Source organism: Epinephelus fuscoguttatus, linkage group LG15 (genome assembly GCF_011397635.1).
Source record: "Epinephelus fuscoguttatus linkage group LG15, E.fuscoguttatus.final_Chr_v1".
NCBI lineage: Eukaryota > Metazoa > Chordata > Actinopteri > Perciformes > Serranidae > Epinephelus > Epinephelus fuscoguttatus.
The window spans coordinates 38,704,538-38,828,603 of record NC_064766.1 but is presented as its reverse complement, the minus strand read 5'-3'; the positions used below and the strand labels follow the sequence as shown (position 1 = coordinate 38,828,603).

At 41.5% G+C, this 124,066-nt stretch overlaps 2 protein-coding genes across 3 annotated transcripts; one reads left to right on the top strand and one right to left on the bottom strand.

Annotated features, from left to right (window-relative positions):
- Positions 1 to 21,145: 21,145 nt before the first annotated feature.
- On the bottom strand, positions 21,146 to 45,411 carry mmp16b (matrix metallopeptidase 16b (membrane-inserted)). 2 transcript variants are annotated; one of them, XM_049598503.1, is made up of 11 exons: positions 44,908 to 45,411; positions 42,884 to 43,032; positions 42,606 to 42,620; positions 42,164 to 42,280; positions 40,779 to 41,083; positions 35,178 to 35,339; positions 34,560 to 34,777; positions 34,323 to 34,461; positions 31,981 to 32,131; positions 27,213 to 27,328; positions 21,146 to 25,809 (listed from the first exon to the last, which is right to left on the bottom strand). In XM_049598503.1, exons 1-11 carry the CDS (start codon positions 45,034 to 45,036, stop codon positions 25,442 to 25,444), a joined length of 1,869 nt encoding a protein of 622 aa, XP_049454460.1. In that variant the 5' UTR covers positions 45,037 to 45,411; the 3' UTR covers positions 21,146 to 25,441. The 2 variants fall into 2 exon arrangements, with proteins under 2 accessions (XP_049454460.1, XP_049454461.1); XM_049598504.1 differs by lacking the exon at positions 42,606 to 42,620 and having other exon boundaries at positions 44,908 to 45,408.
- Positions 45,412 to 59,555: 14,144 nt separating this feature from the next.
- On the top strand, positions 59,556 to 121,752 carry egfra (epidermal growth factor receptor a (erythroblastic leukemia viral (v-erb-b) oncogene homolog, avian)). The gene is made up of 28 exons (XM_049598473.1): positions 59,556 to 59,829; positions 88,115 to 88,266; positions 91,269 to 91,455; positions 91,573 to 91,704; positions 91,844 to 91,912; positions 93,679 to 93,797; positions 94,179 to 94,320; positions 94,874 to 94,990; positions 96,575 to 96,701; positions 97,406 to 97,479; positions 97,567 to 97,654; positions 97,808 to 98,007; positions 98,161 to 98,293; positions 98,732 to 98,822; positions 99,492 to 99,649; positions 101,675 to 101,713; positions 101,870 to 102,014; positions 102,212 to 102,334; positions 104,493 to 104,591; positions 105,815 to 106,000; positions 108,367 to 108,522; positions 110,417 to 110,492; positions 111,780 to 111,926; positions 114,119 to 114,216; positions 114,318 to 114,485; positions 117,609 to 117,656; positions 117,751 to 117,844; positions 119,700 to 121,752. The coding sequence occupies exons 1-28, from the start codon at positions 59,751 to 59,753 to the stop codon at positions 120,041 to 120,043; spliced, it is 3,591 nt and encodes a 1,196-aa protein (XP_049454430.1). The 5' UTR covers positions 59,556 to 59,750; the 3' UTR covers positions 120,044 to 121,752.
- The last annotated feature ends 2,314 nt before the right edge of the window (positions 121,753 to 124,066 follow it).

Here is a 124,066-nt window from a genome sequence, read left to right as displayed (position 1 = left end):
TTGCTCAAGCTAACTGTCAGACGTAGTGACTGGAGAATGCAGGGATTTTGTGATTTTTAAGTGCATTTAAGAGCGTTTTGATGCCAGAAAACCCTCCTGTGGACAAGCGTTGCAAATAAGCATTTCACCCCAAACACTAAACACAGCACATCTGGTTCTTGTGACTAAACGTATAATTCTAATGCTACTGTGATGTTGTTGTGATGTTGAATTATTTTGCTTCCTGTAGCTACTCTTGCTTTTCTTTCCAGTACAGCTCCACACGATGTCACACATCAAGGCTGGGAAATGTAATGCATACGAAATTATACAATACATGCCACAATCATAGAAGTGTGTTGATGTTTTTGCTCGTCATTTTTTTTGTTAACAACTTTTTTATTAGTTTTATGTCAACATAAAAAAGGGCAGACAAACAGACAGACAGTAGATGTGCCTGCACATTGATACATTTGGGTATAGTGGCATATTGTCCCGTATCCATTTATAAAAAACAAAAAAGGGTGCATCATGTCCTACAAAATACAAAAACAACAACACTTTCCCATTTTGCAAGTAAGGACACGCACATATTTATGCCTGTATGTCGATTCCTAAATATTTAAATTGATTTGCAATTGGAATATTAAATTGAGTCAGATCCTCTCTGTTATTTCTTAGCAGTAAGAGTGCAGATTTTTGCCAATTTATTTTGAATCCTGAGATATTGCTAAAGTCTATGAATAACCTAAAAATATAAAGAAGCGACTGTGATAATTCACTAATAAAGAGGAGCACATCGTCTGCATAGAGTGATATATATATGATGAATAGTGGACTTTATTGTAATGGGGACGATATTAGTGGATTGACATACTTTCTGTGCTAGAGGCTCGAGAGATAGAACAAATAATAAAGGAGACAGAGGGCACCCTTACGATATTTTGCTCGTCATTTTAATGTTCTTTCATGCAAACATGTTCATTTACTTAATTTACTTTGCTACTACTGGAGTTCACAGAGACAAACCCTGTTAAGTCTACTGATTTATTTGATTAGACAACACATTTTCACTCCAGCCTCATCACATACTGACGTTTGGTCATGGACTTTCCATGTCGACATATGACGTCCAAGCTTTACAATCTAGCAGGAAGTGGAGACTGGCTTCATGGGTGAAAGTCAGTGGTTGTCGGACCCATCCACCCCCCAACCTATTGAGACTTCAACCACCTTAACTTACGATATTGTCCTGCTGCGTTTCCCCGTGAAACCGCTGGGTGCCGTTAGAAATATATGGGTGATTCTTCAATTCAGGGCACTTTTGACTCTTGGAATTTTGAAAAATAATATTCTTTAAATTCTGGGGGTTTTTTCTATTTCAAAGGGCTTATTAATTAGTCCAGAACAACGATCTTAACATAGCTTTGATCATACAAAAACACACACACAAAAACAAAACACTGATTTTAATACAAAATTATATGACAAGCAAAGTTTTCACAATCATTCCAGTAAATACAACACATGCTCTTTAAGAAGCATGTTTTAAATATTTGTAAGTATATTTAAAATACATTTTAACAACATGTTCTCTCTAACTTTTTAATATATTGCCTTGTCTCAACAATGAAATATTGTGTACTAATCAAAATATTTGAATTGCAATGTATATCTTTTTAGAAAATGGAAATTCAGACTTATTAGCATTACCACAATGATTGAAGTAAGACCCAAGATAACAAAAAACAACATTTTCTATCAAAAAATGTATTGTGATGGTAATGACAGTGTGCTAACACTGGTGTTTTTCTTTTTTTTATGACAAACAAAAAATAAAGAAAATACTACCTTTTAAAACCAGCACCCTTTAACACTTAACCGTCTTTTTTCAAATAAATCACTTGGTAAACTACCACAACATTTCTTATGTAACTATCGTCTTGGTCATGCTCAATTCAAATGCCCTAAGAGTATGATGGGTGTCAATCCAAAAATGACAAAAATAGAAAATAAAGTCGGTAGCACTCACAAATAAGTGTGTAGCACTTTTATTAATGCACAGCAACAGATGCATTTCAGCTCCAGGCTTTTCTCAGCATTTCTGAGACATATGTGGTGATTTTTGGATCTCCTCTTTTTCTCTTTCAAGATATTGCTGATATTTCTCAGGATCTTCCTTGATTTTGTCTGTGTATTTTTTGACCGTTGAGCTGGTTTAGCTGGGGCCATGTTGACAACTTCAAACAAAAAACAATGTAAATTACAGTTGGTCACTGTTTAATTGTGTATCAGCCATGTTCAGTGGTAAGTTATGCTGATATATTCTAGTTGTAAGATAATAAACAGATAAGTTGTCATTACCATCACAACCACTTGTGTGATGGTAATGAAAATTTTCACTTTTTGGAGCCGATAGTTGGCTAGGTTTTAGACTTGCTAAGCTAAATGGTTAGCTAGCATACACTGCACACTGAATATATTTATATAAAGTGAATTTCCCTATCACTGAATTAAAATACTCAAATAGTAACTTGTTTGGTAATGACGCCTAATAAACAAACTCTCAGACCAGGATGTATAAAACTTCAAATTACTTACATTTTATGCAGATGACACACAGATTTACATACCATTGAAAAAGAACCACTGTGGCTCCCTGACACCCCTGCTCGAGTGTCTGAATGACATCAAGGCTGGGTTGGCCCAAAATGTTTTAAATTTAAATGAAAGCAAAACTGAGGTAATTGTGTTTGGATACAGAGGAGCTTCTGTTGACCCTTTCTTAGCTCTGGGCCACCTCAGTCACTGTCTTAGAACAACAGTCACCAACCTTGGCGTCAAAATGGATACAGATTTTAAACTCGACAAATAAATAAACGCCGTCGTCAAATCCAGTTCAAGTCCAAGTTAAATCTGTTTTATCGTTTAATGACTTTGAGCGTGTGATGCATGTCTTTATCACGTCACGTTTAGACTGTTCTTTATGCAGGAATGAATCAAAATGCCCTGTTACGCTTACAGTTAGTCCAGAACTCTGCAGCTCGTCTTTTAACAGGAAGCAAGAAACACGAGCACATAACCCCCATTCTGGCCTCGCTGCACTGCCTTCCTGTTTGTTTTAGGATTATTTTAAAATTTTATTGCTTGTTTTTAAATCTTTGAATGGACTGGCCACTACGTACATTTCGGACCTCATTCAAATCTACACACCCCCGAGTTCACTGAGGTCCACTGGTCAGCTCCAGTTCGTGGTCCCTAAGACCAGATTTAAAACCGGGGCGACCGAGCTTTCTCTGTGGTCGCCCCTAAACTGTGGAACTCCCTACCCCCTCAGATTAAAATAGACCCCACAGTTGAAACTTTTAAGTCTCGTCTTAAGACTAAGGTTTATTCTCTGGCTTTTAATGTAGCATAAGAATGATTTTATTTGTTTTTATTTATTGTTTTTAATTTATTGCTCTTATTTGATTATATTACTGTTTTTAGTATTTTATATAGTATTGGTTTATAGTATTTTATTTCTGTTTCTGTGCAGCACTTTGGAAACTTCTGTTTGTAAAATGTGCTATATAAATAAAGTGGATTGGATTGGAATTGTGGGCATGAAAAAAATCAGGCTTCTGCCTCATGTCTGGGAATGTCCGTCTAATACATCTGATTTGCATGTAACAAGGTAAGTAACTGATTGTAAAAACTTTGTTGCTCTTTAAAATGTTGGGTGTGATGGTATTGACAGATATACGAGGGACAGCAATATTTAACTGTTAAAAAATTGAAAATTGAACATATACAAACTAAATGAATTTGAAAAATGTCTTTCTTGTTATGAGGAAATGCAAATTAAAGTTTGAATGAATTTAACACTTTTTACTGCTTTATTTTAGAGGGGATGTCAAAAAGTCTGGGTTGGGGACAAGCCCAAAACAGTGAAACTCTGGCACATTTGAATTTTCAACACACTGAAAAAGTATTAAAATGTCATCATTGAGACACAATTATTATTTTCATAGCTACTACAACCTAACCCTAACAAATACAATAATTGTTTTTTCTAAGAAATATTTTTTTCATGAAAATCTACCATGGGGACAGAAAGAACTCCCTTAATTGAAGAAGAATCACAGCATCAGTGACCAGCTGTATATCATGCCGACATGAAGGGACAGCTTCTTCGTCTGATGCCAGCTGTCACTGACCAAGAGCTGGTTCACTAAGAAAGACCACACCAATAAGATAAAGATTTGAATGATTTATTGCATATGATGGATTCTGAGGAAAGCGTGAAGGGGTGAGGATTGAGGGATTAGAAAATGAAAGGATGTGGATGGGGGATGAAGGGATGAGGGTCAAGGGTCGAATGGATAAAGGATGAAGGGATGAAGGGTTGAGGGATGAAGTTTGAGAGTCGAGGGTCAAATGGATGAGGGATGAGGGATGAGGGTCAAGGGTCGAATGGATGAAGGATGAAGGGATGAAGGGTTGAGGGATGAGGGATGAGGGTCAAGGGTCGAATGGATGAAGGATGAAGGGATGAAGGGTTGAGGGATGAAGTATGAGAGTTGAGGGTTGAATGGATGAGGGGTGAAGGGTTGAGGGATGAGGAATGAAGGGTTGAGGGTCAAATGGATGAGGGATGAAGGGTTGAGGGATGAAGGGATGAGGGTCAAGGGTCGAATGGATGAAGGATGAAGGGATGAAGGGTTGAGGGATGAAGTATGAGAGTTGAGGGTTGAATGGATGAGGGGTGAAGGGTTAAGGGATGAGGAATGAAGGTTTGAGGGTCAAATGGATGAGGGATGAAGGGTTGAGGGATGAAGTTTGAGAGTCGAGGGTCGAATGGATGAGGGATGAAGGGTTGAGGGATGAGGATTAAGTGATGAGAGATGAAGGGTTGAGGGTTGAATGGATGAGGGATGAAGGGTTGAAGGTTGAATGGATGAGGGATGAAGGGTTGAGGGATGAAGGATTAAGGGATGAGAGATGAAGGGTTGAGGGTTGAATGGATGAGGGCTGAAGGGTTGAGGGATGAAGGGTTGAGGGTTGAATGGATGAGGGATGAAGGGTTGAGGGTTGAATGGATGAGGGATGAAGGGTTGAGGGATGAAGGGTTGAGGGTTGAGTGGATGAGGTATGAAGGGATGAGGGTTGAGGGTCAAGGGTTGAATGGATGGAGGATGAAGGGATGAAGGGTCGAGGGATGAAGTTTGAGAGTCGAGGGTCGAATGGATGAGGGATGAAGGGTTGAGGGATGAGGATTAAGTGATGAGAGATGAAGGGTTGAGGGTTGAATGGATGAGGGATGAAGGGTTGAGGGTTGAATGGATGAGGGATGAAGGGTTGAGGGATGAAGGATTAAGGGATGAGAGATGAAGGGTTGAGGGTTGAATGGATGAGGGCTGAAGGGTTGAGGGATGAAGGGCTGAGGGTTGAATGGATGAGGGATGAAGGGTTGAGGGTTGAGTGGATGAGGTATGAAGGGATGAGGGTTGAGGGTCAAGGGTTGAATGGATGGAGGATGAAGGGATGAAGGGTCGAGGGATGAAGGTTGAGAGTCGAGGGTCGAATGGATGAGGGATGAAGGGCTGAGGGTTGAATGGATGAGGGATGAAGGGTTGAGGGATGAAGGGTTGAGGGTTGAGTGGATGAGGTATGAAGGGATGAGGGTTGAGGGTCAAGGGTCGAATGGATGAAGGATGAAGGGTTGAGGGATGAAGGGTAGCAGGGATAAGGGTCAAGGGCCAGATGGTATGAAAGGTTAGGGATGACAGGGTAAGGATCAAGGGATGTAGAGTGAGGAATGAAGGGATGAGGGTTGAGGGATGAAGGCTGGGTTTCCAGGTAGCTGGCGAGCACGGTGATGAACATGTTGAGTCAAAGGCAGGAACAGAAGGGATCCCGGGAGTGAGACTGAGTACGTGAGAAATGTGTCGAAGGGAAAGAGAATGCATCAGGTGTGCTTAAATACTACTGGGCAGAAATGGGATGTGTTTGAGGTGGGGTCATTTTTCCCGAACCTAGTTATAAAACTATATTTTTCGTTGACCTCAGAGTGAGACTGGGTTGGGGTACAAATTAGGCTTGGGCAGTTTTTATCTTTTCACACCCTCCTGACATTTAATTGGGTTATACAGTATATGATGGTTTGTGTGCTCAGAGCTCTTTGCCACTGCTGGTCGGCTGTTCACAGTCCTGTAAAGTTATCCCCACCACTTGCAGTTGCCATGTCTGTCAGTATACAGTGATACCATTTCCTATGTTCCTTATGCTCACATTATACTCCTCTGACTGCTGGTCATGTGTTTGTGTGTTGGAGGGAGAAAGGGAGTAATGTGCCAGTAACTAGCAGCTAGTTAAAACTCATCACAGTCCCAGCAATTCTTTTACATTTTTATTTTTTTGTGGACCTTCTGTTTTACCATTTTTCCAGTTTACCTATTGTTGTTTTTGTCATCTCCACACTGGGTGTGTTTAAAATATCAATGCATTTTTTTAGCCATTGTGTTCAGCTGCACAGGCCTCATGCTCGTTGGCGATTCCCTGGTCACGTTTTCTTTTGCTGTGGCGCATTTCTTTTTATCCAGTACACAGAATGTCAACATCCACTGCTGTACTGTTCTACTTACTGCCAAGCCTCGTCATTCTGCGATGTTCCACTTTGAGTGTGTCCAGCCGACTAACAGAAGTCATCTGACTAGTGAGCGACCATCATGCAGAATATGAAAGCGTGTGGAAAATTTCAGTGAATGTATTATCTGATGAGCAGATGATGGTGACATTGATGTCCACAGAGAGAGCTTGAGACAGAAACATCTCATGTCAGCAGACCTTAAACATCATACATGCACACAGTCCTGTTACATACTTTTTATTTCATTTTTATGCACTTTGAATAACATTTTGTCATGAACTATGATTCATATAACAAAGTCTGAATGTGACATTTAATTACTTCTAACTTTTGTACTTTTCCATTTCACATGTATCAAGGACAAAACCATGACTCAGATGTACCGAGCAGAGTCACAGGCAGAATAATGACCCTCCTCTGCACTGACTGAAACATTTGCATACATTTTCAAAACACAACACGACAAAGCCAAGCCATACTTGTGTAACTGCACGCTTGTTAGGTTCTACAGGTGGCAAATCCATAGCCGAGGCAAGCCCATTCATTGGTCATCTCCAGAAAGCCCGGTGCTAAGTCGAGGCCACTTGCTAAAATGAAAGGTTCATTTGTACATACAGAAAGATGGAAATCATTCCACATATATGTAAAGTATTTTTTCACCACAGCAACAACATAATTAATGTCTATTAGAAAAAGACTCACCTGTCAGCAGGTCGTAGAGGTTGCAGTAGTTGAGGCCACCATCAAGAGGGTTGCTGAATGTGAGAGAAGCAGACTGAGCCTGTTGCAAACAAGCAAATCATATAGGTTTATATGTGTTATGCTCATGATGTCGGGAAGTCATTCATGTGAAGGACTGAATTACGGTGAGACTTACAGACACGCGGCAGCTGCCCGTCAGAATGGTGGTGTGCAGGGTGAACTCTATGCTCTCAACGTGCACGCTGTCTGAGGAAGTGTGGTGAGCCTCGATTTCCTCGTCGGTGGCTGAAACAAGCTGGAACAGAGGACAACTCACTAAAACTAACTATAGTACCTATAAATCCTTTATTTAACTAGAAAATCACATTGAAATCAAAACTGCTTTTGCAAGTGAGACCGAGACAAAATAGGGTCAACTAGCAGCATCCAACACAAACAGGATGACAGCATCAAACAACAACATCAAATCACGTCAGCAACAACAGGTATGACAAAAACACATTACAAAATACTCAATCCTCAATGCCTATGTGCAGTTTCACACAGATTGACCACGTCAGTGAGTAGAAAAACGTGGGACAGACAGAATGACTGACTGACAGAATGACACACTGACAGTTTCCGTGATTATGTACAGCATACCATACCATGACTTAGTCATACCAAAAATTACATTGGTCCACAGGGGGAGCCACAGCGATCGGTCGCATTTTAGCCATTTTGAAGCATTTTTCTGTTGTTATAGCGCCACCCAGTTGCCAATTAGAGTTAAATTTCTCCAGTCACCTTGAGGCGTCCTGTTCTACATATCTACCAAGTTTAGTAAAAATCCATATGGCGGTTAGGCCTAGATAAGAAATGAGCTCTCTAGCGCCCCCATTTTGTTTGATGGGCTCAATAATGGAGGGGTCCCCTCAGATTATGTGTGGTCATATGCCTACAAAGTTGCGTGGTGATGGGTGAAACCCTTGATATGTTATACACCTTTATGTGATGAGCCACGCCCTCCGCAATATTCATTGCCTTATAGAAGCTCAGTTTTAGGAAGTTTTCCAACTTTTGCCAAGAGGGAACTTTAGATATTGCTCCCTAGATTATGTTCACCCAGTTTCATGCAGATGGCTCAAACTTCCTAGGAAGAGATCCATTTGAAGTGTTTTTCAAAAAATTCAAAATGGTGGAAAATCTATATAAGCGGAAGTTATGGGTTCTTGAGGCAAATGTGTTCCTCATGAGGAGAGGCATCTCTGTGCAAAGTTTCATGTCTCTACGACATACGGGGCATGAGATATGCCCATTCAAAGTTTGACATTTCAGTTGGTTGCTATAGCGCCCCCCTTTGGCCAATTGATGTAATATTGCTTCATTGGCATCCTCCCATGACCCTCTACCACTGTGCCAAATTTCACATGGATTGACCAAGTCAGTGAGGAGAAAAACGTGGAACACACACACAGACACACACACAGTCATTATATAGTAAAATATGGCAAGATAGTAAGATAAAGGTTTCAAGTTTGAGCTTTGCCCGCAGATTGTTCCAGGTTCACGGACTGTAGTAGATCAGGTTTGTTTTGCCAGCCTCTGTACTGATAAAAGTACACAGCTTCAAACAGCTTCAAACTTTGTGCAACCTATATCATGTCTACTTTGCAAAAATAAAAACTTCTGGCTTAGGTAAGTACGACATTTTCCTGAGATGATCTGAGAGACTAAAACATACCAGTGTAACCTACGCAAAGTGAACCAGAAATATGCATTGCATCTCAATCCATAGGAATTTTCATGCTGCTATTATCGCCTCTGCTCCTTAGTCACTCTGCAAGATTTTTGAACCTGGCTGCAGAGATTTGCTCTTATTCACGCATAAGACCATATGTAAGGCAGGAGTGTCCACATACTTTTGGCCATATAATGTACTGCATGTTATCACTGGATACATTAAAGGGTAAATCCTAGATGACACATTCTTTAGCAAAATCACAGCAAACAAAAATTCATAGACGTGCTTTTAAAATACGTTTGATATTAGAAACTTAAACAGCATTCATAACAAAGGCAGAAACTTGTCTTGAAGTGATTGATAACAATTATAATATTCCCTTTTTTTGTATCCAGATTGAGGGTCAAAGGAAACAGGGTGTCATATGTTGTATAAACCCCTCTGAGGCAAATTTGTCCTCCGTGAAACAGGGCTCTGCGACTGAAACTGACTTCACTTAATGCTTTCTGATTGTTAAAGGTTTGTGTCATTCAATACAGTTTGCAAACAGAGGCTCATATTTTGAAAAATGATCAGTAGAGAAATAAAAGAAAATATTTCAGCATCTTCATATGTCATGTGTTAAGTGTATAAAATGTATTTCAATGTGTGTTCAAACACCAGAAAAGCAATGAAACAACAAAACTTACCATATAGTGACATTTTTCGCAGCCTTTCATTGGACTGAAGGCTTGAATCTGACGCACCAATTTGGTGTGGACGGTAGCACAAGGCATCCCAAAGAGCCTGGAGGAAGAGAGCAATTATCACAGTATGAACACATTATTCATAAAATGACAGAAAGCAGCTACAGTTTGCTTCCAGCTGACGCTTTTATGCTATCTAATGTTTGGCACTGCTAGGTGACAGAATTTCTTTCTGAGCTCGAACACAAAGACACAAAGAAACCAGTCATAAACAACAATCTGTGAGTCTTACCACAGCGTTCTGCAGAAAGCATGGTAGGGGGGGACAGGTTGGCTGGCCGCTGGAGAGCCAAACAGTCCTGCAGCGAGAGCAGAGGCCAGCAGCAGCTGCAGAGGCCTCATGGTTGCAATGAAGCGGGTTTCTTCTATGTGGTAAGTGAGTGAGAGTGCTGGTTTGTTGCTCTGTAGAGTGTGAAGTATCACTGCAAAATGTGAGCTTATAACTGCGTGAGTAGATACACGTCCGAGGAAAAGTCTGATCTAAAAGGCTCGTCACGAGGGCCAGACATTTAGCAGATCAAAGATGCGAGCTCATGTCTTAAGTCACAGCTATTAGAGTTAATGACGAGTTATGTGCTTGTGTTTGTGCTTATTTATTTCATACAGGCAATACTAATGCCCTGTGTCTGAGGTAGAACACTGATAAAAACCTGGTATTATAGTATACCATGATTAAGCACTTACATTTTTTAAATCTAAAATACTAAACATATTTAGACTAGTCCATACCCACTGAGCACAGCATACCATACCATGACTTCGTCATACCAAAAATTAAAAAAAAGCAAAACAACATTGGTCCACAGGGGGAGCCACAGCGATCGGTCACATTTTAGCCACTTTGAAGCATTTTTCTGTTGTTATAGCGCCACCCAGTTGCCAATTAGAGTTAAATTTCTCCAGTCACCTTGAGGCGTCCTGTTCTACATATCTACCAAGTTTAGTAAAAATCCATATCCATAGTTTTCGTCATTATACAGTAAGATGATGTGAAAGGGTAAATTTGTCAACTTTAATGTGGATGTCCAATCTGTGTTGATTGTAAATAAAGTCAGTTGAAGCAATTCATTCCTCAGTATGTGCTGCATTGACTGAGAAAGCTGAGTTCACAGCTGCAAAATCTGTCCATCACTTATTGTGACAGTGATGTAGTTGGAGGCAAAGAATTACAGGCAACTGTGAGAGAAGTGACAGACTCTGTGTGGTGAATCAATCTTTAATACATGCAGTATAGAGAGAAGACCCAAGTGTTCTCTGCCAACCTTAGAATGTACATATTTTTATACCATACTGAGGCTCTGACCCCAATTTACAACCAACAGCTGCACTTGTAAAGAAGATTGCCCCCCATAAAACACATTCACTACAACAGGAAATTCCCCTCATCAGATAAACATGACATGCCCCCAAGATCTAAGAAATTAACCTCCAATATAGTCTTGAATAATTCCAGCGCAATGCTCTCTCACGCCTGAACAACAGATTAGGTTGATTTCCACTGACTCACATGAAAATATACAAATGTTCTAACAATCGCAGTTTTAAACACGTCATTAATGTAATACAATGCTCACAGTCACTAAAAGATAAACCTTGACTTTGGGACGTGAATGGCAGTCTCCTGGGTGAAAGTCCTGTGTTTGCTTGTTTTTATCTTGAGTAACTAGGACGTGATTTCTGGAGAGACATTGCTGTAAGCTGAGTGCCATCTAGTTTTGTTATACTGACAGAAGGCAGACGCCTCTATGGCTGATATCTCCAACACTCTGCAACGCACAGTCTAGACTGATCTACAGGTAAGAGGACACGTATGTATTGTTTAACTATGGGGTAAGCTGTCCCTTTAATGTCACGTCACCACTGAGTAAATCTACATGTACGTACTTGTGAAACATGACTTTAATGTTAGCCTGAATGAATGAATGAATGGATGGATGGAAATTATCACCTGCCCCCAGTGAAACCAGTCCCATATGTATAGGCATTATGAGGCATAAAAACCCAGCGATACGACCATGTAAAAGTTGTCAGGAAGAGGGCGCTACAGCTGCAACAGTACTGGTGGTCTGTCCAAAAACTTTCTGGTAAAAATAAAATGCACACATGCAGAGCCACAATCAAATTCCACTTTTTATTGGTATTTTTCTCAAGGATGGGGGAAAAACTATGTTTCTAATTTAAATATAATGAAATCATGACATGATCTGATGAAGTAATTTCAATAAAGCTCGTCAGGCTTTGCAGGTGCTGAGTCCGTAGCCCAGGCAAGCCCATTCATTGGTCATCTCAGTGAAGCCCGGCTCTGAGGTGACGCCGCTCGCTAAGATCAAAACATTGATGGAAATAAAATCATTACATTTTCATGCTTGAAACTGATTTTTAAAAACAAAGAAAGAAGTTTATATCTTAATTAAGCAAGGAGGCACACTAATACACAGCATAAAAACTGATCATCCAAAAAGAGATAATCCATGTTGAGATGTGATCCTGAACTCACCTGACAGCAGGTTGTAGAGGTTGCAGTAGTTGAGTCCACCATCAAGAAGGCTGGTGAATCCAAGAGAGTTGGACAGGCCCTGGAAAGGAAGCAAGTAAATAAGCTTACACACAGATCTTTACTTGAGCTGATGCAGTGTCACAGATGACTTTATTAGTGGTTTCCAACACACAAATATAGAAATATGAAATGACCCTTTGTTGCCAGATTGTGAGCACATACTGACTTAAAGGATTGGTTTTACTGTAAATCCTCTGTCAGCCTACAGCATTTCTTTGTCTTTTTCAGCATCAATGAAAATAAACTTGGGGCTGTTCAGACGTGAACCCACAAAGTGGAATCCCACATTTTATAATGAACCAAACCATCAGGCCTAAAGTCACATCAAACATTAAAAGGGAACTAATGTTTTTTCCAACCTCTGCCCTATTTTCCGATCTACTTTTGTCTAAATGAGTGATAGGATGTTCAATATTTGACATTTCTCCAGTATGAAGCTAGGGCTGACCTGCCTGCAGCCCGTGAGCGTACGCTATATTAAATAATAGGGCACTCAGACAGCGTCAAGCAACGTCAAAATATGCTTGGATTGTTAGTATAATTATCCGACAACATAACAGAAAGGAGAAATGAACGTCACGGACACAGAGCTCATTGAAACTGAAGAGCGGACGAGGAGAGAGAGGGAGCAGCAACAGGTAGAGGAACATGTCTGAATCCAGCTAAAGGTAAACACAGACGATCATTTCTCCTTTCCGTTATGTTGTCAGATAATTATACTAACAATCCGAGCCTATCTGTGTGAAAAAAATGCACTTTTAGTGGACGTATTTTGACGTTGTTTGACGCTGTCTGAGTGCCCTATTATTCAATATAGCGTACGCTCACGGGCTGCAGGCAGGTCAGCCCTAGCTTCATACTGGAGAATGTCAAATATTGAACATCCTATCACTCATTTAGACAAAAGTAGATCGGAAGATAGGGCCCAGGTTGGAAAAAAACATTAGTTCCCCTTGAAACTAGAATTACAGTTGTACACAGTTGTAGTCAAGATGCTGCAGCATTCAGTCCAGACTCAGTATTGAGTGGACTTTTTTGACAAAATGGAAGTTATCACTGTATTGACATGTATGATTCCAGGGAGAAACATTCCTTCTTCACTTCAGATATGGGTGCTGCTGCAAAGGAGCTACAAATTCCAAAACATGGTTGCTTCACATACACAGAAGATCTGTACAATCAGCATAGCTTCAAGGTGGACCCCAAAGATTAGTGTCACCAATTCAGTATCTGAGCCTTGTGTTCCTGTGTGATGATGTTGCATAAAAACATTACAATGTCATAGTGAAGCTGACCTTTAACCTTTTGGATATAGAATGTCTTCACATCATCACATTATTTTATTCTATTAGACATTTGTTTGAATTTTGTCACAATTAGCGAATGAATTCTTGAGTAATGGCCAAAAGTGTGGTTTGTAAGGTTAGTGTGACCTCTAACCTGCAAAATCTAATCAGTTCATCCTGGAGTCTGAGAGGAACTTTGTGCCAAAACTGAAGAAAAATGCACGTGTGCAAGAGCTCTCTTGTTTTGAAGTATTTGATGAACTGATTGAAAAAGAGATGAGAAGGAAATGAGATGACTTACTTGTTAGCAGCCTCCATCATCAGCTCAAAATAAAGTGATGTTTATTTCAGAATTTTGTCAAGTGTTTCTCACGTTATTGACTACTTCTCCTCAGGGAACAATACCATGTATAAATCTAATACATGACAAAATATGTAAACTACACGCAGTGTTTATGTCTTGCTTACGCATGACACAAGTCCCCATATATACTTGTATCATATACCTCATCAAACTGTATCCAGAAGACATTAAAACGTGGTTTAAACAAGTCTTAATCATTAACATTCTGAAATCAAGTTTTCTCTTGATAAAAATTGTGTTTTTATTTCTCTAGAAGTGTTACTGTGTTTATTAAAAACTCACTGCTTTTAGAGATGGATTCATCAACAATCAATACACTGGAAGTCACTGTTAAAAAATGAGCATCACTGATACTCACAGTCATACGGCAGCCACCAGTCAGTATGGTGGGGCTGAACGTGAAGGTGATGTTCTCTCCTTCTGGGTTGTCCAGGGAAGTGTGGTTGGCTTTGATGGACAGAGGCGTGGCTGACACAAGCTGGAATACAAAACATTTCATTATATTAAAATGTTTTAATTCCTGCCATAATGACATTACTGTACATGTGATTTCTGTTCTTTTGTGTTGACTAAATTTCACATTTAACAGAAGAACGGTTCTTACCATGTACTCAGGGTTGAAAGCTAAAATCTGTTGCACTACTTTGGTGCTGATTTCAGCACAAGTTGTCGCAAAGAGCCTTTACAAAGAGAAGTGACACAGTTTGGACACATTCACAGCATCAACAATTTACATTAACATGCTCAAAGTTTTGTTTAAAATCATACTAAATTGAACTTTCCTCACTAAATAATGTTATCTGAACACAAGAGACACAAAATGACCAGAACCAGATTAGCGATCCTAACTCACCACATTGTTCTGCAGAAGGCATGGTAAGGAAATGGGACAGGAACAGGGGCAGTAACAGGGGCAGGGACGGCAGCCAGATAGCCAAAAAGTCCTACAAAGAGAGTAGAGGCCAGCAGCAGAGTCTTCATGGTTGAAATGGATCAGGTTTCTTCCTCCTGTAGAGCAGAGCTGGAGTGTGAACGAGTGCTGAGAGGATGCTTCCCCTTGTAGGCTATTTTATACAAAATCTTATGAGGCCCAGTAAAGATCCTTGAAATCAGTTTGGTTCAGGATGTGACATGCGTGTCTTGTGGTGACTGTCTGACTTGGCAATAAAATGCTTGTCATTCTGAATTGTACAAATACTGGAGCACATGTTTATTGATTTATAATGCCTTTGAAATGGCAGCTTGATAAAAATAAAATTAGGATGTCAGTGGAGTTCAAGAGAAATAATGTTTAGATGTTAGCTTCATAATGGAGCACTTGAACACTTCAACCCCCAAATGATCATTTGTTTGTCAGTTACTCACCCTGAGTTACACTGAATTTGTGAAGAAAACTGTTTTTTGCACATGCCTCCACGGTGAACGAAGAATCCAAAAACAGAGACAGTTTAAGAGAAAACAGCAAAATTAACATTTAATTCACCTCTGCATGTGTGTTTAAGTGTTTAAAATACTATGGTTTTAGTGAAAATGCAACAGCCAACACAGTTGTCTCCCCCTATCCCCTGACAAAACTTAATTTACTGGGGCGCCCATAGGCTCCCTGTGTGCAAAGGTTATGTCCTTGCCGCAGTGGCGAAGGGCTAGATTCCAACTCCGACCCCTTGCTGCATGTCATCCCCCCATCTCTCCCCATTTAACGCTAAACTTTCCTATCGAATAAAAAACCTTAAAAAAAGAAAGAAAAACAAACTTAATTCAGTGTCCTGTATCTGCATTCGTATCCAGTTCTTGTCTTCCTCGCCTTTTTTTGTTGGTGTTTTGTATTTTTGTCTTGCAATAAAAAGAAAAAAAAATACATTTTAAAAAAGAATTTCATCTGTTTTTGGATTATTCGTTCACCATGGAGGCATGTGTGAAAAACAAAGTTTTCTTCACAAATTCAGCCTGACACAGGTCAGTATTTGATACACAAATGATCAATTTGTTGGTTAAATATTCCTTAAGGTGTGGAACACTCGGCAGCAACACCTTTGTCCATAAATTGTCTCCAACAACTAATAAATGATATAAAAATGATACTGGGGTGGACATGTAAATCACTGAAAACCATATCTCAAAACTTGGATGGAAAAAATCTGTCTGCGTGGCTTGATGTCACAGATATGTTTTTTATTTTTTATTTTCATTCTGATTCACTCATTCAAAGCTAAATAAACAAAGCTAATTAGTAAACTATTTTGTCAATGACTAGCCACTCGACATTGTCAACGAATAATTAAATAATGTCATGCACATCATTTGTTACTCATGTGGTCACTGTGACCAAAAACGTATAAAGTCCTCTGACCTGTGAATGACTATAATGATTATTGGTGCATATTACTGTATAAATGAAGAATCTTGTGATTTCATAGAGGACCATTTTAATCAGCCATGGTCACTGAAACAACAAGCACACACACACACACAGACATGCACACACACACACAGCTCATCTTTATTTATAGAAGCTGTGACTTGAGTGCAGTTAACCCCATTTGGAAAAAAAAACAAACACAAAATACAGTGATTACCGTTTACTGCAATTTAAAACATTTTAGCATCTGGACATAAAAGGGACTCTAATCATCAGATCTGCTATACCAGTGACAGACCACAAATTGACAAAACGTCTAATTCAAGCAACTTCATTAATCCTGCTTCAAGCAATTAGTTGTGAGCAGCTTCTACACAGAGACACACAGTAACATACAAACAAACAAACAAACAAACAAACACACTATATGGAATATGGAATAAAATCTAACTTCACCTCCTGAGACCCTGTGTCTTCATACGGGGACATTACATTTGGGGATTCCTTGACTTTATGCTTCATTCTGCCTAACTTAAACCTGTTGTCCTCCTTCGTGGACACTTTTTTACATCCATCCATCCATCTATCCATTTTCATCCCCTTATCCGGGGCCAGGTCGTGGGGACAGCAGGCCAAGCAAAGCACCCCAGACATCCCTCTCCCCAGCAACACTTTCCAGCTCCTCCTGGGGGACCCCAAGGCGCTCCCAGGCCAGACGTGTTCTGGGTCTGCCCCGCGGCCTTCTACCAGTGGGATGTGCCCGGAACACCTCCAGCGGGAGGCGCCTAGGAGGATCCCGATCAGATGCCCGAGCCACCTCAACTGACCCCTTTCGACGCGAAGGAGCAGCAGCTCTACTCAGAGCTCCCTCCGGATGTCTGAGCTCCTCACCCTATCTCTAAGGCTGAGTCCAGACACCCCACGGGAGAAACTCATTTCCACCGCTTGTATCTGCGATCTCATTCTTTTGGTCACTACCCAGAGTTCATGACCATAGATCCTATGGTCACAATACACCAATGTAAATGTAAAAACAAGATGGCAGCCATCTCTGCCAAGTCAGTCTGCAGCCAACTCTGACATAAATGTTGACAAGGTACACAACCTGAATACATCCGATGGGTAAAACTTGTGATTAATAACATTTGTAGTTTAATATGACAACGGATTTCGTCAATAGAAAGTATTCGTTTAAAGACAAGGAGTTTCTCATCAGCTCGTTAAAGGACATTGGGACTTTATTATCACTGACAATGTTTAGTTTTTATACTTATCAGATCCTTCTAATACCAAATAGCTAGGAGAAATCAAAAATGTGAACCACACAAAAGTTTGGGTCTCCGGAGGTTAAGGAGCATTTCAAAGGTGGCTTGCAGAGTGGATAAATAATTTTGATGCCCTGATGGCAGCAGAGAAAATTCACTTGCCAGAGCCTGAAGAAGCCAATTTGTTCGCTGCTTTCAGGTCTCTTTGTTTCACTCCACAGACCTTTTGTTATAGACTCAATGTGCACCTGTGTCATTAAGAGTTGGCATGTTTCCGTAGACCTCCGAAAACCTTGTTGTCATTGTTTTTGTGGCCCTTGGAGCTGTTGTTGTTGAGGACACTCAGTCCCCAAACACAAGAGGGGAGCCTTTGTGAGACTGCGTGCCAAACTGAGGAAACTCTGTGTACCAAGTAGTTGCTCAGAGTAGAGGACCCTCTCCAAGTCTTTAGGTGGAGTCCTGGAGATGTTGCCGCTTGGGGACTCATTAGTTCTGCTTGCAAGGGGACCTTAATGACAAACCTGGATGGAAGTGAATGGGAGGTCTGAACCTGATTGGAACTCTGTGCTACTCACGGACTGACTGGTCTCAGGAGACCATGTGTCTTCATGGCTGTTTAAAATGTGATCTGCCTGTCAGAGCGTGACCCAAAGAAAAGAAAAGAAAAAACTTTCACATGACCTGAATCTGGTGTTTGGTTAGTCAGTTTTGTTGCTTATGTACGTGTGTGATTGTTTTTTTGTTTAGGGAAGGTTGTTAAAGATCCCATGATGGACGCAGCTATATGGTCCTTCTCTTACATCAGCCATCCCATCGTGCTCCTCACGATCAACTCGTCGCTTCTTGCTTTGATTTGGTCTTAAAGGGTTAATTCAGACTGACCAAAATCACACAGTAACACAAACTAACTTACTGATTGAGACAAGGTGGACCAGCAGCTCCTTGTGTTCAGCGTTTAATGAGAGCATTGATTAAGTTTTACATTTCGTTCAGTTCCCTGTTGAAAGGGCCGTCTGTTTGGACAGCATATGACTGGATAAATGGATGTTTTGATATAGTTTTGCTGTTAATTCATCAAGAATTTTCTCCTTTTCTGGATTCTTTGTTCCCTGCGGAGGCATGCGAGGAAAACAAAGTGTTCTTCCGGAATTCAACGTAACACAGAATGAGTAATAAATAAGCAAATGATCATCTAGGGAATGAAGTATTCCTTTAAGGGTGACCTCCAAATATCATGGGGCCTTTAAAGGTTGCATAACATTCTATCATTACTTCATTTGTGAGGTATTTTAGGGAACATTAGAGAGCACACAGGAAATGAGAGGAGGGAGATGACGAATAACACACAGCAAAGGTCCACAGCTGCACTCCAACAGGGAAGCTGTGATTACATGATCATCATGGTCCAGCAGGGTTCCTCCGGGCCGCATCTGATAGTTACGAAAAGAAAGGCAGCTTTTATTGGTTTCACATCTTAGTTACACCCACTGGTGACGCATGAGGAATCCACCGGAGATGCGCTGTTGTTGGTTTTTTTGTTGTTCATCTCATAGGAACTTTAAAAGGCTTCACAGCGAGGGGCAGAACGCTCCGGAAGACACCACCTCCAGCTACAACCACGCTCCTGCTGCTAGCTGCTGCCTCAGCTGTAGACCAGTCCACATACTCATATGAGACTGATATATACCAATATAGATATGTACAGCAGGAACTATATATTGACAAATAAATATTGTGCCGTCAGAGGGAGAAAAAATAGAAAATAATAAGTGTACTAAATTCACAAAACCCCTGAAAGATACAGTAAATATATAGACAGACAAGATATTACACAGCTTGACTAATAATATATCAGTCCATCCAGTCTTTGCCTCCATGATACCGAATAGCAGCCTGAAAACGGTTAGACGCTTTTCTACTCAACAAAATGTGAAGCGTTTTTTCTCCTACTGCCACAAATGAAATAAAAGATGTCTTTTCAGATTGTTGAGCCAACAAAATCCTCTGATCTGTCCATGACTATTTTGTTTTCTACCATATAATTAAAGAATTTGTTTATTTCACAAAGGACAGACAGACAGACATACTTTATAAATTCAGATATGTTTGTTGAAGTATGACTTTTGTAGATCTGAAACCAAACCTGAATCAGGTGACGCCCCTCTCTCTGTCAAATGACTGACATGTGAGGGTCGTCAGCTTAATTAAGCTCACCTTGGCCCTTAGGCGATAAAAGCTGGCCTGTGTGTTCACTTTGTCCTGTCCTTCCCTACAGCTTCCAGACTGCATTACTGTCTTTTGGTCGACACCTTCAGCACCGCCATAGCACATTAACCACACATTCATGCTGACATGGCTGACCTACACACTCCACCGTTCATCTGTATTAACCTTAGCGTTAATTGTTTCAAGTATAACCTTGCAAGTACTCCCTCCTTGTCACATTCTCTGAGCCAGTTTGTGACAGACTTCCTCAAGCTGAGGTTTTCCTGGAGAACGATGGGGAAGCTACTGTGCAACTTTGGCCCAATCCCAATACCCCCCCTTGTCCACTACCCCTTAGCCCTTGGCCCTACCTCTTGGCCCTCGAAGTGAAGCAGCGAGGGGTAGGGGTTGAAATCTTTCCCTAGGAACTGGGACACCACTCACTACGTCACTGTGTCAGTTACGTTCACGCATTCTTAACTATTTTAAACGGGAAGCCGTGAGCCATCTACATTTCCAACTTGCATCTACAACGTTACGGTAACGTTAGCTACTATTATGCTTGCTACTAACGTACCATTAGAATAATAGGATATGTACGACAAGGGACTTCTGCTAGCTAGCTAGCTAACCAGCTAACATTACAAGGCAGCATAGTTATACTAGCTGGCGTGTTATCGTAATGTGAAAAATCCGACAATTTTGCAGGACGGATGACAGATGCCAGATAATGCGAGCTAGCTAGCTAGCAAACAAGCAACCTGACGACGGTAACGTTAGCTATGTATGCACTTTTTCCCCATCGCTCGGTGGTAGCCATGGCGACGTCTACCCCTCGCTGGCCATTCAGCATCTGAAATCCCTCGCTCCGAAGGGCCAGTTTCATACCCACTACCCCTCGTTATGCCCCCTACCCCTACACGCAAAAAGCAATTGGGACACCACTACCCCTCGTGGGAACGCACAAATGTAGGGGTAGGGCCAAGGGGTAGGGCTAAGGGACGGGCATATACCATGATCTGGGTGTCTAAGAATTTTTGCCCTCGTTTGCTCCAATATCTTGGGAATATTCTCAATTTTTGGATTTGTTCACTGAGCAGGCAGACAAGAAAAATCAACTTATCTTCCCAAAGTCAACCTAACGGGGGGTGAGATGTCCAAATCATCATTTTGTGGATGAAGTCTTCCTTTAATGTTGCATCTAACTGGTTTATTGTGCACCTCCATGGTGTCACTTTGTTGGAGAAGCATACTTGAGGTGATGTACTATGAAACTTGTGTTTGTGTGTGAGAGCACAATACCAGGACACACTCGTTATGCACTTGTTTTATTTACAACACACAGCATTTTCTTTATCCATGGAATGAATGGCTTAAAAACAAAATTCTCCCAGGCATACAATATACACTCTGTCTTTATGTACATATTATGCAATATGTTTACTTCTCATACACTATGCCTCGAAGTATATACTGCATGTATCTGTGTATGAGATCTTGACTGCACTGATTGCAAATTGCTCCCCGTCTCCTCCGCACCCTTGCCTCTCTGGCGTATCGACCGCTGTCTAATCGGCCCCATCTACTTCCTTTTAACGACACTCCAAATTAGCCCTAATGCTTAGCAGCGTGTGTGAAGGCAGACAAAAAAAAAAAAAAAAAAGCTCTGGAGTCTGGAGATAAACAGGGTCAGGTCGGAGCATTGAGACTTCCTGCTTATGCTTTAAAATGTCACACATTTCAAGTGATTTAAGAGTCAAAAAAGAGCATGTTTAATATGTGACCTTTTCAAGATTGTGATTTACTTCTGAAAGATGGAAAAGCATTCACACCAGATGTTTGTTGTTAAGAGAGTAACAAAAGGAGGAGGATAACTTGACTCTGACTAGGAAAAAAAAAATAGCATTTCAGACCCACTTTATTGACAGCTTCTTGCCCTCAGTACAATGCAATGCAAGATTTGAGGTGCTGAGCACAGAGGAATAAATACAGCAATAAATACAGTACCAACTCGCCTCACTGGCCGTCTTTAACTCACTCTCACTGGAGCTGTCAGACCCTCACCACAAACACACACTGATAAGACATCACACACAACACTGAGCCAAAGGCTTTTGCTTCCACCTTAAATTACAGTGGTTGTGGATCAACATGGACGGATGTGCACTGCTGCAATTCAACACTGCTTTGAAGATGTTCCTGCCTTTTAAAATGTGAACATTTTCTTTCACCAGTTTGACAATCGCCTGAAGATTGTAACAGGGAAGGACCGAGGCTGGAAGCTAGTCATTTCACATGGTTTATAAAAGATGACATCCAACAGGAACCTACAACGCTCATCAGTCAATCACTTCAATTTAACAGGAGAGGCTGAAGAGTACAAGGGTGTCTCAATGATGTGTGAAAGAATGACATCTTAGTTTTAACAACGGCATGCATTGCCCTTATGTAGGTTTTTAAGTTTATATCCCTTCCAAATGATGACAAGATAAAACCACATCTCATCAGTCACTGTTCCAACTCACTTACCCTTCATAGATAGTATCTGTGATATGGCATGAAACAGCACTGTCTTGATATCAACGGAAGATTATGTCAGATATCCTGTACAGTTGATGGTGACGATCATTTCAAGTAAAAGAGTAACAAAATCAAGGAGCACAAATACATTAAATAAAAAAAAAACAAAAAAACACATGATGAATGCTCACAGACAGGTCGTATGGCAAACTGAGAAACACCACACAACCACACTGTTACCTGTATGGCAGCGACCGAAGGCAGACTGTGTGACGACATGTTTAATTAGGATCCAGGCTGTGTATTGCATTTATTGTACAACATATGGGAGAAGCAGCAAAACGCTCCTCCTCAGATTAGCTCCGCCACAGCTCAGAGAGAGTCTGCCTTTGTACCTATAGGTGTGGATTTCAGGGGAGGACGCAGGGGACACGTCCCTGTCAATATTTAGAACATGTGCATGCAAATTGTGCAGAAAAATCCACCAGATTGCATAAAATAAAATAAACAACTGCTAATTGATGCTCCAAATTTCCTGAGGGAGGAGCCCTAACCCCCTGTTACATATATGCCCCCCACAATGTTGTAATGAACCCTATGCCCTTGTTTGTTTCCCTTAATTGTGTCTCATAGTCAGCTGATTAAGATCTTTGAAACATATTATGGTTTATGTATGATGTCATCGATATATACAACATCATAGATCAAAATATATATGTGAAATGTCTGCCGCCAGACTTACTTTTGCTAGTTTTTGGTTTTTCCGATATGTTAATTCCAATGTTAGAGTCGTCCTATAAACATTTATTAGTAAATTGTTAATGTAACATTAGTATAGTTTCTGAATAATGAATGACTACAATTACAGTGCATAAAAACAACCTGGCTCCATTACTGAACACACAGGCTGAACCAGTTTACTTTTTCCCTTAACATTACAACAGTAAGTGACTTTATTTTTTGTGGATTAATTCCTGTTGTTGTTTAGATATGTGATTTTTTTCTTTATAACAATTGTTCTGCTTTGCATTTCCTCAAAATCTATTTGCAATGACTTAATGAGAGGATGTAAATGCAATCAGCACTGGCCACTAATGAGAGGCTGATGTGCCTGTAATGAGTTGAGATGTAGAGATGACTTTTATTTAAAATGAGAAATACCGTATGTGTCTCAGGCCCTGTCTAGATGTGTACAGATATACAGATACAGACCTTCATTTTCAAAAATGTCTCCGTCCAAACTAGAATGCAAAAACAATCCTAAATGCTAGCTGCTATTAGCTGTCATGATGTAACCTTTTTCAAAACACCTATCACAGATCTCATCACCACTGATTTCAGTTTGATACGGGATGAAGAAGCTCACTCAGGCATATGCGTGATGCTCTCGACATGCCTAAGTCTTTCTGACAACAATCCCACTCTCAAACGTGTCCCACTATCTACTGGTTTGATCCAAAGCGGTGGACGCTGAGGTGGAGCAAAAGTTTTTAGATCAAGCAGTGCTAAAAAACATTAGCAAACTAGTAGTCCGCCATTGTTGTCGCCTCTAGCGTATGCTCATTACACAAAGCACAATTATGTCATTACCAAATGCTCCATTTTACACGTCTACACGTAGTACCAGTGTTAAAAAATCTGCACCTTAGAAGGCGTTTTAAAAATCTCCATTTTAGTGACCTGAAAATCTGTTTGCATGGACGAGAGGCCAAAACATAGAGTAAAATATCTGTTTTCAAAAATATCTGTATACATATAGACAGGGTCTCATTTCCCTCCTTTCTCTTTCCTCCCCAACACACTCTCTGTGTCCTCTGCTGTGTGAAATAGTATGTAAACTTACAGACCTTGTACAAAAGTTGAAAAGAAAACAATGAGAAATGGATTAGTGAAGCTGTTTAAAACACATGGACTGACACTGTTTGGAGTATTAGTGTCCAAACTTGGCAGGAAAAAACAGGGATGTTAGCTGTTCAATAACTGACACTACAGTGCAGTACAGTACATATATAGTGTGGGTAATTACTGTCACTTTCGCACACACGCACACACACGCACACACACACACGCACAACTAACCTTCCCTTTCTCTCTTATCCCCTCCGGTGAGGCAGTAAATGAAAGCTGATAGCCTGCTTGCCGTCAGCTATTTAGCACTGCTTAGCACATTTTCAAGAGCAATGAACCCACCGTGGATCAAACTGTCCTTAACTAGTGGTTTTGAAGTTGCATTATGGGCAGTAATGAATGCCTTTTTACACTGTTTGTACTCCTACTGTGTCACTCAGTATCCACACCAGAGAAACGGAGAGAGAGAGAGAGAAGGGAATTTAAGCAATCTGTGATTAAGGCAGTCTCATAAATATTGCAGAGAGGTTTTTGGCCCCCGTTTTGGAGAAACACTGCCACAACAGTCTTGAGTTCCCAGCTCTTACTAACGGCTGCTTCCTCTCCCCACAGATTACAGAGCAGATGGGTGGACGTGAATACCAACGGCAAAAGAAAATCTCGAGTATGATGCCACAATGTTCGATCCATGGAGGGAAAATATCCCATCAAAAACAACATCGAGTAGTAATCCTCTTTGGAAGAAAAGGTCATATTTGGTTTGTGTATCAGTCCTCCACACAATGAATAATCTTTTACAGGGACCCTAGATGAAAAAAAAAAAGCACAGCTCAGAGCGATTTAATTAAGAAATGAAAGTAAAGTAGAAGCCTATATCTAATTTGTCCACTGAAGTTAGTGCTAGGGGCTTTTTAAGCGGCGTGCAGAGACGAGGATAGACAAAGGTCCAACTTACAGTAGCTTAACTCTGTCTCCCTTAATTGAGTTCATTCCAAGATACAGAAAAAAGTCAAAGCAGATACATACATATTAGTTGGACACAGGAGATGTGGCTCTCTCACTGTCGAGTTCTGCTGATCGTTTCGCTTCCTTTCAGCTTGTTACAAGTTCAAGCCGTTTTAAAATCTGCCAACATGGCAATCCTTATGTACTGTACCCTTTACAGTGCTTCCAATTACTGTACTTAGGGCTTCAAGTAATAACTAGACCTCTATCAGAGCTTCACACCCCTCTCTATACAGTGCCGTAACAGTCCCTCAGACCCACTCCTGCATGGAGCGCTTGCAGTACAGTATGTGGCGCTGTGTGCTCTTCCTCCTGAACTGGAAAACAGTGTAGAGGAGGACCATCATGCACAGAGCCAGGACACAGGGAATAGCGATGGCAACTGCTTTCTCCGTGCCCCCTGCGCTGTCCAGTTTGATGACAACGTCCACGTCGCCGGTGTCGTAGTTGTTGTGTTCCTCTGCCACTGGCGGGTTCCAGCCCCAGTCAGGGTCTGGGGCAGGTAGACCGTCGCAGCCCATGAAGTCCCTCAGGATGGACCTCGGGTAGCTGGGCTCCACACGAAGCATCTGGTTGTTGAACTTCCAGTACTCCTTTCCCTTGTAGAAGTAGGTAAAGCCTGGAGGGAGGTGATGTGGGACACAACAAAGTCACTTATATGCATCAACTTTGCAAAGAGCAAGTACTGTGCAGTTGCATTAACGTCTGTATTGTGCAGTAGCCGAATTAGTGACTATGTGTTAGTTATGTCTCTCAACAAAAAAAGTCCACTCCCTGCTGTGTGCTTTTGATTTCATTGTTTATGAATGAGGCTGATCTTTTAGCATAGGGACAAAGTTTTACAGAAAAATATCAATATTGTTTCAAAAGTGGCAGATCGTTCGTAGTACGCACAACTCAGAAAGTTAATGTTGAGAGAACAATAAGAAGAAAACACAAATTAAATTCTGATGATGTCTCAGAGTCCCGTAAAGTAAAAGGATAATTAATTTCAAATCAGTCTTGAAGAAATATTGTGCTGTGCTCATCTGAAGAGTAGTGTAGGGCTGCAACTAGCAATTATTTTTGTGCGATCATTTTGATTGTTTAGTTCAGGGCTGTGCAACATGCGGCTCTTAAGCCCCTCTTCAATGGCTTTTTTTGTCCGGTGGATTTTGTTTTTTCCAGTGGATTTTTTTTAACATTTTTAATTTCATTTTTATTGTTGTTGGCCTAAAGTGATTCTTACATTCTCAAGATGTAAAAATGTTTAGCCTGTAGAGCAGATAAAAAAGACGTTTTAAGATTTCATCAGCTAAAATGTGCATCGTACATCAAAGGCATGATGCAATCTCCCCTAAATTTTGCTGAACTTCAGTTGGCATTGGCTCGTCTTGAGTCTTCCTACCTCGGCTAGCTATGGATTCCAAATCCAAAAAAGGAAACGTCTCAAAGGAAAATAGAGAATTTAATAGCGCTAGGACAGATTTGGTTTCACCACCAACGCTGCAAAGTCAAAGTACCAGATAGGCTGACCATACACAGTCCACTGCAGAGTAGCCACCACGTGGTTAAACACATTAATGAATGCTCATTTAGACCTATTTGAATGTTGATAAATAAATATTACCTTATGCTAAGGCTCATATGTTTTGCAGCTCCAGAAAGATTTTTAAAATTGTAATTTAATCAAATATTTGACATTTCTGCTTGAAAAATGACTAAAACAAGTAATGAATTATCAAAATAGCTAACAATGCACTGACTTCCTCTTTTCCTCAGAAAATCAGATAATGAAACCATAAAACTGCTGAAGTGATGGCAGATGCTGCTCAGACAACTTCCTGTTCTTTTGTTGTGTTGTTGCATTCACAACTAAAGTGATAGCAACACATACCAGACAAACTCGATGTCTCTGCAGAATTTGAAGGTGCTGCTCTTGATCTTTTTTTAAATGTCTCACAAACAACAATGCTGCCAGTGTGCGAAACGACTTAGCTCCAATCTCACTGAGTAGTTACATGGTCCATAAAGCTGCCGTACCGTTGGCCTTATCCACAAAAGCCCCCTGTGGAGAGTCAGGGATGCCCTTCCAGATGCTGATGGGTTTGGGATAGCCTGGATCCATGGTCCTCATGTCCTCGTTATACCTCCAGTACCTACAACAGCCCACACAGAAACACTGCTGTCAGTACAGAGGTTAGTGAACATAGTCAGTTGGTGAGATGCAGCAGCTGTCAGACACATGAGCCTACAGTAACGGTGTTCTCATCTGGGTCAATCCAACGTAGAAGGAAAGTATACGTTCTTGTGAGTATGTACAAACCCGCACAAACCAATCGGCACTGAGTAATGAGAGTGTAAGTAATCCAACAGCTAAACTTGGTTATTAAATTCATCCATGCTAAAGCACAAGATCTATTTGTCAACATTTCTAGAGCACACAAAGGCAACTGGCTTCCTTAGTCTTTGAGCCAGAGCAAGTATCCTGAGATAATTCCTCTAAACACGACCTCAAACTCAAGCTGAGGGCCGAAATCAAACATGGTCATGTCAAGCCAATGAGAAAAGGGAATTTCTATGGCCTCTATCTGTACGGCTGGCATCTCCAGCACTTGGCAGCTCTCACCAAAATAATCCAGAATGATAAATAGCACAACAGGTAAGAGGAAAAATATGGATTTCTGATTTTGGGGTGAACTGTCCCTTTAAGTTAGTAGCCCGTTCTAGCATAATGATACGAACATTAAAGTCTCCACCTGGTTACTATATCCACCTTCCTCCAATCAGTCCTCAAAAATGTGTGCAAGCACGGTCCCCGAAACATAATCACATTGTCATTATCTGAATGTTGGGCAACACTATTTGATATTTCAGATTGATTTTGTGTGATAACCTATTTAAGACTTTCAGGTTACGTGTTCTGTTACGCTGGCCCCATGACTGAAACACCTTCTACACACTGAATAAAGTTCAGTATAACCACGCAGAAGGAAGTGTGCATCTACTCATGGGTGAGAGGCTTCAGCTCGTGACAGAGCGAGGTGTAAACATTCATGGTGTCCTCTTTGGCTGAGCCGCAGTGTTAGCTAGCTCAGTGGCGCTAAGTGAGCTAGCAGTAGATGCACACTTCCCTCTGCGCAGTGAAAGAAAACAGTTCCTACATGAAGCTGCTCACAACAAGGTCTGTGGATTATCTTGAGTAACCAGGCCATGATTTCTGGAAAGAGACATTAGCTTTGTTTCCATCCAAAAGTGATTCAAATCATTGGGAAAGGCGCATTAAAAGAAATACGAATCCTGTGTGTTTCCATTAAATGTACAGACTTTGGTGAAAATGACGAACTCGTGCAAGTTTTCCGCAGAACCGGAAACAAAACAAGTCTCGCATTCTTCTTCTTCTACGTTTTCTGGCGGTTGGCAACCAGCTTGTAAATGCATTACCGCCTTCCCGACCCGGAGTCTGGATATCACCATAGAGAGAGGTGCGCTACGTCAGACTTAATTCGAACATAACTGTTTCCATCCCCCGATTTGCGAATCAACATTTTTTCGAATCAACCAAAACCCGGCTAAAGTGAGCGTATTTTAGTTTGTGCGAATCAGGGGATTTTAATTCGAATTTTGGCGTTTCCATCATAATTTTCCGATGCAATACTTCTAGATGCGCATCTAAACAGGCTGATGGAAACATGGCTATTGCTACTGAGTTTTTCACTTTGAGCACTACAAGCTGAGTGCCATCTAATTCTATTATATTCGAGAGAAGGCAGATATCTCTACGGTCAATATCACCAACACTTGGCAACTCACGCCAAAGCAATCTAGGCTGATAAATAGCAGCACAGGTAAGACAAAAAACATGACGTTGACATTGGGGTAAACTCTCCCTTTAAAACATACATCATAACTACCAATAACATATTGATTAAAAAACATTACAGATTTCAGCTTTAACACAGCATTGAGACTTTGTTTATTTTTTCCATGATAAAATGAAATGACAGCTCACAGGTCTGGCAGTTTTCAGGACCAGGTGCCCAGCACGAACCACTGAAGCAGCTTGAGTCACTTTTTTTTTTTTTTTGGCGCGTTGAGGACTACAAGCCGAGTGCCATATTGTTACATCATATTGAAGAGAAGGCAGACATCTCTACGGCCGATATCTCCAACGCGCTGCAACTCACCAAAACAATCTCGACTGATGAACACCACTACAGGTAAGACTGAAAATATGTACTTTTGATTTGGGGTTGAACTGTCCCTTTAAGAAGATGATATTTCCTAAATATTATACAGCATTTAAGAGCAGGTTATATCATAGCACAGAAGCACTGGACTGCTACACACTGTGTTTACAGTGACAGTCTGCTGTCTGTACTGTAACTTGCAGCCAGACTTAAAACAAACAAACAAACAAACAAACAAACCTCAGTCTGACCATTCAAAGATCTGCAACTGTCTTCATTCACATGACCAGAGAAAGCAGTCAATCAATCATTCATACTGTGTTTATCTGCCTGGCAAATTTGTTTCAGGGGGTTGTTGTGACTGATCTGCTTCTCATACACTGGCGCCCACACACATAAATCTTGCTACCCAGTGTCATTCCTCTGAATTAGAACAAACACCGCCCTGTCACTGAGAGAGAAAGAGATGAAATCATGTTGGAGACGATGGACAGAACGTCCTGTTTTTCATGATGTGCAGCAGCAGGTTGAGGGATGACAGTATCATGACAAAGCATTTTGTCAGCTTTTACCACAGGGTCCTCTGACCTCTTAGGATATGATTTATTATGACAGCTGAACAAACATGTGAGTCACACTGGCGCACTATCAGACTTTAAAACCCTTGCGACGCACATAGATAAACAACACATTGTCTGATTTGGTTGATTAATTCACTTCCAACTGCGGGTAACTAACTACAACCACAAATAAATCGGTGGGTGTTTGCAAGTAGACCAAATGCTATGAATAAATTACAGAAAAAGACTTAAAGGTCCAGTGTGTAGGATTTACGGGGACATATTGGCAGAGAGAGAATATAACAGGTATGTTTTCTTTCTCCTGAAAATAAGAATTCCTGTGTTTTCATTACATTAGAATGAGCCATTTATATCTACATAGGGAGCAGGTCCTCATCCACAGAGTCCGCCATGTTGTTCTATGCTATCCCAGCATGTAAAAACCAGACAGTGGCTCTAAATAGGGCCCTTCATGTTGTCACATTGGCCACCATAGTTAGCAGCCCCTCTGCGACGACATTGGAAAAACACTTATTTTTAACTTGAAACTGTTTTATTCAGTGTTTTGACTTGTTTAACTCGTGTGTTTGTTTGTTTTGAAGAGGAAGAGACCATCCATCCATCCATCCATCCATCCATCCATTTTCATGCGCTTATCTAGGGCCAGGTCGTGGGGACAGCAGGCTAAGCAAAGCACCCCAGACGTCCCTGTCCCAAGCAACGCTTTCGGGCCCTTCCTGGGGCACCCCAAGGCGTACCCAGGCCAGATGAGATATGTAATCCCTCCAGTGTGTTCTGGGTCTGCCCCGGGGCCTCCTACCAGTGGGACGTGCTCGGAACACCTCCAATGAGTGGTTCCCAAGAGGATTCTTATCCAATACCCGAACTACCTCAACGGACCCCTTTCAACGCGAAAGAGCAGCGGCTCTACTCCGAGCTCCCTCCGGATGTCCGAGCTCCTTATCCTATCTCTAAGGCTGAGCCCAGACACCCCACGGAGGAAACTTATTTTGACTGCTTGTATCTGTGATCTCATTCTTTCCGTCACTACCCAGAGTTCATGACCCTAGGTGAGGGTTAGGACATAGATGAACCAGAAAATCTTCACCACGACGGTCCTGTGCAGTGCCTGCATCACTGCAGAAGCTGCACCAAACTGCCAATCCATCTCAGGCTCTCTTGTGAACAAGACCTCGAGATGCTTGAACTCCCTCGCTTGAAGAAGTAACTCTCTTCCACGGAAGAGACCTTTGCTGATAATTTGGCTTCTGGCAAAAAAACTCCTGAACATCTCAATCTTCAGTTATCAGAGAAAATAGGAGAGCACACGTTAGCAGGTGCTGGGCTAGCGGCCTCTCTGCAATGAGCCAAACAGCGTCAGTGAAACACTGATTAGTGTGTTTTTGCCAGTTTATATCACCAGGTCTGTTGGTTTTAGGACGAAGAGACCTCTGTGTATAATTCAGCTACCGGCAAAAACCTCCTGAACAGTGAACACTGAAGGAATTCTAACCGAGAGTTTTAGCTGGTTGCAATCTGCAATCTTCACCGGCAGATGCTACTAAATCCCACTTTATCTTACACACTGCTCCTTTAAACTCTGAAGTAATGCAATCCCATCACAAATGTTGCTCTATCATCAGGTCAGAACTGGTTGAATGCTAATAAGCAGCATTTGTCAGTTATTGAACAGGCAATCAGTATTTTCAAAGCAAAATGTGACACTTTATAAATCTTAAAGTACATCAGCTAATCTGTCCCAAAACTGAAGATGCACTGATCAACAAACCTACAGAATTATTATATATGTCAAGGGAAACGGTCCTAAAAATCAGCCAAAGTACAATGATAAAAAGGAACAGAAGGAAAGGAGTTGATGCTTTATTTTTATATTCTCAACAGCTACTGTATTATAATTACAAACCATTTGGTAACACAGAGTCAACTTATTTGCAAAAACAAAATATTTTATAAAAACTCAGCACGTTTTTGCTCAGAGAAATTCCAGTTTCACCCAACTACTTAACTCCATAACAGTGCTAGTGATCGCTCCACACAGACCTGTCTCCTTTGAAGAAGTAGGTTTTGGCGACATCCTCCCACCAGACAGCTGTCTCAATACTCTGAGTGGGCATGCCGCTCCCGAACAGCGAGATGTCCTGAGGGTATGAAGGCTGGAGAGTTGTGTCCTTGAAGACCCAGAAACGGTTTCCTAAAATACACACACCAAGTCAGGAGGCTCTGGGACAGAGACATTATCATAAAGATGACCTCAAAAATTGCACACGATAAAACACTGCCGGCTCTCAGCTCATTCAAGCCTTCTGTGTGTGTGTGGGGGGGGGTGTTTTCCCAGTGAGTCTGTTCATTTCTATTCGCATGATTTCAAAGGTCAGATGTATCACCTCGTTTACAAAATATCTGCACAGCAGAAAATCTATGCAGTGTTATCTATAATACAATAAACAGCCAGATGATGCTCTGAAGGCAACTCCACTGAGACTTGTTGTTTTCAGTTTTATTGAAGCTATTGTTGCATTTAATTCAGTTTGATCATAAGTGCCTCAGGCAGAGTGAGGAGAGCTGCTGTGGTGGTGTGCTTGCAGTAAGTAGCTAGACACTCGCATACACACACATGCAGTTAAGTCCCCCTGAGTAAATAAATAAAGCATGAGGCACTCTGATCCCACTGGGTGACAGATGTCATGTTAATCTGCCTGATGGACGGATGGTTGTACTGGACCTGCACCCGTTCTGTTTCCATACAGAGTGCAAAACAACCTCAAAGTCACCCGCTCAGATGCTATACGACAAAAGATTACTGTATATTCACGCTCTTTAAAAGCGTGATACGTTTGTAACTACGGAAAAGGGTTAAAGGGTAATTTGCGTAATTTACTGTAGACTTTTTATTTTTTGTGCATTAACTTGATTTATTTCATGATAGTAAACTGAATCTGGAACAAAATAATAAAGGTGCCATGTGGAACTTTTGTGTAAACAAATTAAAGTTGTGTTTACATTCAGTGTTTTCACCAAAATGCCTTACGTGCATTCCCTTCTGAATAAAACATCTTCAAAGCTGACTTGGATGACGTGCATGTGCATCATAGCGTATTTGCAGAATATTAACAAAACAACAGAGCTGTAGTCAGGATCAACTTAATCAAGCCCAAGTCAAGCATAAGACCAGGTCCAGTTGAGTCAGTAGCCCCTTTTACACTGACAGATTTTCGGTAAATGTTGGGCCGTTTTGCCGGCAAGCTGCGAGCGTTTAGACACACAGAGCCAGATTGGCGAGTTGATCCGAGGTGCCCAATTTTCCGCCTCGTAGGGTAGACATATTGGCAGAACCCTTTTAGTTTAAACAGACCGAGGCGGCCGTCCGCAACAGGAGGGGCTGTTGAAGACTTGTGGGAGGAGCTGTTGATGATGCCGCACGTGCGAGCCACTGGCGGTGGATAAACAGGAAACAGCTGATAGCAGGAATTAGCGAGCAGCTAGTAGCAAGAGGGAAACACAAACCTGACAGACACTGTAAAGATGAGCAACTGGGGAGACAAGGAATTGAGCGCCCTCCTTGTTCTCGCAAACGAAGAGGCCATTAACCGTGAAGAATGGGCCGACTGACTGAAGGACTGACCAGCCGCGGCTTCCCTCCCACGTCACTGTTTACGTCACACGCTGAGCTACACATTTTGTTACTTGCTCACGCCCCCCATTGCCCCGAAAAAGGCACATTCTGTATAAACAAAAGTAAGTAGGCGGCATTTTGCTGCACTCCTTGATTTTGTTTTTATACTGCCAATGCTGAAAAAAGACTGATTGGGCTTTCCTGCAAATTTGCACAATTCCTGAAAAAGGGCTAAAGTCAAGAGCAAATCCAGAGTAAACTGAGTCCTGCTCAAGACCATAATAGGCAAGAGTGTCTTTCCAATGCAAATATCATGATTAAGGTGTTAGGATGGAGAGATGTAATCTATCTATAAATAAGATTTGATTGATTCTTATACTAATCAATGCATAGAATTTAGCTGTGATGACCATTACATGTTTCTTCAGGTACGAGAGCTGCGGCAGAGGGGGTGTTTTTTTCTTTTTCCATGCAACATGTTGGTAAAATCAAGCAACTTTCTGTTCAACTGATCCCAAATAGGCAGCCAGGAACAACTTGACCAGTTCTCAGTATCCGAGCCCAATACCAAGACAGTGCAAGACACCTGAGTGGTCCAGAGACCAGACTTAAGGGCTACAACCCTGCAAAACGGGGGCCCATTCATACAAAATTTTGCTCTATAGCACTACTAGTGGTCAAAAACCTCACTGGTGACCTTTAATATGTAGAAAAAAAATAGAAAAAAACCTATAATATAGAAATGGAAAAACTCTCTTGTATTTATTACCTTTGAAAAAGACAAACTTCCCCTCGCTGTTTTCATACACGGCATCAATTTTGGGAGGCAAGCCTTTCCAGAAGTAGTTGATCTGCATGGGGTAGCCAGGGACAACTGAGTTGTCCCGTACCCTCCAAAACCACTGGTCCTATAGAAATGGATAAAGTACAGTCATCATTACTCTCATCATCATTCCAAACTGCTTTACTAGCATCCATGTTCACTCAGACTGTTCATCTACTCTACCTTGAACACAAAAAGCTCCTGCCGGAGGATGGCCAGAGTGTTGAAGCCCCCATCACAGATGTTGGGTTTGGAGTTGGGGTTGGAGGGCTTGGCCCCCTGCGGAGGGCGATGGGGTCTGGCATGGCGGTCATGCTTACGGGGGTCTGAGGGAGGGTGGAAGCGGGGAGGCGGGACAGTAGGTGGAGGCCTGGTAGGCTGCGGTGCTCTATCTGGTGGACCTGAAAAGAACAAGAAGTATTTCATCTTCCTTCCAGTTCTTGGACAAATGCACCTTCAATGTTGGCACAGATCGTTTGGCCTCTTTTGAGCTCTGTTAGTTGACTCATGTTGGCTGTCCTCTTTAGCAGCTGACAAATGCTGCTTACTGGCAATCAACCCAATATGACTGAATGTTGCAGCAGCATTTGCAATAGTGACTAAGTCATTGCAGGGCCTCAGAATTAATAATATTTTGTTAAAGAAATGTTGGAACAATATAATGCATATGTAACATTGCTCTAAATGGCTCAAGCAAACAAATTTTTAACTGCTAGAATTTACAGAAAAAAAAGTGTTGTCTATCTTTGTTCGACTTCTACATCATAAAGCATGAGACTAAAACATAAAGCAAAGAGTTACCATAGATTTTCTGGATGCCCTGTAGGTCATCGTGAGGTAGTTTGAAGTTCTCTGTGTCCATGTACTGGTAGAAAGGAGCCATGATAGCGGTGGGGTCGTTAGAGTGTTCCAGACCAAGGGCGTGGCCCAGCTCATGCACCGCAACCAAAAACAAGTCGTTACCTGGAGAGGACAAGAGGACACTGTCAGTGCACTCCATCATATATAGCAGGTCTATTCAGCTGGGCATAGGAGCAACCTCTGAGTGGCCCAGCATACATAAATCTGATGGGCTACACCATTATGATATGGAATCATTAATTTACTTGAACAATTGTTTCCGGAACAGGTTGACATGTTATACTCAGGAGATTAGGAGTGTAATGTTTCGCATGCTTAGAGAAAAACGTTGACATGTGGTATAAACCAAATCTGCAAACTTATTGTCTCATAAAGAACAGCCACAGTGTTGAACCTTACGTGACGTATAATCTAAACAAAAGACAAATATCCCTGTGTGCACATTTGCGCTCAGGAACATTACCATTAGCCTTAGTGACTGGGCGGTTTAATGCCACCCCAGAGGAGGACAGAATCTCTTTGTTGTGTAATTTGGGTGAAGTTGAGAGTGAGGTATATTTCTTGTTTCACTGTCCTGTATATGAAGACAGAAGGAATGTACTTTTCTGTAAGATAACCTCCATCTGTGTTGATTTATTTTGGCTGGATGATCATGAAAATTCGATTTTTGTTTTAGAAAGGGAACCTTTTTTGTCGCTGAACTGGACTGAGTACTTAAATAACATGTACTTTTGATTGGTACTGAAACGTCATTGTAATGGTGTCTTGTAAACCAATGAGGGCCGGGCACATGTCAGTGTGCATGACACACCCATGCACAGACAAACTCATTAACACAAGAGGCAGACACTGACGCACAGACACACATCAAAGCATAGACTAAGAAATAAGAGACATGTGAGAGCATGCATAATAAAATCAAACTTTCCTCAGGTCTTACAGTGACTACTTAATCAGTCAGGCATCGGAAAATAAATCAACAATCATTCTGATCACCATTCATACATTAATTCATTTTCCATAATTACTTCACGGGGGGGCTGGAGCCTATCCCAGCTGTCGCAGGGCGAGAGGCGGGTTCACCCTGGACAGGCTGCCAGACTATCACAGGACTGACGCAATTCACGCTCACATTCACACCAACAGGCAATTTTGAGTCACCAGTTAATCTAACCTGCGTGTCTTTGGACTGTGGGAGGAAGCTGAAGAAACCACACACTGACCCCACACTGAGAACATGCAAACTCCACACAGAAGGGCCCCGGTCTTCTGGTGGGTTTGAACCCAGAACCATCTTGCTGTGAGGCAACAGTGCTAACCACTGCACCGTGCCACCCATTTTGATCATTTAAGACATTTATCAAGGAGAAAATATCAAATACTTGCTTGTTCCAGGGTCTTATATTTGAGAAGTTGCTTCTTTTCTCAGATTTATGTGACTGCAAATTGACAACCCTTGGGTTTTGGACACAGCTGAGCTCTTATTTGACATTTCATATACAAACCATTAAACACATAATTGACAATAACCAGCTGATTAATCAACAATAAGAATAATCAGAACTTGCAGCTCTCTGGTCCAGATGTAACTTCCATTGAGCTAATGTGGTGCAATGTAGTGAAAGTAAAGATTATTGAAGGTAAATTAAAAGGGCCACTTCTCCTTTTTTTTTTGGGCTCCATAAGAGAAGATACGCCCCATGTGAGCCACAGCTCGCAGAAAGCAGAGGGACACACACTCACGTTGCGGCCCAGGGCACAAGTGAAAATACAAACATTCACCCAGTGCACCTGAACACATACAAATGTCGACATAGCACGGGTCTCGTTGGCATCACGTTCAAACACACACGCAGACGAATGAAAGAAGATACACGCCACGGTCAGTGTCTGTGCTCGGCACTCAGCTCATGGTGTCAACCTGATTTAGAGAGAAGTACACCCTTTACATACAGCTTGTGACTGAAGCTGTCCCCAGGAGATTGTTGCCCTTTAAAACATGATATCCACTCCAGCCAGCAGCGCTGCACGGACCGACCACTGACCCTCAGCCAGCAGCTAAAAGGTTACACCTCCCCCTCCCCCATTTATCTCACACAACCACCTTCTTCCTCCAAACCAAAAATGTCCCATAAAGACTCCCAGGAGACAGGTCGGAGCTACCATTAGCGCACATGTCAACATGCAACATTTACAATTACACCGCTGTGAAAGCCCATTAAAGGTTGCACAGCGTCCCAGACGCATACGCAGAGACAGGAGGTTTTCAGAATCAGCCTCAGCACTCCACATGGATAACCACGGGACACTGCGCAAGGGTGAACATGAATTTGACTTGGGAGTCTGAGACAATTACCATTGGAGTGCGAGAACAACAGAGAGAGAGAGAGAGAGAGAGAGGGAGGGGAGCTGATGGGTGGTAAGCAGTTTCCCAGAACAAACACAATGTGAGCTGTTACCCTCCTCTTCCACTAATGGGAGGATAGAATGTAAAGCGCATGGCACATGGGTATTAGCAAAGCAGCCTGGTAGTGCTCTGACAAGCCTGGCGCCCTGTAGGTAGGGTAATTAAAGTGTGTGGATGCACAGCTAAGAACGGCATCTTATCTCCGTCTCTGAGCTGCTGCGCCCTGCCAGGATCCACTTTGGCAGGGTGGCCGTGTTACATGATATGTGGGCCACTGTTAACAAGGCCGCTCGATCATGGCAAAAATCATAATCACGATTATCTTAGTTAGTATTGAGATCAGGATGATTTAACATGATTACTCATCGACTTTGTAAACACCATGCATTCATTGACCTTTAAAAAACACGTCTTGTTTACGGTGGGCTTTCTGAACTTTGATTATAATCTAACAGAGAAACAAATACAATGTAAACGTGAAAAGATCTATAGAAAGAAATAAAATAAATAATAGATGACATATAAATATAAAAATGGCGCAGGAGGTGAGGGAGAGACTCCTGGCTGTTGGCCGAAGACTCGTGGACTGCGACGACTATGAGCAACATGCATGTGGAAGAATTACAATATAATATATTTGGATATGTTTCTCGCTTTTTCCCTGATGGTTTGAATAAGCTGCTAAATTTGATACTTGTTGCTTTTTAGAAATAAAGCCGCTAATAGTGATGATCACCACTGCAAAGGACTGGTTGCCAGTCAAGTATAGGTCTGAGTTTAAGGTCAGATTGTTTGTCTGTAAAGCCTTACAGCCTTTTGGCCTGGCACCCGAGTACATTTCTGAGCTCCACTCCCCCTTTCCAACCCTAGATCTCTCAGATCCTCAGACCAGTTGCTCCTGGCAGTCCCGCAATCAAGACTAAGGGGGAAGGACGATCATGCATTTGCAGTAGTCGCCCAAAAGTTTGGGAAGAGCCTCTATAGACACGTTTAAATATAAGCTGAAGACCCACATGTTTTCTAAGGCCTTCGATTGTCCTTAAGGTTTCTGTTTTCTGTTTCATATTTTATCTTCAGATCTCACTATTCTGTGCTTGACTTACTTTTTTACTCGTTTATCTGTGCATGTTTTTGGGTTTGTTTTGTTATTTCTCTTACGTTTTGCTGTTACCATGTTATGTTATTTTACGTTTTCTATTTTACTGCACAACACTTTGGTCAACTCTGGTTATTTTTAAATGTGCTCTTTCAATAAATCTGATTTAGGTTTATCACACAAGACAAAACGAGAGCATCACTGCAAAACTGAATGTGGCACGATTATCTTATTTTCCTAATAATTGGAAGCAAAAATCGTTACTGAAAACAAAATTAGATTAATCGCCCAGCTCTAATTGTTACAGTATAATTTACAAACTTGATCTATCGTCACGTTATCCAGAATAACTTGATATAACCTAATATAACATCATATCACCTAAGATCACGCAGCATGACACAACATAACTCATAATAACCTATGTAATGTAAATTAATATACCCATAATAAAAAAACAAATTATAGTACAACATAACATAACCTAGCTTAATTTAAAGGTCCAGTGTGTCACATTTAGGGGCATCTATTGGCAGAGATGGTATGTAATATTCATAACTATGTTTTAATTAGTTTATAATCAACTGAAAATAAGAATCGTGTTTTAGTTACCTTAGAAGGAACTGTCCTCTTCCAGTGAGTTCGCCATGTTGTTTCTACAACACCCCATGTTGAAGCCTATTTTACCTAGTGGCCAGACGTGGAATTACAACTTCTGGGTCCGTCACATGGTGCCAATGGGCCCATTTTCCCATAGGTTTATATTGTGAAAGAGATGTCTATGAATCGGCGGATAAATTTTTTTGAGCGTCGCACCCCCCCTTGAAATGTTTCATTTCACTATTGGGATTTGATCCATTTGGTCCGATAACATTTCAAAAGTCTAGAAGAGCCGCACAATGAAATCGCTTCAGCCCCATTCACTGAACTAGAAGTTAGCCGCTCAGCCAGTGAAGTCTCTAGTGGGCTTGCTCTATGGGCCCCACGATGCGTAAGATCTGGTCATTTCATACCGCGGAAATCAAGTGTTTTTGGCTTCATCCACCACCAAGCAACTCTCAACAGAGCCCACCTCCAATGCTGTGCCCAGTGCCCTTTGTACATCCATGCCCAGTACAGACAAATCAAACACTGACTGGTTATACATAGGGCCATTCATGCGTTTGTATTTTCGCGTCGGCCACCAAAGTTCTACACGCTTGGCACAGAGGAGAAGTTTCAGATCTGCAGCCTCACTACACACTACACACTCGACATTTAACCAATCACAAACTTTACACATACGATAACACACCATAACGTAAGAATATAACCCATATTTACTAATCTAACATAGCCTAATATATCCATGACAGCAAAACATAACATAACGCAGCACAAAACAATATAACCAATAATAAACTAACTTTACAAACCCATAATAGCATCACATCATATCACATTATTTACACATTTTGTAATGGTGTGTTGTTGTGTTCTGTGCCCTCTCTCGTAGCACTGAGCTACATCAAATTCACTAAAAACTGAATAGCCATAATCATGTGCCAGCAACCAATGTCTTAAAATAGCCGAGCTTTCTATCCTGTCATCTGAAGAGCTTATTATGCAGAAAAAAACAACATCAGAATCCTGACAGATGGGGTGATGCGTCTTTACAGAGCACAGCCCGATCAAAGACATCCCTGCGTTCTTTGTTTTTGGTTAAGCATCCCTCGTACCCTGCACTGTGATACCATCTCTGTCATATTGCCCTCCTGCCCAGCCATCTGTATTTCCAGTTTTTGCTTTCCATTAGTCCTTATCTGTGTCTCCTGATGGCTGCTCTGTTTTTTCTCGTGCCTCTTTCCTTCTACACCCCTTTACTTGTTTACTTACCTGCCAAGATTCTGCATTTAACAAGCTTTATTTCGCTACTTTCTTCCCTAATCTTAATCTCTTTCTTTCTTCCTGATTTCCTTTCCACTTTCCTTCCTCTCGCTCTCCTCATGCCACCATTTTCTCACCCTTCACATTTAAGTGCAAACCGTCTTTCACTTACCATCATGGTTGGGGTTCCCCAGGGTCCAGGGCTCATCTGAGTCAAAGTGTGTGTCCCCTCCTATGCCTGGTCCCGGGAAATAGGCGTGGGCAAGGAATCCCCCCTCCCCGTCGAAGGGTGAGCTGTCACCGTGAAAACCCGAAGCGAAGATGATGGTGATGTCCACGTCACGCCTGCCAGTCTCCAGTGCACTGTATGGAACGGCCTCAAAGCGTAGGGGAGTCACACCCTGCCACACGTCAAACGCCCGCCGGATGGCATCGTGAGTCTCCCGGGGGCCCACCTTTGGTGTGACATTTTTTATGCTGCGGGAAGAAACAAAGCAAAGAGGTAGATGGTATGGGGAGAAAACGTTGTGCAGGTTGTGGTTTACATTCTGTCCTCATGGTAGTGAAAGACATGGATGTACACAGTGCAGCAATCATTTTAAAGTCAGGGAACAAAACGTTCAGCACAAGTGGAAATAAAATATATTCTGCCTCTCATTAACTTCAAGTGAACATTTTTTCACTTTTCAAAATGAGGAGACAGTAAAAAAAAAAAAAAAGTTGCACTTGACACAACTATTTCAAGCCCGGCAGCTTTTACTGAACTTTTAACACAGCAGTCGTTATCAGTCCCTGGCAGGCAGAGAGAAATGGGAAATCTTCTCCCTCTCTCTCCACTCATTTTCCTGAATAAAGTGCAGTCAGCAGCAGCACTGGCTCAGCACTGATTGACATTCCATTAGAAGAGGTGGCTCATCAATTCAAATTCATGGAGGAAGGGAGGATTTGAATAAATTGACAGTGTTATCATCTATTACTGCTGTAACCTGTCAATTTGCAGTTGTGCCAGAGACCCGTTTATCAGTTCTCCTCAGAACCTATTAAAAGCTGGAGCTTAATCAGGCGAGATAAGATGAGAGTTTGAATATTTCTGCTGAGATTACGGACAATTTACACTCAGGATTCTCAAACAATTTTATATGAGGGAGGGGAAAGCCTTCAATCTTCATGCTACTCAGCTAAAACTGTTTGTTTTGTTTTATGAAAAGAATGAATGGAGGCGGATTTAAACAAAAAAAAAAAAAAAACCTGCCTGATCTCATTTTTCATTTTGCCAGCAAGCTATTTATAAACCGCAGAGCAAACATACTCACAGGCCCATTTATGTGTGAATCTGAATGTGTGATGTTGGCGATATTTTCGTGTGCGTGTGTGCCACCACATATGTGACGTTTTTGTCTCTATGACAACACAGAGCATGTGATCCCAGGTGGTTAAATAGGAGGGGATGCAAGACAGAGGAGAGCTGAGAAAATTAACACTGGCACATCTGAAACCCCACAATAAGCGCTGGCGAACTCAATGGTCGCTATGACAACTGCCTCCACTATCTCTCACCTGTAGGTGATGTGAGTACGCTGCCACTTCTGTCCTGTCAGCGCGTATCTCCGCTTCCGTGACCTCGCGGCACTTTTAAATTTGTCTGGAACTCCACAGCGAGGCTTTTGCATCCAACTTAGAAGAGAAGAGAAGAGAAGAGAAGAGAAGAGAAGAGAAGAGAAGGTGACTCAAGTTTGCAAAGTAAGAGTAGGGAGGCAAACACCATCACGAGACAACACAAAGCACTGAAGTGAACTCAGTAGTTCTCTTCCTGCCATAATCACAGCAGCAAAATAAGGAAGTGTTGTGCAACATACCACTAAAACTACTCCAAACTACAGCCACTAATACAAGTGTAAGAACACAGTCTCAGTGAGGCCTGAGAGGAAGTGTTTTCTCATTCATACCACCATCAGATTATCACAAATACAGAACACATAGGCAAAACATTAATTCTCACCTCAGCGTGATATCACTGCATCATCATGCAAAATGAGAAGAAGGAACAGTGTTAAAAACCTTCACCTGAGGTTGTTTCAGACGAGCTGATGGGAGGGTGAAATGAACATCTCTATTTCTGTCCTGCACTAATTCATTCATATATTGATAGCCACTGCATTTTATTTTTTTTTTGTCAAATGAATGGGCGCAGCATCTGCATTAATGTGACATCAGTGGCCTAATGGGAGCACATGTGCACCTCGGCTTGAGTAAGTGTAAGCATGTGTGTATACTCACTCCTTGGTTTTCTCATCCAGTGTCCCTGTGACATTGAGACCGTAGACGCGCTGCATGGCAGCAATGGCTGAGCGCATGGTGTGGGCCGAGCGCAGGACAGACATTCCCGGTTCTGTGCGGGGAAGGTAGCCATACCTCTGTAGCCATCCCTGCCAGGAGGAAAGAGAGGAAAGATTTGGGCCTTCGTGTTGTGGCTATTTTAAGACTTCTTTTAGACTCTTTGCCTTTATTAGAAAACTCAGAGGAGAGATAAAACGGGAGGATGGAGCAGGAGATGACATGCAAAAAAGGGTCCTGGGCTGAAATCACCTCCAGGACGCTGCACATTTGCATTTTGCAAGTTTGTTCGGATAATAAATGAGTTAATCATCTGCTACAACGTGCATGCATCAACCCAGCTGTCAAAAGTGAAAGGCTATAAAAGAGAGTCTTCCCATTTGCAGCAGCTATGAACTTGAATCTCCTTCATTTTCTGTTTGATTAGATTTGGTCCCACAAGTAACTGTTTCAATATATTCTCTTTGTCAGCGCTCATATCTCACTTAAGGCTGGGAGGCTGTCTAGTTCAAAGACATTCCTCCACTGCAGTGGTTCGGGTACCTTGCTCAAGGGCACAGGAGCTGTTTAATGAGGGCAAAGTATTATTTGTTTAGCCACCCAACCCAGTTATTTCCCAGTAAGCAGCCAATCCCATAATAAACACCAGGAAGAACATGGCTGCAGGTCATTCATTCTGTTTGTCACAAGAAGCTGTGAGGTGACTGACCATTGCTACAATACTTTTTATCATCCTAAGAGAGGAAACTGCACTGAAGCTGCTGTTGTTACATCTGAGGCTTGTTTGTCTATCCAGCAGTGGTTTAGGTTCGTCTGTGTGTATTTGCTCAGAGGCTCCCTGGACACCAGTGAAACTGTTTGCATTTAAATCCCTCCTAGTGACCTTAGTCAGTGGTTGTGTCTTGCGGCTGCCGGTCAGCGTACATGTGCAGGACTGTGGCCCTGCCTCCTCTTGCCCTACAAAGCCAGAGTGCGGCTTGACACAGAGGAGAGAGGTGAGGCCGAGCATCATCCAGGGGTCACTGGCAGACTCAATCCTGAAGCCGAGAGGCCACGAGGTGCCCACGCTATCCACAGCTGTCCGCACGCCAACCAGCTGCCTCCCCATCACTACACAGCCTATGAGATATGCTCCAGCTAGCTAATCTGACTAGCTGTCTCCTCTGTCCACCCCCCCCCCCCCCCCCCCCCTTCTGCCTCTATCCCTCTTTCTGCTGAGCTAAACGCCTTGTTTATCCTTTTCCCCCTCTCCTCTCTCCTGTGGGCGTGTTTCCTGTGTGTGTTTGTTCAAAGGCACAGATCTCACAGAGATATCGGGCAGATTTCAGTGAGCCATAAAATTGAATAATGATGTGTTTGTGTGACTGTCAGCCTCAGCATTTATTTTCCTCAGAGTGGAGGGAGGGGGGAGCCTGAGGTGAGGACGAAAATGACATCAATTAATAAGATACAAAATAGAAATGCAGCTTGTGTGTGTAAATGTTTAATCTCCTCCAACACCATGATGCTGCCAGAGCATGTCTGACTTTATGCTGGCCTGTCACACAAGTGTATATATAGCAATGAAAGCATGGTGCTGCAGGACATCTCTGTTTAAATAGACCACTCTTTAAGTGCAATCATATCTGGGCTGCACATTTAGGATCAGCGGGCTGGATCAGCTCAGCTCATGGACCGCAGTGTAATAAAATGAGCATCCTTCTGTTTCATTGCACTCTACAAATGAGGAATGCGCGATATTTTCGCCGTTCAGAGCGTGAGCTTTTCTGATAGGCTTACAATGTATCCATGTTATGCGTTATGGTAATTGTGCCCACGGATAGCGTGGGGAGTCGATACATGATACAGCCTATATATATATATATATATATATAGGTATATGTATGTTTTTCATGCTGAAGCGGGTGATGTGGAGGAGAGAGCACGGTCATTGATGATATCCAGGGAGAGAAGGCCATTTATCTTACCTCAACGCTGAACTGATGATCCTCCTCTCCGGACACAGCACACGAAATCCAAAGCAAAAAATGCAAGCAGAATGCTGCCGCGTAAAAACAATCCGATGGTTTTCTTTTACTGGAGGATACTAAGGTCATAATGACCTGTTTTTCCCGAGTGTTTATTAGAAGAAGCCGCCCGTCTGCTTTGGCTCTTGTGTCAAATGAAAATCATCAGGCGAGCTGTCAAGGCAGATTCAGATGAAAACGAGAAAAGGCCCCCGCGTTGATATAAAAAAAAATCCCGACGGTGGCATAAAAATGTTCCGATGTCAAGCAGAGATAACGCGGCATGTTAGACCCGCTGCCCTCGCCATTCTTATTTACATCAGGGGCTACATCTATCCAGCAGCATCAATGGCCATGTACAGTACCCAGTCTGCGCAAGATAGGCTCCCTCCCGACTCGACGCCTGCGCTTTGATTTCTCACACAGCGCAGCGCTGCTTGGCAGCATCCTGAGAGCTGCCCTACAGAGTGCATGAGAGATGAAATGCCATTCTTCAGAACTGCCTGTACGTTTGACTTTTGCATTGCAAGAACAATGTCTCTGTGCAGTTTGAAGCACACATGTGCAGTCAGATGGTTTGCTCTTAAATCCCTGGTGGTAAACAAAGGCCTGGATGCAGATTATGGACTGATGGAGTTCACATTCCTCCGCTGATGCTTTTTTAAACCATAAAGGCAAATCATCTCTATGTGCACTGATAAAACTGCATAGTGACCCTTTAATAATCTGAATATAACCTGCACCTTGCCTGTATTTTAGAAATTAACCACCTGATCTTATCATCAGGACAAAAGCTGCCCATTAGTGTCATTATCCGAACATCTGTCCCACAGTTGAGCCATGTGTTGATCTCTGGCCTGAAGACCCAGAACAGACGACCTGACAGCCTCTCAAGACATTTATAGCTCCAACAGCTCTTTATAGCCCAGATATGCTACAACAACCTGCCCCAAGCAAACGAGCCACAAGATGGCGGTGTTTCATTGAGGAATATGGCCGTCAGCTGTTTGCTTGCAGACCTCTGAGGGCACAGGACACACCGGAACCTGAATCCACCCCACATGAACTAATGAGCCGAGAAATTGATCCGACATTGATTTGATGCGACAGGCAGAAAAGGCGTATGTGAAGGAGTGACGAAGAAGCTCATGATGGAATCCTTATAACACAAAGTTCTTTTGTTAAGCAAAACAGGAGCCATCTCCTTTGTCTCTTCAAGGAGTCCTGCACTCATGACTCAGAATCTGACGCTGCCCTGGAAAGAGTGTGGCTACCTGCAGAGAAATCTACATTTCAGCTGATTGCATCCATGATCTCATTCTATCAATCACTTGTCGCAAGTGAGAGTTGGAAAGAGTATCATCTGCCAAGCTGACACATTTGTGGCTTGGCAGGTTTTTTTTGTAACTGCGGTCCAATGCAAAAATCTGGCCTGCTGCAGCCAGTCTGCTAACGGTCAATCTTTTGATCCCTTTTATTCACACTTGTGAATGACTCAGAGATTCCTGCAGTTAGGGACACTTTCTCACCACTGATTTCAATGGATTTAACGGACTGGGCCACGCTTTTACCGGAAAATCATGGCACCAGCTGTGGGAACGCAGACCCTCGCCCCAACTGTGCCACAGTCGGCACCAAATCAGTGCACTCTGGTAATCAAAGCTCCATCAACCATAAAGGCTGCGTCAAAGATCAGAGTTGCCGCCTTAATGAGATTAAACTCTCCTGACATTGATGGTCCAGGAACAACATAAGAGTCTGTTACACACATTTTCTTTAGATGACCAGGGAACGAATAGGCTGGCCTCACCTACAGGACACAGTGAACTTTGACAAGTCATCTTGTGTCTTTATCATGCAGTTATGGGCTGTGTTTAAGCACTGTGTCACTTTATGATGCGTGAAATGTCTTGAGATAGATCCTTATGATTGAAACGTCAACTCTTTTTAAATAAATCCACACAAAGGTGAAATGTTTGACTTTTCTCTTCAGAATTGGATCTTTGGGGGAACTGAGTCTGTGCACCACAGAGGAGACAAAGCAAGTGGTGTGTGTGTTGCCCTCTATGCATACAGAGCCCTTTTGTCTGTCAAAAAGATTTTGGCTCTACTACAAAGTGTTATAATAAACAGTTTTGATAACTTTTTTTTTTACAGTAGTACAGCCTTAGGGGGTCTGCCACATTACATTAACTAGGGGAGAACAGGGTTCATTGTCACACGTTTTACTTTCATTTGAATCCCTTAAAAAGTTTACTGATGAAGTGAATGGGGTATTTTTCTGGGTTGTCATTTATTTGTACATTTTAACTTGCACTGTGTACTACGGAAGAGTATTGCATTCACTTGACAAATTTAAAAAAGCCCTGTTTTTCTGAGTAATATTTTTTTTGTTTTTCGTGGTAATTTTTTTCTGTTTTTTTTTTGTGGTATTTTTTACTTTTTTGTGGTATTTTTTTCTGTTTTTTTTGTGGTATTTTTTTCTGTTTTTCAAGGTATTTTTGTGTTTTTTTGCAATAATTTTTTCTGTTTTTTGTGGTAATTTTTTCTCTTTCTTGTGGTAATTTTTTTTCTGTTTTTCAGGGTATTTTTTCTGTTTTTTTGTGGTAATTTTTTTCTGTTTTTCAGGGTATTTTTTCTGTTTTTTGTGGTAATTTTTTTCTGTTTTTTGTGTGTGTGTGTGTGGGGGGGGGGGGTTCTGTTTTTTTTTTGTGGTAATTTTTTTCTGTTATTCGTGGTCATTTTTTTTCCTGAACGAGGGGATGAGATACTTCAAAATCTGGCAAGAAGTTCCCACCTGGCACCTGCAAGTGTGGACTCACCAACCTCCATCAACTCCATGATTCTGGCAACTTTAAATCATTTGCACAGTTATCGGGGAATTTAAGCTACCAAATACGGATTTTTTTCAGGTATCTACAGTTAAGGGATTTCCTATTAAAACATGAAGAATGGGTCAAAGTTGTTTAGCCTACACTAATTGCAGAACTATTGATAAGCTATTGTTATCAAATATTTCTAGATATGAATTTGAATAATACAATAAAAGTTAAAGATAGATGGGAAGTTGAGACTAATTCAACTATATCAGTGGATATGTGGGAAAAAATATGTACTGAAGCACATCTGGTAACTAATGCAAATGTGTGGAGGGAATTTAAAAGGAAGGTAATCATGAGGTTCTTCTGGACACCTGAAATTGTGGCCAAATTTGGTACAACACACTCAAATAAATGCTGGAGAAATTGTGGCCCACACATTGGCAACCAAACCCACATATTTTGGTTATGCCCAAAATTAAAAACATTCTGGGAAGAAGTGTTTGGAACACTTAAAGAAGTATTTGGAAATAACATTACAATGGACGCTACAGTGGCTCTGCTGGGTCTACTACCGAAAGCCATCGAAGGAGGAGCCAAAAAATATCTTCTACAAATACTACTGACAACAGCAATTAAATGCATCACAGTTTGGTGGCTAAAGCCTAACCCTCCAACACACAATATGTGGATTGAGAGAATAAAGGAAATACATCAGATGGAAAAAATAACTTACTCCCTAAGACTTCAAGAAGACATATTTACTAAAAGGTGGAGCGCTGTCATGGGCATACTATGACAATGAGGAATGCCTGTATACATTCCAAATTGAATCTATGTTATTAATCTGATACTTTTTATTTATTTATTCAATTTTATTTATTATTATCTTTTCCCCCATTTTATTTATTTTTATTTATTCAATTATCTTTTCTACTATTACAGTCGTGGGTGCTTTTGTTGTGTCCCAATTGTCATTATGTTTGTACTACTGTATATTGAAAGTTTGTTTTGAGAAAACAGCAGCTATGATGAATATGACTCTGTATGTATGATTATATGTGAAACTGAATTAAAAATTAAGTTAAAAAAAAAAAAGGTGACCCTGTCGGTGACCTTGGAGCCTGATTCTGAAAATTTCAGTATCACCATTCTTGAATAGCGCCCTCTGAGGTCTAAAGAATGTGACAACCAACCCCATTCATGGTCTTTCACTGGTAGGTATCGACCCAGATAACCCAGTAGTGTTGAAACTTCTCCGGTCAGACAATACCTACATTCAATTCTGCTTGTACTTAGATCTAAAGAAAATATTGTTTGTATGGTTTTACTCACATCTTATCACCACGCGTTTTTTTGGAGGCCGACATGGAAGTTAGCGTCGCCCTGGTTCCCCTGACAAAAAGCCTTTTGGATTCTTCCATTGGATTTTGGATTATTGCAGACAATAAGCTCTGGGACGAACAAATGTTTACGAGACTCAGACGCTTTGTTCTGCAAGATGCTCTTCACAAATTAACCCCACTTTTAAATTTTTTTAAAATGTAAATGTTATCACCAGAAGTAAAAGGCTATAAAGGAACCACACTACGGCTGCACGCCACCACGCTATGTAACACTATGTTTAGCCTGACGACGCTCTGTAGTGTCAATTGTTAGCAACTGCCTTTTTAAAGACATCTAAAGGCTTCAAAATTCACAAGTGGGGCATTTACTGATGTATTGTGTATCATAAAGCAAAATGTGAAAGTCTCTTAAGACCTTATTTCAGGCATCGAACCAAAAACCCATTCAGAAGATTCACTGGCTCCAAGACGAGGGAAGCAGGAGTGCAAAAATGTTACACGTCTGTGGCATCTGGTGGCATTTATGCAACTGAATGCTTCCATTCACATAGCGGGTATCCATTGAAGCAGAAAACAAAAGGTATTAAATGAAGTACTCAGCTGATGTTGATAGGACTTACTGGTTTTGGTACTGGTATTGTAATTTTTTAAATGATAACCAGCCCTAGTATACTGTTTATGGATGTTTTACAAATGTGTGTGTGTGTGTGTGTGTGTGTGTGTGTGTGTGTGTGTGTGTGTGTGTTGCCATTTTATTACTATTTAATTAAACCTTTCACCTTTATTAACTTTCTCTATTGTGTTTGGCTCATGTGAAAAAATTCCTGATTTATAAATAAAGGTATCATGACTGTTATTATAAGCATACCACACATCACTTTTTTTCAGACCTAAATTGCTAACTTGCTGAACATATGAAACCCTCAGGATGTCATTGACATTACTCATAACTGTGAACAAGGTGTTCAGTGTTATGAAATAGGAGGTGACTGGTTGAGAAGTTGAGAAAGGGATTCCTATTGGATTAAAACTGGTTCATTCATTTACTTTGAGGTGTTTACTGTGTAACCCAACGGGCTGCCATGGAGACCACATGCTCTGGCAAGTGAAGATGGCTCCGAGCCAAAGACCGGGGGCCTCTTCGGGAAATGGTAAAACACAGAGCAATAAGATATGCACATGTTTTATCATTCTTCATAGAAGGTGAAAACAAAGTGTGCGAGTGTGTGTGTGTGTGTGTGTGTGTGTACTCACCACCACAAAACAACAATCCATTCATACATTCAAATATTTGCCTTTACTATTTAAGTTAAGCTGAAGAAGAGTTCCCCTCAGGGGGGCAGATGGTGAGATACAAGGTAATCTCACTGGCTTCTCTAATTAAACCTAATTAATTGGTACTTGACAGTTTGTTCGGATCGCTCGAGGCTTTTCAGCCATACCGCTGAAAACAGGATTTAGAAAGCTATTATTAAAGCTTTTATGGATTCAGTCACATCTAATCCACGTCTTATCTCACATGTCAGAGATATGGCAGCCACGACAAATGCCTAAAATAGTGCAGAGAGTCAGAGCAAGGACATCTGAAATTAAACATCTAATTGTCTTATTTGATTACTTTTGGAGGCAATATCACACAAAAGTGTGATAGAGTTTAGTGTATCTGCACAATGCTGTCATTCTTCAAGGCGTTTGATTTTTTTGTATTATTTGTTCTTCTGGGCAATAATTAAATACCTTTCAAAAGAATTGCATAACGAATATCAATACTGAATTATAAGGCACAAAGGTTTTGAAGTTGTTGGGATCAAAATTATTTTGATACAGAAAGATGTTGATGTGTTGATGTTTTTCTACCTTCTTTTGTCTGTCTGGGCTGTGAAACACTTTTGATCAACTGTGTTGTGTGAGAAGAGCCAGCTACAGAAGATGGTGCTGAGTCAGGGCTAATACTGGCAAGGGCACCATTTTCAATATACCCCCCCTGCGACCCAACCCTTAAGGGGGTCTAGTGGGAATTCCCCCCATTCCCAGCTAAACTGACCATTTTAGAGCATTTTGAAACAAAAATCTTCCCAGCCGGATGTCAATACGACGTCAGACAGAAAGATGGCGGACTCTTGTGTCAAACAGACGTATTTTGGTGACAATGAAAACCAAGTTGACAATATTCTAAATGTCTAATAATGTCTTTAACCTTTTGAAACCTGGAGCGACATCACTTTTCTTGTGCTGCTTTCTTGTGCTGCCTTTTGCAAGTATTTAATACTTTGAACCCTGAGCAAACTGACGCAATTTCTCTCAAAAATATGGGGCAAAAAGTCAGTGAGCAACTTAGTAAGAAATGTCCTACAAATTGCAAAAAAAATAGATTTAGAAATGTATGAAAAAAGCTAGGGAAAAACTAATTATTATTATATTTTAGAATTATGTGACAGAATTATTATAATTTTAATTATTATACTTTTAAGCACTCTTTCCTTGTTTTTGTTTTCAACTTTCTGTCTTTTTCTGTCTTTTTTTTTTACTAATTTTCCTGTTTTGAATTTTTTCTTTTTACAAATTTCTTGCTATAATTTTTCCACATTTGTTGCTCATGTTAAAAGAAATCAAGCCAATTTGCTCAGGTTTCAAAGGGTTAAATGTCTACGTTGTGCTGATGGTAACATTATGACGTGTTGCAGATGTTGGATTTTGGTCAACCTCGTCTCGCTCTGCTTGAGCAGTGACTTGCAGCGTCAGACACAGATGAAAAAAGCCGTCCTTTAACGTCAGCATGATACACGCTCGGTCGCCATTGTAGTTTAACGGCGCTTGGTGGCCTCAGGGGGACACCTGGCGGGACATGAACGAAAGTTAAGGCAGCAAAAGTCTAAATAGAGCGGGAGGAAGAGGTGGTGGTTGGGTCCAACAAACACTGACTTTCACCTGGGAGAGCGGTGCTCCCGTTCCATACGATTCTAAAGCCTGTTCTTTTTTCCTAAACCTAACCACATGCTTTTGTTGTTGGTGCAGTGTTGTACCAACTTAGTACATTTATTTTGAAAGAAACTGTATGTTAACAGTAAATTTCCTGCGAAAAAGGAAGTGTATTTTGAAAACAGACAATGTATGTAACAGGCAGAACTTGACACGGCGTCCCAGAATGTCAACGACCAACACACCCAGGGTACCTTTCACATCGTATCTGGACGTGGAAAGTCTATGAACAAACATCGATATGTAACGAGGTTGGAGTGAGAATGTGTTGTTTTCCGTACCTCATGACTACATGTTATTCTCTCAAAATGACGTTTGCATGAGATGTTTGGTCAACGTTGGATTTTGGTTACTTACCAACACAACTTAAAACCAACAAAACATCATCATCTGTTGTCAGTATTCAATTTGGCGCTGGTATAAGACATTTTCCTGATGTTGAATTCTGCTCACCTGACGTCACAATCTAAATTCAACCAAGATGCTTGACCAGATTACAGATGCTGGTTGTACACTGGGTTAGATCAGGGCTTTTAAAGAGCAAGAAGGTCCCTGTGGAGCGGGTGGGAGGGTTGGTGAATGGGACAAATAAATTTCGGACTTTGACCCAGGAGCCTGCCGCTCATTTCCTGAGTGAAACCAAAGTCTGTGGAGTTTTTTTTTAAATAACGATGTAGTGTCCTTGTATGTGTGGCATGCTACAGTAGTGACGTATGTCACATGATGTTACATGACGTCAGTAACAACCGAACTTATTTTAAGCTAAGCCATGATGTTTTTTTCTAAACCTAACCACGTGCTTTTGTTGCCTAAACTCAAGGAAATAAACTTGTGTTTGACCTACTTTGTATTACATTTCCTGTGAAACAGAAGTGTATTTTGAAAAGACACAATTGACTTGCCATCTCAGCACATCCAAAACTGATGCATCATATTTCAACATTTAGGTCCACAGACAAAGCAGCAGTATTTGATGAATTGGGATGAGAACGCATTGGAGGGCTGCACACGCTATGGCTTTATTATGACAAAATATACTATAACATTTTTAACGACTTTTTTAAAAGACATACTAACTAAAAACTGTAACAGTCAGCAGTGATATAACTTCCGTAACACTCACCTTCTCCTTTTTAAACCATTTGAAAGTGATGGCATAGAGAGACAGTGCAGTGATTGACACTGATTGTACCCACTCTAGTCAGGCAACAACTTCTGTTTGTGTACGGCAACACCACCTGGACAAACCTCACACAGAACTGTAATATAACACCATAATATTAGAACCAGTACCAGAACCAGAACCAATAATAATGGTAATTTGTTAAGTTTGTTCAGGAATATGGTTACAGTTGCAGTCATTACATTTTTTATCAGTATATTGGGGGGTCATTTTGAGCATATTACCGTCAAAGTTCAGGTGCAAATAACAGATTTAGTAAAAGAAAATGCAGAAAGGATCCAGGCATGCAATTAAAAGGGATAGTGCACCCAAACATACACAGAAAGTTTTTTTGGACATGTGAGCACGGTGTACAGAGAGACAGTTAGAGCTGCAGGCGTCAAATGACGTTTTTCCAAACAACTTTTTATGTCGGGGCTTCAGGACACTTGGATCACTACGGACGAGCAGTATGGAGATATTTTGTGCTTTCAATTATGTGTTTTTGGACGTTTGAATCTGGGGCGCCGTCAGCCTCCATTAGGTGGAGTTGTGTTGCTACCTCCTCTCCCCTTGGATCTCTGCAAGTGATGTGAGGACTCTAAAACTTCACCTGAGCCTCCCTCGGTATATGGGTGAGTAGATAATGGCTGAATTTTCATTTTTGGGTGCACTATCCCTTTAAAGCTCTGAAGACCTTTTTAACACTGAAGTCATAACCATTTTTATCACAATTTTTCAAAATCCTAATATCATTATTGTGATGTAATGTTGCCCCAGCTTTACGTGTGCTTGTGATATTCATGTTAGATCTCTCATATTATTTATTTTCTGAAGCACCGATAGCGTGATGTCTGTTTGGGTGAATGCAGCAGATGTTGGGCCTGTGATTGACAGTGAACTCTATATAATCCCATATGTTGTGCTCTCCTCTCCTGCTTCTGCAGCTCATCTCCCTTCTACGAACAAGGCACTCACAAATGTTGTTAGTCAGGGGGGTTGGTACTTCCCGTGCATGTTTTTCCCATGTTTTTTTTCCCCTTAGGCAAAAATATACTGAGATGTTGCAGGTCCATCTGGGCCCTGTCATGCATATCAGACTCCTGACCTTCAGGACAGTGAGTCGTCCCCCCTCACAACACAGTCACATAACCTTTCTGCCTCACTGAACCACTTAATAAGGCTCCTTTTGTAAACGTTACCCTCTTACAAGTCTTATATTGTTTGGCTTACTGTACCTACCTGAAAAAAATATGAGCTGCATTAATTAACGCATGCTGCTAATCCAAAATGTCCCTTCAGGTGCTGAGTACTTTCTGAGCATAAGAGATGGGAAATGTGAGAATATTACAAGGTGGGACGTGTCTTTGCTTTGCCAGCCAGTAGCTGTCATCTCCCCTTGCTCTTTCACACACTTTCTTCTTCTGTCTCCATTTTTTCTTACTCTCTCTCTTGAATCCCTAGTGGTCTGGCCATTATTCTCTGTTTGTTTAGTGTTTCTGCTTGGCTGACAGACAGCTGTGGTGTGAGGCTATGGATAGGCCTGCGCAAACCGCACAGAGCCTCAGGACAGCGATGGATGGCGATGTGAAATGCTGCAACAACTGGGACGTCTTTCTTTCTTTCTCGCTGTGGAACATTGCATAATTGAGACGTTGACCAGCAGTGTAGAAATCTGGTGAGAAGCCAAGGTGATTTCTTAACTTCTTTTTCCTTTAACGAGCCTCCATTGTGACTTAGTATGTGGCGAACCTTGGTTTCAAAACATTTAAAACCAACCCCTGAGAAAGACTCAAATATATGACCCTGAAGTGAAGCAGAAATTATGAAATTTATTAAATGTGTAACTGCAATATTTGACCTCTCCTGATCCTCTTTACGAGACTTGGACTATTTAAAACCTTGTGAAGGGAATAACTTTTTCACTCAGTGCAGCTCCTCCAGTTACCATTTTCCCCGTGACTTACCCAAACGACAAAGGCCACGGATTTATTTTGCTGTTTCCCAATGACAGCACTACTTTAAACAGTCAAACTGGCAGCTTGCATCACATCCACACAGCAGCACACTGAAAATAGCTAGCTGTGCCGTCTCCTGTGAAACGTTAGCCTCACATTAGGTAATTTCTCCTCGAGGAAAATGGTCATAATTTCACCCAGCACAATAACCCCTTCCTCCAACAGAACAACCAAAGACGATTTGCCGAGCCATTAGGCCGCCGTAATGAAATAAACACCAGTGTGAGAAATGATTTCTATCACTCCTGTCCCCATAGAGTCTGATCTGTGTACAACAACAAACACATTTACGCAGCTTGACATCCAATTAGACTCGACTCTGATCAGACGGACACTCTGTCAACGGTCTAGACATTTTGTACATTCAACGCCTGCATGACACTGATATTAAGGGCTGCCTTTCATTCAAGCACATCAACAAACAAACAAGCAGAGAAGGGTGAATTAAGGATCCCAGAACTCATTGTTGAGTGTTGGTGTTGCAGTATGGGTGAAATTCAATAAAACCCCCCACAAGTCAGGCTTGACGTCCCAGGTGAGTCATCACCATCTTTTTCTTTAAAGTTCTATATCTAGGTTTTCACCTGAAATAGCTCCAGGGACACTTACATAAGATTTTGTGTGTATGTGTGTGTGTCTGTGTGTGTAAATGTGTAAAAATCCAACAGAGGTAGATATTTGTGTAAAATAAACGACCCTGTTGTTACACCTCTGAGTCTCTGGCCAGCCTTTGATAACACTCAGCGTCATAAAGCTTCATCTCAGATAATTTTGGGTCATTTTTGTGCTGTTCCTCTGATGTGGCATAATAGGAAAACCACAGGTGTAATTGAAGTATTAAAAATGACTCCTCTCCCATTTAGGTGTGCCCGTTCAGTTCAGGGTCCTGATAGCTACTGTGCGTGTTCGTTCACTTAGTGGCTTAATTGAGCTGAGCCATTGTTAAGGTCGTGCTTTTCCTCCAATGACGAGCCCAAATGTCTGCTGCGAAAAAAGCCTTTTGCATTATGCAAATTAATCAAAACATGTTTTCATTACTTTGTTTTCCTCTCCATAAACATGCTAAAGGGAACAAAGCCACATCAAAAGCCTTACTCCCTATAGACATATCATCAGAGCGATATGCCAGGGGCAACTTAAGAATGCAACCATCTCAATTTAAACTATAACTAATGAGCATTAACAGCAGGAAGAGATGGAAACCCAGTTAAACACATTTAATCCACCTCTCTGACAGCATTAAAAGATGTGTTTTTAAAGCTAATATTCATGTTTTTGAGTTTATTAAGTAACTCGTGCCAAGTTGTGCGAACCCTCCAACTTACTGTATGTCAGGACTGATAAGCACTTTGGAACGGTGATTAAAAAAGTGCTACACAAATTAAGTTTATACTAATATTATATTATATTATTTACTGTATATCCATATCAGTGAGTCTACTGCTAAATACCCCCCATGTGCATTATTTCTAAGGATAGACTGATACATCGGCCGGCCGATATATCGGGCTGGTATTTGAGTTTTTTACTTGTATCGACATCGGCCGATACGTGCGTGGGTTCGCGGATTTATTTTTCCCTGGCACTTTTTTCCATTTGAAAGTATGTGGTTAAGTTGAACAAAGCTGTTGAATCCTACTGTGTACAGTAGTTGTTGTTTTATTTATGCTTCAGCTTAAATATTTGTTTATTTTATAAAGACATTACTGGAAGATTTAAGAGCACTGAACTCTTTTTTTTATTTGAATGTATAATAATAATAATAATAATAATAATAATAATAATAATAATATTCTACCTGTTCTACCTCAACTTTCCATCTTGTTTTAGTATTTTTTACTGTTCAATAAATGTTTCTTATTTTAAACTTGAGACCTGTAATATTTGTTATTATTGTGTCATTTTTTTGATGTAAATTGAGGGAGCAAAAGCAGTACCGGCCCCAAATATCAGCTCAAGAAAACTGGCAGTCCATAATCGGTCATCGGCTAAGGGTGATGGAAAAAAATCGGTATCGGCATCGGCCCTAAAAAATCCATATCGGTCTATCCCTAATTATTTCCCCTGAATTAAAATATGTAAGTAGCAGAGGACTTTTATGTCAACAAAATTAAAGACTTTTACACCATAAATTGATACGGAAAAGGCACCAGAAAGCAGGAAATTTAGTTTAAATTTTCTGGCGGAGGACCCCCATATCCCCTCGTTTCATGTGTCCACCCAGTGTTGAAACAAAACCAACACCCTTGATGCCAAATATAATTTGAAATAATAACAGGGGCAGTCGCTCTATTCATGGTTTGTCCACCAGAGAGATCTAAGAAAATGTAATTCGCCCAGTGCTTGTCTTGATCAAAATTTTGAAAATGTAATGACCAAATTTTATGTTTATATGTTTATTAAAAAAATATAGTCTACTGTAAAACTTCAATTAAAAGCCCAGTCCCATTTAAATGCCCCGTTTACTAGGCTGTCTCAATTAGACGCCTGGTCTGGTTGCCAAGCAGTTCATTTTCTGAAGTTCTTCGCATGTGTAAAACTGGGTTGTTATTATGTGTCCATTCCTTGATTACCCTGGAAGTTATTCACATTCCTTTAAGTGTCTTCAGATCAAAATAATCAAACAGGTTTTTTTCATAAACATTAATCCAAGTTGTGAGGATTGTTTTAACAGGATATAGTGGTGTTGTGTGGGCATGCCGGGTGCTGTAACTTTCTCTCTGATGCTCTGTCTGTCAGAGCTAGATAAAATGATTGACTGAATCCTAATTTTTAAACAAGTAATATTCATACTGGTTTAAATAAACAGTTTGACTGTATTTCCTGATCTTTGCTGAGCAACAGTTTTACATGAACTGAATTAAAGGCCTGTCCCAGATATAGGCCTGTTGATTTCAGTTATTTAAGCAAATAATAGCCTGGGCTGTTAACTGAAGTTTTACAGTTTATCAGATTTTTAAATTCTAAAATTTTACCGTCAGACTGAAAAATCCCCTGCCAGCCAAGGTCTAGTATATACTTAAAACAGGCGAACAGTGAACATCAACTTTAAAAAACAAAACCTTTTTCTGCTGTTGAGTAACACACACACAACTCAGGACTGGAGCTTGACTGGTAAATAGATCTAAAGCTGGACCGATATATTGGCTGATATTAGCATTTTGCATTTCAGTATCAGTATAGATATCGGCTGATAAGCAACGAGAAATTGCAGAACAGAAACGCCAATATATGTTTGAGGTTATAATAGGAACATTCTCTCTATTTGTGATTTGTCCACTTAAAGGGATAATGCACCCATGTGCCTCCCTCGGCATATGGGTGAGTAGATAATGGCTGAATTTACATTTTTGGGTGCACTATCCCTTTAAGCTGTGGTTCCCAACTGGTGGGTTGCGGTCCAAAAGTGGGTCATGGGACCATTCTGAATGGACCGCAAGTGACTCTGAAACATGTCAAGTTTGTAAAAAACTCAATTTATTTTTAAGTACAGGGAATTTCTGTCAAAAACTTTTATTTTTAAGTGCTGCTCCCTGCTGTAGAGTGAGTGACAACTGGACAGCTACTTAGCAGAGACAGCAAACTAGCTAAACAACATGGCCAAACGCAAGTATGATGCTGAATACATTAAACCGTGTGGACCTTGAACTAATGACTGAGGAGAAATCTGGACCCCGGGGCTGGACCAGTTGGGAACCTCTGCACTAGAGAGATCTGAAAAACTTTTAGCATTTGTCTTGATCATACGCGAATAAGTTAACAATCACATTTTAGGAATCCCTATCAAAAATGTTTGTGTTTATGTAAAATAAAAAATATCAGCCTCAGAAATCCCCGACCAGTCAGAGTCTAATAAATACTCAAAAATATGAAGTATGAATGATGAAATCAGCTTTAAAATAAAACAACTTTTTCTGCTGTTAAATTGATGTATGGTGTGTGTTTATCTGTCTTTTCCAGTTCCTCCTTCACCCAGCTCAGTGTATAAGTTGACTAATTTTAAGCAAACAGACCATTTTGCTCACTACAGGAAGTTTATCCAGGTTTTTGTCAATCACTGCATCACTGAGAGAAACTTGGGAGTGACAGCAAATTAAATAACCTGCGTTGTTTTGCATTTGCAATCTGTTGTAGCCCCTTTAATATAACTTCTGTGTACTTTGCCATACTGCAGACCAGATACTGATGTTGAGATACTGTCTGTAAAAACCATCCACACCTACCTGAGCAGTCTGAGAGGCGCATCTATCCTCCCTCTTGCTGACGTCAGAGCAGCCAGTAGTTTGTCCTCGCCGCACGAGCTCCCTCGGACTGCTGGAGATATCTGCGAGGAGGAGGAGCTGTCAAAGTTTCCTGAAGGAGGAAAAGTCTTTCACTTGACGAGAGTTCAAACCTACAGATCTCTGAGTTTTGATAAAGCGGAATATCGCGTGTGTTTGGCATGGACTGACACCTTCTCACCGGCAGCTCCAAAAACACGATGGCAACCCGTTTAGTGAAGTGGATCAGTCTCACCTCTCTGCTGTGCCTGGGCTGCTCTGTCCTGGCGGAAGGGAAAGGTATGTCGGGGAGCTATTACACCATGTACGTGGCTGGGCTGTAATGCCCGAGCAGGGCTTTCGCTTTTCCTCTTCTCTGCGCGCTTGTCTGGCATTTACATAAATCTCACAGAAATCACAGACCGCTCTAAAAGCCGCAGAGAAACTTGATCCAGCGTGGGAGAAAAAGTTTCTCACCGTCTCGCTGTTGAGCCTGTGACCTGGGAAAAGTTACAGAGAGGCTCGAAGAACAAGTACAAACGCGGGCTTATAGTTTCTGATAAGGATTACAGTTGCGCGTGTGTGTGTGGGAAGGTTATGGTTAAGTGGACAACTAGAAAAGTGCGTAAATACGCATCTGTGCCACATCCCGTGTGAAATGACGATGACCCAAGTGCGCAGATTTGCACCACGTTGAAGATGATGCTGCAGGGAGGGGATGTGGATTGTGCAATTTGCTGGCGTACTTTATTTTCTAGTCCCTTAATGTTTGTTTTTTCCTTTTATTTGTAATATTTTGGATCTGTCTGTGAGCTGTGTGGTGTGGGAATGTTTGTCTTTATGCAGTGTTTGACCCATTTGTGGGCAAAAATAGAATACAAATGAGAGCGATGCTGTCACCTTGAAACACACTGAAAACTCTTTGATGCACCCAGTAACTTTCTGCACAAGACAAAGCCATATAATTGTCTCATTCAGCTGTTCACTTGTGTTCATTTTCGAATATATTTTGAGCATCCTCTTCCATGAAATCTCTCCGCCATGTGCCCAGTTTGTATCTGGTCATCAGATGAAATTAGATCACAATGTGAAGACAGTCAGTCATTTCATCCTACTTGCAGAAATGATAGAAAGCAGGGAGAGTCTGGAGAGAGCGGTGAGGCTGATGAAAGTATGAAAACAAGTAGCAGGAACAGGGTTCTTGATTTGTCTTGCTTTGCTTCTGTTAATGCTCTTTCTTGACCCTGAAGTAAAGGTCACAGAAATGTTATTTTCTTAAATGGCATAGCTGTGTTTTGACTGCTGCTTCAATGCTTTCTTTCTATCTTGTCTTTGTCTTTTAATAAGCAGAAATGTCATTCTGTAATTGAACACCTCACAATAGTTGGAGGCAATATGTGACTCAGATTTGATACTTGAAGATATTAAATACGCTCCACATGTTGCTCAAGTGACTCGGAGCTCATGAAGGCCAGATGTCAGGAGGGAAAGTGACCAGAAGTATCACTTTGCTCCCTAATGACTTTGACTTCCTATTCTTATGAATCATCATTGTCCACACTCTTTGCACTGTTGTTCCTCCTTATAAGCAGATAAGCACAGTGTGCTCGGTGCCAGCAGCGCACGTGTGAGTTGCATCTTCTCCCGTCTGCTCCAACAAGTAACAACCAGACATTGCCGGTTTTCAGAGAACCATAACAAATCAAAAGTGTTTGTGAGCCAAAAAGACAGAGTTCCTAAATATTCCTGGGCTTCTAAACAAACTTAGACAGCGCACATTTCACGCTGCAGCAAGTCTCCCACAGTAAATAAGGATTTTAGAATTTTATTAAGACCACAGAAGATTAGAAACCAGCAGCTGTAATGATAGTCATGGTATGCAGCACAATTTGGTTTAATTACTGTTCATCTCCATTTCCAGGGAAATGCGAGCTCGGCCATATGGTCTGACAGTTTTAGTTGTTGTTGTTGTTGTTGTTGTTTTTTGTTTTTGGCCAGGGGCTAAGACAGATGTTTCTGTGCGGCACACCGTGTTTTCCTAACACGCATAATAATAGTCAAAACTTGATTTGAACAAGATGTCAAGCTCCAATTATGTTACATGGCATCAGCTTTCCAAACTGGAGCAGCCAAATAACAAATGCTTTAACATGTGGGTTGTTCTACATCCTGATGAACACAAGTAACACATGCATTAATTTTTTGTTATTGATTAAAGAAAAAGAAGCTGGAGGCTCTTACAGTGTGTTCATGGGGATGTGCCAACCAGTTTGCTGTTGGTTTATCCATTAACTCATAAAAACAGCAGAGGTCGTTCCTTAAAGGAATACTTCACCCCTCAGTGACCATTTGTGTATCAATTACTCAACATGTGTTGTCTTTAATCATGAGGAAAGTTTTTCTCGCATGCCTCCAGAGTGAATAAAGAATTAAATAAGGAGGGAAATTCTTGGTGAATTGAAGTCACTCACTTCAGTGAATCTGAGCTAAAACACGGACGTGACACACTAACACAAACTAAGTAACTGATTGAGACAGTGGTGAACCAGCAACTCTTGTGTTCAGTGAGGTAAAATTGCTGCTTTTGTCAGTGGAGTCTTGCTTTGAAGAGAGCATAGATAAGTCTCTTTTAGTTTAGTTCCTATTGGAAAGGACTTTACTGCACCAAATGGATGTTTTGATATAGTTTTTCTGTCGTCAAACTTCTCTCCATTTTTGGTTCTGTGTTCACTGTGTAGGCGTGCAAGAAAGAGTTTTGGTGGTGTGAGTAACTGATAAACAAATGGTCATTTAGGGAGGTGAAGGATTTCTTCAATAGCTGCAAGCCACACAACATACTTCTGATAAAGTCTCTGTTCCAGGAATGGATTTTTTTTCGGTGATTTGCTGTAACAGAATGTGGAAATTTTGGATTACTTTGGCTCTTCATTGGATGTTGATGTTATTGGTGATCTGATCGTGTGTTAGTGCTATCTGGATCCTTATCTGTTAAAACACAATAGTACTTTAGTGATGATGACTATGTAAAACAGAGGTGTTGTGCAATGGGCACAATAAAGTCTATCTTGTCTTCTCTTAATTAGCTTTTATTTTGAAAATCTGAGGTGTTATTTTCCTTTTTGGAAGAATAGTAAAGGATTACTGATGCTGACTGAACCGCTGTGTGTGTGTGTGTGTGTGTGTGTGTGTGTGTGTGTGTGTGTGTGTGTGTGTCAGCTACACGTCCATCTAAAGTAAGCGAGATGTAAATTAAAATTTAAAGTACATGAAGTGCTGCAGTGTAATATTCCAGTAAAAACAAAGTATCTTCGAAATGTCAGATCAAAGAGAAAGAAAACCAGTCTGCGTTTATAGTGACAATGTGTTTCCTAGATAATCCAAAGGGTTTTATAAGCCTTAAGAAGAAGGATGATAATTTCCTCAGCGCACAAAGGAGCACGTAATCCTTCGACTTATTCTAAAATCACCAAACCGGGACATACATGCTTTTAAAGGATGGACGACTGTTGGATCTTTATTAGCAGAGTCTGTTTGACTTGAAGGTGTTTGTGTTGCTAGGAAGCTAGTGAGAACATCTGGTCAGCTGTTTACACTGCGAAGTGGCAAAGAATTTTCAAGTAGAGAAAAACTTCAAATCGATGGAGATCGTGAGTGATCTGGTGGTGCGTATTGTTCTGTGTTTGGGTTTGGGTTGGCTGTGCAACGACAGAAAACTTGACAGGTGTAGCAACGGTAACTAAGGGGGACGTTTTCGCAGCAACACAAAAACAGCTGTAAGCAACGATATCTAATATGTTTTCTCCCCAGTTGAAGGTATTGAATGATAATCATAACAGATTCTTAACCACATGGTCAGCCCACCCCCAGTTGAAGCCCTTTTAAGGAGACTTTTAGAAATGAATTTGAGATTTGCTAGCGCGCCTGACAGCGAGCAGCCTGTCCTGCAGGAAGCCCACCTGTCAGTCCTCTGCTCAGCGACAGCCTGCCAGGACGTGATGGCTTCTGTGGGAGTCAGACAGGACTCACTGAATAATAGAAAAGCTCCTCGTCCCGCGTGCTGGCATGCTCAGTTTATTAACTGTCATCATATGTGGGGAGGTTGTAAATAATGCCCACAGCTTCACCCGGCAGCCAACCACAAGTAATAACTGCAGTGATTTATTTCCCTGATGAAATGCTAAATGGTCTCGGAATCAATCGGACTCCTTCTGTTTGTGCCTGGATTGCACTGAAGAGGTGATGATTCAATTTTTATTACACACTTAAATATGTCTTCTACCTTACAATGGTGAGTGTTGCTACACCAAGCTGCAAAAGCACAGACACAGATATGAGGTGAACCCACCAGAGAGCCCCTCTAACTGGGCTATGGGTTAACCTGTGAAAGATCAAACTAATCTCAGGAGCATGTCAGCGGCTAAATCCTTAATCCTCGGGCACAGGATAACACCGCTTAAATATCAATATGCTTTTTAAGATTTAATGGGTTATTCACGTTCCTGACAGAATGAGATTGGAAGATAATGTGTGTATTGGTGAAATCCAGCTCCATCAGTTCTGCATTTAAATGTGCTTGCACACCTGCAAAAGTGGAGCTGAATCATGACAAAATTTCACTCCTGCAGTGCATTTCAGCATCCTGAGTAAGTGCTTTTCCCTCTGCGTGGTGTTGGGATCTAACAAGCCAGCTTTCCTCATCAGTCATCTATTTTTTTCCATTACTTTCAGAAAACCATGCCTTTTCTTTTCATTAAAGCCCACTCTCTGGGATTAGATGGATGTCGGTAGTGAAATATAGGTTATGATCCAGTGTAATCCTAGAATCTCTAGTCTGCGTTTTAGGGTCCAGAGTGGCCCTGGAGTTTCTGCTGCTGCTGCTGCATCTTTGCTAGTACTCTGATGACCTTGCCAGACTTCCATCTGCTGCAGCCATTGTTGGAAATATGGCTTTCTGGTTCGGGCCGTGGGAGCTGGAGGATCATTTCTTGCTGCCCTCCATCCCAGCTTTGATAAACTGCACCGTGTCTGAGTGGTAGAGATTTTAGAGAGCTGCTGGCGAGGTGCAGGATTTTGGTTTCACTCTGGGACAATAGTGCCTCTGTAGAGGGCAGGTTATTTGGCAGCACTGATACTTTTGTAGAGCGAGCGAGATCTGTGCCGTGCAGCAGACGCACCCAAGGCTAGACGTGTATGTCATCGAGAGGGAACACAGAAGTGAAGCAGCTTTTGTTCTTTTTCTTACTTATAACTGTAAAGACACATCTGAATACAGTAAATCTATTGTGTAGTCCTAAAAATCAAGTAGTTACTTCAGTTCTTTAACTGTTAATTATGTGTCTGGTTCCACTGCTTCTCAGTCCAAACAAACCACAAACAATAAAATTTTATGTATTGTTCTCATGTCGACATGAATATTTAATAAGTTAAGAAACTGTGGCTGCTACATCACTGGTTTCAATTATTAAAAAGCTCTTCTTTTGGCTTCTCATTCATTGTGTTGCAACTGCAGCTACTAAAATCCCTTTTGTAGTTTGTATACGTACACTGAGAGCCCAGCATGGAATAAGTGAGTAAATGTGGTTACTTATTGAACTGATTTGCGTCCTCTGTTTGTACATGGCGACAAAGTGATCTGCTGCATTTATGGCCTTTCCATGATCCAGTAGCTATGCATGGAGTCTCCAGTGGAAAGAGACCCAGGAATTCAGGTTGGAAAAAGGCCCTCTGCTATCTCAACATCTCATCAGATGCAGTGTTGTGTTAAAAGGGAAAGAGGCCACAGCTCCAAATGAGTTATTAAGCCCGTCTGTTTGTCTGTCTCTGAAGTGAGGGGGTAGTTGAGAAATGCTGATAATTCTGCATGATTTCATTTTTTTGCCTTTTTCGGAGACGTTTTCACATGACTCACTGATAATTGTTATTTTGTTTTGGATGCACGATATTTTGATGGATACAAGTGTGCAGTCAAATTGGGAAAAAGAATATAAACCAACCTGGGCATCTGTATAAAAAACACGAGCTGAAAGTCCATCAACACAAAAATTTTATTAAACTTGTCTTTATCTTATGCCATACTACACTGAACATCTTTACTACTGCAAAGTTGGGGGGACAAACAAGCTATTTTTGACGTCCCTGGCAACAGGAATGATCCTTTTTTAAACATTTTATTGACCAAATACTCGGACAAGAAAATAATCTGCAGATAAACTGATTGTTACATATGCCTACAAGACTTTGAAAAGACATTTAGGGGCCATGTCCACACGGAGACAAGATTACGTGTATCCACAAAAGTTTTTTATCGTGTGGACCTTTCGTAAACATGGAAGCAGCGTTTTAGGAGCCCAAATACGCCAACTTTTTAAACTGGGTCCCAGAGTGAAAAAATCTGAAGACACCACCTTCATGTTTCCGTATTTACAACACAGTACGCCTCTTTTCTGAAGCGATGACGCCATCACCCCACCTCTCCCTTAACCTACATGCGCTAGGCGTAAAGGCGCCACAACAACAATGGCTGACTACGCAGTGGTTGCGTTTGTGCTGCAGTTTTGTAGTTTTGTAATCAAGTGTGACCCTAAGTAGCAGCTCTACCTCGTCGTCAGTCCATACAAAGTGGGCTCTTCTGGCATTTGTATTTTCCGCCATCTTCTTCTTCGTCTTTGTTGACATCGCACAAGTTTTATGCGCATGCTCCATTTCTTATTCTCTGTTTTTTGTGTACTTTGTGGCAGCGTTGCAGCGCCACTTTCAGGCCTTGCATATATATACTACAGCGTTTTCAGTGGCTTCATGTTTATGTACACATATCTTGAGAGGATTCTGTGTATATGGAAAACTTATAAAAAACAAAATTGGTTCCGTCTTCGTGTGGATATGGCCTTAAAGTCTTTTTAAGTCTGACACCCTCTCACATTGAAAGACTGTGAGTTATTAAGTTACAGACTATAGATTTACAAAGACTGGGGATCATGCGGGGTCAGTATTTACAAGACAACAAGTAGATTCCTTTTGAGTTTATTTCACATCTCTTTTCTGGCAGAAAATATTCTGTCAAGCTCCCTTTAGGAAATACGACATATTAACAATTCCTCAAGTGTGTGCAAAAACACATAACTCTAGACACACAAGATAAAAGGTGCCATATGTTTACAGTAGGGCTGCAACGATTAGTATTAAAATAATCAGTGACTATTTTAGTAGTCAACTAATCGGTTTGAGTCATTTTTCATTGAAAAGTACTATGAAAATACCCCAAAATACTCTTATTGCAGCTTCTTACGTTCAAATATTGGCAGCTTTACACACTCTCCCATGACGGTGAACTAAAACCCTTTGGCGTAAGTACGAAACAAGACATTAGATGACATAATTTTGGGGTTTGGGAGAGATAGAGGGTCATTTTTCAACATTTTAACACATTTTTCGCTAAAATGTTTAGTCAACTAATCGAATAAATAATCGACAGATTAGTCGACAATGAAAATAATCATTAGGTGCAGCCCGAGTTGACTACTATTATCAAGTAGGCATCAATATCATCCACAAAAATAAACAGTATTTGTGTGCAAACTTCACATTCTGGATTTTGTCACCTCAACTCACTGCCAGCCTCGGTTGGTTAGCTGTGCTACTTTAGCTAGAGGTGAACTGTTTCAACCATTGATGGATTAGCCACACGCTGAACTAAACACTGACCTTTGTTCACTCCACAACTCCACCAGTCTCCTTCTCTTTTTCCAAAGTACAAGAGAACTCCCCAAAGTCCCCTCCATGTTCACTGTCTACCTGGTTTGCTGCTTCCTGTTTGGTGCACACCTATTGGTTGTTGACAATGTTTACATCACTGAACTTCAGTATTTGCATGAGCCAAGCCTAAAATCTTACGGTAATAGCAATCACGCTTGGCTTTGTCTGAATGTCAAGATGAGAAATAGACTTAAAACAGCTCGGACTGAATTTTATGACCATCTTACACCGAACAATCAAGATCACGGGCATCCATGCTTGCAAACGCTCATGATTTTATTACGAATTATTTACGAATTACTGGATTTGTCTGCAACCATGATCAGAAATACATACAGTATATCAGGCACCTTCAAAGAAACATACCTGTGCATTCTCTCATTTTCATTATTTATCTGTATATACTGTCTGTTTACAGTCTGTACATCTGTATACTAGTTTCAGTTTGCAGTTGACTGACGTGGGAACAAATGCATGACTTAGTTTCAGCTCAATTAGAGGTTAAAACAAAGAAAATAATGTTCTCTTTCAGTTGGCTGGCTGTGGATGTTTGCCAATGCACACCCTTTACTGTACATGTCTGCCAGTTGCAGCAACAGCAACATTTTTTACCAGTTAATTTCTGTTGTGAATAAACCTCGTGTTATTCATGCATCTGACAAAGCAGTTTTTGAATGTGTCCTCTCAGGCTGGAACTGCTGAAACACTAAGTCAGCTTTAGTAGTGAAAGTAAAGATGGAAAGTGGGCACCAACCATGTTTCCATCCTGGAGGCTTTCAGCTTGGATGGATACCATCGCTCTAGCTTGCTCAGGAGAAACTTGCAGTTCAGTTCAGTTCACAAAGGACACTGAACAGGCATAGTCTGAGACCTTCTTTCCCTTGCAGATAAATAGGTTTTTGTATTTGTATTCAGCACTGAGCCCTGTGGATCTTCGTGTCATGATGCAAATGTAAGAGATGTCAATGAGATGGACAGGGGTGGTGCACGGATTAAAGGAGGAATCGCAGCGAGGGGAGAAAAACAGGGAAGTTGAGGATACACAAACAAATATCAGAAAGACAGGGTGAGATCTCTGACTTTTGTATTCGTGCCCTCGCTTAATCATTAAAGAGGCCTCAGTCTGTTCTTTCTTGTCGGCTGTTCCTTCACTTTGGCATTCAAATTGGAGATGGGAGTCTCCCACCATTATCCAAAAGACCTCCTGTAGGTGTGGCATCTTCTCTAATGACCTAAGGGTCATTCTGAGGCGCAGCATTTCAAGCAGCGCTTACCCCAAAGAGGAATCCCCTACAGAGAAGGGAACAATAGCTTCACAAACAAATCCCCATCTCAGAATATCTCAGAAGAAAGCATTAGTTGAAGGGTGGTGGCTGATCTGTGAAACTTGCTTCCCTAATAGCATTTAGCCTCTTCCTGTGTGGTCCATTGGCCCAGTAAACTAAATGGTGCAATTTAAGCTGTGACTCACTGACAGTGGTTTGGACCTTGTGGCATATTACGGTTAATTCATTCAATTTTTATAAATGAATTCCTGCATATGTCAAAAGCTATCGGGAAGGCAATCCAGGATGTTTAATTTGTAATCCCCTTTTTGGTGTAAAGGGAGAGGGGAGGAGGCTTCCTGCCTCACATCCTGATTAAAAGGATGCAGGAGCTCTTTAACAGCTTTAACCTGAAGGATAAGGCCATTTTCCCTGTGTGTGTATTTGCTCTGGTCGACTCTGTTGCTTTAAGGTTTAGCTTTTACCATGCTCACACCTGTTAACAATGGAAAACCTGTGACTGGCATTGACGTGAAATTGTTCTGCTTGACTTGACTTGAATTTACTGCAACCACCTGAGAGCTCCACTCAGATTTAGGGTGACAACATCATCATTAACATCAAAATCTAGTTCATTTATAGAATACATAATTATTTATGCCTGTCAAGGTAACCCTGATCAGGCTTGTTGGATAGTTTGCACTGCTCGGCTACTTATGAAAAAGTCTGTTTTCTTTGCCAGTGTTATTAAGGCATTACATGCTTCACTGCCAGGGCGTGGTTGAGTGTCAATCAAGGCCTACAGTGTGTGACTTACCAAATGTGACAAGTAGTAACCAGTCGAATCGAAACAGAAGGAGTTTTACCATATTTCGTCTTTGTAGACTCTGCCATATGCTGTATCCTCTTCAAGGAAAAGACAAACAACTTCAGTGATGAAATAACCTTTTATCTTGCTTTCAGCAGCACTTGGATGCCAGCATTAAGAGAAGAATAGCTTATTAGCTCGCTGAATTGATTTGTACTGTAGGCACATAAGAAAATAGGAACCTCGCTTCACAGAGAGGACTTTCTCACAAGCAAAGCAAACATCCACAGACATGTAAAATCACTTGTTAACTGATACCTGTATCACCTGCAGGTTTTTTCTAGTCTAGACCCCCCTGTCACATCCTCGAATGGGCCTGGTACTGACAAGTTGCAGAGTGCAAAGCTTGAATTCTCAACTTACAGTGTGCCTATTGTGGTATGCTTCCCTGGGCTTCCTAACAGGAGTGTCTCCTACGGAAAATGTTGATAAGGCTGAAAATTAGCCAATATATATAGTGGCTGGGTGGCAGGGATCCAAATAAGATAATTAGAGAACATGCAAGGGTAAGAAAAGAAAAAGGAAAGTGCACGAGACAAATTAATTCTCATCCACCCCCGTTTGCTCATGTGTAGACCAGACTTGAATGGATGTCTCCTTCCTCGCAGAAGCACCGAGGCTTTGGACAAAAGGTTCTTTATGCAGGACTTTGTTGTCTTCTTTGACACTGGCTTATCTGTCTTCCTTGACCTTAACTTGCCATGTAGACATGACTTTACAGCCCTGTGTCAACAGTGAGGAGAAAGGCACCCCTGTGCTAGAAGTTATGACGGCTGAAGGGAAAGAGGATCCATGTAGCTGGTTTCGGGCTTTATATTGGAGCGAGGCGTCTAATCCTGCACACACGTATCAGTAGAGAAAAAAAATCTTGCCTTGAAATGCTGTCAAGACTAAAAACTCTGCAGCTACGGGAGCGGCTTTATGAGGCTTCAACGTCAACACACTAAAATGCTCTCACTGACAATATTACCACGCAAGCGAGTATAATGTTAACCATGTTCATCTTATTTTAGCATGTTAGCATGTTAGCATTTGCTAATTAGCAGTGAACACAAAGTACAGCTCAGGCTGATGGGAATGCCATTAACTATTTGGTCTAGGGCTGTAGTCAACCAGAGAAAATCTTGGTCGACTAAAGTCGCACATAATCGATTAATAGACTAATTGATTAGTCGTGGGGAAAAAAAATCTGCACATTATTTTTACTTCTGCGGTGGTGTGTCTGTGTCACTCTGCAGTTACACCTCCAAAACATGTGTTAAGTGCTGTTTAGTTCAAATCAAACTTTATTTATATAGTTGATTCAAAACACACATTAAACATGGCTTAATAGAGGCAGTTTCAAACACAAGTAAGCAAATCAGCTTCACTATAACTCACAGCATTCACAGACAAACACTTGTCTTTATCTGGACACATTTCCCCACAAATACAACATGCTAATGTTATTAGCACAAGCCTATGGCGTTTTACATTGTATAAATTAGCCTAGCCTCTAGCGATCTTTTCCTCTTCTCATATGAAACCAGGGGCAACAGCAACATTTAACAAAGGTAACAGCACATAATTTGGCTCCATTACAACTCACAGCATTCACCGACAAAACAACTGTCTTATACTAAACACGTTTTCCAAACAAATACAACATGCTAACATTATTAGCGCCAACCTATGGCATTTTACATTGTATACATTAGCCTAGCGACGAGCGGAGATTTCCTCTGCTCATATGAAGTCAGGATAAATCCCTGAAGGATAAATCACACACATGACTTAAAATGCTATTTTAGTGGAGGCGTTACTGTCTTCACAATTTGTTGTTTCTTATCTGTGAAATACAAGTAAATACAAGCTTCGTTTCCACTAGGGAAATGATTTCAGCTTACAGAAACACACAGGAGGTCTGCGTCACCGCAACGCTGAGCGTGAGGGTTGGCGAGTCCAACTTGAGGTTTTTTGTATCATTTTTTGTATCCTTTCCCGTGGTGTTCCTGATGTAGCCTATATTCAAATCTGAAACTCGGTTGAAGTATGTATGTTTTAGCCTTAAAATGCTTTTTTCTCAAGCCCTTTAAAAGCTTTTCCCCACGTGACCTGACTTAGCCTGTAGGTTTCTGCATGATGTCGAAGCTACCTGCTGTGGATGCCACGTTTGTTTGGTCCCACAATAACCAACAAACTAAACGATGGAGACAGTGCTGTGCAGGTGCTGTGAGGTTAGATTACTATTTCTGTCACTTGAGTCTGGTGGCTTTGAAGAGAGCATAAATAACCGCCTCACTTCCCTGTTGGAGACGGCTGTCTCACGGCATATAAGCGGTAATATTATCTAAATAAAGCATACACTTAAACTGATGATTTTTTTTTGGTGGTCCTAAAACATGTTTTACTGCTGCTCCCATCCTCAGCCGCCACACTCCTTTGACGGGAACAGTATTTTTACCTCACAGAAAACAATGAGTTACTAGTTACCACAGTTTGTGATCAGTTAGTTAGTTTGGGTTATTGTGTAACTTTCAGAGGATCAGCGCCGTAACCTACATCACTACTTCTTGTAAACGGCTGCTCAATGGGAGTTTCTTTTTAGGAGGATTCAGAGAGTCAAACTTCATGACAATCTATGCAGTAGCTGTAAAAACATGTCACACAAAAGTAAAATTTGAGCGAAAACTTTGGCTGGAATTTATTTGGATAAATCTTTTTTTGCACCATTGATATCTGCACCAAATTGTGTTACAATTAATCTAACAGTTGAGATATTTCAGTCTGAAACAAAGTGATCCACCAACCAGCTGACCGCCATCACCATCTCTAGAGCCCCTCCATTAGTGTGGCAAAATAGAGTCCTCTATAAATGCTTTATAAGGTATGCTTTATATGCCTAAAAGTCTGTCTCTAAAACTACAAAACTGCATCAAAAAAAAGAACACCAACGAGTAATCTCCTCATAGACCAGTGAAGTCTAACGCTGGCAAGCAAATAACAGACGTCTCTCCTCAGGACATAGCTGTCTGAATTACGACTACAAAGATGATACGGCTGCCTGGCAGTGTGTTGTTGCAGGCGGCGTTAGAAAAGGAAAAGAAGATGTCAGCCCTTCTCTCGCCATGGTTCCAGCATTTTACAAGCCAACATCACCTCTCAGGGATTTCATCGGCATCGTAAAACGTATTTCATCACGGCCATTTATAGATGAGATGACAGCATTGTTCATAATACTGTAGTGGTGGCAAGGCTCGGCTACAGAGTTGATGTGTGATTTGTTTAACTCCCGGAGCACTAAAACATAATGTGCTCTAAACACAACACGCCCTCTGTAGTACCTTTTCTAATTGCCTAGTAAGTTTCAACAACACCGATGCTTCATTGAGCTCAGAATTAATTTCCTGGTGGGACTTTAAGCGGAACATCTTCATTACCACATGTTTTCATAATTGAAGCCAGAGGCCTGTAAAAGAGAAGGAATTCTGCTTGCCTCACTCGCAGTGTTTCCCACCATAAAAAAGGTGGAACTGACCCTCTTATTACACGATAGCCCACTAAACCATTAGTGAAGGCCATATGTTTTAAGTATATTCCCATGCACTGCATCATATTACAGCCCTGTGACACTTAAAGCATCGCTGATAAATGATCAATATCTGCTACTCTCCTTTCACTTTCATAACAAACCACTTCAGCTTGATGCTGCTCTGTGGAGAATGGGTTCCCTGCTAGAAATACCCTGGAGTGCATAGCTGGAGTAGTGCCAGGCAGTAAGGATTAGCCCTCTGGTCCTGCAGTATATCCACTACATCAACAACCTCTTCCTGAGCTGATTAGAAGGTAGTCTGAGATTTTTTAATATGAATGCACTTGTTTCATTTTTATCCGGGTATTATTACAGTAATCAGGCACCCGTAAGATTTCCAAGAGATTAAAAATACTGAAAACCTACAGTAATTGGGTTTTTGGGTCAAAGGACATGCAAACAATCCACAGAGCCTGATTTTGTCAGTCAAGCAGAAGGTATTTGAAATATGTGCGTTAGATTGACAAGGGAAATTGCCTTTTCCTTTTTCTTCCTCGTGTTCCTCTGACTCAGTTAGTCAGCATTTTGTATACTTTTTATGTGCTTATATCCCAAGCTTCCAAGAAATAAAGTCATCTGAACTGTCCAAGATTTATTCTGGGTTATAAATGCTTGGCACCTGTTAGTCCATTTGAAAAACATCCGGAATGAGATCCAGGATTTGGAGCTGGAGACATCATAACATCTGTCTTTGCAAACTGATAAAAACACAATACCACCACGAGGGCCATTTAGGAGCTGTTCTGGAGCTTTTAATCGTTTCGCAGGATCTTCCTCAGCAAATGGAGTTGGCTCTGTTGTGATAGAATAGATTAAATTCCCTTTTTCTTCTGGGAACTTTGAGGATCTCTTGTTGGTGTTGGTTTTAGAGTTGAAATTGATGGTAAATTTTTGACCATTAAGTAGCTGTTGTGGAGCTCATATTACAGTCTTAAGGCCCTGACACACCAAGCTGACGGTCGGGCATCGACCAAAGTCGGGCCGTCGGTGAGCGTCTGTCGGCCTAGTTTTGCGCTGTGTCCTGCACCGTCGGCACTTCGGCGGCGGCAGCGACTTTTCAGCTGATTGAGCACATTGAATGGAGCTTGTCGGTGAGAGAGATCACTCTGATTGGCTCTCCTGTAGCAAGTGAATCTCCCTGTAGTGAAACCGGGGCTAACCGGTGCTTCCTCCTCAGGTTCCACTTCACTCAGCTGCCAGACAGATCCGCTGCTTCTTCCCTCTTTAACCTGAATAACAAACCGGAGCTAGCTGGGAGCAGCTAGCGGAGCGTTAGCCACAGCATGACAGGAGGGAAGCACAGCCACTTAGGAAAGATAGGAAACCCCTCAGCTGACAGGATGTACGACTCTCTCACACCGCTCTCTTTCACGCAGGCGCAGAACGTACGTGCTACTTGGCCGTTGGATGTAGTCCATGTGGTGTGTTCAAATGCAGCTGACACAGGGCGACGTGAGGCGACGTAGACGACGCAACAGTTGGCTTTCGTCGCGGCTAGTTTTTTGATGTCGGTTCGGTGTGTCACACCTTTACTCAGGAGATGGAGTTTGCACAGTTGGAGGCTGAGCACTAACGGCTTGTCATAAGTGTTGTCAGAAATGTTGATTTATCGAAACGTCAATTCTGAATATCATACATGTCAATACACCAGAACCAGCTGGGCTTTTTCGCTCTTTCTTATTGTGGATATTTCTGACATTCATTCTGCTGTTCTCTGCTACTAATCAAGAAGAGAAAAGAAGATGTTGTCAGGTTAACAGCCTCTATCTTTGTCTAAAAATTTTAAATTTTTTCCCTCAATGTCAGTTTTTCTCCCTGGTATCAAAAATGGTATCGAATATTAACATTTTTCAAGGTATTGTGTCAAAGTTAGACGTTCCAATATTGTAACAACACTACCTCTCATCCATTTGGACTAAAGGTTGAGACTGAAAGTTTGGTGTTGACTTTGGAAACAGTAGCTGGCCCAAATATCTCACCACAAGACGAGGAATGTAGTGTGATATGGTTAAAAGATCCAGAACAACTTCCAAAATGGACCTTGTAGTAAGATTTTTATTTACTTTTCAGCTAGTAACTGGCTGATTTTTCTCTGGGATGGACAGATAGCTATAATGTTGGACAAGTTTGTACCCTGGTTGTGTCTGGAGTGTCCACTCTCTGGAGCAGTCATGAGAGTTTGTAGCGTGTGCTTCGTGCCTGGTGATACTGAGCCAGGGTCCTTGTGTTCAGCAGTGTAGCTGATAGTGAGAAAAGGGTCTAGCCTGCCAAGTCTGATGCCTTTGATGACTGATGCAAAGCAGCCAGGCCCTAGGTTGTGCAAAAGCCCCTCTGTGTCTCTGTAGTGAGGGGGCGGCCTTGAAACAACCACCCTCCTCAGTCATAATCATCTTAAACAAGCTCGCGCATTGTTTCACAGCTTTGTTAACCATGTGTGATGTGCTGGGTTTTTTTTGTGTCAGGAACAGGATGACGCCCCGCACGCTCACAATGGATGAAATCTGAGCCGTGGGCTTGTGGGAGAGGTGTTTGATGAAAAACTAGCACCATTTTCTGTCAGTCGTTGCTGCTCACACTATTTCAGTGGCGATAGAGACGTTTTGAAAATACTCTGAAGATTATAACCAGGCACTCTGGGGCCCTGAGTACTTGGCAGCGGCACCCCGTCGCATTTCAAACATTTCAGTTTGACGTGTCAACAGGAAGACGTAGCTAAATTCTTACGAGCTTTCCTGCGCAAATTAAATTGGTCATGCTTTTGTCAAGTACAACGCAACATGTAACAAAATCCCCTCTCGGAGTGTAGAAAATTCTGAGAGCTCCTCTGCTGTCCAAACGAATTCCCCGAGCTCCGTTTGTCCCTGACTCTTGCCCTCTGCCAGTATGGATGAGGAAGAAACTACTCATCAGTGGATTTAAGGGCCTGCTGATGTGTAAACCAGAGGTTGAAATGGTGAGTAAGGGCTGAGCAACAGAGTGAAGCTTACTAATGCAAACCCGAGGGCTTTTGTAGAATATTCCTTTTATGGGGTCTCTCCATGTGAAGACTCCAGAGGGGCAGAGTTGCTAGAGACATGACTAAGGCAGTAACAGAAATGTTGGCAGGCAACGCTGCGAAACAGCGGTTAGACCTACACAGAAACGAGCCTGTCAGCAATGGGGCTAAAAATAAGAAACCCTTGAGCAGAAAGGCTGCCTCAAAGAGTGTCTATCCTTTGTTTAGATGAAGTGAGGAGTCCAGTGAGTGAGAGTTATCTGTCCTCTCTGCTGATGTGCTCCAATATGGGCCTGCTGCTCTGCACCGGGAGTGCTTAAACCAACAGGGGACTCCCGAATCACAGCTGCTTTCTCCTGCTGGAATGATGTGTGAAATGTGTGGGTTCCTTCGCTTGTGGTTGTTGTTTTTCTTTCTCTCTTCCCCCAGTCTTCTTTTCCAGGCATGGCTTAGCGACGGTTCGGTGGAAGAGGGGGGAGAATAGCACACTGAGCAGTGAGTTAACAGCAGTACGCTCGCCGCCCACTCCCTCTCCAGTCTTCCTCCCGTGCTTCCTGTGGGATTGAAGAGGAGTATGGTTTTAACAGGGAAGGAGAATGAGGGGAAAAAGAGGGGAGGTAGAGGAGGGGGGTTGTCTTGGCTAGAATGGGCTTCAATAGGGAGAATGTCTGGACGTTAAAGAGGAAGTGGGTTGAATGTTGGAGCGTTTCAGGAGAATGGTGGGTGCATTATTGGAATTTAAATGGGGCCGGGGCTAACAGAGGTTGTGTGAGTTTTAGGTAACAGGACTGGGATTATTTGGTGCCTTTATGGAGGACTAATGGACTTTCCAACAGGGCATGTTGGAGAATTGTCTGACTAATGATATGTATTGCTTGATTATTTGGGCCATCATGTTGGGCCCCTCGTATATCGGTCACAGCTGGAGAGTAATAGGAGTCCAGCTGTGTTTGACTAACTCCAATAAATCAACCTAGTGCCCAGTAATTTATGCCTTTTTCAATGCATGTTCTATCATTTATGGTTTATTTATCTCTTCGGTCATGAATATCGCTTTTGGGTAATGAATGCATCATTGACTGTTGGGATGAATGTGCGGCGTGGTGATTATTCACAGCAGTAGCTCAAACGATAACCAGCATGAATGTAATGAAAGCTCCTCTTATAAGTCAGTAACTACATAATAAATGAATATTTTTCTAAATTAAAGGGTTGGCTCACTGAAATTACAAAAAAAAAACCAACACATTTTCTCATTTACCTTTGGTGGGATGTAGCCATGCAAATACTTCTGATTTTATTTGCCCAGATTTTGAGATATGAGTCTCTGAGATTTCTGCCTCTACTTCAGTATAATGGAGGTCAATGGATTTTAGTTTGTGGTGCTCACCAACTTAAAGGTCCAGCGTGTAGGATTCAGGGGTATCTATTGGCAGAAATGGAATATAATATTCATAACTATGTTTTCTTTAGTTTATAATCGAATGAAAATTTATTGTATTTAACCTACATTTAACCCTACCTGGCCAAGGTGACAGCCAATCAAAACAAATACAACATATAATACAAAAATCCACAATATAACAACAACTATTCAAACATAGTGGCATCTCAAGAAAAACAAGCACGTCTGTAACACCACATTCTTTATGATGCCCTTAAATTCATCAATGGATGTAAGTGTCTCTAATTTTAGATCTTTTTGAAGATTGTTCCATGTCCAAGGTGCAGTGTAGGAAAATGCAGTTTTCCCCAGATCTGTTTAAAACCCGGGGTTCATTGAAAAGCAACCACCTGGAGGGGCGTAGCTAATAACTACCAGAGCTGACACACAGCAGGGTGCAGAGGTCGGCAGGAGGTTTGGCCAGTATTGCTTTATAGATAAAAATATACCAGTGCTGTTGTCTGTGAGTGGTCAGTGACGTCCAGCTCGCCAAATCATAAAGAATGCAGTGATGAGTATGTGACTTTGCAATTGTAATAAAACGTAGGGATGCATGATACACTGAAATCAGTGGCGGCTGCTGGTCTTTCAAACAGGGGAAGCTCACTTTAAGTTTACATCATAAAATTAACATTCACGAAAATTAAGTAACTTATGAAAGGAACATTTCATTGAAGCCGTTTTTCAACCACACTCATGCCATAGAACCACAGCAAAACACACCTCAAAGATTTTCAGATGGGTTTAAACACATGGGCCCGTATTCACAAAGAATCCTAAGACTAAAAGTAGCTCTTAATTACATCATTTTAAGAAAAATCTTAGAATTCCTTGAATTCTAAGATTTTTCTTAGAATTTTCCCTTGGTAAGATAAAAGTTATTCACAAAGCATCTTAGGCCTTAAGAGAGCTCCTAAGGTGACAAACTGTTAAGAGGAGGGAGGAGGACCTTTAAGAAGCCCAAGAGTGTCTTAAACAGAGAAGATGGCGGAAAGACAGAGAGGAAGGAGAGATATTCTCCGTATATTGAACGACAATGATTTAATAAGACGCTACCGGCTTGATCGTGCAGGGATAATGTTTGTGGTTGACCTCATCAGGGATGAGCTTACTTTTCCCACCCAGCGTAGTAACGCAATAACACCCGCTTTGGATTGCAGCACGTACCAGCGCTTCTTACACTCATCACTTGTGCGTAAAAGGAGAGGGAACGACGCAGTGATGTGTCGGGCATTGCGCTCCCAAGTCTGCCTCTTCCCTTGTGCCGTGATCCCGGGACCGAATTTCCCTCTTAAAACTCCATTGTTCTCCTCCACGAGCTGCGCCAACAGCAGGCACTGCTCTTCTGTCCAGTTCGGCTTTCTCGTTCTTTTTTTCTCCATTTCATTCATTGTTTTGGTCATTCTGCCAAATCAAACCGCTTTTTACAAGGAGGCCAGCAATCACAGTAACTGCTGACAGCTGAGTCTCCACCATTAATATCAAATAGATTAAGTAGTAAAATTACCAGCATGGCGAGTAAACATAACAATAAGCAAATCAATATAATAATCAGCATGTGAATGAGGTACGTTCAAACATTTTGAAGCTGTGTAACAATTAATTTAATTTTGTTGAGTCTCATCATCATGACATAAAATTATTTTCACCATTACACATTTCTTAATACAGTCTAAGTTCTATGATCGGTTGATTTCACTGTCCATTCATTACTAGGAGCGCATTTGTTTTTCTTTTGTTTTTTTTCTTTTTTCCTTTTTGTAACAACCAATCACAGCTTTTAGAAGACTGCGTCATACCTAGCAACGGGGTCAACCACACCTCCTCACTAAGATAAAAGTTTCTGTCCCCTCCTTGCTCAGAGTTGCTCTCAGAAACTTCCTGAATCACTCTTAAGCTAAGATTCCTTGCTAGGAATTTTTAGGCTAAGTTAGGAGCTCTCTGAGAGGACTCTGAGAATCTTTGAGAATACAGGCCCTGAGGCCCTGTGTACAAAGGGTGAAAATGAGCTATGGAAATCAGGAACTCCGGATGGCACTCTGTCAGGAGACTCCACTCGCAAATATCCGCATGGGACTGAGCTCGAAATGCAAAGCGCTGTCAGTCACAAAGGGGTTCAGCCTTTTAGACAATTCCTCCAATCATCATGCAGACACCGAGCGTCCTCTCCCGCCTACTGCTTCATCAGGTCCCAGGGAAGCTGAGCCTCCCTGGAAGTGACGATTTTGTCGCATTTATCCAATGACCGTCTCGCTTTGCTGCATGAAAAAAACCTGCTCAGCGCTGTCTGCTTGGAGGCTCCGCGTCCACCGTGCTCACACAAGAATATGACAGGGAGATGTTTTTGTGTCAGCCACCATAGTTCTCTGACACGCTTGGCACACTGGAGAAGTTTTAGCTCTGTAGCCTCAACACTAGATGCCACTTAATCCTCCACACTGGACCTTTAAAAAACCCAACATTGATATATTATATTATTATACATTGAGCTGACAGGGAACAATATTAATATTCATTTGATATTTTTTTGTTGGCTACTTGGCAAATGTAACAGTAACATTCAATCTTCTTAGCTCTATATTGGTGTCTGTAACTTCTGAGGAAAATATCTGAATCTTTTGTCGGTGATTTACAACTATGTTCACCAACTTTTCCTGCCCATTTCAGGTAGGGTTATCACAGCTTCGTTGCTGAAAACAGCTGCCTGCTGCAGCTGGAAACAACACTGATGAGGAGTGAGACTGAACCAAAACATTAAAGTTGCGAGCGGACAAAACAAAACATTGAGCCGAAAGATGTTTTAAAGCTCCCAGAGCTGAGGGGAGCTGCAGAGTTGGGTGGTATCTCTATGTTGGTGTGTAACTGAGCTCGACCTCACACGTAGTCATCGGACCCATTGTTAATATACAAATATTGATTTCTGTAGCCTTAAAAAGAGGAAAAACTGCTTCCCCCCCTTTCTTCCCCAGAAACGGTGTACCCGTTACTGTAAACAGTCCTCAGACTTCAATAGGAACAGTTCTCGCTGCAACTATTTATACCACAGAATTTGTTTCTTTGAAAGTGTTGACAGTGAGGTCTGTTGATTCTCCACAGTAACATGGACACTAAAACATGTCTCAGTTGAATTTTATAATTGTCACTTTTTATTGCTGTTAGCAGCTCAAACAGAATTCCATTTACTTCCATTGTCCTGGAGCTGCACTTCTTTTTATCTGCGTGGACCTTTGACCCCATGTAGGCTTACAGTATATGCTGTATGTTAATTTAAAGCTCCAGTGTGATGATTTTAATTCAGTTCAGTTTTCCATTCAGTTTTATTTATAAAGCCCAATATCACAAATAACAATTTGTCTCAGAGGCTTTACAGCATACAACATCCCTCTGTCCTTTAGACCCTCACAGCAGATAAGGAAAAACTCCCCCAAAAAATCCTTTAACGGGGAAAAAAATGGTAGAAACCTCAGGAAGAGCAACTGAGGAGGGATCCCTCCTCCAGGCTGGACAGACGTGCAATAGATGCATGCAATATCTATTGGCAGAAATGGAATATAACATTCATGACTATGTTTTCATTAGTTTATAATCACCAAAAATATGAATTGTGTTTTCCTCACCTTAGAAAGAGCCGTTTCATTTTGCAACCTCGCTGCTAGATGTCAGTAAATTCCACTAGGGGTGAGTTCGTGTACAAAAATCTCTAAATGTTTAGAGTGGGTAATTTTTTTTGTGTAAACGTGTACACGGGTTTCACCGCTGGGTGGTGCTATTGCATTATACTAGTAAAGTCCCAGTTATCCGAATATCAACCAAACGGTTACAGGCCGCCACTCCGTAATATCACCATCCCGACGGTCTGCCATCCCGAATTCTGTGAGCTATGGCGAGCCTGTAGAAGCCGTATGTCCCATGCATGTCGGCGATTTTCAGCGGGGACGCACGCGAGTAATTCAGGCTGACTTTACCTGTTTTTCAGCGAACTCCTCTGGCAGTTTTATTAAAAAGCATAGCATATAGGTCCACAGTAGCTTATTATTATTATCATTATTATGTGTAGAATTATTCTACACACTGGACCTTTTAAACATACGAATTTAAGATTTTAAAAGCTCTAAAGGTCTAAACTGGTGCTGGCTTTTTAATGATGCATTATAGTGGGGTAATTTATTTGCCTTTAAAGTCTTAGAAATGCTGATCACAGTATGCAGATGTGTGAGTATACATGATGTATTCCTGTGTTTGTGCAGAACCTAAATCCACGGTTTCCTCATGCTGAGGTGGAGAGTAAACATTATGATGGGCCCAGCCGCAGGTATCTGGAGTGTCTCACTGACTGGTAGAGAGTGCTCCTCGGGAGCGGAGAGTAAACATGAGCCTTTTTGGTCTTTATTTGGTCACTTTGCCGAGCTTTTAACAGGCTAAACTCCACTGACTGCGCTCAAAGTCAGGCAGGGCCAGTGAGTGTAGTCACAGGGGTTGAACTGTTTAGAGGACATGTGATGCATTCACTGGGATGCTTCATTTGCTCGGGCCCCACAGCTGGCCGCTCCAGTGTTTCGTCCCCTTTGTTAGCCTTCAGGGAAAGGTCAGCCACGTTCATACATCAAGTGTGAGGCTTTAACACCCTCTTTCCACAGTTTGACCCACAGCCGGCTGCAGTGTCCCACATCTACATCTCGTTTAGCTAAACCACAAACCACTCCTTACTCTCCTTTTTTTTACTCGGTTTCTTTTTTCTTCCTTTTTCACTTCCTCTCCATGAGTTTTCTTTCTCCAATAATACATAGATTTAGACTGTCCTCCTCCCCTGGAGACGACAATCAGCTACCATCTGGTTCAGCATCACGGGGTAACCGTCTGGAGCTGACCCCGTGCAAAGATCAACTTCCTGTGATGTCAAAGGGACTTGTGTTGCTGCATTCACAGGGGATAGGGAGGGAAAGTGGGGGGGTATCCTCTCATCCTCACTGGCCCCTTTTTTCTTTTTCTGAGGCCCCAAGATGTTTTCTCTAAGGGATTGATGCATCTCCCACGCAAAGGAAGATTGCGTTTCCCCTGAACAGAGAACAGGATATCAGGAATTTAATGTCAGACTACAAAGTCTGTTTATACGACTGTAGTACACACCACCGTAACGTAGTACACGTTTTGTCTTTATATGATATTTGATCCCTCATGTCTTCCTGAAACTAAGCCAGAAAATATAAGAGGACAAAGTATGAGCTGACTGCACAGACAGAATCAAGGAAGTGGATTTCCCCCTTCACTGATAGTAGGCTTTGGGAGATTTATGCTTCCCTGGAATCTGAAGGTCTGGAAATCGGAGTCAATGCAACCCCAAGTGAGCCCCAACTTAAGACTGAGTCCAGTGAAAGCAGAACGTGTATTTCTTCCCCCCTCTTATCAACATCCTCTTACCATACGTGCAGAGACATATGAGGGGGTTAACCATAATCTACTTCTAAATGAGGGAATTAATCTTGGCATTGATTTGGTATCAGCGGAGGAACACTGCAGATTGAGTTACATGAGATACTTTGGCGTAATGCTGTTGACTCGGAGAGAGAAATAAACAAGTCATGTCAGTTAGCATTGTTACTTCCCTTTAATTATGTATAAGTTTTCAGATAATGTGATTATCAGACTCTGGACACAGCGTAATTGAATTGCAGGTAGTGAATGAGAGGAAGAGAACGCGGCAGGGCCATTTCTGTTGTCTGTAGAAAAGTATAAAGCCTGATGATTTAAATGTATAGTAGATGGCTCAGTGTAGCGAAGGAAACCATTAGATGGGTTCGAGAAGTTTTTGCCCCGTTCTCAGAAAGTTTGGTTTGCACTTGTGGATATTCAGTATTTCCTCTCATGGCTTGGAAACGGCAAAGTTTCATCCAAACATGTAAATGAGACCTCAAAATGTGACTATATGGCAGACTTTTTTCCCTTTGGTTGGTTTTGGTACTTAACATTGTACATTTGATCTTACCATGTTTAGTTAATGTGTCTCAAATATTTACTGTAACATTTGTCTACCGTGACTCTGGTTTTATACCCTGCTTCACTCAGGGCCAACTTTGGAAAGCTTTAAAAGGAAAAGTTTGACATTTTGGGAAACACGCTTATGATAGTTAGATGAGGAGATCAATACCACTCTCTTATCTACATAAAATAGGCCTACACATTTTTCCTCTTCCCAGTAGTGCTATTTATCAGTCTAGATTGTTTCAGTGCGAGTTGCCGAGTCTTGGAGATATCAGCCGTAGACGTCTGCCTTCTCTCAAATATAATCGAACATGATGCCACCCGGCTTGTGGTGCTCAAAGCGCCAAAAAAAATTTGGAAAAACTCAACAGCAGTGTCTCTTTCCAGAAATCATGACCCAGCCAGAAATCAGACCTCGTGAGCAGTTTCATGTAGGAACTATTTTCTCACTACTGGACTACACCTGCTAACTGTATCACTGCATAGAGGGACGTGTGCATCTACTCATGGACGAGGGTCTCGTGCTCTTGACAGCACAAGATTTGAACATTAATGGCGTCCTCTTCGACTGAGCTGTAACGCTGGCTAGCTCAGTGGTGCAAGGTGAGCTAGCAGTAGGGGTGGGAATCACCAGAGGATCCATGATACGATGTTTTCATGATACAATACTATTGCAATTTTAAATATGTTGCGATAATGTTTTTGCGGCAGCAAATTTTATCTCGTGGACTGAAAAGGCAACAGATTGCATTATTCTAATAGGCTACCTACTGTTTAATTTGTATTTGTCATATTAATAATTTAATAAAAAATCGATAATTGGCATTGTGTGACGAAATGATATTGGCACTAGGGCTACAACAATTAGTCAATTAATCGATGACTAATCCACTATCAAAATAATCTGTGATTTTTTTTAGTAGTCGACTAATTGGTTTGAGTCATTTTTCATAGAAAACTACTATAAAAGTGCCCCAAAATACTCTTACTGCAGCTTCTTACGTTCAAATATTGGCAGCTTTACACACTCTTCCATGACGGTGAACTAAAACCCTTTGGCGTGAGTACGAAACAAGACATTAGAGGACATAATTTTGGGGTTTGGAAAAGACAGACCGACATTTTTCAACATTTTAACACATTTTTCGCTAAAATGATTAGTCAATCCAAGAAATAATCGACAGATTAGTCGACAATGAAAATAATTGTTAGTTGCAGCCCCAATTGGCGCACAAAAATATTGTGATGTACTTTGCTGTATGGATTATTTCCCCCCTAGCTACCAGCAGCGGTGCGCTTTTTTCTGCACAGAGATACAGTTAGCGAGTGTAGTTTGGCAGAAAGAAAGTAGTTGCCACATGTAACTGCTCACGACAAGGTCTGTGGATTATCTTTAGTGTCTGGGTCATGATTTCTGCGCCGAGACATTACTGTTGAGTTTTTGAAATGTATTTTTTGGCACTTTGAGCACCGCAAGCTGAGTGCCATCTAGGTCCATTATATTAGAGAGAAGGCTGTTATCTCCAACACTCTGCAACTCACACCACAATATTTTTATCTTACTGTCCTCCAGAAATCAGATAAACATATGTCCCTTAATGTCACACTATTACCGCCAGTTAGAATTTGTTGTCTAAATGTTTTTTTTTTCTCAAGTTTTTATACTGTGGTATATTTGTATTGAATGGCAGTATATTGTATATTGATTTTCCACCTTACATGCACAATTTTACTCTTTGACAATAAAGGCTAAACAAACCTAAATATTCTATGTCAAGATTTAAGCAATCTCTTCTCAAGTTCCCGCCCTTGGAGAGAAATACGGGTGGTTCAAACACAGGTTTGACCTGCATTCTCTATAACAATAACATGTGCATTCTCAATTTCAGTGTGGTATTTGAGGGCGGACCTGAACAATGGGGTAATTATCTCACATTATTAGCTTAAGCAGTCTTTTTCTGTAGTCGCGCAGATCCCGTAGCCTCAAGAAACAAATATCTGCCCACACGCCCTTGACTTCCAACACTAGTCCCCAAGTAAACATCAAAAGAGTGATATGCGACCGCACATTTCAACAAGCTTAGGTGACTAATGATCGGGTTTATCAAGTCTTTTGTCTCGCTCTGACTGGCTGCTGATCAGCACGGCGCAGTGCAATCCAGGGAATACTATGTACTCCTCACAGTGTTCCACACTCACACACATGCTTGTACACACACCCACACTCACAATCATGCATACAGAACCACGGTAGAGATATACCAGACCTGCCACTCCTTGCTCATAGAGTAACCTCCTGGACATTTTGTGACGACAATACAGCTGCAGGAAGTGAAGCAATCTGTAATTAGTCTTTGTCACAGTATCAGTTACGTCACTGCAGGCCCAACCCTTGTGTTTAAGCATATCGCAGACGGTAAGCTGTGTTTTAAGTGAATATGATGAGTCAAAATGAAATCAGGTGTTATGGAAAAAACGGGATTCCCAGTGATTTCCAGTCAGTCTTTTACTCACTGGCTGTTCCTACTGGCAGAGAGGTAGTTTGCAAATTGTGCAACCTTTTATGACACATATAACTCAGAAACTGAGTATGATAGTGAGCTTGTAGAAGAAAATAAAACTAGGTAGAACTATGAAGCCACCTTTTTGTAATTACATCCATGTAGCTACAGCCTGACTTTGTTTCTTTCTCATGGGCTGTGGCCTGATGAGGAAGTCCGTTTATGGCTGTGTGATATCGGGTCATTTACCACCTGCAAGTGAGTTGTGAAATCAACAAGTGGACACAGATGAGAGTGTTTACTGTGGATATACTGCTGCTTACCTTGGCAAACAGCTGTTTGTTTCCTTGTGTGAACTCCGAACCATTGGTGGAGGAAGTTTGTTGAACCTTTAGTCACCTTGCCTCACGCAGCCTTTACTGCACATCATAAATATTAACTGAACTAAACATTCAGACAGGAAGCAGGCAGAGACGTATCCATAGATGTGCTGTATATGGTACTACAGCAAACTAATTAACCATAATCAGCGTCCCTATTAGCAAACTGTCATTCAGAAAGTCTAAATCAGGTTGATTAATATTCACAGCTGCACGCTCATGACAACCTTTTTGTTTATTACAGTGTGGTTTCTCAGTCTGAGCAATAATTAGGAGGCTAATTACATCTCGCATGGCTCCTCTAATTAAAACGGTCAGCTTGCCTTTGCTAGTCTCCCTCTGTTGCCTGGGCGTGAGGCTGCTGGACTGCAAGGTTCATGTCAGGGAGGTCCCTCAGGGACAGACTAATGAGGAGGAAGAAGAGGGAGGGCGAGAGACAGCTGTTTGTGCCTAATTCTCACTGATTCGGTGCACCGTCGCTGTTGTTTGTGTGAATTCAAAACAACAACGTGAGTGAAATGCACAGTGAAAGAGGAACAAAAAAACCCCATTGTCTTCAGGTTGTCGTTAGCCTGGGCTGAAAGATGATGTTACGTCTCTTTCTTCAATGTAGCAAATCAGACATGACGCAGTGCAATCAAGTTAACTGTTATGTACAGTGTTGTGAGGTGTGTTACAGAATTCAGAGCACATGTTTTGCCTCTCTTTGCAGTCAAGAGCAGACACGTTGTGGAATGTGACCCAAGAAACATTCGGCGTCCTGATCTAAATCAGGAGGAAGAATGTTTTGTTTTTCTAAACCTATTGCTCAAGTTAACCCATAACTTAAACTTAAAAGAGAGAAATCAATTATACGCTTATTATGTGTTTGCAGAGCAATAGCGTGTATGAATGTGTGTCTGTATGTGTGTTGAAGGGGTGTTGCAGTGTTAAACACCGCTGAGTCTTTCTTCAGTGCCAGTCACAACCTGTCTGACCAGCTCAGGAAACTACTCAACAGAGGGAGACGACCTGCTCTCACATTCTTCCCTTAAAAACTGCATTAAGGAAAAAAAGTCCCGAGTGTCTCCTGCACTTATCAGTAAAACTGCCTTCCTTATCTCAACCCTTTTATTGCATAAGGCCAGATAGCCTGCATTATCTACCCACATTTGTAGTCCTGTGAATCTCTCTCTCAGTGGCTTTGTTGTTATTGGCACTGCAGGCTCGAGAAAGTGCACGGATCAGCATTCGATGTAAGCCCTTAGTTGTTATTTAGTCATGTCAAGAACTTGCCCTAAAATCAGATACGCTTAAACTCGGCTAAAGTTGTTGAGACCATTATCAATTATGAGATTTAGAGAACTAAAATTCCCCCAAGAAACGTACTCACAAATCTCATGGAATCTGTGACACACCAAATCTTTTCTCTGAAATGACACAACAGGCCCGAGACGCTGGTCGCAGTGGTTGTTTTAACTAGCCTGCATAGCAGTGGAAAGATTCAGGCCTTTGCCAGTATAAATACAGCCAGCTCACTTTGACTCATGAGCCAGAACTCACATCGTTGCTGAGATCTGATTCCTATTGTAGTTGCAACCCAGAATGGTTATTTTCACATGAAAGCTGGCCAAGTTATGACTGTGCAGACCAAATTCACAAACAGAGACACACACAGTCATAAATTGAGCCAGGGTGTTACATAACCGATGGATGTTTCTGACACTGTGGGCCTTTGGATGAATGCTTTTGTGACACTGCAGATGATTTACAACCAGTTTGTATCTTGTGTTTCAAGTTACATTTGAACAAATCCAGCAAATTCTCTAATTGTTTTGTCTTTCCCTGCAGTATGCCAAGGCATTGCCAACCGTTTAAACCTGCTGGGTTCCAGAGAGGATCACTACCTGAACATGGTGAAGACCTACAGCAACTGCACTGTGGTCCTGGAGAACCTGGAGGTCACCTACATGGAGGAGCACCACGACCTGTCCTTCCTCTCGGTAAAGACTCTTTTAGCAGCGGAGGCTAAATGTGCACATAACAGACGGGAGAAGTTTCCTATCATCTCGCTGGTGGTCTGAATTCAATTTGCCAGACAATCTGTCCTGCATCTTCGCGAGCTCTTCCCTGCTCTTATCGCTTCAGTGCAGATAATTAAAATCAGTGGAGAGCGAGTCCACAGTGACAGATGATTCAGTGCGTTTGTGACGCTCTGGTTGGAGGTTTGCTTGAACCCCAGCTGTAACGACAAGGTTGTGAACACTGGGCAGATGTGACGGGGGACCACACACACTCACATGCGGGCTTGCACACACAAACACAGAATAACGTACAGTCAGCAGATGTCATGCAGTAGTTTTAAAGACTGGTAAGGAGGGGGCATGGCTCCCTCACTTCAAAATGTAATTTTGTTCCCCTCACTTTCCATCTGTAGTTTGATAAAATCTCTCTCTATAGTGTCTAAATTAGGCATGCATACAATATGAGATCAGTTTATGTGATGCATGTCAAGTATGACGTCATGCAGAATATACTAATCATGTTTCCCATAATTTGTAAATTTAGTCTCACACCTATGTATGTGGAAATTGATAGTCTACCTTGGAAGCTCATTTAGGCTGGGCATCTACCAGAATATCAGAAAACAGACCCCCTCTCTGAGTAGTATTTTTGTTACTGGGCATAATTTAGTCCATCTAAATGTCAACATATTTAAGCATGGTTCAGTATTTTCCAGTATAGCATTATGATGGTCAATTTGAGAAATTATCTGCAGAAAGTCTGCAGGGAAGTCAAGTTGCAGTTGCAGGCATGCCAGCATAAAAAAATGATCTCTGTCTTAAATCACAGTTAGGCGTGAGGTCTCCTGTAGGTTTAATCTTGGGGTAAAGGCAAATATTAATTTGATAAACAACGTCATAGGTTATGGTTTTGCTAATTTATTCATGAAGTGCCGAGACGACCCAGTGCGAGCTGATCAGACCATGCATCAGGTACACAACATTCTATGTAATGTAGGGCATAAGGTAGAGCCCCTGGGTTAAAATCCTTTTAGGGAGTCCTTATAATAGTCAGGATTGATTTTTTTTTTCTTTTCATTATTTGATTTATATTTGCATTCAAAAAGATGGTATAATTGAATATTAGTCTAAAGACTAGGCAGTAAAGGACAGTGTTGTATTTAGTAAATTTGTAAAAACAATATTATCAACTAGTCCATACCCATTGGTGGCTTTGTCACCTTCTACCTATGCCAGTCCTCAATGCCTATGTGCAGTTTCACATAGATTGACCACGTCAGTGAGTAGAAAAACGTGGGACAGACAGAATGACTGACTGACAGAATGACACACTGACAGTTTCCGTGATTATGTACAGCATACCATACCATGACTTAGTCATACCAAACATTAGAAACAACACCAACATTGGTCCACAGGGGGAGCCACAGCGATCGGTCACATTTTAGCCATTTTGAAGCATTTTTCTGTTGTTATAGCGCCACCCAGTTGCCAATTAGAGTTAAATTTCTCCAGTCACCTTGAGGCGTCCTGTTCTACATATCTACCAAGTTTAGTAAAAATCCATATGGCGGTTAGGCCTAGATAAGAAATGAGCTCTCTAGCGCCCCCATTTTGTTTGATGGGCTCAATAATGGAGGGGTCCCCTCAGATTATGTGTGGTCATATGCCTACAAAGTTGCGTGGTGATGGGTGAAACCCTTGAGATGTTCTACACCTTTATGTGATGAGCCACGCCCTCCACAATATTCATTGCCTTATAGAAGCTCAGTTTTAGGAAGTTTTCCAACTTTTGCCAAGAGGGAACTTTAGATATTGGTCCCTAGATTATGTTCACCCAGTTTCATGCAGATGGCTCAAACTTCCTAGGAAGAGATCCATTTGAAGTGTTTTTCAAAAAATTCAAAATGGTGGAAAATCTATATAAGCGGAAGTTATGGGTTCTTGAGGCAAATGTGTTCCTCATGAGGAGAGGCATCTCTGTGCAAAGTTTCATGTCTCTACGACATACGGGGCATGAGATATGCCCATTCAAAGTTTGACATTTCAGTTGGTTGCTATAGCGCCCCCCTTTGGCCAATTGATGTAATATTGCTTCATTGGCATCCTCCCATGACCCTCTACCACTGTGCCAAATTTCACATGGATTGACCAAGTCAGTGAGGAGAAAAACGTGGAACACACACACAGACAGACACACAGGCAGAGTTTTCGTCATTATATAGTAAGATCGTTATGCATCAGCAGCCTGTTGCACCAGCTGATCATATGTCATCATTTCAAGATAGAAAGGTCAACTTGGACTCAAATTGTAGCTTATTTAAATAGGAACTTTTCTATGCAAAAGTGAAGCAGTGATATTAAAAAGAAAGTGATGATAAATACTAATTTTTGGTGAAAATGTGTCAAACAGACGGGCTTTTTTTGTCTGTTTTTTGGGGGAAGGTTGTGTGATATTTTAAAATGAAATGGCAGCAAGCCCCAGGCGCTTATTTTCCTACTTTTCTCTTTGTGTCAGGATAGTCCTTGCCAAATTTCATACTTGTATGACTATTTATGCCATTGTTTGCCTTCATATTAGTATTTGCCAGACACATGTTCCAAAAAAGAGGTTTGGGCCCCCTGAGACCAAATGGCCCCGAGTTAGGGGTGCTTGTTATCAGCTTGTGATGGCCCAGGGTTTAGGCTAACACGAAATGATAATGATTAAGAGGTAGCAGAAAACATCACGGGGGCCGGACCTGGCTCCCGGCCTAAAAGGTTTGACCATGAGTTTGATATAACACCATCAATGAAACTAAGAGTAATTTCAAGTAGAGCATTTAGTACATTTATAATACATGCATTTCAAATGATTTACCCTCATTACATTGAGTTATATGGTTGGTATAAATGTATATAAATGCTTGGACAATCCCTGACTTTGCACGTCAGCTACTTCAGTTTACAACCAGGTTTTATGTTTTTTTTTCCCTCCACAGTCTATTGAAGAAGTGGGCGGCTATGTGCTGATCGCCCTCAACACAGCCTCCAGGATTCCTCTGCAGAATCTGCGCATCATTCGAGGTCATAAGCTCTATGAGGGACTGTATGGCCTCGCTGTGCTTACCAATTATAATAAACATACAGGTCAGGACACCGATGAGCTTCTTCTGACCAGCCTGACAGGTCAGTCCACCTCTCCATTTCTTCAGCTCTCTGTGACAGAATGTACCACAAAATCTCAGTATTATTCACAGCAGTTGTTGTTTATTTATTTATTTATTTATTTTTTTTTTTTTTCAGAAATTCTTAAAGGAGGTGTAAAGTTTGGGACCAACCAGCCATGCAATGTGGAAACAATACAGTGGTATGACATTGTCAACGCTGAAAGCAAACCCAAAATGGTGCTTCCATTACCCAACAGTCCTCGACGTTGTAAGTAAAACAACTCACAGCAGAAGACAAAGGCCGCACACACTTTGATTACATCAGTGCATTTGTGTGTTGTCAACGAATTTCAAGGGTGTGAAGTAAACGCTTTGCCCTGTTTGTTTCTTGTGGTTTGCTTTCACAGGTAAAAAATGTGACCCAAGCTGCTTCAATGGTTCATGCTGGGCACCTGGTCCTGAAAACTGCCAGATCTGTGAGCTCTCATTTCATTTTATCACGGAAAACAAAATCTCTTCTGTATTAAAGCTAAAATCTCTAATATTTTTTAATTGATATGTTATCATTAGTGCACAGTATATTCACGTATTGTGTGGTGAAATGCTAAAAAGAGTTTGCCATGTGTTTGTTTCCATACTCCACGATGGTCTTTGTATTCATATTACTTAGTTGTTAATTTACATTTGCACCTGACAAAAGCAAATGAGAAAAAATAACATTTGTGCTCCAATGTTTTTGTCATAATTTGAACATGCAAAATGTTATAATGTACGTTTTAAGGTGCAGACACACCAAACTGACATCAAAGAACTAGCCGCGACGAAAGCCAACTGTTGCGTCGTCTACGTCGCCTCACGTCGCCCTGTGTCAGTTGCATTTGAACACACTACAAAGACTACATCCGACGGCCAAGTAGCACGTACGTTCTGCGCCTGCGTGAGAGAGAGCGGTGTGAGAGAGTGGTACATCCTGTCAGCCGAGGGGTTTCCTATCTGTGCAGCTGAGCACCGCAGCACCTCCACGGACTATTACATCCAGACAGTCCCGGTGTTTCCTCCGCAGGCTCCACTTCACTCAGCTGCCCGATAAACCCCGCTGCTTCTTCCCACTTTAACCTGAATAACAAACCAGGGCTCGGTGCTCCGGTTGGATCCAAACGGAGAGCCAGGGCTAGCTCAGAGACTAGCGGAGGCTAACTGGCTGTGCTTCCCTCTGGTCATGCTGCGGCTAACGCTCTGCTAGCCGCTCCCAGCTAGCTCCGGTTTGTTGTTCAGGTTAAAGTGTGAAGAAGCAGCAGGTCTGTGAGCAGCTGAGTGAAGTGGAGCCTGAGGAGGAAGCACCGGTTAGCCCCGGTTTCACTACAGGCAGATTCACTCGCTACAGGGGCGAGGAAATAAAACCTGAACAGCCAATCAGAGTGATCTCTCTCAGCGACAAGCTCCGCCACAGATTCAACATGCTCAATCGGCCAAAAAGACGCCGACGCCGAAGTGCCGACCGCAAAAACTATGGGGGCAAGAGACGCTCACCGACGGCCTGATTTTGGTCCACCGTTGGCTTGGTGTGTCAGGGCCTTTAAAGTGACAGTTAAGCCCAACATCAAAATTACAAATTTTTCGTCGTACCTTTAGTGCTGTGTATCAACCTAGATAGTGTTGGCGATATCAACCGCAGATATATCTGTCTTCTCTCGAATGCAATGTAACTAGATGGCACTCGGCTTGTGGTGCTCAAAGTGACAAAAAAATACATTTAAAGAAACTCAAATCATACCACCCTGCAGAAGGAAGCGTGCAACTACTGCTGGCTCACCTAGCACCACTGAGGTAGCTAACATTACAGCTCAGCCGTGGAGGAAGACATTTATGTTACATCTTGCTCTGTTACAAGCACAAGCCTCTCGTCCATGAGTAGATAAATGCTTCCTTCTGCGCGGTGATACAGTTGGTGGGGTGAAGTTGTGTTGACAGAAAATAGTTCCTTAATACAACTGCTTACAACAAAGATGTGGATTATCTTGAGTAACCAGATCATGATTCCTAGAAAGAAATATTGCTGTTGAGTTTTCTATTCTTTGCACTTGGAGCTCAACAAGCTGGAGGCCATCTTGATAAAAGGAAAAATATGTATTTTTGATTTTTGGGGTGAATTGTCCCTTTAATTTGGCCCTAAACTCAAAAATAAATTTAAAAAAACTTGCTACAGGTCACTTCACTGACTTTGTCCTGTCCTCATTTCCAGTAACAAAGCTGAACTGTGCACAGCAGTGCTCAAAGAGATGCAAAGGGCCTTCACCCAGTGACTGTTGTAATGAGCACTGTGCTGCGGGCTGCACAGGACCGCGGCCCACCGACTGTCTGGTGAGAGAAAGACACCTTCACATGGGGACAAGAGTAATGATATGATAAGGACGTGGGGAGGAGACGAGCTTGAACAAGAAATGACACTAAATGTTTCATATTTCTGCATTAAATCTGGATGAGGAGCCTCCGACAAAACAAAGCCCTCACTTAGCGGCATCTGTTTTTATGATCAGAAGTATTGTTATTGGTTTCAGTACCAATGAGACAAATAACTGCTGATTAAATCTTTCATTTGGCAGTGCCTCGAGTATCGGCGTCTGCTCTCCCTCTCTCCAGCTCTGAGGATTAAGCCGAGGCTGTAGAGGAATGCAGTGTTATCATTAGTGTGGGGCTCTGTTATGGTCCCTGTGTACTGGATGACTGTTGTTTGTGCTGCAGGCCTGTCGGGACTTCCAGGACGACGGGGTGTGTAAGGACTCCTGCCCCGGCCTCATGCGCTATGACCCCAACCTGCACCAGCTGGTTCCTAATCCACATGGAAAGTACAATTTTGGGGCCACGTGTGTGAAGAGCTGCCCACGTAAGAACTCATAAACAGCTTATTTTTTTTATATTTTTAGCCGATTACTGATACTAAACTTTTCACCTTCCTTGACACTGATATATTCATGGTATTCACTGTAACTGTTGTTTTGACAGTCAAGATAAATAAAGTAAAGCTAGTAGGCTTCACCAGCCAATATGAAACAAATCATGCATGGTTATGAGCTTTTTCACATTGTGGTATGCTGTGCAAGTGCCCAGGTTGTCCTTCAGAGCTGTTACACATTCAGTGGTTACAGTTTGTCCAGGTTTAATTATAAACTGTAGAAACACAGAAAGAAAATGATTGAGTTTCAGGGCGTGTTAATGCAACAACTGTTCTTTCTCAGTTTAACTTACACAGGTCTGTCCCAGTGTTACTCAGTGTATACTGTAAGGCCCACAGCATCATTATGCACCTATAGTCATACTTGTGGTACAACTCATACAGGTTGCAAATGCATAAAGATTTAGATATGTTTTCATTTTATTCAACCTGTAAATGTTGCATGATTGTGCAGTAAACAGCTTGTATTTTGGAATCATTCCAGATAACTATGTTGTTACTGATCACGGAGCGTGTGTGCGGACGTGCAGTGGGAACACATACGAGGTGGACGAGGGAGGAGTCAGGAAGTGCGCCAAGTGTGACGGACTGTGTCCAAAAGGTAGGGGGTCCAGCTATCACTGTACAACCTGGGGACATATTTCTGACTCGTACACACAGTGTTGTCTGCAGCTGTGGAACAGAGCTGAGGACATTTACTTAGTACTGTGCTTTACTACAAGTCAGTGGTACCTGAGTGCTTCCATTTTATGCTATTCAGACTTGAGCTTCATGATCTGGTCCCACTCTCAGTATCAGTCCAGTAAATATGAAGTTAGCTACTACGGCCTGCAGCCGGGAAGATAACTTGTCATGTTTACACTTCGGTTTTTGAACGGATTGAACAAACGACATATTTGGTGTTAACTAGTGAGCTTTAGAGGTGTTTCCCTTTTGGACAGAGCCAGGCTAGATGTCTTCATGCCAGAGATGGGGGACTCGAGTCACATTCCTTAACTCGAGTCAGAGTTGAGTCGCAAATATGATGACTCGAGACTTGCTTGACTAACATTGATAAGAGACTCGACTTGACTTTGACTTTGTATTCATGACTTGAGACTTGACTTTGACTTGAGACAGATGACTCGAAAGGACATAAAAAGTTGTTCGGAAAAAACGTCATTTGACAGACCTCTACGGTGCGAGCATTTTACTCGCGTTTGCGGCTAAAAATAGTTTTGTGCGAGCAAAAGAAATCATTCAGGAGCACGCTGTGCGATTACAGATTTCAACCAGCAGCAGAAACGAAAAGCGAATCCTGCCGGTTGTGGGTTGAACGGGGGTCACAGACAGGAATACGGCGGAGCGCTATGTCCACCGCAAGATAACGCGGTTTACCGGCGACTGAGAAGCCCGGCTCCAGAGGAGGAGGGTGGCTGGTTCATTTTTATTTTATTTATTTATTTTATTTTGATCCCCCCTGCAGCCACAAATATTTTTCCTTGAGCTTTTCGAAGTGACTGGTGGAAAATGCATGACCCTTCACCATGAATTAGATTTTTAAAATTTAGCTGAGTTCATCCGATGAAACGTGTTCATGTGTGTGTGCTTGCTTTCTCTGGTCTCGCGCTGGCTGGTTGGTGCAGCCTGGACCCAAAGTTTTTGTTGCCATTTGCGGAGCCTGGGCTGCCTACAGAGACCAGACTTTTTCCCAGCATATTCAGAGGACGTGTAGCTAGAGGATCGTGAGGAGATGTTTGCTGTATGTGACATATGACTTGACTTGTGACTTGCTTGACCTGAGCAATGACTCGACTTGACTTGCTTGACTTATAGCAGGGACTTGACTTGCTTGATTCTCACCACAACTAACTTGAGACTTGAAGGTAAAGACTTGAGGCTTGCTTGTGACTTGCAGATGTGTGACTTTCCCCCTTGTCTGCTTCATGCTAACACTACTCTCATGTGAATGCATCACCAATAATGCAATACTGTAATACATAATGATATAACAAATTAATATAAATTAATATTTTTATTTTTGATACTTCCCATATTGCTGATAATAATTAGTAGTCTGTGGTTTCTAACACAGTGGCTAACACAGTTTGCCCTCTCTAAAATACCTTGCTAATACGAAAACTAGAGTATAGTCAACAGCTTTCAAACAGTTTCTGTGCTGATTTGTCTTCTTAATTGTTTACAGTGTGTGATGGACTTGGATCAGGAAACCTGACTCACACTCTGTCTGTCAATGCCACCAACATTGACTCTTTCAAAAACTGCACGAAAATCAATGGGAACATTGCTATCATCCGCACATCGATTCATGGGTAAGTTAAGGGCAGTAAAGGGGTAGTTCGGAGTTCTTGAAGTGGGATTGTATGAGGTAATTATCCATAGTTAGTGTATTATATACAGTAGATGGCGATCGGCACACCCCCAGTTAGGAGAAGCAGTGTACTGTTGTGGACAGGTAGCAGCAGAACGTATTTTAGCCTCATAAAAAAGTCCCGCCTAAAAAAAATCAATATCACTTTAAATATATGCAATATTGAGAGTATTTTCACTGCTTTACCTTGCTGTCAGACAGTGGTTTCCTCAGGGAAACTAAAGCCGATATATCGCTTTCTTCAAATCCATTGAGAAAACCGGTAATTTAACATCACTGAAGACAGAAGCTGCCGGTCTGCCGCTGTTTCGATCAGTTAGTTTGTTTGTGTTATTGTGTGACTTTGGTGCTTTAAAGGTTTAGGTGAAAACATTCTCAGTTTGGACTGTTATAGATTTTTTTTAGGTGGCTAAAATACATTTTTCTGCTTCCCCCATCTACAACAGTACATTGCTTAGCTTCGGTTTCGATTTACTGCCTGTGCCGATCACCATCTGCTGTATTACACTGGATAATTGCCTCATACGACTCCACTTTAAAAGATCCAAACTATCCTTTTAAAAACATTACAGCCTTTATGTCTGTGCATATCAATTACATCAACTGCAACGGATAACCGGGCACCTTTGCCAACTTTATTTGTAGGGATCCGTATACCAAAACACCAAAGATGGAGCCTGCCCAGCTTGAGGTGTTTAAGACAGTCAAGGAAATTACTGGTAAGACTGCATAAGACCTGAGTAATGCATGACACACTAAATTCACATTGAAGAGTTTCACAATTAACAACCCATTTGTTGCTTTAGGATACTTGTTGATTCAGATGTGGCCAGAGAGCCTGAGCTCACTCAGTCCTTTCGAGAATCTGGAGATCGTTCGAGGACGAACTAAACGGTATGTTCCTTGTAAAGACCCCCTGTGGATTCACAACCGCTGAATCACAAGAAATGGATTTGTTGTTCGAGAGCTGAGGATTACTCAAGACTGTTATTAAAGCGTGCCTTTTTTTCTTCATCTTTTCCTGTTGCACCTTTCTCTCTTTGATAGTGGTAGCCGCAGTTTGATGATGGCTCAGCTCGGCATCAGCTACTTGGGCCTCCGCTCCCTGAGAGAAATCAGCGATGGAGATGTGGTCATCATGAAGAACCCGAACCTGTGCTACACTGACAAAAGCCACTGGAAGGGCCTCTTCAAATCAAAAAGCCAGAGTGCTACCATAGAGGAAAATGCTGATGCTGCCACATGTGGTAAGTGTGAATTCACTCAGATCCTTTCTGTGTTTTGTGTTCTAACCACAGATTACGCAATGCACAAGCCAGATTTAATTAATGGGATCTTATTTCAAAATTGGATAATGATGTGGGAAAGATCTTCTCTTGAGATTGTATGTTTGTTTTCAGCCCTGAGGAACAACACTTGTGACAGGAAGTGTTCCACGGACAGCTGCTGGGGCCCTGGCCCGGACATGTGTTTCGCCTGCCGTGACTACAGCCGTGATGGGAGCTGTGTTGACTCCTGCAACATCCTGGAGGGGTAAGGGAGAAATCTGGGTTTTAATGCCTTTTTAAGCTCTGAAATGCGGTGCTCCCTATTTTAGACAAACAAACAGTCTAAACATCAGATTTGTGTGCTCTACAGTTAACTCCCTCAAAGTCTATTTTCAGACCACGAGCATTTCCAGACTATGACATTAGATGAGTTTGGGGATTTGTTATTGAATCAATTCAAAGACCAAATACGATCCAAGGTCTTTTAAAGCTAAACCCCAGCAGATATAAGACAAACACTGCAGCTGAAATGGCACATTCACTCACATCTGTTTATCTTTGCAGTCAAACATTGAATCTCGACGTGCTTACAATTTAACTTGTGCCCTCAAAAAAGGGATCAAGAATTTCACTTCACATGTACCTGTTTGAAATGAGGCGCGCCTGCGGTGGGAGTCTGTCAGCTTTGTTATTGTCTTTGCAGGGAGCTGCGGGAGACTGTCGTGAATAAAACCTGCGTGGAGTGTCACCCCGAGTGTCAACGCATGAATGGGACCGCAACCTGCAGTGCGCCTGTATGTGTGTCACAACAACTGAGCTATTATCACAAACATAACAAAGACGAAAAATCACTTGAACTACTGTTGAACAGCTTTGTGGACATTATTTATGAGTCTGATAATTAAAAGTCATGTTTTTGTGTCAGTCACTCCAGAGCACCACAAAGGAACAATTACGCAGCTTGAGATGTGTTGCAGAAATGTTAGCGCTACCAATTTCTCCATCAACAGCAGCCTTATTAGACCATAATGCAGTGCAGCCACAAGACATGTTGTGCTTTGGATGAAGGGTGTGGCTGCGTAGTTGGCGCACAGTCTACTTTTATGCGCTCATAATCCCATCTTTGACTGAAAACAACACGCTCACGCCCCTTTTCAGGGTTGTTGAAAGCAACTCTTGGAATGTAGGGTATCATTATTGAAAATACAAGTCGATGGGTTGAAAGAAAGTATCACATTGCAGCACTTTGTTGCAGTAAGTCTCTCAAACAACAGAGCTGTACTGGCCTAAACTAAACATTTCTAGGTGGGTTTTCATTGCCAAACATTTGCAACTTTATGTGGAAGATGGACGCAGCTTGCTTTGACAAATTATTATTATGAGACAGGGCAGTTTACATAATATTTACTACACCTCTCAAGAGTGTTGTAAACATCATGCGGTTTTTTTTCTTTTCCTTTCAGGGACCTGGAAACTGTACTAAGTGTGCCAACTTCCAAGACGGCCTGTTCTGTGTGTCCCGGTGTCCTCAAGGTGTGCCAGGCGAGGACGACACGCTGGTGTGGAAATACGCAGATACGATGCAAGTGTGCAAGCCCTGCCACAAAAACTGCACTCGAGGGTAAAAGCATTGTTCGCCTGACCTGAGAACCGGCACTGTGTTTCTCTGTGTTGCAAACATTTGTCTGTCGTAATGTTGATGCAGCAAGGCAGGGGGGTCAGCTGTGGTGGAGTTGGCACAGATTGGGGAGAGAGAGGTCGGCTTTGACATGAGGCAATATTTGCTGAGATTAATGATGAAATCAGACAATTTAGGAGAGATGTTGTGGACTAAGATTAAAGGAAAATACCAGCAATGTGTCATCTTTATCCATTCACTTAAACTTGATATATTATTACTTTTATTACTCTTCTTCCAGAGAACATCATCATGTTCTAGATATCTGGAACCTTTTGCCACTGGTTCCCATTCATTTTATTATTCAACAAACAGAGGGTTGCACTGCGTTATAAAACAGAACAAATATAACTTTGAGTGAGACCTAATGTTCACATTGATTGATGACCAACATTCAGTCATGGTGCTGGCTGGTTGATGTACTGATGGGTGCTGTGGTTCAGGACACCACGCCTGTGTGGACGGGCTTTTGTAGTCGTCTTGTGCAACTTTTTCTGAGGAAAAATATGATGAAGTATTTCCACTCTTATTTTTCACTAGTCTAGTTTTTCAGGATTACGTCATTGAACCACATAGAACTGAACACATCCCTACGGACCCCTGTGATTGAGGCATTCAAGGCTTTTATGCGCAGTCTATACTTCTGTTGCCGTGCACCTATGTGTGCTGTGCAGGCTGGTGCATGTGGGATGAAATTTCACACATGCGTGTTGGGACCAGGACTGTCCAGAACGCCCTCCTCCCGGTTCTGATATCCAATCAGAGTTCTGCAAAAGTAGAAAACGAATAAGTCCACACACCAAGCAGTTCCTGTTAAGAAATATTTTAATGCAGAGTGATGTTTCGAGCCCACGGCTCTCCCTCTGACTTCTGATAAATGACAGGAAGTTGCCATCTTAAATACCCATAGTGCCTGAGCCTTAAACGTGAACTGCTCTGGATACATACATTGAGCACTTTGGCCCCTTAAGGCCTCAGTGAGCAATTTGAGCATTAGACCAGGTTTGTAATTCTCTAATTATAAATCTGGAAGGGGTCCCCTCAGATTATGTGTGGTCATATGCCTACAAAGTTGCGTGGTGATGGGTGAAACCCTTGAGATGTTCTACACCTTTATGTGATGAGCCACGCCCTCCGCAATATTCATTGCCTTATAGAAGCTCAGTTTTAGGAACTTTAGATATTGGTCCCTAGATTATGTTCACCCAGTTTCATGCAGATCGCTCAAACTTCCTAGGAAGAGATCCATTTGAAGTGTTTTTCAAAAAATTCAAAATGGATGTCTCTGTCTCTGTATGTATGACAGCCACTTAACTCAATCATTTTGTAATTTTATCATATGTTTCTGGGGTATAAAATATGTTCATGCTAGTATTTTCTCCTTATATATTTATATATCAAAAGTAGCTCTGGTAAGATACTGTTGTACATAGATATATATATATATTTCCTTGGTTTATTTTTATACTGAATATGGGCAACAGGTGTGGTGTATTTAAGATGGCGAATTTCTGTCATATATCAGAGGTCAGAGAAAGAGCTGTGGGTTCGAAACATCACTCTGTATTAAAATCTTTCTGAGCAGGAGCTGCTTGGTGTGCAGACTTATTTGTTGTCTACTTTGCCAGTTGCCTCTTTGGTACAGCACCCACGCCATTGGACGCTGGGATGTGCATGTCTTCTGTACTGTTTTCAGTCAAACTTCCGTAGCATCTGTGGTGCCGGGCGCACATTTTACACGTTTTTCTGCAAGTGCACGGCGTGTCTCTGCAGCTCGATGCAAGCATCTCTGTGGCCCTGCTCAGCTTTTCTGCATATGTATAAATTAGGCATTAATCTGGTAGCAAATTACAGAGAACTTTGACTTCATGGTATGAAAAATGACTTTTGATGAGTTGGTGAATTTTCAGTGTGAAATTAAAGTGATGGTATCTTTACATCAGATTCTTTGCATTGCTTTCTTTACAGTTGCATGGGTCCTGGTCTTGAAGGTTGCCAAGGTAAAGGGTGAGTAAACACAGCTTCACTAATCACTGATGCTGAAGTACACACTGACTTCGCCAAAGTTCCACAGTCTAATCTCATCTCTCCTTGTTTACTGGATCTGTAAATGTGCTCTGTTTTCCATCTGCACTCTTAAATGAGCTCCCACCTGTCTTTCAGCCCCTCTGGCCTTTCCATGATTGCGGCTGGTGTAGTCGGGGGTCTGCTGGCCGTTCTTATTGCTGGCCTGTCTGTGTTTGTGTTGCTGCGCCGACGCCACATCAAGAGGAAGAGAACCATGCGTCGACTTCTCCAAGAGAGAGAGGTACGACAAAGGGAGCTGAGTCACCACACTTCGAGATGTGGACAGAAGATGTTTTTGAGATGTTGGGGGGTTATCTACAGAGATAGAAGTCTGCTATATGAAAGTTTTTTTTTTACTTTTTTGTATGATTTCTTTTTAAAGAATCACTAGTGCTGTTTGTGAGACAGTGTGTGAAATATTGAGTCCTTCTATTCCAGTTGGTTGAACCTCTGACTCCAAGTGGCGAGGCTCCAAACCAGGCTCTGCTGCGGATCCTGAAGGAACCTGAATTTAAGAAAATCAAAGTGCTGGGATCAGGAGCTTTTGGTACCGTTTACAAGGTAATAACATGGAGCAGGTTTGTCTCAAAACACCTTGCTGTCAAAATTCCCATCCAGCGCTAAGCTTTATTGGAGCTGGAGTTAAGGAGAACTGCATGTGCCAAGTTTACACAACTAACACCCGTTAGTGATTTGGCTCATCTACATCTGTTGTCAATTTTTCAATTAAAAGACACATTTTTGAGTTGCCAGATCATGCGTGAGTGACTCCACTTTGACTTTCAGTGCTATGTTTATGTGTGTATATATGCATGTATTCATTTCATCGTGGGGATATATGTGTGTTTACACAGTGACACTGGGGACTTATTTTCACATGGAGACAAAAGGTCTCTGCAAAGTTAACTGCTTATTTTAGGGTTGCTTTAAGTAAATCTCCAGAGAGAGAATGTAGGTCAACACAATGTTCTCACTTGATATATAAAAACAAGTTGAATTTATATTTTTGCGAGGACCAGTTTCAGTTTTAGACCTTAAAGGGATAGTGCACCCAAAAACGATAATTCAGCCATTATCTACTCACCCATATGCCGAGGGAGGCTCAGGTGAAGTTTTAGAGTCCTCACAACGCTTGCAGAGATCCAAGGGGAGAGGAGGTAGCAACACAACTCCACCTAATGGAGGCTGACGGCACCCCAGATTCAAACGTCCAAAAACACATAATTGAAACCACAAAATATCTCCATACTGCTCGTCCGTAGTGATCCAAGTGTCCTGAAGCCCCGACATAAAAAGCTGTTTGGAAAAACGTCATTTGAACTCTGTTTTTAGCCTCATTGTAGCCTGTAGCTCTGACTGCCTCTCTGTGCACAGCGCTCACATGTGCTTGCTTGCATGAGACCATGAGACATGGGCACCATGTTCATGTGTGTTCACATGCTTTTGCTGGTCTCACGCAAGCGCACACATGTGAGCGCAGTGTACAGAGAGGCAGTTAGAGCTACAGGCTACAATGAGGCTAAAAACAGAGTTCAAATGACGTTTTTCCAAACAACTTTTCATGTCGGGGCTTCAGGACACTTGGATCACTACGGACGAGCAGTATGGAGATATTTTGTGGTTTCAATTATGTGTTTTTGGACGTTTGAATCTGGGGCGCCGTCAGCCTCCATTAGGTGGGGTTGTGTTGCTACCTCCTCTCCCCTTGGATCTCTGCAAGTGTTGTGAGGACTCTGAAACTTCACCTGAGCCTCCCTCGGCATATGGGTGAGTAGATAATGGCTGAATTATCATTTTGGGTGCACTATCCCTTTAATAGCGAGGTCATTTTTGGAAAGTGGCTCAAAGGGCTGCTTCAAAGTAAAGATTTGGTCATTGGGTTGAGGTTAGAGTAAGGTTACAGAAATACTTAATTAGTTTAGTTTAGTTTATTTGCACATACATGTATAGAAAGTACAGGAAAAAAAGAGATTAAAAGTTAAAACATTGTGTAGGAGAGGTTAGAAGCCAAAACTGGCTTATGAATATACCTCCCCTATTAATTACTAACAATCATACATAAAAGAAAAGGATAAAAGCAAATAATTGAACAAGAGTTCCAGACTAAGAAGTGATACAAAATTATTAGAGATGTACAATTTACAAAAACAAAAAAATTACAAATGAATCACTGTCAGACTACCAATATAATGCTGTAAACTGCTAAGCAAGAGTCCTGCGTTATAGTTTTACTGAAGCAGAAGTGCAAAGGTATAAGCAAAATGTACATAACTATCAAATGTAAAAGTATTTATTTGATCCCTTTCATAAATTATATTATATGGTTATGATTATTATGCAAAGATATAAGCAGCATGATTGTTACTGCTGATGTACACAGCAGTCATCTAGATGAAGTGGGATAAAAAAGTAATATTACTCTTTGAAATGAAGTACAAGAGTGGCATACATGGAAGTACAAGTGCCTCAAAATTGTGCTTAAATGAAGCACTTGAGTGAATCTACTCACTTATTTTATGTCCACCACTGGGTTTAGGGGGGACTAAGGCTAAAGGTCCTCACGTATAGAACAAAGTGTTTGGAGGCAGGGTTGCGTTCATGCAGTACATACATGTCAGCATATATAATTGTACTGTACATTTTCATGTGTGCACTTGTGTTCACTCGATGATTCAGGTGTAATTAAAGCATGCGAAATAACAAACTTGTGTCCACACAGGGCCTGTGGGTTCCAGAGGGAGAGGATGTGAAGATCCCAGTCGCCATCAAGGTTTTGAGGGAGGCCACATCGCCAAAAGCAAACAAAGAGATCTTGGACGTAGGTTCACTGATTCATGTGGCACATTTTTAGACTCTAGGTTTACTGTAAAACTGAGTCAGAACTAAAATAAGCCATTCATTTGACATGTTATTTCCCAGACTACTTCAGTCAAGTGTCTGCTACCAAAAGTTGAAAATCTCTGTGCACATTTGGTTGTAACTATCACAATATTTTGACTGGATTAACACAGCTCAGGCGTACCTCAGTGCATTGCACAAAGTGAGTGACAATTATTGCTTTCCAGATGTCAGGTTAACTGTAACGTATCCTGTAATTTATAGTGCATGCAACCTGATTTGAAACTAATGACTACTTATTTTCCTTGTAATGGAGAACGTGTCATGGTTCTACGCTGTTGACCCTCTTATGGAGCTGTAGGAAATGGGATTAATTCATTGGAGGGCTTTGCGTGGGCGTTGGTTTGTAATCCAAGGCTGAGGTGTTCTGGAAAGGAATGCAGTCCTGTAGCCGCACTGAGGAAGCAGCCTGTTCAAAAAGCATTATGCAAACGGCTGAATGTGCATGTTAGATCCTGTGATTTTTGCGGTTGTGTTGCTCAGTCATTGTACATCTGGAAGTCGTGGTGGACATGCATGTCCTCTGAACTTCATGACTTGAGGGCATAGGCTTGTTTTTAAATGTGCTTTAAAGCCTCTTCCTCATCAGGCTGTCAAAATTACAAAGCTCCTAACAATTGAGTGTTTTTTTTACCACACTGTGTTGATGCTGTAATAGTCGTGTGGGGTACAATTAATGTACTCACGGCAGGAAATCTACTCAGGAAAGCTCAGTTTGAAGTGCTGTTTGCACGGGTCTCCCTGCTGGAAGCCTGCAGTTGGTGGCCAGTGTGGATTATCCCCATCATTTTTTCTTTAAGTCGCTTTTCTGTTTTGACGACTGAGAGTTTCCACTCTCAGCTGAGCCGCATAAAATATGCTTGGCTGGGTATGACTGCTGCTAAGAAACTTATCCCCCAACACTGGATATTTCCACAAATGTCATGTTTCTCGAGCTATCAGTTTCCAGGATAAGTGTGGACTCATGCACCAGCATTTGTTCAGTTCTGTTCTATTTTTGTCTTTGCACCATTAATAAGAATAGCTTTTTTTCTCTATACACTAGATAAGGGTGTTGTCTTGTTGTTTGTAACATCTGACTGCCTCAACATAATATAAAACATTAAATGACTTTTTTTTCCTATGTGTACACGCACGCCACAGGAGGCTTATGTGATGGCCAGCGTGGAACACCCCCATGTGTGTCGTCTGCTCGGCATCTGCCTGACGTCCACAGTGCAGCTCGTCACCCAGCTGATGCCCTACGGCTGCCTGCTGGACTATGTCAAAGAGAACAAGGACAATATCGGCTCCCAGTACCTGCTCAACTGGTGTGTGCAGATAGCCAAGGTAAGAAAGGAACCTCATAAAAGGCATCAAGTTACACGGTGTTGTCTGTTCAATAGGTGCGACCTGCGTGGGGCTGGATTAAGGTTTCAATGTTGTTTGCCTGCAGCAACTATAATGTTTATCTCAAGTTTGTGTGTGTCTGTTTTTTAAGTTATACAGGGCATGTGATCAAAACAAAGGCTACTGAGCATTTCTGCAGATCACATCAAGTTGTTTTGCAACTGCTAGACAGAACAGTACGTGCTGCTTATAACTGCTGAGAAATGTAGCTGAATGGCATGACTGTTTATGCTAGACAAATTTATTCATACAGCGACACAGGATGGAGTCGGCATAGAGTGCTGCAGAGATGATTTTCTTTGTAGGCCGACCAAGAAGTTAGCATTGTCCCAGTTCCCTCGACAAATAGCCATGATGTTATTTTTCCACTGGATTTTGGAGTATTGCAGAAAATAAGGTCTGTGGGAGACAAAAGTTTATGATGCTAACACATTTTGTTCAGCAAGATAATCTTCTCAAAAACATCACTTTTATATTTTTTGAAGCATAAATGCAGTTGCTTGAGATACAAATCTAATGCTAGGCTATAAACTAGGGGTGTAAAACATATGGCCCGGGGGCCAGAACTGGCCCGCTCAAGGGTCCAATAGTGCCCACTAGATGACTTCGCACACTTAGGCCCAATCCCAATACCCCCCCTTGTCCACTACCCCTTGGCCCTCGAAATGAATCAACGAGGGGTAGGGGTTGAATTCTTTCCCTAGGAATTGGGACACCACTCACTACGTCACCGCGTCGGTTACATTCATGCATACGTAACTATTTTAAACAGGAAGCTGTGAGCCATCTACATTTCCAACCGGCATCTACAATGGAGTCTCCAGTTGAGTTCATCCTACCGATTGCGTTTGCCACATTCATCATGCTTCGTTTGATGAACGACAGACGACAGGGGACTTCTGCTAGCTAGCTAACCAGCTAACATTACGAGGCAGCATAGTTATACTAGCTGGCGTGTTATCGTAATGTGAAAAATCTGACAATTTCACAGAACAGGACAGATGACAGACGCCAGATAGTGTGAGCTAGCTAGCTAGCTAACAAGCAACCTGACAACGGTAACGTTAGCAATGTATGAACTTTTTCCCCGTCTCTTGCTCGGTGGTAGCCATGGCGACGTCTACCCTTCGCTGGCAAGTCAGCATCTGAAATCCCTCGCTCCGAAGGGCTAGTTTCATACCCACTACCCCTCATTATGCCCCCTACCCCTACACGCAAAAAGGAATTGGGACACCACTACCCCTCATGGGAACGCACAAATGTAGGGGTAGGGCCAAGGGGTAGGGCTAAGGGGGGGTATTGGGACGGGCTCTAAATGTTGATGCTCTTGTGAAGGCTGAGAGGTTTCAGGAGAAACAGTTAAGAGATATTAGATACTTAGTGTAAAATGCTGCCTCAGAGGCTTCTCCACTCTGACCAGAAACTCTCTGAAATAACAGTGAAACGTGTCTGTGTTCATATTTAAAGATACTGAACATTGTGCAAAATATCGTCAACCAGCAGCTCCAGTACAAAATAATCTGTATCAGACTTTTGTCTTAAAACAATATCAGTGGAGCCCTGCTGCTGAGGCACGGGCTGTTCGTCATTTGTTTTGTAAATGGATGAATGTTTTCACATTGTACGTAAATTGTTTAGAGGTTATTACGCAATGGTTTTACTGGTCCGGCCCACTTGAGATCAAGTTAGGCTGCATGTGGCCCCTGAACTAAAATGAGTTTGACACTCCTGCTATAAAGTAACTATACCTTGTTCTCATGACTTTGATGTCACCGGCACAGTGAGGCTGTAAAGTGTACTGTTGTTCTGTAGTCTCATTTAGCCACTTGTTAGCAACTGCCTTTTTAAAGACATGTTGAAGCTTCAAAATTCGGGAGTGGGGGATTTACTGACATATTTTGTGTTGTGGAGCAAAAGGTGAAAATCTCTTAAGCTTGTGTTAACCACAGACCTTATTTTAGGAATCTAACCAAATTGACAAGATGTACAAAATGCTCATTTGTTTCCACATTTTAGGACTCATCCCTGCAGTAGTCTGTTGTTTCAAGTCTCAGCTGTTCTTGCACTTTGTTCCACATTTGAGCAGCATAGAAGCTAAAGGCAGTTTCACCACGTTTAGTTTTGACTCTGGGAAATAGGCCATGATGACAAGTGTAGCATGAAAGCATTTTTAGATCTTTGATCGTGTCTGATCAAGCGGCGGTTCCGTGTTCTGACACCGCAGAATCCAGCTGTATCAGACAGCTTGTGAGAAAGAGCACTGCACTTATGTAAAAACTTGTTCTTCATCGTTTGTTTGACAAAAGGGTATGAACTACCTGGAGGAACGCCACTTAGTGCACCGTGACTTGGCAGCGAGAAACGTCCTGGTGAAGACTCCTCAACATGTCAAGATCACTGACTTTGGTCTGGCAAAACTCCTCAATGCAGATGAGAAAGAGTACCACGCCGATGGAGGAAAGGTGGGTTGGAGATTAAAGTAGTCTACAGACAGCAGGTCCCGGTCTGTCTTTTATGAATGTTTCAGAAAGATAAAATAAGTTAAAATAATTTTTTTTCGCCCTACAAATTAAATTCAGTCTTTAGTTTCACAGCCATCAGTTGTTTCTGCACACAAATAGGCCTAAGAGCAGCCTCACTTGTGCATTTATAGCTTGTTACAACTTGAGTGTTGTTAGACAAACGACTTCCTGTAGATGAATGAATTTGCTCCATGTTCGGAAAGATTTTGCATTTGTAGCTTTGCTCCAGATTCTATCTTATGTAATGAGTATAAATAGTTCTGTCAGAGAGAAGAAAAATGACAAATCAGATAAGTCCCGTCTCTTATCAACATTTCTTTGTGCAACTGAAAGCACTATTTTCCTCACAGAAAAATGTGTAGCGCTCATGTTTACTCGCAGGGTGACCTTTACTCTTTCTTTAATACACAGTAGTGTAATATTTTCCACAATATGATAGTTGTAAGCATTTGTGTTCTTTTTCTTAAAGGGACAAAATCAATATTGCATGTTTTTCCTCTTAACTGTAGTGCTGTTTATCAGTCTAGATTGTTCTGGTGTCACTATAGAGATGTCTGCCTTCTCTCAAATATAATGGAACTAGATGGCACTCAGCTTGTGGTGCTCAAAGCGCCAAAAAATACATTTGAAAAATTCAACAGCAATGTCTCTTTCCAGAAATCATAACCCAGTTACTCAAGATAATCCACAGAACTTGCTGAAACCAGTTTCATGTAGAAACTGTTTTCCTTCTACCAAACTACATCTGCCAACCGTATCACCGTGCAGACAGAAACGTGCATCCACTCATGGATGAGAGGCTTACGGTAGCTCACCTGAGCTAGCTAACGTCTCAGTCAAGGAGGACGCCACTAATTGTTACATCTTGCACTGTCATGAGCTCCACCATCTTGAGTAATTGAATTCAAATGCATTTTTTGGCGCTTTGACCACCACAAGCCGAGTGCCATCTAGTTCCATTATATTTGAGGGAAGGCAGACATCTCTACGGCTGATAACTCCAACACTCTGCAACTCACACCCAAACTATCTAGACTGATAAGCAGCACTACAAGTAAAAGGAAAAATATCTGTTTTGTATTTTGGGGTGAACTGTCCCTTTAACTTTGTCATAAATCCCATACTGTGGTAGAATATCCTTGCCAATGGCGTATTACCTCTTTATGATGTCACAACCTCGTTACATCCGTAGTATATTTTTCCCAAACTGATGACATAATAGTTTTGACTGATGATTTAATACAATGATCATTTTCCATCCAGAGATTTCATTCCTTGTCCTCGACAGAGGGGCAGATGTCCAGCTCTTTAAAATTCATATCTGCACCAGAAACATTTACATGAGCTTGTGGTTTTCTGTATGCTTGACTAATGCAAATGTGCACCACTAGATGACAGTGCAGTTACATTATATTCTGCATGTGGCAAAGAGAGTGAGGGACTTTAATTTAACAAAGTGCCAAATTTGACTAGATGATATCAAGGTACAAATTAAGTTATTACTGCTTTTAACAGACTATTATAGACATTGCTGTTCAGAGTCCATTGGCAAGTATACAGATGAGGCTGCTGTTTCAATGAGCTAATTAACCTTCTCTTCCTCCCTCTTGCAAAACACCCTCAGCAAACATAGGCATGTAAAATCTTGCCAGCAAAAACCGTCTGATGAAGCACGGTGCTGTATTCATCACAAGAAAATATCTTCTGTGTTCCAGTCAAGCTTATTGTCCAGATATATTCAAACATATATCATGTGAAGTGTAAAATTACAGGTATATTTGAAAGTTGCTGTAACATTTGGAGATGATTACATTACTGCTGTTTTGTTCCACAGGTGCCAATAAAATGGATGGCTCTTGAATCTATCCTGAACAGAACGTACACACACCAGAGTGACGTGTGGAGTTATGGTAAGTCTTTGTGCTTTATGTTGTGAATACATTCTCTGCTTTTAACCCAGTGTGGCACACTGGAAATGCTGGCATTGCGCTTTTCTGCAAACCACAGATGTGTTACATTTTTATGTTTCATATGCAGCTGATATATTGAAACTTAACGTTTCTTGATGCTTCAGTCTTGAATTTTATGCTGTGACAACACTGTGGTCAGTGTGTGGTTAGGTTTAGGCACAAAAACCACTTGGTAAGTTTTGGGAAAACAGCGTGTTTTGGCTTAAAATACCCAGTTTGGACGTCACAGGCACGGCAGGAAATGGTGGGAACTGTCGTAATAAAACGCCTGCTTCTGTTGGTCTCGAACAGCGGTCTGCTGCTGTCAGCTGCTTGGCAGAGGTCTCACCGAGGTGTCACACCATACACCTTCCCCTTTTCCTTCTGATGAGAAACTCACCTCACACACATGTAATCTGGACTACATCATACATATGACATGTACAAAAGTAACGTGTCCATGGTTTGCAGAAACGTACAATGACAACATTTTATTCTGGCGACTCGGCTGCGATGCAGGAACCCTGCAGCTCGGATCCTCGCATAACTTCAGATATGTAAAACAGCTGGGCTTTTGTACTCTTGAGTTTTGATGAGAGTCTCACTGGAGAAATATTTATTCATTGCCAAATAAAGTGTTTTAACAGCAAGTGAGGCAGAGAGAGGAGCGACATTTTGAAGCCTTGGCTGGATGTTGTTTTTGGATCTGTCAACATTTTAAAACACAAAATGAGAAGGGAGAACATCTTGGAAGCATCTGTGATTTTTTTAGGACACAGGTAGCACACACCTACACACCAGCAGTCTCGGATGGACAACATCACGTCAGAAGAGATTGTTGCTACAACCCACATAAACATTTCTTCCAGCACCAGGAGCACACATATGCACAGATGCCTCCACACACACACACACAGCACAGCTTTATGTGTGGGCCAGCTTCCAAATCTTCCTTTCCCCGAGGGTTTTGATCATGCCTTCCGCTCAATATGGCAAGAGCATCAGCAGACCCTGGCAGAAGTGACGGGCTTCCTTTTCTCCTTTTCCTTTCTTCAGTTCCTCCAACACAGAGATGCATCCTGCTAACTCCCACTTGTGCAGGCAGAGCCAATTTGTCAACATAGCTATTTTGATACTGTGTGATATTTGGGAAGCTTACATCCTGTCACTCGCATTGCCTCCCTTTTATCGGGAGCAAAACAAAGTGAATGACAGCTCAACAGACTGACACTGTCTTCTTTTCTGTAGGCGTAACAGTTTGGGAGCTGATGACATTTGGGACCAAACCGTACGATGGGATTCCAGCCAGTGATATCGCCGGGGTTCTGGAGAAAGGGGAGCGACTGCCTCAACCACCAATCTGTACCATCGACGTCTACATGATCATGGTGAAATGTAAGCTTGGTGGGATGGTTGAAACTTCCTCAGTTGATTACTTACAGTAGTATGAAAAAAAATGTATTACAAGTTTTTAAAATTGTAATGTTTAATTATGCAAATTCGGCATTATCTCATTAAATATGCACTAAATTGTATATATTAGGAAGATAAATCTGAACATCTGATAAAGCCAGGTGCTTTATCAAAAATAATTTTTTCCATTTTGTTTACATATAAGATGAAACAAAAAATTACAGAGGAAGTTAAGGATATCTGCTTTTATTACCTAGAAAATCAAAATATACTGTCCATAGCCTTGAAAAAAATTGATTTTCGCCATATTTTTGGGAATAAAATATCACATAAATCAGGCTAGGAATGATTTATTAAGAAATCCCTCAGTGAATATCTTCAGAATATAGCTAGGTGTATAACTGGAAAGTTTGGTGTACATAGGTGCTACAGAGGCTGACATGTTCAACTTAGTGTATGACAAAAAACTCATTTTGAGAAAACAGCATTCAAAGATTTACATTGGGGAATTTAATACATTTCTCTTGGAAACAATTGCTCACAAACAGAATAAATGTTCAGGCCCTTGGCAATAATAATATAGTATATTTCAAGCTCATGAAAATTGATCATTTAATAACATGACAGGCATATAAGGCCTACAACTGTAGTAACCCAGCTAATAAACATATTGGCCTACACTACACAATGCTAACTCTGGTAAATTCAGGAGAAACTTTTTCTTTATATCAGTTTGAAAGAATACATATTCAAGGAGTAAACTAGCCCAAAATCTCAAAGTTAACCACAGCATGAAAAATCAATGTTTTTGCCTGCCATGTCTCACCTTAAAGGGATACTTCACCCACAGCATTATCATGTGTATATTGATTTCTCACTCTGTGTTGCATTGAATACGAGAAGAGAACTGTTTTTCTGGCACTCCCCCACGATGAATGTAGAATCAAAAACCTGAGAAAATCCTTAATGAACTGGAGTGAATGGGGTCCACGTGTAACAACAGCAAAACTATTGAACATCTGTTTACAAACTCTCACACAACTCCTTCAATGTAATCCAATTCTCATTTATTCAGTCATAGTCTCAGTACTTATGTAACACAAACATTTTTGTGAAAACCAAAACTCTTCCATCTCAAAAACAAAAAGCACAAGCAGAATTCAAACACTTGCTCAGGCATGCTGCTCGTATGTGTTTTAAATAGTAAGCTTTTTGCAAAAATATATGTGAGTTGTGTGTGGGTTTGTAAACAGTAGCTCCTTTTACACTGCCAGGTTTTCTGCGAATGTTGGACCGTTTTGCCGGCAAGCTGCGAGCGTTTAGACACACAGAGCCGGATTGGCGAGTTGATCCGAGGTGCCCAATATTCCGCCTCGTAGGGTAGACATATTGGCAGAACCTTTTAGTATAAACAGACCGAGGCGGCCTTCCGCAACGGGAGGGGCTGTTGAAGACTTGTGGGAGGAGCTGTTGATGACGCCGCACATGTGACCCACTGGCGGTGGATAAACAGGAAACAGCTGATAGCAGGAATTAGTGAGCAGCTAGTAGCAAGAGGGAAACACAAACCTGACAGACACTGTAAAGATGAGCAACTGGGGAGACAAGGAATTGCGCGCCCTCCTTGTCCTCACAAACGAAGAGGCCATTAACCGTCAGATGACGGGGACGGTGAAGAACGGGCCGACTTATGAGAGAATCGCCGAAGGACTGACCAGCCGCGGCTTCCCTCCCACGTCACTGTTTACGTCACACGCTGAGCTACACGTTTTGTTACTTGCTCACGCCCCCCATTGCCCCGAAAAAGGTGCATTCTGTATAAACAAAAGTAGGTAGGCGGCATTTTGCTGCACTCCCCGATTTTGATTTTATACTGCCAATGCTGAAAAAAGACTGATTGGGCTTTCCTGCAAATTTGCACAATTCCTATCTAAAAAGGGCTAGTGTGTTTTGATATAGTTTTGCTGTTGTTGAACATGGCCCCTTTTATTTTAATTCATCCAGAAATTTCTCCAGTTTATAATTCTCCATGGAGGCATGAGAAAAGTTTTCTTCACAAATTCAACGTAACACAAGGCGATTGATTAATACACAAATAAATATATTGTGAGTGAAGTATTCCTTTAAAGTTATCCTCTTGTCTCATGATGATATCTGCTGGTGTGTCTGTGCAGGCTGGATGATTGATGCAGACAGCCGACCTCGTTTCCGAGAACTAATAGCTGAATTCACAAAAATGGCCCGGGATCCTTCTCGATATCTCGTCATTCAGGTATCATTTTAGCTCAGATCTAACAGTATTAAATCTTTGTTTGATGATGCATTGGTAACCTATCGGACACATAAAGCTGACTAGGTAAATTTCTGTTCCAGGGCGATGACCGCATGCACCTGCCGAGTCCCACAGACACTAAACTGTACCGCAGCCTGATCAGTGGGGAGGACATGGTGGATGCTGTGGATGCAGACGAGTACCTGGTGCCGCAACACGGCTTCTTCAGCAGCCAGAGCACCTCCCACACACCACTGCTTCACTCCACGGTAAGCTGCTTTATGGATCAGGTGTGTCTATCCATCTTTCTCAGGTGACATTTGTGGTGCTGTGGCTCAGATTTTTGCAAAAGCTGAGAAAATGATGCATCCCAGCGCTGAAAAAAAAGTTGTAATTTATTCAATACTACCGCTGATATTTCAAAAAAAGAAAACTGAGGGTTGAATCATTTTTGCTTTGTGGTCAGGCATTTAAAATAGAAAAGGAATGCTATAATTTAAAGACAACATTTCCAACTTAAAAAAGCGAGTACTGCCAAACCACTGGTCCAGTTTCAGTGAAAGTTTAGGGCAAGTGCAGTTTTTTTGGACATGTAATTACTGTAGTCAATCATGCAGTGACTGGCAAAATAATTATTAAAGCCAAGCATCACCTGAAGTCGGAATTCCAATATGTTATTTCCATGGCCTAGGAAAGTTCAATCAATATCTGTGAACATGAGCTTCTCACTCTCAGTGACATCATAGGTTGAAGTAGTATAAATAGTAGTATAAATTCTGGAGCTGCTCCATAGACAGTGAATGGGAGACTTATTTTGTTGACCCAGTTGTTTACCCGAATGTGCTTTATCCTTTCATAGTATTCTCAGATCTGGAACAGAATGTTCCCATACACTCAGAAAAGTCCCGTGGGTATTCTCAGTGTCACCTGGAACATCTTTCCCTATTCATTGTCAAAGGAGCAGCTTCAGACTTTACACTTGATGACATCACAGAAGTTTTAGGTCTTTAGCTTTTGGCTTTGAGAGAGAGTTGTTCATGTTTACAAATATTTTTGGACTGTCTTTGACCATAGGAAAAACATGTATGAAATTTGAAAACGGGCGTAGCTCCCCTTTAACACAACTGGCCTCTGAGTCACTCGTGGTGAGGACTGGCTGCTGCCTGTGTATGTTGAATGTCCACAGGGTGGCGTAGTTTCACTAAAGACACATCCTGTGATACCTCTCAAGGTGTTTTGTGAGGTTGTCTACCTACAGTGTTATTACAAATTACACTGACTGGACTAATAATGTGCTGTCATATATAGTTAAAGGGTTCAGTCCAAAGGAATTATAAAGTACAGGTCCAGGACCCGGCAAGGGTCTTTGGGGGAGTTCTAGGGGTCCCCAGAAAAACGTGAATAGTTTATTTTTACTATTTAACTCACTGTAGAAGTGAGCCCAGTGTGATTTAGAGTCATGAGATTGACTATTCTGATTGCAGGTTTCACTTCCTCCACAGTTATCTCCTCAGCTGTAGTTGACAACTGTAGAATTCTGGTCGTAATCAAATCTAACAACCAAACTCTTGTCAGATTCAGGTCCCCGAAGCAAAATGTATAGGCCCTTGACATGAAAAAGGTTGAGAACCACAGACCTAAGACACTACTGTGCGTTGCACTGAATGCTGGGAGATCAACAGTTCAAAAAGAAATAAGAAAAACAGTGCTAGATAACAGCGACAGACCTGTAGAATGAAATATACTGCACACACCATTGAATGCGACAGTACTAATAGAAGAACAAAAGGCCTGGCCATGCCACTACATTGGAAAAGACGGTGCTACAGTTTGCTGCATTTAAACTATAGCAGCTGTTGACCTGGTTCACCACATTTACTTCTAATCATATGAAGGGATTTACACACATGTGAGATCCAGAGCCAGACGATTGTCGCAATACTTTATGCGGCGAACTTTCAGCCAATAAAGAGTCAGCTGAAAAATAGTGAAACGGTACATATAATGAGACACAGATACCTTTTACTCACACTGACCTTCTCTATCCAAACAGTGAAAGAGGAATACCAGCTGCTGCTGTGGAGGCCGTGTGAAATTTCCCAGAAACAGCAGCATTAATTGATTCAGGAACTGCACCACATGCACCAGCAGCGCACGCTTTACCAACAATCAAGTGTTTGAAAATTTAATTGTGCTATTTTAACTGCGTTTTGGGAAATAGGATTTCTGCGTAACTCATTACCCCGTGAGTCAGAGTGGAAATAAACGCGGAGTCATTTTTCAGCTTGTTGAAAGCAATTAGCTTTCACATGAAGCCGGAGAAGCAGAACGCTGACGGTTAAACTGAATCCAGGTGACCGAACAGCGAGTTAAACTGATCGTCCTTGACTTGAATCTAAGCGGCCGGTCGTACCTGCCGTGAACCCTGCTAACCCCACTTGCCCTTATTCTGTTTAACTGTCACCGGTGGGACCATTTCTCCGCTTCCTGACCCCCTACCCACTCGTCCTCATCATCTTCCCCGCTCCCACGTTTCCTCCCAGGTGCCCTTTGATTGATGAGAACTGAGCGAGGAGAACTCTTCTACCTCAGGTTCAGTGAGGGCCATGCGTAGGTCTGGCTCCTGTACCTGGGAACATTGCCGACCACTGACAGCCTGGTTAGCCCATCCGAGCTTTAAAGTGTGATTACCTTTGCAGGCAACTTTTTCAAATCTTTGTCCAATAAAAGCTCAGCATAAGCCTGCTTTTGTAATACCACTGTTGGGGCATAGCCCACTATGGGTCGAGATTTTTTTTTTTTTTTTTTTTTTGTTACAGATGGTTGCTCCTTCAGCGTGTTTAATTTCCTTTTCTTGTTGAAAGTAATTGCATTGCCACAGCTGTCACTCTGTTCTCTTTATTCGCTTGGTTTCCATGGTTTTAACACCGTTCATAGTCCTTTGACTCAAGAATATGACAAACACAACAGAGCTCGTCACAATGCCTGAATGAATATGAATCCACTCTGTGGACGTTTATTTCGATCCTCATCAGCATGTTCTGTGATGACAGCTATGGTTCCTCGGGTACCATAAAAACACATTACTATCACTATTCAAAAGGAACTTACTGTCCCCTGAGACGCTTTAAAATAAATCGCAGTGACCGAAAGAAACACACACTTCAAAAAAACTATAAATAAAAGAAGGAAGTGAGAATCAAAGACTACCAAAGTAAAAGATGGAATTGAGAGCAGCGCACCATTTTTGTGTTGTGCATTGTACTGGAAATCCTTTCCTTTCTGCATATAATATCAGCTTTATGAATACCAGAGGCATAAACAAATGTGTTATGGAGCTATAAAACACGATTGTGTGCTCTGCATTCATGTTTATATTATCCATTTTGCAGAGCCTCAACAGCAGCATTGGAACGTGCCACAGCAGAGCTGGCTTACTGGTAAGAGAAAAATCAGTCTTTAAATTGAACCAAAAGAAAATGACTTTGCTGTACTGAACTATTTGCATTATGAAACTTGTGTCATTTCTTGCAGAATGGATTCCCGAGCAGAGATGGAAGCATGGTGCTCCGGTATATTCCTGACCCCACAGACAAACTTCTAGATGAGGCCTTCCTGCCGTCTCCAGGCAAGTATCCTCCAACGTCAAAATCCCACAGTGGCACCTTTTTTGTGTCTTTCAAGTGAACCTCAGTAGAGCTCTGTTTGATTCAGTGATTAAGGGGGACATCTAGTGGACAAGAAGTGCATTGCTGTATTTACAGCACTGCTGTTAGGAATTTTAATTTTAAAGATGGGAAGGTGGGACAGTTTGTACAGGCACAAGGCCTCCAGAGGGCTTTAGTTTTTCAGATACCCCTTCCCAAGGTGGAACAAAACAGTCATCCAGTCATCTTTTTAAAATAAGATACTTTTACTTAAGGTAATATATGATGGCTTTTAGATGGATGTAGATGGGTAAGGTACAAAGAGTGAAGTGGGTATACTCTCCTATGTATTCCAGTGATATTTTTTATGGGCTGATAGGTTGGTAAACAGCCAGGAGGAGAGGTGGGTATACCCCGTGTACATGCGTATACCCTCCATTACGCCACAGCTTAAAACCATTCCAGCTGTTATACTTTCAGAATTACACAACATAACATTAGCTTTTGGACTCTGAAAAGCCTTCTAAAAAGTACAAAGTCCCAAATGTCTTGCAGAGTCTTTTCACAGCTTTAGAATTTACTAACGGTTTAGTCCTTTTAACGCTTTTTGACAGCAAATAACTTCCTTGAACGCACCACTGGAGAATATTTTTCAGAACAGCCACTCCTCACAACTGCACCACCATTTGATGATGACGCAACTTTGATTTAAAAAGAAAATTAGTGGTCTCTTTGTCTGAAACAAGTTTGAAGTCTGCAGGTTGAATTTCACCACCAGCCGCTATTAAATTGGTATTTTACAGTTTCAGCATTGTTCTTCCAGAAAGTTGGCGGCTTTTGTAAAACACAGATTTAAAATCAATGCATCCAAGATGCCAAAATATTTTGATGTTAGGTCCTAGTAAGGATGAAAAAACATACTGTTGTTAGACCCTGCCTACTTTGTAAACATCCATTTCTTTCAAACTCCATGCCCCCAGTTTGGATCACGTTACATTATATAATTGCTTTGAGACTGAGTAGTTCAATTGAGTCTTGCAATTTTGTGGAAGAACAGAAATTGAAATTCTTTTGATAACAGCACAATTAAAGTGTTCACACATTCAAGCGACTTTTTCGTTTTTTGTGAGTTTCTGTAAAGGCTGTTTGTTGTCATAAAAATTCTCAGTGTCATTGGAGTAATTAACCTCGATCCATGTCTCAAACTATGCCATATTTGGTCCTTGAATTTGAGGGAATTGGGCTTTAAATATCCTTAAAAAATCCTTGAATTTGATGTTAAAGAAGGTGCGGGTACTTTGTCATTGCAGTGTGTGCAGATGACAAGTGTCTGGTTTTCCACCGCGCCACGAGCACCTGGAATTCCCCACTGATTTACCAGTGGAGTTTTGCTTGTGATGCGAAATGCGTCATCGATGACGCGTGTTGTGTCACCCAGAAGCCTTTTGCCAGCAGGTGGGCGGGGATCTCCTGGTCCACATAGCACAGGGGAAGCCAAACCCTGTTCATCTGCACACACTGCCTACAAAGTGATGACACAGAGCTGGTTGAAAATCTGCAACTTTTCCCTTTTAATGAAGATTTAGATCCGTATTTGGGAAATTAGTGGAGTGGCCAACTCCAAACAGTGGCTGTCTGGATGGTTGGAAATCAATCTGCAAACTTAAGGGTTTAAAACTGATCAGCAGTGCAGTGATGGTTTGTAGGTAATGCCCTCATGCCACTATTATGTTGTGTTCAGTTTTATAGATGATCTGCTGGTGTCTGTTTAAGCTGTGTAAACACTTCATGAGAAGCTATGTGGTGCCTATGCTAATGTCAGTGCCTTTCTTACAGACTACATGAACCAGAACGGAGTCTCAGATATGATGAATCCCATCTACCAGCACCCGGGTCCACCTCGCACTGTGCTTCCCACCATCTCTTCAGAGGACACAGAGACGGAGTACCTGAACTGCTTTAAAAACGGGACAGACGGACCAGAGTACCTCAACGAGATCCCGTCCCCCGCCATCCTCCCGCTCACCTCCAACGGCACAGTTCACAGCATCCAGAAATACCAGCCCCAGAACAGCATAGACAACCCTGATTACCAACAGGATTTCACTCCCACCTTCAAAAGCCACGCCAACGGACACATCCCAGCAGCGGAGAACACAGAGTACCTGGGCCCGGACTGAGGACTTAGTGGATACAGACAATAAACATGAGACTGTTTCCTGTTCCATTAGGAAAGGGCATTGATGTCTTGGCTGAGAAAGCGTAGCTAAGTGGTACCATCAATTATCATATACGTCTTACGGAGTCAAGTGGCACTTTGTGCAGCTTCCCGTGTTGTTTGCATGCAGTCATACTCGTCAAGCGATCCCCTCTCATTCCAAAGAGTTTTTTTCTTACAACCAAAATACAAATGACTTTTTCTCAATAAAAGCTAGACGGAAGCTGATTCGTACATGACTCAGTCAACCTGAGAGTTGCTGGACCTGATATGCTCCATCCATACATTGTAACCCATGTCAGAAAGTGAAAATCTCTCCAAAACGTGATCCAAATGTGTCAGTGGAGGACTGCTATTAAAAAAGGGTTCAAATGCCTCCATTTTTTAGGAGGCAGAAGCTCTATTGCAAAGGACACAAACCGGCAGCTCAACCCTAAACACTACCTAAGGTACATGTGTTGTAGAATCACAAGTCAGATACACAATCAGTCCACAGTATTTACATGATGGAATATAAAGGGTTGAGAACACACAGTGGTTGGATGTGAAGGTTTGGAAGATGTCTCTGTGGTGAAGTCGAGACGATTACGGGGAGATTTAAAGAGTGAAATGCTGGCTGGACTGTTGGGGTCCTCGGAGGCCTGACGACACTCGTCCTGAGGGATGAGTCAACGAGGAAACAAAATGTTGCGATGTATAGAATGTATAGTCAGTTTAAAGGGGGAATACTGGTGAATTGTATTGTTTGAATATGTTACTTTTATGCTCTAAGACAGTTTTGTCTCTGTGAGAAACTGGTTGCTGTCTCTGTTAGATTGAAACAAGAGTTTCCTGTGTCCCCTGATGTGAGATATCACACTAACTATGTCGAGAATGTAATGGTAAATATAGCAAATGTGATTGTGGTTGTATTCAAACTGCGGTGTTGTGCAGTTGAAAACCTGTAGCATGACGCGCATTTGTGTGGACCAAGAAAGTCAGCTAAGCTTCATATCAGTACGGCACATTAGTTTGTTTACCCAGGAAGTGTTTTCTGGTCCTTTTACTGATTATATCCTTCTGGTATATCTTTTGTAACACCCTGACTGCTCTCACAGTTTTTTACCGAGACAAAAAACGTGTTGTTGAACTGTCTTAGGTCATGTGAGTAACTTGTTTGAATTTTTATATTAGATGTAGTGTTTCCCTGTAAACATATGTTGTTTTACAGACTATTTTGAATGGCTTACGTCAGAAACAAAGAATGTTTCTTATGTCTGTGCTCTGTCGTATTTACACTATTACCTAGAGACTTTTCCTTGTCTGAATTTTTTAAACAAAAGTGTAGACTGTTTTTTTTTTTCCCCCCACACAGGGTGTTGACACCATATCTTTAAATCTGCTCCTAGCTTTGAAGTCTTGTAGTCTTTGCAAGAGTATTAACTTTGCAAATATCATTCCTAGTTTTAAAGGAATATACTATTGTAGCAACCTGAAAGCCTACTTTTGCAGATTTTACACAGGTACATGTACAGAAAACAGTGATTATACTGTAATATACCCCTAAAGTAGTCACCTATAATTTATACTCAATACACAGTTTTGTCACATCATACATGAATATGCACTTATTCCTGAATTGTGATTGTTTCATTCAAAAGTGAACATGAATAAATCTTTTTTCTATGGAAATGTTTGTTCTTTGGGTGAGATATAGGAAGAAGGAAGAAGAGCACAATGATGTACTTAACTACTCAGCCTTTTTATCTTGACGCCCGCAGAACTTCAAGTAACAATCTGATGAAATGTATTTAGCAAATAATCAGCTGGACGAGAGCAGCATTCACCACCAGCCTTCAACCACAGTGACGTGATGAAAGGAGCTTGATTGAACATTAGGGGACAAATCCTCGCTGAATACACAGAATAAAACAATGGCTTTTTATTTCTTAATCGATCAAAGGTGATGATTGTTGTAGATATTGTTTATTCTCAATTATCTGCCCTTACATTGCTAATTATTCTATTTAACTCCTAACTGTTTAATTTATGTCAAATGGCACTGTTCCAAACTTAATAGGAAACTTAGTAATGAATTTGAATAAACAAAGGTTTTCTTAAAGATATGCTGCTGTCTGCTGTGTTCAGGACATAAAAAACTAACTCAAATTAAAATGATGACCTGAGGGAGATGATTATATTAAACACTCCGATTATAGAGAGCTGGAAGCTCAAGGAACTGCCAACGCAGCAGATTTTGACCAACTTAAAACTTTGAATTTAAAGATGATTAAATTGGGTATGGGGTTAGAAATGGGCGCATTTAGGTTATGTTAAAGGTTTGCAGGTTTTAGAGGTGTTTGAGTTTAGGTTGCAAACTTCTGTCTAAGTATTAGGTTGTAGTATATAATAATATATAATATATAAGCTTATAATATATAATTAAATATATTTATACGTTTGATTATTAAAAGCAATTTGTGTCTTTAATTCAGAGGAAAGCAGTGTGTCATGATTGATGAGGTGAATAATCAGTCTGCTAAAGTAGCAACTACAATGACCAGTTACTGTTTGGATATGTAACATTACCAATACTGAAGAGCTGAATAGACAAAATATTAATAAAACTTCTAAATAAGATGATATTGGTTGCCTGAGCCTCTCTGGAAAGACTTTCAGTGAACTCTATCTGTATCAGGGGTCTAGATGCTGAGGCATTTCCTTCCTCTTTTCTGTTTTACCAGCAAGTTATTCTCCTCCTTCATTCAGTCAGCACTGCGATAATATTTTGGACAAACGAGTAAGAGTGTGTGCCACTGCATGCCCGGTTGTTTACACAGTTTTAATCTTGAAATAGGAATGGGTACAAACTACAAGACAGAAACTGATCCTTTTCTTGGTATCTACCCAATTGATGCTAAAATCAATGTTTAAAACAAAAACCTAGTATCTGTAGTATCGATATTTTTGGTATCGATCCAGGTTAGAAAGTTTAACATTTAGGTGTGAAGCTCCTTAAAACATGTTTTAAGCTCATAAATACGTCTTAGTAACATTATATTTTGTAACTCCATCAGCAACGATCAAAGTTAGAGTTAAAAAACATCCATTGTCTCCATTATTTACAATTAAACTCAAAGAATTGTGAGTTTAATACTCAACTAATCTGCTTCATCAGGACTGTTTGGATGTGCTTTAATCAGATTTGACTGACCATTTCCTAAAACTTTACACAGACAAAGAAATCATCAACAGCAGAGACCAGGGGTATGTGTTCGCATGAAAAAGAACATACATCAATCGTTAACAGCCTTCGTCTTTGAAGAGGAAACTGTGTCAATGCACCAATGATCTCATTAATACTGTAGGTAATAGAAATAAAATGTTCTGGATTTGCATATTTAGATTTGTAGAAATGGTACATTTCTGTCTGTATTATTAATCAAATAAATGTTTATCTTTCTTTATTTGTTATACATTTTTAATATCTTTTCATTCTACATAAAGTAGCTAGTTCTCCCATTATTTCAAATGGTAAACTTATAAATTTGATTCAAGTTTAAACTGGGTAAGGTTTTCTTTTTGCTGGTGATTTAATTAAAGATGAATTAAATAGGCAAAGACTACAGGCCACTGCTTCCAGACAGTATTCCTTGGACTGTGCACTGGTTTCCAAGCCCATCAGGGGAGGCTGTTAGGCCTTCTTGATTTCAAGGGTTGTAAGAAAACTCAATAAACAAATAAGTACAGTAGGCCTTTATCTCATCATATCATTCCTTTCTGTGATGGCATTATATAAACTATATACTACTAAATTACTTCTTAACTACTCTAAACTATATTTAAACTATATTAAATTGTTGTATGATGACAGTGTCATACTCTGCTCAAAATTAAAATTAATTGTACAGTTTATCAATTGTTCTGTACTTTTATTGTTAGGCATTGAATATCCATAAAAGATGTAACTTAGTCAGTGGTTCCCAGTTCACTCAATGATAGAAAA

What these genes read in the sequence shown, in the direction of transcription:
- mmp16b (XM_049598503.1), bottom strand. Translation starts at nt 45,036, where the DNA reads ATGACCTTAGTATCCTCCAGTAAAAGAAAACCATCGGATTGTTTTTAC. An exon ending in ATCATCAGTTCAGCGTTGAG is followed by an intron (nt 43,033 to 44,907) that starts GTAAGATAAATG and finishes TCCTCCTGGCAG; the next exon opens with GGATGGCTACAGAGGTATGG. An exon ending in CGTACTCACATCACCTACAG is followed by an intron (nt 41,084 to 42,163) that starts GTGAGAGATAGT and finishes TTCTTCCCGCAG; the next exon opens with CATAAAAAATGTCACACCAA.
- egfra (XM_049598473.1), top strand. Translation starts at nt 59,751, where the DNA reads ATGGCAACCCGTTTAGTGAAGTGGATCAGTCTCACCTCTCTGCTGTGC. An exon ending in GTGTGTGAAGAGCTGCCCAC is followed by an intron (nt 94,321 to 94,873) that starts GTAAGAACTCAT and finishes GAATCATTCCAG; the next exon opens with ATAACTATGTTGTTACTGAT. An exon ending in GAAGGTTGCCAAGGTAAAGG is followed by an intron (nt 101,714 to 101,869) that starts GTGAGTAAACAC and finishes CCTGTCTTTCAG; the next exon opens with CCCCTCTGGCCTTTCCATGA.